This window comes from Pholcus phalangioides, unplaced genomic scaffold (assembly GCF_987345545.1).
Source record: "Pholcus phalangioides strain wild (caught in Gottingen) unplaced genomic scaffold, Ppha-v1.0 ptg000002l_1, whole genome shotgun sequence".
Lineage (NCBI taxonomy): Eukaryota > Metazoa > Arthropoda > Arachnida > Araneae > Pholcidae > Pholcus > Pholcus phalangioides.
This window is the reverse complement of record NW_028301595.1, coordinates 8063504-8185399: the sequence shown is the minus strand read 5'-3', so window position 1 is coordinate 8185399 and position 121896 is coordinate 8063504. Positions and strand designations below refer to the sequence as shown.

The following is a 121896-nucleotide window of genomic DNA, read 5'->3' as shown; positions in this document are numbered from 1 at the left end:
AATTCTTTTGCGAAATCGGTCCAGATCTCCTGCGCAGAATATTCCTGTGAGAGTCGTAGAATATTTCTGTGACTCCAGACTTGACACCCGCCAACTATTTCATGTTCCCCTTAAACTAAAAGCATCACTAAAGGGAACAAGGTATCAGGATATTGACGACATTAAGGCAAACGTGACGTCCGAAATTAAGAGGATTCCGTAAGATGACTTTAAAAATTGTTCCCAATAGTTGTACAGTCGATCACAAAAGTGTATTACGGCAGACGGAAGTTACTTCGAAACATATTAAACGTGTATGTACTTTACATTAATATTTTCGGAGTTATGTGACCAGTCCTGGAAATTAATAGCCACACCTTGTATATGCAAAATGTCTACATTTCTGATCATGAACAATTAATAACGCTAGCGTGTCGTTTATGAAGTTCCTTTCATGAAGAAGTAAAGTTATCAAAAATATTACGAGGGCACAAAAATATCGGAAAGAAGGAGTGCGGGGGGTTAAAAATACTTTGGGAAGAGATGAGTACACTGGGTACTTACTCTCTATAATAAAACACACTTCTGTACTTGAAACATAATTTTCTGTACTAAAACAAGAAAGGATATACTACAACTATGAAAATGTTATGAATATTCAAAACAAATCAACTAAAATTCTTTTCCCTACGAAGTAACCGGAGAATATTTCCGCACTAGGCCCTGTTTTTGATAATGGTGACCCTGAGTTTGGTGTTACCCAGTTATCCACTTTGCACCATTACGATGCGCAACATACGCATTCCGTTCTAACTTGCGGTCGTGTTGATGACCGTCCGCAGAATTCAAAGCTAAAAACATGGCGACAGTTTGGAATTTCGTAATTAAACAGTTCTGTCAGTTATATGTTAAAAAGTATTTTGATTTCATTCATAATGGATTAAGGAAATCAAAGCGCACATTTATTAACAAAACAAAAAACCCGTGAATGTCCGGAAAAACGGGACATATGGTCACCCTATGTAGGAGTCGTCGATGGAAATATTTATCAATAGCGGGTCGCGCTTCAAAAACCACTGCTCTAGAGCAAAGCGGTTCTCAACCATTTTTGATTTTCGCGGAGCCCTTTTTAATCTATAGATTTCTTTGGCAGAGCCTCCGAAGAGCCTCCTTTTCTTATTTATTTATAAAATTTACAGATTTATTTTATTGTAATGAGCGGCCGCCGAGCCGCTGGGAAATGCATGCGGAGCACAAGTTGAGAACCTCTGATGTAGAGAAACATTTCCAGCGAGAGCATATTGAGACACCGTTTATCGGTGTTCGTCTCAGGTTCGGTAGAGAAAGAACTTACCATGTATGTCAGGGGTTTCTCACTTTTCGAAGACCAACGTAATCTCCAGCTGCATCGTCACGGGTCGCCCCAGGGGCAACACCCTGGCGTATAAGCCGCAACAGTAAAATGTCCCAGAAAATTCGCCCATCAAAATTTTATCCTGGGCTTCACTTCTTCTTAAAATGACACATATGCAGGGTGTTGCCTACATCTCTGTTCCCCAGAAGTGGCAAATTAGTCCACACTTTTTACACATTTTTATACAATTATTTTCTACCTCCTTACCTGATTTGGCAACTTGATCGTTTTTTATTTACTCCTCCTTGCCTTTCGGTATTTATGCCAGTGAGTTTTCTTCACAGTGGATGTATGTTTCTACGATGTGGAAATGAATGTCAATCTTATAGGGACAATTTCACTAGCGATAGTAATTTTCATCGCGGTGACCATTTCCTTGCGAAACAGACATACAATGATCGATGATTGCGTAATGCTTGAATTACAAATGACGCTGGGATGTAGTGATTGCATATAATTCTATACGGTAACAGTTCGGATAAAGGAGATAATTCGTTCCGGAATCACAATCACATTGGTTAGCCGGAACACGATTTTCCGTAGGTTTCCATGGAAAATTATTTGATTCCTTCTAGAAAGTACCCTAAAATTTCAAAGTACCTTTCATAAAACACTAAGAAGCACTATATATAGGGTGACCATACGCCCCGTATTTCTCGGGACAGTCCCGGTTTTTTCTGATTTTTGGCCGTCCCGACTTTTTAGCGAAAGTGTCCCGGTTTTTCCCGTTTTTTTACACGAACCTTACTTGAATTTTTATTCTTTATTGAAGTCAAAGAATAAAATTATTTTCCCACTCAGAAATTATATTATGATAATTACAATTATAAATAAGAATATTAATCTCTCACATTTGTCTTGGTGAACGTTTTATTTCGTGGAATTCATTTAAATTCACCGCAACTCGCAGTAATGCTTTATTTCCCGCTTTTTTTGATTTTTACGTAATTTCTCCAATATTTGGCAACTTTTTTTACTTTTGGCATCATTTTCGGCGATAATTGGCGATGTCCCGGATTTCCCCGTATTTGGAATTCCAATTTCCCAAATTTCTTTCGAGGAAATATAGTCAGCCTAACTATATATATATATAGTTAGGCTGACTATATTAACAAAAACCGCAGAATAGGTGGGAAAGTACAAGATTCATTGAGAGACTGGTTATTTGTGGAGATGAAGATTACAAGGAAGAAAATTCATCACTGCCCCCACGGGGACTCGAACCCCGGTCTCACGCTTGTCGGACGAGTGCTCTACCATCTAAGCTATGGAAGCAGATAGAACGTTTCAACCTTGGAGCGTATATATACGTTGAAAGGCACCGTACATGGACGGCGGTCGCAACCAACTAATAGCTCGTGAATGGCATAGGCCAACCAGATGGCCACATGCATATAAGGCCTATGAAGATTACAAGGAAGAAAATCTTCCTTGTAATCTTCATCTCCACAAATAACCAGTCTCTCAATGATTCTTGTATTGACAAGTGGAGAGGACATTTCTATACGTAGGTGGGAAAGAACTGCACAATGAGCTTTTCCGTTTGTTTATTCATTCCCTCATTTTCAGGTCGCCTTCAAAAAGTTTTGAAAAAATTCCCACCGATTCTACTCATTTAAATACGCACAGAAATATTAAAAAAATCCGGCGGAATTATTATGGGTTATTCAGAACAAAAAGGTAAATATGTTAATTTTTTTAATGCCAATAGAGGCCAAGAATGAATTTAAACACTTCACGTACCAGCGTTTGGCAAAAAACAAGTTGGATTAGCTCTGTTTGATGAATCGGTGATAAATCTGGTAACCTCGTCCTAACCTAATCGCACGTTAGAAAAAGGAGGGAGAAAGGAAAAAAATGTGTAAAAATGGAAAAGTATAATAGATAAGGTAGATAATATTAGTAGTTTCTTTTCACCCTGCGTGTTCTCTTCTCTTTCGCTCTTACCTGTATATGTAGTTAAAAGATGTGGATAAAAAAAATCACTATTAGGAGTACAAGAAAAAACGGAGAGTAAAAAAAATTATAGGGTTACAATAAAGCTTCGTGATGGTGAAGAGAGAAAGAGGAAAGGAAACAGAGAAATTTTGTTTGAATTTATTCCACTGGCGTTTGGACGCGATATCACGTCCGTGATCGTAGAGAGGACAAAAATCCCGGGGGAATTTTTTTCTCGTTAAAAAAAGGAAGAAAGAGGGGAAAAAAAGGAAGGGAAGAAAAAGGAGAGCTAGAGAGAGAGTGTAAAAAAAGTAAAAAGTAAGTTTTTATAGATATCGCCAAAAATCGCGACAGGTGATGAGTATCCAACTGCTGTCATTTTTAATAGTTTTTGTGGCTTTATTAATCAGGGCAGCAACAACTGGGGGGGGGGGGGGGTAGGAGCAGGTGGGGACAAGAGGGGGAGGTGCAGATTTCACTTTTTTAACCCCTGCTTCAACATTACAAGGGGCCACCAAAATGCGCTCTTGCCCCGGGTGGAGAAGCATTTAGTTGCGACCCTGGCTTTAATAATTACACACCGCAGTTAATTTTTTTTTATGAGTTTCCGGGTGGAGATGAACATGCTTGAATTTTTTCATAATTTTATGAAGACGACACCTTGGAACCCTTTCCTTGTTAGAAACGTGGATTTTTTTTTTTTTCTTGTTATCCCCTCAGAAGAGACAGGGCAACAACTTTCTAATTGGGTTTTATTTTAGACAGGGTGACCAAATAAAAAAATTATTTTTTATTTCAATAACTATACAACCCCTTGCATTATGAATGGCGTATCTGAAATCTACACGTTATTTGTGTAATTTTTCTACCTGTAAGTTTGCCGCTAGGATCAACGGGCCGCCAGTGATGTTCGGCCAAGAAGGAATCACGCTGTAGGAAACGTAAGCGCGCTCGGACAACTCAGCTGGTATCTGACGAGCCTGGGGTCAAGTATGCATATGGATTAAGATACCCATAACAGCATTTTATAGTTATTTAAAGTTATTTGATTGTTATTTTCAATTTACTATATAAACGATTGAAGTTTTCACGAAAACAACCGCGGCAGTGTCTGACACACATTGCCTATACCGTGGAACTTCGCTTAACGAGCGGTTCGGTTTACGAGCAATGCGCATAACGAGCAACAATTTTGAACAAATTTTGATTCGATTAACGAGTGATGATTCACATTACGAGTAAACAGTTTGCGCTTTGTGTATTTATTTTCACGTTATCACAACTGTGAGCTGATGGTTTTTCGCTGTCATCAACACAAAGTGCTGTGAAATTGTGGGTAATATTCTCTCCTACAGTCTCCGGTCGGCGTGTCCAACTCGAAGAAACGAACTCCCTTATGAATGTCACTTTTTACGATATGAAACTAGTTGTATCATCGTAACCAAGCGTATGTGCACTTAAAGAATTGTTTTTAAATTGTGCTTGGAGAAAACTGCGGGCTGATTGCATTATTGAACGTGATTTTGAAGGGCTAGCGCAAGAATAAGGAGAGAATTTCGGATGAATTTTGAATATGTTCACATTGGATGAACGCAGGTGTCGAGGAGATATGATCGAATTGTTCAAAATTTTCAATAGGATGGATAGGATGGACCATGAACTTTCGGTACACCGCCAATCGACTGCTTTTACAAGGGGACACCAACATCGATTGGTGAGGGACAATGCAAGGTTATGGTGTCGCAGGGAATTTTTCTCTAATAGGATTGTTAATAAATGGAATAGCTTACCCCCGGAGGTAGTAAATTGTAACACAATTGGCACGTTTGAAAAGAAATACGATAAACATGTTGGGGTAAATCGAAAAGCTATCCATTCTTAGAATAAGACAACCATAAGTATTCCTTATGGGCGTTGTATAATATTTTATCACGTGTATATATTGTTTATAATTTATGTTAATTGCATTTTCAATTGGGTTGCTGTTTTTTTTAAATATATGACATCCATATTTTTATGGGCATCTTTTTCTCAGCCACCTCGCTGGGCATTTTGCCTGTTGTGGTGTTGTATTTGTATTAGATTGTGTCCTTGGGGAAGACTATGGGACTGGAGGTTCATGAGTCCCTCGTTCAAGAAATAGTGGAAGAACGGGGTCATATCCACATTCGAACTGATGAATCTCCATTGCGCACCACAGCAAGAGCTAATGCACGGGATCTCTTCTGAGGAAGACGAAGAGAGAAATGAGGAGTCCCTCACTTCAAATGAGATTAAGAGATGTGTTGAACGTGGAATTCTGTGCAAAACTTTGTAGAAGAGAACCACCCCAAATAAAGCTGTAGTAGTGCGAGCAATAAATCTGTCCAACGGTAGTGCGATTTCTCATTTCCGAAATAACCAAAAAATAGGCAAAAGCAAGTGTCGTAGATAGGGTTGTTTTTTAAAGTCACACAAAAAGAATACAGAAGAAGAGAGTCTTAACCCACCCAAAACGATAGTCTTCCTCTCTCTGATCGTTTAGAGTAAGTTAATTTGCAAACGTCATCATTATCGTATGTTTATTTATGGCATTATTTATTTATTTCATTGCATTATTTATTATATTATTTTGCATTATTGAATGAATGACGATTTTAATTAGTAATTTTCATGTGAATGAATGATTGTGGAATGAATTATATCCAAGTTTCCATTATTTCCTGTGAAGAAGTTTGATTCGAATAACGAGCGATTCGGATAACGAACACGTTGGCGGAACGGATTAAGCTCTCGTTTGTACTTATTTATTTTATTTTCAAACAAACTTGTACGCACTTGTATTAGATTATGTGTACACCCTGGCAAGAGAGTTATTTCAGTCTTCTCCCTTGTAGAAAGAAGGCCATTGTCCATGATCATTCAAGGCTATCTTTGGCTACTAACATGCAGGAAAACGGGGAACTTTTCCCGTGAAATTAGACGAGAATCCACCCACCCTAGTCGCGGTTATTGTCATAAGGATATTAGGGCTGTGTGTGTGTATGTGTCGCTAAGCGCTTATTATCGAGTGAACGATATTATCTACCGAGGCCACGTGTCCAGAATAGCCTACGTTATCCGCGCATTGATATTTTGGCCGTGGAGTTGTTTTTATCGTGATTTGGTTCTTCATATAAATTACACCTTCCGCCTCGCACTACCAAATTTAACCACTGGATAGTTGTATACAAATCTCTATCGGTCGTTTGCAGTATTTGCTCAGAGCCTGGGTGTCTCGCGGTTTCTCCAGAATATTTGCTCATGGTGCGGGGTATGGTGAAAGTTCCGTCTGTAGATTTATGGAATGGCCTTTCCATTCCGCAAATCGGCTTAGGGACATGGCAGGTCTGTTGTTTTCCATATAATAATCTGAAATGTATTATTATTATTATTTTTAATCTGGATATGTACAGGGTAGACAGTATCTGAAAAGGTGCTGGGGCCGGGGAGCAGCAGGACGAGGTCAGAAATTTGGAAAAGCGTTCATTAGAGTGTTTGCTCCTGAACACCTCAGACCATGTTCGACTACCCCGGGCAGGGCTGCAACTGGGTGCTTAGTCACCCGTGGCCAAAGCACTTTGCCCGGAGCAAGCACGCATTTTGGCACCTCCCTGGTAATAGGGGTAAAAGGGCGATGTATGCTGTCCCTTTGAGCTGGCAACCGGGGGGAAACCAGACCGGCCTGCTCCTTCTAGTTGCTGCCCTGACCTTCCCTCCGTGGCTGGAACTGGGAGGGGGGGGGGGGGTGGTCTGTAGAAGTAGTCTTGACGTTTTTACTTCGAAGGGGCCACTCGACACTATTGCGTAAGCAGAATTTTGGTCATTGTCAAACCCATCCCCTCCTCTGTCAGCAGAAGTAGGCGAATCACTGACTCCTCCCTCTTTTTTTTTTGTCAGTAAAATTAAGTAATCCTACCAAAGCCTTCTATACGCCAGTGGCATATTTACAGATCACTTAAGTGTCCCGTGACACATTCAAAGAGCACTTAACTGACCCGTTGCACATTTAACGAGCACTTAACTGAGCCGTGGCACATTTACAGAGCACTCAAATGGCTCGTGGTACATTTACAGAGCACTCAAATGGCTCGTGGTACATTTCCAGAGTACTTAAGCTGCCTGTGGCACAGTTCCACATCGCTCAATTGAACCGGTCCACATTAACAGACGACTTAAGTGACCGGAGGCACATTTATAAATCACTCAAGAGACTCGCGACGTATTTACAGATCACTTAAGACACATGTGACGTAGTTCATAGCACTTAAGCGGGCGGCCCCCGGCAGCACCTTTCTTCATTACTCATGTTACCCGTGGCACATTTTTAGATCATTCAAGTAACCCACGGTGCTTTTTCTGATCACTTAATTTGCACGCAGCACATTCCCACATCACTTGAGTGACTCGCTACACATTTACAGGTCACTTAAGGGGCCCGCAACACGTTTTCAAATCAATAAAGTGGCCCTCATTCTCCTAAAGGTTGAACACTCTTGTTGTAGAGGGTTTTATCGTTATGTCGAATATATCGTAATAGCGAGGTTTCACTGTATTATTGCCAGCACACTAATGTTTCTTCCGTGAAAAAAAAGTGTTTAAAAAATAACTTCATTGTAGGCCGAAAATGAGGCGGAATTCGAGAAGAACTTGAGGGCAGCATTGGATGCTGGATATCGGCACATCGACTCGGCGTTCGTCTACGGCGACGAACAGTTCCTGGGCAGTGCCCTCAAAAACATACTCAGCGAGGGTAAATTCAAGCGGAGCGATCTCTTCATCGTCGGTAAGGTAAGTTACGCAACCGTTATAATATGCGTGGTAAAAAAAATTTAGTTACACGGCCAAACTCGGTTGTAACGACACTTCGGCTATAACGTCAATAATTACCGTTACTGCCTGATTTTTAGAAATCCCACTGAACATAATGTATTTCACGAAAAAAGATATTCAAATGACCAAATGACCATGTTCAGGGCCGCAACTAGATGCTTGGTCACCCGGGGCAAGCGGCGCGCATTTTGACGCCCCCTTGTAATGTTGAAGGAGAGGTTTAAGAATGAAATTTGGGCCCCCCTCGGGTCTAGCGCCAGGGGCACGAGATCCGCCTGCTCCCCTACTTGCGGCCCTGACCACGTTTCATTGAGGAAAAATACGTTAAACTTAAATAGAGTAAAATACGGGACATATAACCGATTGCCGTAAAAAACGTTGCTTGAAGTGGGCACAAAATCACTGATTTTTATTAACACTGCGGAAAAAACGTTGAACCTGATAAATATGAGAAATGAATGATCTATATTTATTTATTTGACATAATTACCCTAATATGTATAATTTTCATACTGGTTTTGCTTTTTTTAAATGCCGTGTATTCACGACGTTAGTTTAAATTTACAAATTCAAATAAAAGCAAAGTTGAAAAATCGGAACAACCGAAATTACTTTTCTGTCCCGTAACACGGGACGCAGAAGTAGTCCGTAAAATTATTTCAGCAATTTTACTGGTCCTTGGGTTCGGAAAGGTTGAGAAAAACGCGGTTCTCTCTCTCTCTAGAGAATTACAATATAATTTAACATTTTTTCGATGTGCAAGATCATGATATTGAATGCATTGTAACTATGTATTTCGTGTTTATGTAAATAATACATACTATTTACATAAATTCTCGTAAATAGTTTAAAGATTCATAAAAATTGCAGGAATTTGTAAATTTGAATATTGTATGCATTCTCACGAAGGGGATTTTTTTTTTTTTTTGATGCAGAGGAGAAAATTAGTTAAATTTTTTGTTGATAGAGGACACTGCACGAAAGGAAATCACTGGAAATAAGCAAATCATAGTTCTTCAAACCATTCTATGTCCGAAACGTTTGTAAAGTTTCAGCCGGCGATTCATGGCTGAGGTAAAACAACGTACTGAGGTAAAGTACTATGATACATACAGGGTGATTATAAAAAAACTATCCCGACATATGGGCCACTAACTATCATACCATTCACAGAAACTGAATGAAATTTTGGCATAAGGTATTTTGAGGTATGCGCTCAAGAATGATATGGAAAACAACAGTGTCACTCTAACAGTTACGGTTACAGTGAGAAAATTTCGAAAATATCAAATGGCAACACCAAGTTTTTTGTATTGGAATGCGATCTCCATACTGAAAAACACTAAATAGCGTTGGAATGGTACCTGTAGCACGAAAATCCCCGGAGCTAGGCAAGGAAAAAGTAAAAAGGACTTTGCCGTGCCCCAAAGCATTAATGTTCGTCTCATTCGTCACACCGTTTCTTCGGCTGATTAGTTTCCCAGCCTGATTAGTCCTCCACAAGGTCATGTGGAAAATTTGTGAAACACAATAAAATGCTTTATTTTATGCTGCTTCTCTATCCTTATTGGTTGTCCTCACTTTTAGCCTATCTACCGCCGGTGATTTTCATGCTACAGTTGCCGTTCGAACGCTTTTCACAATGGAGATCGCATTCCAGTACAAAAAACTTGGTGTTGCCATTTGATATTTTCGAAATTTTCTCACTGTAACCGTAACTGTTAGAGTGACACTGTTGTTTTCCATATCATTCTTGAGCGCATACCTCAAAATACCTTATGCCAAAATTTCATTCAGTTTCTGTGAATGGTATGATAGTTAGGGGGCCCATATGTCGGGATAGTTTTTTTATAATCACCCTGTATAATGCTGTAGGCCTACTTTATTTATCTACTAATGTTAACATCACAGTGGAAACCTTTATGTAAGCGCCAGCAACAGAAAAGTTCAGATATGAGCTGTTAATCGGACACCCTGCATTTTATAGGACTCGGATTTGCATATTTCCGGTGAGTTTCTTTCGTGCAACGCCCTCTATCGACAAAAATTTGAATTTTTTTGTTCTGTACAAAAAAAAATTCCCCTTCGTGAGAGAATTACTTTTTCAAAAATATTATTAATTCCTTCAATTTCTATGAATTTTTTTAAACTATTTACGAATTTGTGAGACTCTCTCTCTCTAAAATGTTTCATTCGTATCTCGTAGCTACCATCCACAGGTATGGAGGAGAAGTACGTCGAATATTACCTGCGCAAATCGCTGTCAGCGCTGCAACTAGACTACGTCGACCTTTACCTCGTCCATTGTCCTATCTATGCCGAGGTATGTTAATAATTAACCAATAATTAAAAACCTAACCCCCCCCCCTCCCCTGTTTGCGTTCGTTGGGAATATACTAATCCTCCCTCCTCCCCGATGGAATATCGGCTTTCATTCGCACTTCGAAGTTTGGAAAACCGCAGAAAACCAACTTCAGCCGATCACCACTGTGCCGCCTGCAGAGTTCGAACCTGGATCCTGGCGTTGAGAGTCCAGCACGAGGCCCACACGACCGTACAGTGATAAGATGACGGATAAGACCAGATATTCCTCACCTTGCATCGTGAAGATTTCAAGGTGTACGCGCGTTAACATGTTGCTATTGGCAATTGCTTAAAGCCATTGGCAAAGCTTTAAAGCCCGCTGGAGAGAGGTTAGCTCAGCAACCTGTAGGCAAGAAATATGCTGAACCGTTACAGCGCCAATCCCGAAATATCTCGGGTTCTTAAAAGTCTCTCAAAACGGCAACCACGAGCCCAGATTCCGTTGTAAATTTTCTTTTCCTTATAACATGTCCCCTATCCGTCCTGTCAATCAACTGCCAGTGGGTGAAGTCGGCTTCTGTTCAAAGTCTGATAACAGAGAGGGGAGAGAAACGACGTTTCTCCTTTCCCCTTCGAAAATGTATACGATTATGCTTACAGTATAAATAACAGATAAAACTATAGTATTTCCCCCTTCGTTGTTTTATACAAATACAAATACAACGCCACAACAGACAAAATGCCCAACGAGGTGGCTGATAAAAAGATGCCCATAAATCTCTGACCCATTTGATGATCGTTTTATTATTATTATTATTTTGGGTTAAGGGAAAGCATTTATCAGCTCACGGGATCGGAGAAAAAAAAAATATTCTTCTTGAAAATAGGTGCCAATTTCTAGAAGGTTTATTGATTCCTGTGGCAGTTATAATCTGGTTCAATGCGGAAAATTTTTAGAACCATTTAGGGTTGGGAAAAAAAATATGTTTGCCACCGTTCGGAATCGGCAATAAAACTGTAGGTAACGGTTAAACTAGCCCCTCGCTTGCAAAAAATGACAGTGGTGCGACAGAAATGATCAAAAAACCAACATAAGATCTTGTAATAAAGAGATTTAAAAAAAAAAAAAATCATAAAACGCGCAAATATAAACGAAACAAGGATTTCATTGTTGTGAAAAAAGAAAGTATCGTTGGAGAGAATCGCATATTCACACAAACATATTCATTTTCATAACATTCTACGAAATCCTGCCACATAATATTTAAATTTTCAATTCATTTGATGTATTTTTTGCTTCCAGAGAAGAGCAGCAGAAGATGATTTTACCATTTTCCCGCTCGAAAATGGTGTCTTGGTGAAAGGTCCGGACCTGGATCTGCGTGACACGTGGAAAGTAAGCACAATTTTTTTTTTCGATAGTGAACGTTCTTTGCACTAATTTAAATACGTAAGAGTATGTAGAAATCACCAACGAATAAAGCAAATACGCGGAAAATACAAAACTCCTGTACCGGGTGTCGTCTACAGAGGGAAAGATGACTATATAATCACTAATCGCGCTGTCCGAAGATCCCGCTTGAGTTTTATGCCAAATCTTAACTCTCGGTTACTCAGTAGATAAAAAAGGACGTCTGATCACTGAGAGCATGCGTGTAAGTCTGATGCAACGCGCTCTTGACAGCTTGCAAAGTTCTAATAGACTAATCGGGGTAGCTTCATTTCGCAAGCGGCCAATCACAACGTTGCATTAGACCACTACTGAATCCCACATGCACCTTGTTCATATTCTTCTGCGGAAATTCTAACGAATTGGCACATGTTGGAATGTGCGTGTATGTGTAGTGAACCTGATGTGACGTTTGTTTCTGCGTAATGCTTGTTGTGTGTAGTGCTTCCATCTGCCATCAATTTTTCTAACTGTGGGTGAAGTGTAATGATTGAATAATTGTATTGTTGTAAGCCTGTTGCTGTCTGTGGCGAGACTTTCTAACGGGGAGATCGGCTCGCATTCCCGCCTTGAAGTTGGGAACCGGCATCTTCAACTCGTTGCTCGCGAGCACCACGGTGCTCCCTGAAACACCCAGAGTGCTGGATACTCGTGCTTCGCGCGCAAATGATCAAGGTTCCAATTAAACACCTCGTACGAATTGCATTCAAGCATTGAAATCATCCTGATTTATACATTTGTATGCCAAACTTGCCGTAAGGATGCACTTCTTTTGTATGGAGGGTACAGGCAGTGCTCGCCTCTTAAAAAAAATTGAAGATCAACCTACATTAGGTTTACACGCAGGCCGTCAGCTTCATTATGACCACGACGTTTGAAGTGAGTGGACGTACTTTTTTGCTGCTGTGTAACCCAGAGATAAGATTTGGTAACCAACCCTTAGTTAGTGTGATTAGGGGTTATATATTTTATAATCGAATATTATTAATATTATATTATACTATATATTTTTCTATATATTAGAAATAGGTATATAACCTATTATATTAATCATGGCCCCCACAAGGGGTAGGCTGACAAGGCTCCACCCCTGGGGCCCGGGACAATTTTTACCAATTTTTTTGCTTTTTCACGCTATAAATTCATCATAAAGGGGCCCGTGAAAGTATGGTCGGGGGCCCCGCTAAAGATCCCAGCCTAGGGGTCCTGCTCCAGGATGTGGGGGGCCATGATATTAATACATATAGGCTATATATTTCTGAAATTTCCCGGGTTCTTAAAACCCTCTCATATCGAAAATTCTGGAGACGACACCTTGTGTGTGTCGAAATGCATTAGAAGTTTTGTATTTTCCGTGTATTTGCCTTATTCGTTGGTGATTTTTGAGTAATTTAGTTCCGTTTCATACAACTATGGTTATTAGATTCCAAAACTTCGAAATGAGGGCACATCAGCGCAATCTCTTGACACCTTTATATGACTTCACTAAAGGGGTGGCGCCACTATACCTACAAAAGAGCAACAATTGCTTTCCACAACGAAAATTATTCCATTTTTTTTAATACAGATAAAACATTACACAATTTTTTTCCGGTATGGCTTTTAATTGCCAATTTAAAGTCAAATGCAAGTAAAGTTGCCAATTACAACCGAAAAAATATTGCCAAAGGCAATTAAAGTGGCCAACAATCGCTGAAAGTGCTGAAAGATCGTCAATGGTGAGAATAGAGGGCTACCGCAAGTCGCAATGGATAAAAGATGTAATTTTTAGCAGTTCATGTGGTCACTGTGCATATACAAGTTCCTGGCCCGCGGACTCTTTCTTTCAAACCGAGCACAATTCTGGTCAAATAGCCATGAGAAATTCACCACCGTATCAGTTATGCCGGAAGTGTGAGTATGTTCACTTAACAGTACTATCTAGTGTTATATCTGATTTTTCAGTGCTGCCATCTATATTTCCAATTGTGAGTGAAGTATAATGATTGATCATTTGTACCATTGCGAAGCATGGGCTGAAAAGGTTATGCACTTTTGCATTGAGTTCTTCCAATTATTATCATCAATCCAGGGGATGGAGGCGCTAGTCGACAAAGGCTTGGCGAAGTCGATTGGATTGTCCAACTTCAACAGGAAACAAATCCAGAGAATCTTGGACAGCGCGAGGATAAAGCCAGCCAACCTTCAGGTAAGACATTCCATTCCTGATGCTGTACTTGCAGGATATTTTCGGGGGGCACCACACGTGACTGGTGCCCTATAGGAGCCATATTCAATGCAAATAAAATTACATGGCTCAAATTCCATTCACATCATATAGTATTAGAATAATTTTCGACGTCTTTGATGATCGTTGTTTTCATCGTTCGCAGGTCGAGTGTCACATTTTCTTACCTCAGTACGAACTGCATGATTTTTGCAAGAAGAACGGAATATCCTTGACTGCTTTTTCGCCTCTGGGAACCCCTGGGATGCCTGCTTACTGCAAGAAACATTTCAAAATGTAAAGAACACTTTTGTTTCCCCACGTAATTGAATTATTTGATGTTTGATCACACACACACACACAGCATCGGTAAGTAGCGTTTGCTTAACGTGTGTGTTGATGATTTTAAAAATAATTGCTCTTCACTGCAAGACTATGGCCAGGGCAATTGCTCCCTAGGTCTGGTCCACTAAAAACCGGATAAATTTAAGGAAAAACCAGTTATAGTCAACAGAAAAATTTTTGGCGACATTTCGTTGCTCTATTTTTACAAACGGAACATTAGGTTTTATTATTAACCCCTATAATGTTCATTTTCTGGCTCGATCTTTCAATGAAATGCTTTTTTTTCTTCCCACTCGTAAAGATTCACCAAAAGTGGAATCCACGATTGCAAGAGGGAAGCAGGTGTAAGAAGAAGTTGTTCTAGATCAGTGATTCCCAACGTGGGCATTAACGCCCCCTGGGGGGCGATGGACTATTTCAGGGGGGCGGTAGAAGCTACTGGTATAACATAGGATTCTATGGGTTAGATTGCGTTGGGGGGCGATGGGATAAAAAGATTTACGAAGAAAGCGGCGATGGGATAATAAAGTTTGGGAAACTATGTTCTAGATCGTTGTTTCCCAAAGTCAATATCGTTCTAAAGGCAATATTGGGGGGGGGGCGCGTGATATTGCCCCCGGGGGCAGTGGAAGCTGCGGATATAACATATGCTATAGGTTGAGTTGGGGGCGATGAGAAGAAAAAAATTTTCGAGAAGACAATGATAAAAACAAAAAGTTTGGAAAACTATGTTCTAGTTGGAATATTTTTTGACGTGATAGCGTCTTTAACGCAAGGTATTAGGTAAGAAATCCGGATGCTCTCTATTTGACGAATTGGTGATAAATATGGTAACCTTGTCCTCACCTAACCCCACGTTATAAAAAGGAAAACGAGAAGGAAAAAAATTAGAAGAGAGAAGGAAGAAAAACAAAACAAATATAAGAGTAAAACAGTATAATAGATAAGTCGATAAGAATGTTGGTACAAAGTAGATATCTCTTTTCACCCTCTCACCCTACCTCTTCCCTTTCACTCTTATAAAAAAGATACATCATACGTAGGGGAAAAATCACTATCAGGGTATACAAAATACCAAGGGGGAGAAAAATTATAGGGTTGCAACAAAGCATCACGATGATGAGGAAGAAGGAAAGAAAACAGAGAGAACTGTTGTTTGGACGCAGTATAACGTGCTTGATCGTAAAGTGATTTGAATCAATGTCGGGTGTTGGGAGGTAATCGAGCTTAAATGAACCAGAGTTACTGTCGAGAAGTGATTTCAAACTTTAATAACTCGGCTAAAATGGACACAGTGCTGTCATCTTGCTCTTGATCCACTGAGAAAGGACGAGAGTTTGTGCTAATACTACTGCGACATTCGGGACGGCCGAACCAGACCAGACCAGCATCAAGTAGTTGCCCCCATGCCTAGCCTGTTGGCTAATTGTGGGAATAAAGACGGGCCCAGATAGGCTTATGAAGGAGAAAAGAAAAGACTGTATATTATGTACGTCAGTAAGTGTGTGAGTGAAGTAAAGTGCTTGAGAAAAATAAAAATTGTCTCAATCTGGTCATTTTTATGGTCATGGTCTTCACAGATTTAACACAAGTACATTTTTTTCCCCTTTTTTTTGCCGCCACACCATAATGGATGGAAGGAGAGATTCTCAAGACAAGTCCTTGCCGAAATTGTAAGTATATATAGTTCACAAAAACAAGTCCATCAGAATTGGAAAGTGATCAATATTATTTGTCAACATGCGAATCAGTTCCATATCTAGAATATTGTTGATCAGTATTGTCACATACACAAATACAACTCCACAACAGGCAAATTGCCCAACGAGGTGGCTGACTTAAGAACATCATGGATCCCCGAGCCATTTTTTGGAGGCCCTACCTACAACTGCTACACCACATATGCACCCCGCCCGGTGAAGGCATATCATAGATGTAAGAATAATTGCGGACCTAATACACTGCCTTGAGGCACAGAGACGGTAATTTTTTTGATAAAAAAGTAAACTAATTGATGATAAAGTATCACCAATTTTAACCTGGAAAGTTTTTCCAGTAATATAGTGGTAAAAAAAATGATATAATAGTAAGGAATATGTAATTCAATCATTATGTTTAGGAGAGTGACAAAGTCGCACTTATCAAAGGCTTTGCTAATGTCTAGAAAGATGGCAGCTGCATGTTCTTTGTGGTTGAAAGTGTCTGTGATGTATTCAGTAACTCTGAGTAGTTGAGTTACACAAGAGTGTTTCCTCCTGAAACCATGTTGTTCAGATCTCAGTAAGTTGTTTGTGTCATTAAATGATTCAAGTCTAGCGGCAATAATTTTTTCAAATACTTTACTGACGTTTGATAATAGGCTAATCGGTCGAAAAGATGAGGGTTGAAGTATATCATTTCCTGGTTTGTGGATGGTCTTAATCACTGAATGTTTCCACGGTTTGGGAAAATAATGAATTGAAAGTGCAGAATTGAAGATTTCGGTAAAAGCAATGAGCATGTTAAAAGGTAGATTTTTTAGGGCCATATTGGATATGTTGTCAGAACCAGCTGCTTTTTTTGTATTCAACTTAGAAATTATCTCAATAATTTCATTGATATTTGTTGATTGAATTTGTTCATCATATTTATTAATGTAATGATGGACGTATCTTACCACTCTATTTCTGAGTTCTACTTTTGTAGAGAGTGATTGTATATGATTTGGCGAAAACTGTTTTTCGTAGGTTTCTGCAAAAGTATTTACAATTTCATTGTCCGTATAGACCATAGTATCCCAAACTTTTTGTTTCATCGTCCCCTTCATCAGCAATTTGTTTCCTCTCATCGCCCCCCCCCCCCAACTCAAGTGAACCCATAGGATTTTATGTTAAGTCCGTAGCTTCTATCGCCCCCCGGACCATTCCATCGCCCACCAGGGGGCGATATTGCCCACTTTGGGAAACACTGGTATAGACCATGCCACTCACTCCCTGGATTTTGGTAATTTTGTTGTTATTGCTTGGCTTGCAAATTGTCCAAGTTTTCCATACTTTCCCATTTTCACATGTTGCATTTTCTGTAAAGTTACTAAATCTGTTATTGATAAAATTTTGAACATCTAATTTTTCTTTATTTAATTTATTCAGTGTTATCTTGTCTGAGCGCCTTCTGTATTTTTGCCATTGACTTCTGATACGATTTTTGTGTCTTATCTTTTGATAGGCCGTATTTATTTTCTGTTTGTGGAGTAATTGTTGTGGATTGTTGCAACGCTTGTTGGATTTTTAATGTGATTTGTTCAACAGCACTGTCAATAATAGCAGGTATTGGAGGAATGCTATTATTTGGGCCTTCAGTTGATAAAATCTCTTGGAATTTATTCCAATCAGTACGTTTAAAAACTTATTGTGTATGTGGAATTGGGAAATCTATTTGGAAAAAAATAGGATTATGTGATGAACTTAAAATAGTTTTCGTGTACATGTGGATATCACACAGAAAATTTTTGGAAAGACCAAAATCTATGACATCCGGACGATATCTTGGGCAAGGTGGAATGTGCGTGGGTATTTCAGAGGAATGGATTTCTATGAAATTATCTAAGCAAAATTTCCTGAGAATACGGCCACATCTGTTACTTCCTTTACTAAAAAATATATTGTTTTTGCTATTCCAATATCCGGCAACTAATGTATGAATGTCGGTATTATAAATGTGTTCCAAGAGGGGGGATATCAATAGTGTTTTTGGGAGGTTTGTATATTGAGCAGAAATTAAACTTGGTTCTATTGATAAAAATTGTTATAGAACAAGCTTCCATTTGTGTGGATTGTGGGAGTGTATTTTCCTGGAATGGTGTGTCTGATTTAAAATATGCTGCAGTTCCGCCACCTCTGTTGTGCAGTCTATCTTTCCTGAACTCGACATAACATTTAGTTTTATTTTTTGACTGGGTAATAATCAAGTTTCGGATACTAGAAGTATGTCGACCTGATTGATGTAAAGTTCTTCTTTAAGTTGTCTTATGTTATTTCTTAGACCATTGGCATTCCAGGCCATAATGCACAATGGTCTATTAAATGAATTATTCTTATACTAATTCTTGGTTTGGAGAATGGAAATCAGAACTTGAAGTACTCTTTCAATTTTGTCCTTAGGGATGCCAGCATTGTTCAAAATTTGACAAAAAGTTCCACTAAGTTGCTCAATTTCAGATGGGATGTTTTGAAGTTGTGTGGTTTGACAAGAAAAGTTTTTGTTAGCTCAATTATTAATTGAAGGTTTTTTATCAGAGTTGTTTTGTGGGGTTTCCGTAATATTAATAATTTGGTTATTAGGATTATTATTGTTCTGATTGTCATTCAAAGTTTGATTGTTATTTTCTAATTGTAGAATCATTTACCTCAGAAATTGAGGTAATGTTCATTCTTTCAGTGAGAGTCAAAAATTGATGCATCACCTTACTATAGGTGTGTTTAGCATGTTTTTCGATTAAATCAAGTTTAATTTCTTGAAGAGGTTTCGAGTTTTCTTTTCCTTTGGAGAGTAGATGCAATCCAGCTCTGATAGTGTTATCATTGTCCATTTGTTTTTGTAAATTAGTACGAGTAAGTTGCTCATCAACAATCGGCAAAAATATATTATTAGTCCAGTTGTTGCTTCTGGGTGAAGGTTTAATTGTGAGGGGAACTTGTCCCATCATAAAATTTTCATCAATATTGTCAGTGATAGCATCACTAGGTAGTGAAGGAAAGTCCATCAGATTAGGTCCTTGAAATTCCGTAGGAACTTTTGGAATGAATAATCGTGCTCTATTCTGATTCTGGATTGGTCTGATTTTGCAACCAGAAAATGTCGCTGTGTGTGGGCCGCCGCAATAAAAGTATTTAATCTTGTTTATATTGCCTTTATCCTGGCAAAGACGGGTTTCATGTTGATTGGCACAAAAGGCGCAATTTGGAGTATTTTTGCATCGATATGAACTGTGTCCATAGTTTTGACAGGATCGACATTGAATTGGGCTTTGTAGTCGTTTGTAGCGTTCAATTTCAATAGGGATATCTGATATACTCTTAATATTAGCAAATTCCTTTTCTGCAACAGAAATTTCCACTAAATAGAGTCACAATGTTCTTCCAGTGTGATAGTTCTTCATGTTACTGATTTTAACTGGATTAAATTTCTGTTGAGCCAAGTTTGCCTTGATTTCTTGTGTATTTATGTTTGCCGGTAATCCACGGATCACAAATTTTAATGTCCTTTCACTCTGTGTAAAATATGTGTAGTATTTAAAATTTTTACTGTCAAAAAATTTTGTTATGGCTCGATGGTCTTTTTCCGAGAAAACCTATACAACCACTGTGTTATTAGTGGTTTTTCTAGTGACCACAGTATATTCGTCCTCATTGCTATCACTGTCAGAGCTGTCGGTGACAGCCAAAGAGTTTCTTGGATTAGTTGTTTGTGCTCCCACAGTGTTGGTGGGTGAGGACTTACAAGCTGCAGTAATAATATCTGCTGTATTTGAGGTGCTAACCCCAGAATTAATTTGTGTGGGGATGGGTTGTGTTGGCGATTTGGATGCATCTGCATCATTAGTTTGCAGTAAAAGCATATTTGGGTTTATTGATATTTCATTTGAGTTGTTTATGCTATCAACAGTTGGAGATTTGGGGTTAAACTCAGTGGCAACAGCGCTCTCATCAACAGATGTTGTTGGCACTATTTTTAGTTTGATCTGATTCACTGGTTGAACAACTACTTGAACTAGTAGTAATTGAGCTGCCTTCATTAGTTGTTGTGCTAGTAGATTCTTCACTAATAGCACTTGATACAGCAGGTGGTGGTGTGGGGTCAATATCGTTTGGGACAAGGTGAAAACTCAAAGATCAGAATTTACAATTGACCCATTTTGTTCATTAGGATTTCTAATAGGTGTATGAGAGAGAATATCATAATTATCTGTTTTTGTCAATTGAGAATTTTCTTTTTTTTCCCCTTTTTTTTCCTTTTATCCTTCCCTCTGTCCAAAGTTGGGGATGTTTCAATAGGGGTAGAAGTAATGTTGTCACTATCTTTCAGGAAGCCAACCGACATCTTATGCATGCAAGACTCGAAATGAAGGGCATCAAAATATTCAATACTTACAAAAAAATCAAATTTGTCGGACTTCTCTTGTTCAGATGCCATTTGTCACACTACATAATCAATAATTATTGTATCAAACTTATTGGCAATAGAACAATTCTGCCCCTCATGATTTAAATCATCACTCAGTTTTTGTTATCTCTAACATAGATAATCAGCAATTCAGTAAATTTCTTTCTGATCTCTGGTGATTCACCAGCATCCCCAAATCCCCATCCACAAAGTTTTCTTACCACAGATTTGTCGGGATTCTCAAAAGGGCACACTTTACCCATTGTTGACACATAAATTAACCACTTACCTTGAAGAGGTAATCCAAAAATAGCTGGAAAAAAAATAACACGGGGGCAAATGAGGGCAGACGTATCACTGGGGGGGGGGGGAAGAGAGAAAACATGCTGGAGCAAGTAGACGAATTGAGCACTATATCCAGAAGCACACATCGGAAGAAGGGGAGTAATAATAGAAGCACAATCCGCAGGCACCGCAGACAAGGCAGGACACGAGGAAATCCGTAGAAACGAAGAACTCCGTAGACTTGCCGGGGTTATCTTCACTAACTTCGTGTACGATATGATACTAACACGTAATCTTCATGACGAAGCAGGAGAGCGATGAAAATGCGACTGTACTCGATCTTCATTTTTTTTTTCGGGACAGCCGGACGCGTAAAGTCAGTGGCGTTCGAGCCGGGGGGTGCTCGAGCACCCACGGTAATTTGTGGCACGGGTCTGAGCACCCCCAGAATTCATAGAGAAATCGTAATTTCCAATATATAGTTCAAGACGAGCACCCACAAGTTCGAAACACTTCCTTCCGACGCCCCTGCGTAAAGTGAAAACACAATTTTCGATTTCTTGGTTCGACATGTGTCCATAAACGGGATGATATCTCAGGGACTATATATATATATATAAAATTGATTTTCAGACGTGTATATGCCTTTACAACGGTTTGTCACTTCTTTAATCCTGTTATATGTATAATAGTTTATGCCTTTATAATGGTTTGCCACATTTTCAATATACTCTCAGTAATGAGGCTTTTTGAATAGACGTCATAATCATCATCAGCATCGCTTTGAAAGTCAGGAAAAGGGTGACCCTCATAGAAATCAGTGCTAAAATTGTCGATTTTACTGTAGAAATGCGGAAATTAGTGGGATTTTCCGCCCCATCAATAATTTTAAAAATTGTATTGAATTCTCAATTTTTGAAATATTGAGGTCGCTTAGAGATATACGAAGCCCAGGAGATTAAAAATGAAGTAATTAGCCGGACCTACTTTTGAGTTAGACATTCATGCAATAACATTGATTTCAACTTTTTATTTACATCTTCTCAAGCATGAAAAATAATGTCTCCGTATTGTCTTTTGATATTCAACTGCATTAATTCATAGTTTAGGATGTTTTAAAATGAATTATGGGCCCGTAAAGTACATCGAAGAAATTCCACAGCTTCAATTAAGCATTTTTGAAAGCTGAAACAGGCAGATGGATAAATTAAAGTTCGTGGGGGGGGGGGGGTCGAAATACCTAGCGCCCTTAGAAACGAATATATATTTTTTTCCTTTTTTTAATGTTTCTTTAAATCTAGATTTATTTATTTCATGAAGTCGCTCAGGAAGTCGTCATATTGGTTAACTTAGACACGGTTTGCATGTCCCTCAAAGAAAGCCTCAAAGAAAGAGGGAGATATCACGTGATCCAAACAGCCTCATGGAAGAAAACCCGGGCAGCGCCGGGTATTATAGCTAGTATATATATAAAATAATCCGATCCGAATGAACCAAGTGTTGTTTTGAAGAGAAGTGTTATGTGTTACAACTCGTTATATACATGGTTGTTTGTTTTTTTTTTAGAATTTATCGCAGAAACTCGGAAAGATAAAACGCTGTGAATTGGAAAAAATTGAAAATCTCTCAAATAACCCGATATATGAGGGCAAAGTACAATCAGAATTACAAAATTTGTATACGAATGCGTAGAGCATAAAATTCCAAAGAGAATGACACCAAAACGTCGGGCCCGAATCCAAAACCAATGCGCAGTACTGTCGCGAATATACAGGACGATGACTCAAGTACCTTCTTCGCAAATTACTGGCGAACCATTGACCTTAGAGGCGCACTTCCACTTGGAAAAAGTATCCAAAGAATGTGTGTAGATTATATATACATCATTTGTATTCCAAAGGGTTGTACAGTTATTAAAATTTTAAAAAAATGAACTTTTATTTTGTCACTCATGTCTGAATGAATGAATGAACGCCAGGGTCTCTGCCACCGGACTTATCCCGTTGCCGAGATCTCTTCCAGCCCAGCTTCGTGGCAGAGTCTGGAACAAAGTGAGTGCACCTAACAGTCTGAGTGTGTAGCTAGTGTTGTGTCTGATATTTCAGTGCTGCCATCTATACTTCAGATTGTGAGTGAAGTGTAATGATTGAATATTTGTAACGTTGTAGGCCTGCTGCTCTCTGTGGCGAGACTTTTTAACGGGGAGATGGGCTCGCATTCGCGCCTTGAAGTTGGGAACCACAGATAACCAAATTCAGCCGACCACCACTGTGGCGCCGGTGGGGTTCGAACCCGGATCCCCGCGATGCGAGTCCGTCACTATGACCACTCGACCACCACAGCGGCTTACTCGTGTCTTAAAAACCTAATTAGAAAGTTGTTGCCCTGTCTCTTCTGAGGCCAGAAAAAAATCCATGTTTCAATATATTCCAGTGCAATATTCGAATCCAAAAATCGAAGAAAAGTTGGGAAAGGAAAGCATAAATAAGGGGAAAGGAGCGTTGTGTCCATTGGGTTTCACTGTTGTTTCATAAATGTTCTCTTATTTTTGAATTCAAATACCTTTGCGAATATTCCAGATAGAAACGTGGAATTTTTTCTGCTGTCCTCAGGAGATTCAGGGCAACAATTGTCTAATTGGAAGTTAGAGGACAAGGGGACCGTAAGAAAATTTAGATTTTTTATCTTGTGATACACCGTATTTTTTCAATCTCAAAACTGGTACAGGGTAATTTTTGAACGCCTTTTGAGCATTTATTTTAAACTGAAAATCTCTACGACGGACGATTGATGAGATAAAGGCCTCATTGGCACTCACAGGACACCCTGTATATAAATCGACAGACACCCAGCATAACAATAGCAGTGAAAAGAACGGTGTTTTGTATTTGTTTCCATAGAACTTACGATATAAAATTCCGTTAAAAACCTTGAACGGGTTAACTTTGAATTTGTTGAATTTACTGAATAAATGTGTGTTTTCAGGATTCTTGAAATACCAGATTTGCTTGGAGACCCGCAGATCAAGGCCTTTGCAAAGAAATACAGCAGGACGCCAGCTCAGGTACAGCTTGTTATAAATCCGAAGAATCTCATCGATGCTTTAATGCAGCGCTTCCCAAAAATGGGCGATATCACCCCCCACGGGGGCGTAGAAGTTATGGGTATAACATACAAGGTGTCCCATAAATTCAAAAATATTTTAAAAATTCATAACATTTGAATGAATTGGTATATTTTTATGCGGTTTGCAAAAAGGTTATTCTCACGATGGGGTGGGGGGTTGGTATAGAAAAATCATTTAGTTCAAATTTTTGTCGACGGAGGGCGCTGTGTGAAAGCAAATCACTGTCACTGGAAATATGCAAATCCTATGAAATGCAAGGGTGTACGATTAACAGCTCATTTCTGAATTTTCGTGTCACTGGCGGTTTTATATATTTTTAATAAGTAATATTAATATAAAGGTTTTTTTTTATATTTGACATTGGTGGATAAAGTGCTATTGGGGGAAGTCTCTTGTTTTAACTCGGCCACGAATCGCCGGCTGAAGCTTCACGAACGTTTTGGACACAGAAAAGTTTGAGGATACATTCAGGTACCAAATCCTGCAATTGCCTTTCGTACTGCGCCTTCTATCGACAAAAATGTGAACAAAAAATTTTTTGCACAAAAATAAAAGATCCCTTTTTTGTGGGGTCGGAAAAATCTTCGAAATTTTTTCGCAATATCTCCATTCAATTTCCCAATTCCTTTAATGTTTATGAATTTTTTAAACTATTTATACGAATTTATGGGGCACCTTTGAAAATCCTTTGGGTTGGCTCGAGTTGGGGGCGATGAGAGAAAATAGTTCTAGAAGGGGGGGTGGGGTGATGAAGCATAAAGATTAGGAAACTCTGCTTTAATGGGGTAATCGACATTAGACCAATAATGTTAAACGGTGTTCGCTCTCTCAAAAACACTTTCTTGTCAAAACTGTCCAAAGCGTTACTATTGCAGTCCCCCCCCCCCCGCCTCCAATTTCATTGATTATCTGTATTATTCGCACCTAGCAAAGTTAGAACCACTGATTTCCACTGAGCTATAAGGAAAGGTTTCTATGGATATAGCTCAGTGCTAATCTCTAAGAGTTTTTGACAGTAAATAAATAAATTTTTCTGTTTAATGGAATTGCCACTATTATATTTTGTATCTTCTTTATCTAGATACTTCTTCGATACTTGGTTCAGCGCGACATCGTCGTGATACCCAGGAGTTCGAAACCAGAACGAATAAAACAGAACATCGACGTGAGTAATAAACAACCATTCTCTTTTTGTTTGTATTTGTATTTGTATATTCGATTTTGGGTCTCCGGTTCAAAAGCAAATAATGCTACATGCGAGGCTGTTCCGCAAAAAAACATGGGGGGGGGGGCGCCTTGACACACGTGAGACACGCTTCCTCACCCCCCTGTTGAAAGTAGGGGTCTCCTGAGGGACTTTCCAAGCCACGGAGTATGAAATGTTTGTTGGGTCCATGATGAATTTCGTCGTGAAATTCACCTTCCGGCTGCTGATTTCTGCGAAACTCGGATATTTTCAACAATTATACAGCAAATTTTCCTCTCAAGATCAAAAATACGGGAAAATTCCCGAAATTACCTATTGTTGCCAAATTGTTAATTGTTGAAATTTCTTAAAATTAGCCAAAAGCACGGGAAATAGAGGGTTTTTAGATACAGCTCCGATTCAAAAATTACAGAATAACGTAAAAAATTCATTACGTGATTTACCAATAGATTTTACTTCACTACAATGAAAATGTCCAACAATTTTCAAACTGTCGGCTGATTCTACATACTTTGCAGAAAAATGCAACATATAAATAAAAACTGAAACTTCACAAATTTTCAAAAAATCGACATTTCGGAAAAATCACAAAATTACAATAATTTTTAACTTTATTTAATTAAAAATTACGATCATGTTACAAAACTTATGACAAATCACTCAAAATGAACTCAAGTGTTCAATGTTTTGTGGCATCTCCCTTAGCCTTAATAACGTCTCTCAAACGGTTTTGCATGGTATCCACTAGATTTTTGCAATCATTTTTACATTGATACTTGTATCCGCACGTGGTCTTCAAACTCATTAAAAGTTCGTTTTTGTATTTTGGAGCGAACTTTTGAATGTTTTTCTTCATGACACCTCGTAAATTCTCGATGAGGTTCGAATCTGGTGAATTTGATGGCCAAAAAAGCAATTTAATTTATTTTTTTTCCATCGAGACAAGCAGTGGTCGATTTCGAAGTGTGAGAATATGCAGTCTTGTTGGAAGATGAAATCATCATCCAATGAATCTTCAGCCGATGGTATCATTTAGTATTCTAGAATTTCTCAGTATACATCGGGATTCACTCTTCCGGTCAAAGTACAAAACCTCCCTGGGCCCTCAGAGCTCATACAACCCCATACCATAACGGAAGTAGCAAATTTCAATGACCGCTTCATGCACTGCCTATATTAGTGAATGCTTCATGGTTAAGACGCTAAACACGGATATCTTCATCACCGTGAGACACACAGAATACCGATTCATCACTTTAGCAGTTAACCAGCGGCTGCTGTTTAGTTTTGCGCTAATCAAATCGTCGACAGCATCAATTCGCCTAGCGCTATTTCATTCCATTTTCTGCTCCTCTTCGCTAATACTCGACCCCCCATTACCAGTGTCTCAAAGTTCTTATCGTTATTTATTCCAATTCTCTATCTCCTTTCCTTAGTTACCAAGAAGCCAACTCTAACCGAGTGTCCTTCCCCGTTTATTTAGATTCTCATGGAACTTCAAACAAGAAATTGAAAAGAATATTCTGCACGCGCGGTTCACGTACAAAGAACTAAAGTTCCACGGGAACCACTAATTTCGAGCAACGGTTGAAATCCTGTTCAACTGGAACCCTTTTCCACTGGGCAGTCTTCAAATTTTGGTGATCGGGGTATGTTGAAACTATACCTGTTACACTTTTTAAAACGCTATGGTTTGCGGGCTCGACTAGCCGCGCTAACTTTCGTTCTTGTGTACCAACTCAAATCTGTAGCAACTTTGGATCTGGATTGCCAGCTGAGTTTGCGGAAACAAAATTTCATTCTGGATTGCGGGTTTAGTCAGCCCAGAATAAGTTCGTTCTTGTTTGTCAGCCTAGACAGAAACCGCAATTTTTACTCGGAATAGTCTTTGACAGGCACAAACGTTCTGAGAAAAAGCCTCGTTCCGATTCGCGCCCTTTATCCGCTCTTTGGAAGTTACGGGTCGTAATTTAAGTTCAGTGCATATTCGGTTAGTGCAAGACTAAGTAACAGCAGCCGCTGTTTAACTGGCGCAACGTCGGCAGCATCAGAGCTTCAAGCGCTACTTCAGGATATTTTCTCCACTCATCTCCTCTGACACTCTTCTCCCCATTATCAGTCTCGCAATTCTCTGTCTCTCCTCTACCATCCCCTCCTTAGTTACTGAGATACCACTATTAACCACGTGTCTTACCGATTCATTTTGATTCTCGTAGGGATTATCGAAACGGTTGAAGCGAATATTCTCTATGGTCCATGTATGAAGAACCAAAGCCCCACGGTAACCAACAATTTCAGGTTTTACGAGGGGAATCCAGAGTTTCACTTAAATCGTCTTCGGTCCACGCGGCACCTTTCGATCTGGTTTACGATATTTGAAAGAAGCATGACCTTTCGCTATGGTGTGCAAGCTTGGGCAGCTCTACCAACTTGCTAGTTTGCAGGTTCGGGACAGCAATAGAAACCTGCCTTCTTGTTTGAAAGCTCAGAAATCATGATAAGTTTATGTTTAAGACTAAAACGACGACAGCCGCTTTTATCGTTGACAGCATCTAATCGCCAAGAGCTATTTTTCTATTTTCTGCTCCTCTTCGCTAACACCCTGCCTTCCACGTATAACCAGTCTCAAAGTTTGTACCATCATCCATTTCAATTCCTTGTCTCTCCTTCCCCCATCTCCTCCTTAGTTGCTCAGAAAACACAACTATAACAAACAGTGCCCCCCCCCCCCACTTATTTTGATTCCTGTGGGGCTTCTAGAAAAGACAAGTGGACCATAGAAAATATTCTCAAGAGCCAAAGCTCCACAGAAACCAATAATTCTACATTACGGGGAAATCCAGTTCACCTAGAACCTTCATCGGTTCACAGAGGTGCCTTTGCATCTGGTTTGCGGGCTGGAGCAAAAAAAGTTCTTGTTTGCCAGCCTAGACAGCCGCCGCAACTTTCGCTCAGGTTAGAGACCTCGACAGGTACCGAAACTTTCGTTCTCCGGAAGTCTTCTGCGGTACCTTCGTAAGTAATAGCGGCCGCTGGTTTGCTATCATATCTTCGACAGCATCTAACCACCAAGAGCTATTTCATTTTCTGCTCCTCTTCGCTAACACCCTTGCCTTCCATAACCAGTCTCAAAGTTTGTGTCATCATCCATTCCGAAATTCAATGTCTCTCCTTCACCCATCCTTTCTTTAGTTGCCGAGAAGACAACTACAGCCAACAGCGCCCTCTTCGATTTAATTTGATTCCCGTGGGGATTGGGAGCTTCTAGAAAATAGAATATTCTCAAACTTCGACGACTCACGCGGCACATTTCGAAATCCGCGTGACACTTTCGTTCTGGTTTGAGATTCCAGACAACTGCGATACCTTTTATTCTGGTTTGAGCAGACGTTCAGTGTATATTTGGTTGGCACAAGACTAAAGGCTGAAACACGCTACACTGACATGACAATGACATCACGTCAGTGTAGTGTAGTGTTTCGGACTTGAATAACAACAGCCGCTGGTTATCTGGCGTCGGCAGCATCAGATCTCCAAGCGCTACTTCAGGATTTTTTCCCAGTCATCTCCGCTGATACTGTGCTCCCCATAACCTGCCTCGAAGTTCGTATCGTCATCCATTCCGATTCACTGTCTCACCATCTCCCACCTTATAGTTCCCAGGAAGTCGTTTTGAACCATCAGTGGGGCCTAAAGCGGCTTAAGACAAATGCTCATCCGTTATTATAAGCGGACACAGGGGCGAATCACCAAAAATATGCATGGTGAATGGTGAATGGGGGGGGGGGGGGTCCCCCAGCACAATAATACAATTTTTTCACTGTACGGGCGTATACTTACTGTATACGCCTATGCCCTTTCAAGACGTCTTTTTACAGTTACAAAATTTACAGTTTTCTTTGTAAATTACTCCACCATAGTTGAAAATTTTACAGACAAAAAATTCCTGCAGTTATTTCTTCTTTATCAGCTAGTTTGACATCCCTTCCCTAGCTTAGTTCTTTCACATGGCCCCCACGAGGGTGGGGGCTGACAGGGCTCTAGCCCTGATGCTCGGAATGATTCTCGTCATTTTTTTGTTCTTAGTCACTTTAACTTACCAGTGAAAGTCTGATCTGGGGGCCCGCAAATGATCCCAGCCTAGGGGAGCCATGCCCCTGCACACCTGCATTACTGCGAATATAGCCCAATGGTGACTGCCAATGATAATGGGGGGGGGGGGGTCCATTTCAGAGGCAATGTGCATTTAGTAAACTATTGACCACAGAAAAAACGAGCCCTAATCACCCACAGGGCCGCAACTGAGGGGAGCAGGCGGGTCTCGTGCCCCGGGCGCTAGACCTGAGGGGGCGCAAATTCCATTCTGAAAAATCTCTACTTCAACATTACAAGAGGGCGTCAAAATGCGCGCGGGCCCCGCGAAATTTTTTAACGAATACCGATATAGCGAAAACCCTCGTTTTAACAATAACTTTTCTAATTCCCCCCCCCAGATAAGTTTACGTAGGAAAAATGACAAAAAAAAAAACCTGGAATTCCTTTATAACGAAATTTCATTATAACAAAGTTATTTCTTCGGTCTCTTGGAATTCGTTATAACGGGACTCGACTGCATTTGAATCACCCCCCCCCCCCATCCTTTTAAAAAAATAAAGTCTGTCAATGACCCTCCCTTCAACCACTTTTGAAGGGGGTTCCACCTTTTTTTGTGTGGATCCCCCAGATATACCTAGTACACTTGGTATCATGACTCCCCCCCCCCCCCACACCCGGGAAGACCCCTAGGCTGGGATCTTCGGCGAGGCCCTCAGATCGGAGTTTTCACGGGCTTTTCCATAGTAAATTGTCAAATAACAAAAAAGACGGGAGTCATCTCGGGCTGGAGCCCTGTCAGCTCCGCTCTTATGAAGGCCATGTGTACCTAGGCGCCTTACCCTTATTTGCATATACACGTAGCCCATTTTATGTACCCTTTCTTTTGTGGAATTAATACCAGACAATTCCTGTTTTGTTTCGTTCATAGATTTTGGATTTTGTTCTGTCCGATGAAGATATGAATGTTCTGAAATCAATGGGAGAAGTCAAAAATCGTATTTGCAAGTACGACTTTTTTCCAGGGTAAGTTATTCATCATACGCGTGAGTATATGTTTGCATGTCCGCAGTGCCATTTACTGCCGTTTTGTCCGCGGCCGTCTTAAGAGCATCATAGGCTCCCGGGCCAAGTGATTTCACAGAGGCCCCACCTGTTAAATTATCGAAAAATTCAACTACTTCTCATTTTTCTGAAGCCCTTCTTCCCTTGAGGGACCGAGTGGGCCCTAGCTTAAACTCGAAAAATGGGTATTTCCATTTGTTTGATTTGAATTGTTGGTGCTGCCATCTAGTCTCAAAATTAGAGATGATTACAGCCCGGAAGTTGAGGCACTATAGAAATGGTCGAAATAGACAGGCAAAAAGGATGAAAAAAAGTAACTAAACACAAAAGTATTGAGGATCCAAAAACTAGCTGAAAAATCGGTTGCATTTAATCCCTCTATTGTTTTAATTATAGTGTGTAATAACTGCATTATAATCCAAATTAAATTGATTTCACGTCCAAAATAGAATGTTACTGGACTCTCAGGAATAGGCCAATTCCAGGGCCGCCATTACCAAACGCATGGTCGGCAGAGAAAATGATCTGTGGGGGAGCTCTCCCGATTTGCGAATAATTCTCGTTTATTTGTTGTATACAAGATTCATCGAAAGACTGGTTATTTGTGCAGATGAAGATTACAAGGAGAAGAAAATTCATCACTGCCCCCACGGGGACTCGAACCCCGGTCTCGCGCTTGCCGGACGAGAGCTCTACCATCTAAGCTATGGAAGCAGATGGGATATTTCAACCTTGGAGAGTCGGTACATGGACCGTACATCGAACCAACTCGATAGATCCAAGGTTGAAATATTCTATCTGCTTCCATATCTTAGATGGTAGAGCACTCGTCCGGCAAGCGAGAGATCGGGGTTCTTGTCCCCGTGGGGGCAGTGATGAATTTTCTTCCTTGTAATCTTCATCTCCACAAATAACCAGTCTTTCGATGAATCTTGTATTGACAAGTGGAGAGGACGTTTCTATATGTATTTGTTGTATTATTTGGAATAATCATTATCATTTCTATAGTTGAAACATTGAATGTGTTGTTCGATTTTTGTAAAAAGAAAAAAAACCATTTTTTAATATTACCACGTATGCGGGACTCCTTCGAGCGCAGGGCCTCGTGTGGCCGCATCTGTCGCACACCCCCTGTGGGCGAATATTGTCAATTTAATCCAATACTAAATATGAATATTTAATAAATAGCCATGATTGTTTTCAGAGCATTTATGGTGCAAAAAATAAAATCAAAACAACATGGGCCTCAGAGCCCTGTCTGCTCCTTCCCCGCCTTGTGTGAGTTATGACATCAATTCAAGACCTCTTGGGACAATCATCGGTCCGCTATACACATACAACGCAGTCCAGTGCCTGAGCGAGGCATATTATGTGCAGCCTGTGCGAAACAAATTTCTAATTTTCCTCTACTTTTCTAACACGGACTGCGTTCATATGAAACGAAATCATTCACTTCTAACATCGTCCGGTCAAAGCAAAGTTAATGCATGCCAACACCAATCTCTCAGATCACTTGGTTGCGTCTAAATGGTAGTTGAAGGAGGGGGGGGGGGGGGCTTTCTGAGATGATAATTAATACTGAGTGTTGAAACATTTTAAAAAGAGCAATGAAGTTCTCAATGCTCGAAATATTCAAGTTTTACAGATTATGGCCTCTGAAATAAACTTGAAACTATGTTAAAATAGGCATTTCTGGGCACGAAAATTTCAAAAAAAATAATTTTTACCGAAAAAGTTTGAAGATAGGGGAAAAAAAGGCATTTATGGCATTTTGCGGCAAAATGCCATAAATAAGTTCAGGCAAAATTAAGAGCTCTAGAGATGACTAATAAGATGACTAATACATAGGGTGACCATACGTCCCGTATTTCCCTGGACAGTCCCGGTATTTTCTGTTTTTTTGGCTGTCCCGACTTTTTGGCAAAAGTGTCCCGGCTTTTCCCGTATTTTGCACGAAGCCTACTCGAATTTTTATTCTTTATTGAAGTCAAAGATTGAAATTATTTTTCAACTTATAAATTATATTATGATAATCACAACTATAAACGAGAATATTAATCTCCCACGTTTGTCTTCGTGAACGTTTTTTTTCGTGGAATTCATTTTAATCCACTGCAATTAGCAGTAATGCTACATTTTCCGCCATTGTAATTTTTCCGTTATTTCAACAATATTTGGCTACTTGGTTCGGTTTTGGCAATAATTGCCGATGTCCTATATTTGCAATCCCAATTTCCCTTACTTCTCTCGAGGAAATATGGTCATTCTACTAATTCAGAACCAAGGAAGAAGCAGACTAGAAATAAAGTGTGAATTTCAACTGTTCTAATACACTGCTTTTGCTGCCATCTATTGCCAAAAAGGAAGATGACTCAAATCGTGATAATGAATTTCGAATCAAGAAGCCACAATTTTTATTCAATGTAGTTCCCTACGAGAAAAGCTCACAAACTGAACTGAATGGCAAGCTCAGTACTTTCTTAAGAGCATAAGGAGCCATCAAAAACAAAGTACCTGGAATGAAGCAAACCACAGTGAAACTCGGAGTCGGTAACACCGTGACAAGGTCTCCTATAATGGGGCCCGGACCAAACGAATGCCACCAAAATTATTGAATTAATAAGCGCAAGATTTATTTTATTTTCAACTTATTTTAGTGGAGCCCTCAGGAAATTTTTGGGGCTCCCGCTCCGGTTCACCACTTGGTGTTTGCAAATTACTCTGTTCTCATATATATATATTTGTTTTAATTAATTACCAGAAAAATTTCAAATTTCGTCCTTGTTCAGGATCGTTTAGTTCGGGAACGAAAACATTTTTTTGGGACTCCTTTCCCCTTCCTTGCAGTAAATATCTTTTATACGCATAATTTATGTCTACGATAATTTGCTTGAAGGGCTATTAAGGAGCTCCTGGTAGGCTACCCACTCGCTTCCACACTTTTCTGGTCAATCTTCTGGTCGTTCACTGACCTGGTCACTCCTATGCTTACAAACTCTCAACATCAATATTTTGGTCATTCACTGCTCTGGTCTCCCCCCCCCCCTCTCTAAAAATTTCCTATATTGCATAACGTAGCGTGTAATTTTGTCGTTCAGCACAGATAGCGAAATTCTGTGCGCAGAAAAACAACAGGTCTGCGCAGGTGTAAAAATTAGAATGTGCCCCCCCCCCCCTTCTCATCTGGGGGGAAAAAAGTCAGCAGGCACATTTCATGTAAGAATAAAAATTTTACTTTCTCTGCGAGAGCGTTTCGATGCTCACCAATGGTGCCGGTGCCCCCCTTCCCCACATCCTGGACCAGGTCCTTCTAGACTGAGTACTTTGATGGGTAAATTTATAGCTTAAAAAAACAATAGTAATACTTGTCCCGGGCCCATGCCATCATTATGTGTGTGTGGGGAGGGAGGGGTGTCATGGAGCTCACTTAAACCATTGAGAGTGGATACTTGATTTCGTATTCAGTTAACCCCGTATGAACATTGGAAGAGATATACTAGGAACTCTGGGGAGGAAGGGGCGGCACGATGATGATGTCAATTCATCGCATTCCTATGTGAAAACTCCTGTGCGTATATTCCTATGTACATTACATACATTAAATCAGTCGGCTGCGTATGCAGAATTTTCTCGAGAGAGGGCTTTTCATTTGTTTTTTCTTCTAAAGAGGTGGGGGGGGGGGGGGTTAGAACCAGGGCCGTCTTAAGAGCATCATGGGTCCCCCGTGCCAAGGGATTTTTCCGAGGCCCTACCTGGAAAATTTTCAAAAAATTCAACTACTCATTTTTGAGGCCCCCCGGGTGGACCCATGCGTTAAGACGGCACTGGTTACGTCACAGAAGCAGTGGTACATCTAGAATGTATTAGATTTAGCAATTGCTGCTCCGAGAAAATGTCTCGTGATGAGCGTAATGTATGTGTCAGTAGAGATGCCACCTATTTTCAGAATGGAAAATGAGTCGATTTATAGTTCAAGTTTTTTTGTTCAAAAAGTTCACTTTTTTCTCCATATATATTGCAGGATGGTGGAACATCCAGAATATCCATTCAAAGAACCATATTGAAAGGACAGTTGTCAAGTGAACAGAAATTCGATGCACTGGATTTCATGCGCCATTTTGTATAATCTCGTCTAGCGTACAATATCGTTCAGTGTACAACGTTAGTTATTATCGTTCAGTAAAATGAATGTGTCTTGATTATTTTGATTGCGACGTATTTTTCACGTGTTGGATCCAAATACACACCATGTAATAAAACTTCACGGCATTTTTAACCAAATCATTATTCTAGAATGTTACATAAGGGGCCGTTCAAGTATTACGTAAGCAAATTTTAGGCCATTTTTGACCCCTTCCCTTGTCAGCAAAATTTTGTCATCAGCTCTGCTCCTCTGAATCCTAACTCATATTTTCATAAAGGGTGGTTGATGACGTAAGCATTATCCAAATCCCACCTCCCCCCTTGTCATCAAAAGTCAGCAGCCCCCTCCATCGATGATGACGTAATACTTACACGGCCCCTAAGCGGAAATATGCTTCAATTCCTGGAAGGGACGGGATACGCGATGGTGATGATGTTACCAGTAGATATATTGCATATTTGTACAGTGTTCTTCAACCACTGTTTCACGGACCGGCGCCGGTCCGTGAAACATTTCGCCAGATTCTTTAATTTCTCACTACATGATTGGAGAGCTACTACTACTGAACCACACATGCACCTCGTCTATATTCCTCTGCGTTATCGCCCACTAGACAGTCAATTCCTATTCAATAGGAAATAGCACAAATGTTTCAACTGTCTATAACGATAATGTCTATTTCCTACAGTATCGTTATAGACAGGTTTTATTATACACCTGTTCCTTTTTAATTTTTATGATTTTTTAAACTGTTCGCAATTTTATGGGATACCCTGTACATATATGATAGAACAGTGTTCTTCAGCTACTGACCCTCGACCGGTGCGTGGGAATTTCCTGCCTGTCCGCGAAGCATTTCGCCAAATTCATAAATTTGACACTTTTAGATCAGTGGCTCTCAAACTTTGGTCGTGGCTCCCAGAATAGGTTGGTGGATATTACAAGATTCATCGAAAGACTGGTTATTTGTGGAGATGAAGATTACAAGAAAGGAAATTCATCACTGCCCCCACGGGGACTCGAACCCCGGTCTCTGGCTTGCCGGACGAGTGCTCTACCATCTAAGCTATGGAAGCAGATAGAACATTCCATCCTTGGAGCGTATATATACATGTTGAAAAGCACCGTACATGGACGGCGTCAGCAATCAACTAATAGCTCGTGAATGACAAAGGCCAGTCTTTCGATGAATCTTGTATTGACAAGTGGAGAGGACGTTTCTATAGGCATATGGTAGATATTTTCCAATATAAAAGAACCACTTAAGGCACTATCTCCAGCTCGCAGCGACGCCCCTGGAATGAACGCCAGAACTTTGCCACCGGACTTATCCCGTTGCCGAGATCTTTTCCACGCCCCTAGGAACCGCGACGCACACATCGAGAAACACTGCACTACATGATTATTAGAGCTGCATTATCGTTGGCTGAGAACAATGCTTTTAAAACTTCTATTTACGAGGGGGGAAAAAAATTCTTCAACCGTGTCCGTAATAAAAACCAAAGAGGGGAAGTGAATGCAGCGCTTTATATCACACAAACAACGCTGAAACCACTTATACAGGGTGGTTCAAAACTCAAGGCACAAACTTTTGGGGGAAGGTAGAAAGCAATAAAACAAAACAGAATCACATAGGAATGTATGACCAGAAAACCCAACCTGAGATCAACTGGAGGATAAACCAAGACGCAGAAATGACAAGCCAATAATGGGTGGGAAAAACTCTTTATATTTTAATGATACTTTACACGAGGACAGTACGTGCGGTGGCGTAGAAAAGGGGGCTAGGAGAGGGAGCGATGGCTCCCTCAATCAAAATTTTGTCTACATTGGCACCTATTCTTATTTTTGATCGCTCAAAAAAAAAAATTGGGGAACACTTAATTCATGTCTTCACCATTCATTCCTTCAAACCGAGCACAACTTCGGTCTACCACCCTAGGCAATTTACTACCGATTGAGTTGTGTCGGAAGTGTGTCTTTCCCTCCCAAAATCTCCTGGGTCCCTGGACAGCGAAAACGATTATATACATCACACATAATACACAAAGCTATGCCTTCATCAGCTAAAAGAATGAATACCGAAGTGGAAAAAATAAGAAAACTCCTTTCGTACGTTCCTCTTGCAATGTCTCAGTGATTGGCTTTGCCCTATTCATTTCAGAGAAGCAATACAAAAGTAGAAGAATTTTTCTTATCGTTTTTTAAAATTGTTTTCAAGTTCTTCATCTGAGAGCACGCGCTATTTATGGGCACTTTGGCTAGAGTTTTAACTCCTAGAAATACCACCATATTCATGGGTACCTTGACTAGAGAGTTTGAGATCCTATACCACTTTAAAACTATAGGCGCAGTGGCATCTGCTACGGCATGTTGCCTAAAGTTGTTCTGATGTTTCACGACATAAAAATACTCATACTGCTGCTTTAATGAAATGTTTCCAATCGAAAACCTTACTCAATACAGACTAGATTCCAGACTGTGCCACAAAGGTAGGCTGGAAGAGATTTCAGTAACAGGATTAGTCCGGCTACAAAGTTTTGGCGTTCATTCATTCATTGCGCCTAGGTGCAGAGCCATCAAAACAGCAACATGGGCCCCCGGGCCAAATAATATTCAGGAGGGGGGGGGGCGTACCAAGCTAGAAGTATCTATGTACTAGGTATTTGTCTCTCACTCACTAAAATAATAGTGCCACATCGCATTACCCTGCCGTTACCCCCACCCTATGCATTTGAGGCCCCGAGCCATACCTGAGTTACGGGCCTAAACGTCAAGCCAGCCTCTCAGGCAAACAAGCCGAGAGCCTATGTGATGTGACCCCCCGTCTTCTTCCTTTTGAAAACAGGGTGCTTTCCAACGAAGAAACAATTGTAATGAAACGTTCAAGAATGGTCATCTTACCACGTTGCAGCAGATTGCTATGACAGTCACAGTCGTGTAATGTCTAATTTGCTTATAATAGAAGTGTATATGGAAGAAGAGCGTGACAATTAGATGGAAGTATAAAATTTTTGCTATACATTTCACATCTTAGAGATTGATTATATATTTTTACTTTTTTTTAAAAATTACTTTTAAAAATTTAATCTTATTGTTTTCTCCATTGATCAATTTTCCGGTTGTAGCCCTGGAGTTGTATTTGTATAAATACTGAAATATTATTCAAATTTTGAAAAATTTTCAAAAAATTGAAATATATAACCTAATCAATCCAAAAGTAATTAATTGAATTTCAAAAGATCAACTGAAAATAGAAAAAGTAAATTAAATCTATTTTTTATTGAAATTTGAAGTAGGCTACTTTCTAAATTTGCGCCTAAATCACGAACAGAAAGAAGGCGCCTTATCCAATTTCGCTCCCCTACTGACAAAAACCTGGCTACTCCACTGGTGGTAAGATGCTCGTCTACCACCGTGAATGTTGCTGTAACGGCCCCAGGTTCAAACCCAGGGAGAATATAGATAAGATATTTTCCCTAATGAGCTTGAGGCAACCACTGATAGATGGCTCTTTTATTTCCAACCCAACTAAATTAATTGCAGTAAATTTCAATACAGTGATATGGCCAGAGTTGGTGTTTGGTGAAGTAGTATTACGAAGATTGAAATTGATTTGAAGAAATTATTGATCAATTGTTGCTGTAACTAAAATAAATTTAACATAATAAACATTCAGACACAGAAAACTGGTGTCATTCCGTATTGTCGTCAGCCAAAAATTCATTTGGGAAAACAAATATATAAATTGACAAAATAAGTAGAAAATTCTTGAAACCGGCACGAGGAACCACTCTAGAAAATATTACAGAGACACCACTCAAAGAAAGTGTAGTCATACCCTACGATCCAATACTCTCACTGAAGATCAAACTGATTCTTAAAAAGTTTAATCTAACAACCATAGATGTGCCCCCTAAGGATGCTATACCGCAGAATAAACAATGGGGCATTTATTACATTCCATGTGGTGATTGCTCTCTTGGTTATATAGGACAGACAAGGAGACCCATAAAAGCATGATTAAATGAACACACTCGCTGTGTTAAGAATCAGGAATGTGAAATATTCCTTATTATAATGAATTATCTCTTGAAGGGTTGGGTCAAGCTCAATACATTTTTGGAATTGTTTCAGTTTCCTCTCACTAATAGGCAGTGATCTGGAAATTTCATGTACAACATGCAACATTTCTGGATCGTCTACACACGTGTCTTTAATGTAAGCCCTTGACAATGCATCAGCAATATGCATTTGACAGCCTGGCAAGTATTCAACAGTGAAATCATACTTAAGTAATTTGAGAAGCATTCTTTGTAATCGAGTTGAGATCTTGCCGATGGGCTTATGAACTATTGAAATCAATGGTTTGTGGTCACTTTTGACAAGTACTTTGTGGCCATAAATCAAGTTGTGAAATTTTTCAAATGCAAAGACTATGGCAAGTGATTCTTTCTCAATCTGGGCATAGTTTTTTTCAGTTTCTGACAGGCTCTTGGATGCAAAAGAAACTGGATGATCTTCTTGCAATAAGCAAACACCGAGCCCATCTTTGGAACTGTCACACTGAATAACAATAGGCAAGGAGTCGTTAAATACTTTCAACACAGGGGTTGAACTGATCAATCTTTACAGATTCACGAAGCTTCGATCTTGCTCGTGGTTCCACTGAAACTCAATGTCTTTCTTTAGCAGTTCCCTTAGAGGAGATGTCACAACAGACACGTTTGGAATGAACTTTGCTAAAAAATTAACCATACCAAGCAATCTCTGTATGTCATTCTTGTTGGATGGTTTTTCAAACTCCATAATTGCCTTCACGTGGCTTGGATCAGCTTTTATTCCATCCTTAGAAATTAAGAGGCCCATATACTTACTTGACTTCATTAACTCTAAAATGAAACTTATCAGGGTTGAATTTCACATTGCTTGTTTTTGCCCTTTCTAAGACTTTCAGCAAGATTTGATCATGTTCTTTCTTGTCATTGCCTGCTACTATCACGTCATCGAAATAGATCTCAACCCCATTTATGTCACCAAACAGTTTTTGACTGGCTTTCTGAAAAACCTCTGGAGCAGAGCTAATTCCAAATGGCAACCTGTTAAATTTAATCCGCCCAAAAGGCGAATTGAAAGTGCATAGTTCTGAACTGGCCTCGTCCAAAGGTATCTGACAAAATCCTTCTTTCAAGTCAAGCACAGAATAAAACTGTTTACCTTCTAACTTACTGATAACTTCATCAGCTGATGGGATAATGTGATGTTCCCGCTTTATGGCTTTGTTGAGATTTCTGGGGTCAAGACAAATTCGTAATTTCCCATTTGGTTTTTCTATTATTACTAGGCTATTGACCCAATCAGTTGGTTTGTGAACTGGCGATATAACACCGGATTGTTCCAGCTCGTCTAATGTTTTGCCCAATTTTTTATATAGCGACTGGGGTACTCTTCTGGGGGCATTTATTACAGGCACTACTTCATTCTTTACAAATATGTTATGAGGCTCTCCCAGAAATTTTCCCAAACCAGTAAATACACCTTCATATGTTTCAATGGCCTTTACTTTATAATCAATAGTTACAAGATCTATCAACTGTATAAGATTCAATTGTTTGCATGCTTCTAAACCTAGAATAGGTTTGGCCTGAACATCTACAATTAGAAAAGGGAGTTTCAGCTTAGAACATTTTTCAGTATTACAAGATAATGAAATGACTCCTTCGGGAGTTAATTTGTGATTGCCATACTAAACTAGTTCATCATCATCAGTTGGCAATAAGTTCTGTTTACATTCGACACTTAGAGATTTGAATACTTTGAGTGGAATGATGTTGACTTGTGCCCCAGTATCAAGCTTGAATTCCACTACTTTTCCTTCAACTGATATAGCCTTGAGCCATTCATTTCTGGAACTGGTCATATTAATTTCCAAGACACTGTCAATGTATAAACTTTCGATGTCGTTGTTGCTGTATGGAAGGCAGTTGTCTCTGTGGAGGACCTCATCAATCCGTCTATGATTACCAGCAGATTGTGGCTTAGGAAAACAATTTTCATTGCACATTACCGCAAAGTGATTTTTCTTTTTGCACAGATTGCACAACTTATTGAATGCAGGACAATGCCCTCTCTAGTGTTTTCGACCACAGGAATTACAGTTTTTCTCGGGCATGAATATACTTTTACCTCTGCACCTTATACCTCTAGACCCTTGCTTTGCTTACTGTAAGATTCGGTTCTCGAAGCAGTCTTTCTTGCAGATTAGAATCACGGATGCCCAAGACAATCCTATCCCGAATTAAGCTGTTTTCTTGCTCTCCAAAGTCACATGAGGCTGCCAAAGTTTTCAGTTCGGTAAGGTATACATCTATACCTTGGTTCTCTTTCTGAGAACATGAAAAGAACTTAAAACGTTCGAACACAACGTTACGTCTAGGAAGGCAATATCTATCAAACTTTGCTAAGACATCATCATATTTTGTAGCACTTTCAGCAGCTGCATACTGGAATGTATTAAATACACTCACACCTTCATCACCAATGACGTTCAACAAAATTACGATTTTAACCTCATCAGGCTTCTCAATCTTCTCCGAAGCAAGCATGAAATTCGCGAACTTTTGTTTCCATTTCACCCATTGATCAGACAGGTTTATGGAGCTGAATATCAACTCTCCAGGTGGCTTAAATGTCTCCATTGATTCAACTTTTAACTTCTAGAACACAACAGTTCCCAGCAGCACCACACATCTAAGAAGCAATAAGAGTGGGACCTATCTCAAATCATCTTAGAAAGCTCTTCTTTCCTGACACCATGTTATGTACCTATGTTGTCCATCATCTGACCCCTGACCTCTTTAGCCTTTATGACCTCTTTAGCCTGACTTTTCTCACAAGGGCCTCTTAATTTCTGGTTTGAACAGGACCTCTCATTAGAAATGGGTCCTAGTTAACTAAAATACAGTTCGGTCTATTTTTTTGGCATCAGTGGTTGCGTATTATCCAATGAGCATTCACTAATTTGTTTGTTATGTTAGGGAGGCTAAGATCCCATAAGGGAGGTATGTTGCTGCCAAATTGGCTATTTCTGATTGAGTCAAAGTTCTGGGCTCCTTTGTGACACAATTTTTCAATCAAACCTCTTTTAAAATCATAAATTTAATATGGCCGCATGAATGAATGAATGAATTAATATGGCCGCAAAAAAAGAAAAACATTCAAATTCCACAGCAACCCAAAATGTATGAAAAGGTAACACCAAAAACTTTAGGTGTCTATAAGTTTTTGAAACTATTATAGCAGTACATTTTGGGCAATAAACGAGGCTTTCTTCCACTGCCGTGAAACAGACTTCTGATAAACATTTCCCATAAGATTAGAGCATGCCCTTCCTTCTCCCACATTCCAGGGCCCTCTATGCTAAAATCTTTGGCAGCCCTCCCCCTATAGGATTTATAGCATAAAATATTTCAAGAATCATCCCAAAAATTCACTGGAATGACGATTCCCCACTAGGAAAATTCTCCAACAAATAATTCATCCACATAGTGAATGAGGGAATAATCGAGTGAGCATGTCACTCATTTGATCAGTAAATCACTCACTCAATCACTTACGCAACTTAGTCATTCATACATTCACTGGCTTACTCTTTTGGTTACACACTCTACAGCACCTTCCCCCTAACCTGTCTCTCACTCATTCACTAGTGACAAACTGTTGTCGGTTAATTTTCCTATCAGTAAATGGCGTTGCAGTGAATCGTCGCCATTAATTTTTTTTTCCTAAATCTCCTTGAAGGGGTCATTGTCTCATGGATTAGAGATTGTTCAACCATGAAAGAAAAATTAACAAGCTAAGGCTTGCACATTCAAGTGGCGAGGATGATGATAATGAAAGAGGGATAAGCATGTGTTGGCTTAAAAAACTTTCTGGCCACCAACTAAAAATTTTAAAAGAGCCAAAATGAGCTATTGGCAATGGAAGAAAAACCCGCTTTGCCCAATGCCATGACCAATGATTTATGTTACGCTAAAAAAAATCAAACTAATAAATGTTCAAAGCAACGAAGTGTACCTCTTTCTCATTCGCTTATAATTTACATTAAGATACTAAGAAGGAAAAAAAGAAAAAGAGAAATGTACATGTAAAATACGGCTCATGATTATCAACATTTTCGCAAACATCACACATCACCACCATCCGTCTCTCCGCTCACTGAGGAAACCGGAGTCAAGTTGTCGAGAGGCCCAAGGACTTCCTCACGAGGCGATCAGCGATCCGATTGAACTGTTCGCGGTCCTCCCTCCACATCTTGGCGGCGTCGACGTTGGCCCCGCTCTCGTCGTTGGGCTCGGCGAGCATCGACACCACCGACAGCAGTATCTTCTCGACGCTCTGCACGGGGCTCCACCGCTCCGCCGACGACTCGTAGCCCATGGGGTCGTCCCCGGGTGCGTGAAGGATCGAGATGCAGACCCTTCCGTCCGGGTAAATGTTCGGGTGGAACATCTCGCACGTGAACTGCATCTTCGGCGGACTCAGGGGATAGTCGGATGGAAATATCAGCTTGGCCGGGAAGACGCCTCCTTCGAAGCAGGTCCCCTCCGGTCCCGTAATCAGCGCCTCCCATTCGAAAAAGTTCTCCTCGTTGATGGGACCGGCGATTATGCCCTCGGGTGGATTCAGGGTCAGCTGCTTGTACTCGGCCATGAGGCGCCTCAGTGCGGAACCAGCCATTTTTTATCTCGATACAACGCCGACACTTCAATACCTGACGAGACACATCTAACAAAACGAAATTGAAATTTGGAGCAAAAAGGAAAAGTGCATTACAACGTAAACAACTTTGTCGGATGGCTTGCGCCTGTGTAACGACTAGCCATACTATCATGTCATTTGTGCTGCCATCTATGAAAGACTGCTCTGACTAATTTAAAGTTACTAAAATAAAAAAAAGACTACAAATTAAAATTCGTGAAATTTTGAAAACAATACAGTCGGATCCCGTTATACCGAACTCTAAGGGACCGAAAAAATCCCTTCGTTATAACGAAATTTCGATATAAAGGAATTCCCGATTATTTAAGAATGCCCCTACGTAAACTTATCTAAAAGGGATTAGAAAAGTGTTCGTTAGAATGAGATTTTTGCTATAACAGTATTCGTTAAAACGGGATTCGACTGTATTACAAAAGAAAGTTTTTGTCCGAAAATTGAAGCTAATGAAAAAACATTCGAATTTGTTATTAATCATTTCAACAATGAATGAGGAAGTCAAAAAATGTTCATCAGGGCTTGAGCAAATATGAATTTTTGGGGCCTTGAAGTCAGAGGCGTACGGAAGAAGAAAGGGCGGGCCGTCTTAAGAACCATCATGGGCCAAGTGATTTTTCTGAGGGCTTACATGGAAAATTCTCGCCGCCTGGCAGTCGAGTGGTTAGGGAACTGGCATCTGACTGCAGGTCTGGATTCGGGCATGGATTTCTACTAACAGTAACAAATTCCCTGGACAGATCGTAAAAATCTCTTGGGAATATGTGATAATCACATTTAAAAAAAATTCAACTACTGCTCATTTTCCTGAGGCCCCCCCAAGCCGTGGCCGGGTTTGCCCATGCTTTGAGACGGTACTGAGAAGGCTGTGCCTAAAATACAAAAAGCAGTTTTTGGGCCTGAAAATTTGTGGGAATTATCCACATGCTCAATTTACCCTGTAGATGAAGGTAGACATGAGTCTTGGTGGAGGGGGGGGGGGGGGCGCATGATGTCAATTCATGCATACACATTAGATCAGTCAGCTCCGACTTTGTCGCTGGTGCGGTGGGGAAGGCAATGCCTTCATATCTCTGCCCATGATTTGCCCACAAGAAGTCCCTCAGGGCAGGATGCTTTGTTCCAAGTGGTTTGGAATGCCAATGCCAAGTGATTTCTCTGAGTCCCTACCTTAAAAATTCTTGAAAAATTCAACTACTTCTAGTTTTTCTGAGGCCCCTCTTCTCTTGAGGTGCCCGGGTAGGCCCATGCGTTAAGACGGCACTGGCTTTGTTCTCCGCTAACAAGAAGCTGATGCGTCGTCGTGAGGGCATTGTGCTGTACTCTCATCATCGTGAGGATCTACAGTGAAAACGTTTTTTTTATTGGCAATAGGCAGAGTTTGACGTTTGAGAGATCCTTCCTCCCCCCCTCAAATCATAATGTAAATATGAGCATTCACTCACAAACCAAACATCTGCGAATTTTTTCACACAGGCTGGTCACTTCTTCTTGCTTATAAAACTTTTTTTAAATTGCACAGAGGGTGCAATTAAAAAAATGTTTTACAGCCTGATGTGTGACCGAGACCTTTGTACCTGCTCAAATTCTGCCCAGAGTAATGTTAAAAAAAATATGGACCTTTTTCCCAACTAATAGTATACTGCATATTAACAAAACCAGACTTTGACATGAGGTGCCCTGGACAAAGCAGGAATTCACCAGCCTGTGTGACAAAATTCACAAATACTTGGTTTGTGAGTGAATGTATATTTACATTTCAGTGCCTTCAAAATCACAATGCCCCCTTTTGCCACTGTGAAAATTGGATCCTGTATAATCTGACCCTTTTATGGAATCCAAAGACGTTCATTAAAAAGTAGATGTAATTTATCATCATACAAAAATATTATGTACATGTATATAATACCAGTGAAATAATGTGCAAGAGAAAAAAAAAAAAAATGAACAAACGAAACCAAATTTTATTCACAGAAATACAATGTACATTGTTTCACTCATGCCATAAGCATGCAAAAAAAATTGATTTGAAAAAAGGGTAACAGAAAACCATTCTTGGTCCTAATTAGTATACAATAAACATCCGCGTATTGATACAGAGCCCATTCCAATACACAAAAATGGAAAACACTGAGCAAAGAGGAACGATCATTATCCCTCACATGAATTGAACAAATTTTGGTTCCAAAAAATTATGAACTTCCTTCACTAGAAAATTCCAAGCCCACATTCAAAAAATTACCATGCTAAAAGGACAGTGCCTTTCCTTTTTTACACAATTATGATCATCTAAAAAAACCAGGCATTATTTTTAAATTGAGAAAAAATTTGCTTCTGTAAACATCAGAAAACACATGACCCACATATTTTTCAAAACCCCAAATTAAAATTACTTTTTTATATTCAATATATTACCATTTTATTATAATAGTTGAGTAATCAATAATTGTACATGTTACGTTTCCTTCTATAATTTTGATGTTAATTGCCTGGACAGGAATTTTTTTTGTACATTGTGAGGTGAAACCAAAAATAACTTTGAATTTTCAATATGACCACATGCCGCACACACATACACTTAGTTTCTCATACTTTCATAGTATTTTTTCATACAGTGGAACTTCTGTTTACGAGTACTTTGCAAAGGACAAATTTTGACTTAATAAACAAACTACGATTCACATATACGAGCAAAAATTTTCCTCTTTTTTTCACTCTGTCTCACATTACCACAACTGAACTTATGGTTCTTTGCTTTTGCCACACATACATACAGTGGGATTGTGGGTAATTTACCTCCTGAGAGTTTTGGAAAGAAACATTTCTACGTCGGGCACTGCCTCAGGATCATCAGTGAAGTCTGAGATGGAGCCAACAAGAGTATCCCTAATTCTGCTCTCTCTGAGAAGAAATATCGGCATTAAAGAGTTACATGTCATTTTTATGTAAATAATTGTGAAACGAATCATCTGGGTTTTTATTATTTCTCATGGAAAAATTTGTTTCAATATACGAGTGATTTGGATTAGGAGCACTTTCTTGAAACAAATTATGCTCGTAGACTAAAGTTCCACCATATTATGCACAATGACAAATGTTCAACCACGAGTTACATAAGAAAAACAAAGACAAGCCATCCAATTATCCTTATTAAACTACTTATGCTTTCTATTGATGAAAAAAAGACTTAGACCTCTTATGATAATAGTCATTTATAAATTAAAACAAATAATATGGTCAAAAGCCTTTATCCAATAGGAACTTATCTGTGTAATTGGTCAATGAATACTTTTTAAAAAAATCTGGTGTTTTTGTTTTTTACAGTGGTTGTTGAGGAAGACGACTATACTGCCCAATTCAGTAAAACATTTCTTATAAAAACTAAGATGGGGAAAAATTCCACTGCAGTTGATTAAAAATTTTGAATGTAAAGGTTTGAAGTAAACAATAAAATCGAATCTAAAAAAGAAACTTTTTTTTTGCAATTTGGGAAATTATGTAATTTTTCTATACATATAAAACCATCATATAAGCGAAAAAACAATCACAGTCATGCATAGTAAGACCTCGGCATAATGTCACCCCTGGGGACTGAATAAAAATTACTTCATAAGAGGAGTGGCTTAATAAAGAGTAATCCCAATTCACTAATTATGTTGGTAATGACCAATAAAAAGTGACGTTATAGCCCGGATGACGTTATACAGAGGTCTTACTGTACAATGGAACCACAATAACTCGACTATATCAGCAAATAGATAGGTATTGTACAACGGATTGGCACTATTCAAATCTTAATGAGGAAGAAAGAAACCATTTGGGCTAAAGACGTGACTATGACTTTTTATTTTACCACAAGTAATTTTACCTCTGAATCAGTCTACCGGGCTGTAAGAAGGAATCGATATTCACTCATACAAGGTGTTTATAATTAAACTGACAGTACTCAGAGCCATCTGCAGCTCGATCCAACAACTAGGAATGATACCAAATTTGATAGGATGGAAAGGGGGCTTACAATGACGGGGGGGGGGGGGGGAAGGTGTCGCCAACAAGGAAGAATACAGCTCTGTGTGGTAAAAAGGAGTATTAAATTCCAGAGGAATGTGTACGAGGTGCATTGTACAGTTAAGTAGCAGTACTATAAAAGAACTGTGAAGAAGAGAAAAATAACAGGTAAATGAATAAGAAAGATAAAGATGCAGCGAAACATCATGCTTTGTTCATCACATTCACTTCTATAATGAGGACATTGACCACCTCCAATGTAATCGCCATTCTTGTTGACCACACTTTGTGTGCTGAACAACATTCTCTTCTGCCGAATGAAATGTGTCAAAGGGAGATGTCCATAACAGTCTGCATCATGTAACAAATTAAAGGACCATTTACTGAAAAATTGAATTTTCTGGATGTTATGCCGAAACTGATATTTGGAAAGAAAAGTGATTTGTCTCCTCTGGGAATTGAACCTGGATCTCCTTGCATATCGAGCAAGTGCGCTAACCAATACACCAGAGACACTTGTCAATTCCTCATAACATGCATTAGTAGCGTGAAGCGCTGAGTGGAGTCATAGTAGCCTCCCTTAACTACAGCAATTTCCGCCCCAGTTGGCGTTTTTGTATGAAGAGATACCATCTTTCCATATAAATGACCATTTGTTGCAAGTTCCCGGTTTCATAGCCAACTTCATCCCCCAGATCTATTCCCTTGTTACTTTTGGATATGGCTATATTTCAAGTCAGAGTTCTATTTAGTGTTTCAAACTTGACACAACATTTGATGAACATTTTTTGTGACATATTTTATTTGATCGTAGAGAATGCTGTGCATAGGATGCAAAGTGTGATCCACAGGAACAGTGGTCACATGGAAGGGTGGTCAATGTTCTCGCTGGAAAAGTGAATATGATGAATAAAATGATGTTTCACTGTGATTCCGTGTTTGTTATTCTTCTGTCTGTTCTTTTAAACTCCTCCTTATATCACAGCAGTGCCACATTCTCCCCTATCAATGACATTTGGAACTACTCTTTTTTTTTTGTGGAATTCTACTTCCCACGTCACCCTCAGTCACCCTATCAAGTTTGGTGTTATTCTGATATTTAGACCAAGCTACAGATGGCTGAGTATTGTCAGTTTAATTACAAACAACCTGTGTTTTTGGAATTAAAGTGTACCTCATAATTTTAGGGGAAAAAAATCTATAAGTTATAAGATGAACTAAATGACAAAAACAATTGAAATGGTACACATCGCTTCTTACATATGAAAGAAAAGCGAAATATATGCTAAATAAACAAGTTTTTGTTCGCATCAGAAAGAAAAGTATGCAAATATCTACATTTACTTTTCATGACTTGAATATTGCTTTCGTTATTTGACTTATAAAATTAGAAACAAACAGGGACTAGTGTATTTCCATTTAACAAAATCTGGGTAAAATTTTGCTAAATTGATGTATTCGACATGTTTTTGATCGCTCTAGTGTATTAAGCTATTATGGTTCCACTGAATTAAACAGAAAAAAAATTGCTTACATACTGACATACAGATATAACAAATGATATGTATGTACAAATAAATAAATTTATCATTTTTACAGTTTTACATAAGTCCCATAAATGCAAATGTAAATAAAATAATAATAATTTACATAATGTACAGGAAAGAAGAATAAGGATTTTTAATCGAATAGTTTTGGTTAAGAAAAATCCCTACTAATCGATACGTTACTTAAACAATAATGTGTAAAAAAATTTGGTACTTCATCTTATCAATTACAAATTTTCAAAGTTTGCGTGTTTATCTAATTGTACATTGGCTGTACAATGAAGAATGAGACTTTTTTTTTTTGTCCGAGAAGGTTTCTATATAAAAAATGTTTGCATTGTGCCACATCAAAGCTGTATCATGCACGAGGTACTTTTGGAGGGATTATCGTACATTGGTGGATATTCTAGAGAATATGCTCATCAACATGCTATGACATTAAAACAAAAAGATCATTCCGTAGAGATGTATTATTGATAAACACTCACACATGAAAATTTTCGGAATGTGAATACAACATATACCTGAAAAAAAGCTAGAGCAGTGTTTCCCAAAGTGGGCAATATCGCCCCCTGGTGGGTGATGGAATGATCCAGGGGACGATAGAAGCTACAAATATAACATAGGATCCTATGGGTTTGCTTGAGTCATGGGTGATGAGAGAAAAACATTTCTGAAGGAGGCGATGGAACAAAAAGTTTGAAAAACCATGAGCTAGAGCTTGTTCATGATACCAATACAGAGCAGAGTCTCAATAATCTGAGGTAAATGGGATCGAGACCCACCTTGCAGTATCATGACTAAGTTTTGTGGGGGAAAGGCAAATGTGTGTGATTTTGCCACACCCTCCAATTTAAAATGTGATAATTTTAAAACAGTGTTTTCAGTTTCCCCTAAAATTGACTCCAGTAGCAGTTGTTCCTTTTTTTGCTCCTCGTAGGTCTGGCCCTTACACATCGGAAAAAATAAAACTCAAGATTTTCTGAAAAGTAAAAGAAAACATTTTAAGTGGAACCTACTTTTACTAGTTTTGTCCTTGATTCAACGGCTTAGTTTATTAAACAACTGCGTCAAGACCCATGGCCTTTCTATAAGGGAGGCTGATATGGACTTGATATGAATGTTATTTTTCTTTTTTTTATGCTATAAATTAAAAATAGAAAAGCCTGTGAAAAATTCTGGCCGGGGATCAACTTAGGTACAAAGACCCCCTCCTCCTCACAAGTCCCTATCAAACTGAAATTACTTGTATCTGTAGGAAAAACTGAGACCAAGTAAAAAAAAAACTGGTTCTTGGCGCACATACAGAGGGAGGGAGAGAGAGAGACTTTCCAGATGCCACTTTGAAAAATCACAGCACTTCATATTCTCCAGAACCTCGAATTTTCAAGACTACTGTATTACTACATTAATTTTTTTTAATGGTTGAAAATCGTTTTTGATTGGAAAAATCTTGCCTCGGGATGCCAAGTATAATGTCCAGTACACACACACACAGGTATGTAAGTATTTAAACCTGCCATAACAGATTTTTGAAACAATATTTAAATATGATGCAGAGATGAGCATGTATAACTATGATGTGGGTAAATGCTATAAATCCCAAAACTGCAGTGACTCTCCCCCAATAAAATGCCATTATAGACATTTCATTTTCGATTTGTAACATGGAAGATTGCACTATGAGAGTTATGGCTATGGTTGTCAAATCTCAAAAAAAGGGGAAGGGGGAAGAGAGATTTCTTAAAACAATCATCAAAAAATTCATTCCTTGTAACACCGATTGCAGTGGGCAAACTTGATTTAAAAAAAAATCAAGTGAATTTTTTTTTCCACAAAAAAGAGAGAACAGGCAAAAATAAATACTCCTAAGGAAACACCAATAATACAAGATAAGGAGATTTTGTAAACTTTAGAGGGGGGATCAAGTGATTCAATACTCTGATGTAATATATAGAGATCATATTAACCGTGTATAACACCAGTCACAACACACACACACACACACAAGATAGAATCGAAATAAATTTTTTTAGCATGGCTAAACAAGAAGCACACATAATTGGGAATAGAGAAGGAAGGCTATCAAACTATACATCATGTTATCTGCTTGCTACAAGCAAGTCATACACAAAACTGTCAAAATACAGTTTTCAACATGCATCAAGCTCCATAAAAAGTATGTCAGCAATTCCCATATAAAGTAATTTGGTTTCCTTCATATGCATAAAACACCAGTAAGAAAAAAAAAGAACAACAGTTACAATCAGTCTTTTGGATACACAGCCTTCAGCCATGGTCTTGGAATGTATTGCTGACCGTCGAAACTTTCAAAATGATCATCAACCAGTGGATGAATTATCTGTTGAGTTTGAAAAAAATAAACCGTGATTAAAAATTAGCAGAAACAAAAATATATCATATAAAGCAAGGACGAGATGGGGAAACCTTTGTTTTCTCATTATTATTAGTTTATGCTAGAATTTCATGAAAAAAAAAAAATACCAAGGCACTATCATTGCTACAAATATCAATTTTATATACCGCCTTCTTCAATTTTACACTACCTTCAATTTTTGCCACCTGCTAACTATATTGCTAAGAGCCCATGACATTTATACAAGACTATATATTAATAGATTTTTAGTTATTTATAATTGACTTTGAAAAAACAAAAAAATGATAGTGAAATTAATCTAGGGCTTCACAAATCTGAAGAAAAAAATCTGGGCACCAGACTAATTTTTGTCTTTCCTTTTTTAATCAAAACAGCCCAAAATAATATTTTTCTCCCAAACTTTTTCAGAAAATAGTGGACATTTTCCACACATGTTGCTGAATATGCTGATATAAATTCAAAAAATATTGTTGTGCCAATACAATTTTTTTTTACATAAAAAATAAAAATACAGCACCACAACAGACTGAGAAAGATGCCCATAACAAATATGGATGTGATATAATTCAAAAATACAGCAACCCAATTAAAAATGCAATTACGAACACTATATGTACATAAAACATTATACAATGCCCATAAAGAATATTTATGGTTGTCTTATTCTAAGTATGGATAGCTTCTCGATTTACCCCAACAAGTTTATCGTATTTCTTTTTAAACGTGTTTGTTTTAGAATTTACTACCTCCACGGGTAATCTATTCCATTTATTAACAACCCTATTAGACAAAAATTCCCCATGACACCATAACCTTGCATTGTCCCTTACTAAACGATACTGGTGTCCCCTTGTAAAACCAGTGGACTGACGATGTACTAATAATTCCATGGTCCATTCTAACCTTCGTGTTAAAAATTTTGAACAATTCAAAAATATCTCCTGACACCTGCGTTCATCCAATGTAAACATATTTGAAAAACGAAGTCTCTCTTCATAACTCAAGCCCTGTGTGCCAATACGGACACGCACAGCTCTTCTCTGCACCCCTTCAACCAAGTCGATGTCCATCTGTAGGTGACCCTAGTTGCATCCGGGATAGTGACACCATTCAACTAGTATGAGAAACATGGGTTGTTTGAACCAAAATGAGCGATCATGCCCTTGTCAACACTAAACATCAGGCTCCATTTATTTGCCCATGCTCCAATCCTGTTTAAGCAGGTCTGGAACAACTCACTATTGCTTTGATTCCCAACTACCCCCATTAGCTTCACGTCATTTGCGAGTTTGTTAGCAATTCCATCGATACCCTGATCGAATTTATTGATAAAAAATGAAAAAAGTATGGGGCCGAGGACACTTGCTTGAGTAACTCCACTTGTGATGCCTGTATAACCAAAGAATTCCCCATTCACTATAACTTGTTGTGACCTATCTCAACCATGATTCTATCCAAATCAGCAAGTTGCCACCAATCCAGATCTTGTGTAAAAGTACCCAAGAGTACCATCTTGGACCCGATCGAATGCCTTCTCGAAATCAAGGTAAACAACATCTACATTTTTGCCTTTACCCAAAGCCGTAGTTAAGTGATCATAGAAGCATAGGAGGTTAGTTACACGACTTCCCTTTCCTGAACCAATGCTGATTATCCAACAATACATTATTCTCGTCTATCCACTCCACCAATTGCCTTTTGATAATAATTTCCAAAATTTGAGAGGGAACTCATAAAACTCACTGGACGATATTTGGACACAGCCTCTCTACTACCCTTTTGAAATATTGGAACAACATTATCAAGCTTCCAATCTTTTGGGACGATACCCTCAGCAACACTACTCCTGTAAATCTATATGACTGACCCTAACAATTCATTAGCACTTTCCTGAGGACCCTGGGCGAGATATCATCTGGTCCTGATGCTTTGCTTGCACATACATTTTGTAGAAGATTTAGAACTTCAACTTGGATATTGTTGAGGATTTTATTACCCCATGCAGTACCTGTGCATTGAATATCATTTTCTCTATTAAAAACCAAAACTAAAATGTTATTGAAAGCACTACAAATGTCTACATTGCTCTCTACCCTAGACCCTCCTATCGAGAGAGGGGGGGGGGGTGCAACTCCCCTTACATCTATTATTGTTATATCTAAAAAATGATTTTGGGTCACAGCTAATGGCATCTGCCAACCTAGATTCAACTTCCTTTTTACTATCCTTTATAGCTTTCTTCAACGCCCATCTTTTATCAGTAAACAATGACAGGTCATCTCGTCCATTTTTATACTCTCTGAATGCTCTTGTTTTAGTGTGTCGCATTTCCCAAATTACAACACAGAATGCATATCAGAATGTAACATATGTATGTCAAAAATGATTCAGAAATGACAAATATTTTAATGAGTATACAATTTTCATTGATTAAAACAAATGAAAAAAACAAAACAAACAAGAATGAAATGGGTGTTATGATAACAATTAGACAAACGCTTACTCTGGTGTTTTGTACTGGTGACAGATTTTCTTCTGGTACATATGTTATCTGAGGAGTTAGCCTATCCCTAACGTCAACTAGAATTGCGTAATTAGGCATATAATGCCATCTCTGAAATGTGACAAAGAAAAACAATTATATTAATGCGTGTATTCATTCAACATAAACTGAAGATATGAGCACTATTTTTTAATAATAATTTTGTTATATAACAATACAAGCAGAAATGTCTGTGGCTGCCCAGATTTTCTCTGTACTCAGAAAGTAACAAATCATTTTAAAGTGATGAAAATCTTGGGAAATGCATTGTTTGGGAATGATTCGAACAGAGAGAGAAAGAGTTTCCAGTGAAAAATGAAGGAAAAAGTTGGTAGCCAGACTATGCTTCAGATTTGTAATTAAGAATTTCTATTAACAAATTATATCTGAATCCATTGATTTTCATTGCAGCCATTGCTAGAAGTTAACATTATACACCTCGATGGCTTATTTTCCAGAAATTATGTTTTGCATATTCACACTTGACAAAAAAAAAAGAGAATAAAACAAATATTAAATGAGAGAAAAATGGATAGTATTCTGGCTTCTTCTTCATGAATTGTTCAGCTTCTGATAACCAGTCAATCACAAATTGTGTGCTGTTGAATAGTCTTACAGAAGAGATGCAAAGTATAAACGTTTTTATTGGTAAAAGCGAAATGAATTATACTGGTAAGAGGAAAAATATAAAGAAAACTGTACTATTACAGAATAAATTAAAATTTGAACGACAAAAGCATTTGTAATTAAAATATTTTATAGATGACGGTGAAACAGTGTAATTTCAACAAACCTAACCATCTGCGTAAACCGAAGCAAATCTATGTGGTTTTCAGTTTTGCAATAATGTAAATTAAGCTTTTTTCTTAAATGCATGTATACATATAGCTGGGGTTATAGTAATAACTTATAACATTTAAAACTTCTATGATATTTGATATGTTTAAACATAAAAGGAGATGCTTAAGCACTCACAGTACTGTATAAACAGACTATTCTATGGTTTGCAAACTACTGCATTATGTTAGAACAATTTTTCTCCAACAAGTAAATTTATAACTATGAAAATAACAAAAATTTGAAATTTTCAAATGCAAGGTAATCTGCAGACACATTGATTTTTCCTCATATTTCAACTAGGATTGATCTGACTTACCCGGTTTTCATCACCATGCATAGCATTCAGCCATTCTAATGGAGCCTGCAATGCAGTGAAAATATATAAAAATCAGAGGGAGGAAACGAAAAACTGCTACAAACTCAATATATTAATGAAATCAAACAAAAATAAGTGGTAAATGAAAATTGGGTACCTATACAACAAAAGCTAAACACTCACTTTTGCTTGTTCATCCCATCCAATGATCACTCCACGATAATTCCAAAATTTATGTACTACAACCTGACCAACTCTGAATTTCACATCAGGAGAACGATTGATTCTTGGATTGGGCGACACTAAAAATTAAGGATAAAAAAAATTACTCTATGACTTGATTTGCTAGATTACTTTACAGAACATGACCGGATAACAAATTCAACAAGTAATTTCACTACCAGAGCAAGTTAAAAGTCACTAATCACTAACAATTTATATTATCTCAAGGGCGGTCCAAGAAATTTTGCCACCTTGAGGACAATAATTTTTTGCCCCCCTTTCAATGTGTTTGAAGAGAGTTTTTTCTTCATGTCTATTATCCTAATACAGTGGTTCCCAAAGGGTGGGTCACGACTCCCTCCCTGGGGAGGAGCAGTTCACACTAGTGATTAACGGCAATAGTTCTCATACTTTTGTCTACCATGACTTCCTTGTCACAACATTTATCTGCTACTTCCCAGAATAGTTTAAAGAACATCCACTTCAAAGCACTAAATAGGCCATAATCAATGTTAACAGCTCACTCCAAGACCCTTAAAGGTTGATGATACCCGTGGCACACACTTTGAGAAACACTACTTTACCTCACACCAACTCCAGAGAGTCATATATTACCATACAGCAATTTCCAACTAGTGGAGATGGGTGGGAAATGAAGGCGATACTGATTGAATGTTTTTAATACATTGGATTCCCCCTTTGTTCCACAGAAAATGGACGTTATATTTAGAGCTTGTTGAATTGAACTTTAAAAAAAATAATATTCCAAAGATGATTTATACTTGGACAGAATAAAAAATCATACTATTAATTTTGTTATATAATGTAAGCAGTGTTAGAGTGAAAATGCATCAGATTAGAAAACAATAAAATTGTAATAATTGATTACATGCATGCACCTATGTACTGAATTCTCCAATGTCAAACAAGATTTTGGCAAACAAAAAACAAAGATTATTGTATTCATTTTTTTTTGAAAAAAAAGACAGCATTGCATCTGATTGAATGGTTTTTGTAAAATTTTAGACTTACCATACCGGTCGTTATAATGGAATTATAGTAATAACACATGGTAAGTACAATGAGCATTGTCTAATTTCAGCAAAAAATGGCATTGCAATAACAAATCTGACAAAAAAAAAAAAAATGCAAAGCAACTGAAATAAATTACACTATCTTAGTAACCATGCACAGTTCTGGTGCAGACACAGGCAATTTACTACTTTTAACCTCTGAAAAAGGCTGTCGGAATTGATTGTTATAGAACAGAGGTCTTCACCCTTCTAGTTGCATCACACCACTGCCTGTACTCATCATCAAAAGAAAAGTATCCTTGCAACAAATTTGACGTATGAATGCATAAAATCATGATGAATTTAATCCTTGAATGCGATTTGAACAAGACGCTTGATTGGGGCAGTGAGATTAAGTGTTTGCAAGCATGAAATCGGACAAGGGGCATAGAGGCTTTAAAGCACTATGGGTGCTTCAGAGAGCATTGAGGTGCTTGCGAGCAACAAGGTGAAGATGAATGCTATAGAACCTGACTGTGCATTTATGTAAATTTTCACAAGCAAGTATTCGCTCAGGTACTTCTAAAGATGAAACTGGCAATGAATGAATCACTTATGAATGAAATTTAAATGTTGCAATGTTTGTTACTCGCTGTGGCAACATTTCCCCAAAGGAAGATCAGTTGGCACTAGTGCATTAAAGTTGGGAAACTACAGTAAAGCAACTTTAGCTGACTACCACTAAGTAGCCTGAAAGGACCAAACCCAGGACCTTGTGATGCCCTCACAAACTAATGACTAATTTCTCTTGTCAAAAGAGATTTACCTAGTATACTGTAATATAGACAGGGACCAAACTGTCAATTGAGGACACACACAGGGATCTGTACTCAAATAACAAATAATGCCTTCTTTCGAAATAAATCTTTCGAAAAAACAAATAGCATATAGGCAACAACATAACTTGAAGAAAAAACTTCAAACTTATAGTAATAACAGGCTTATAAGAGCCTACTCCAGACCTTGAAAACTTTGAAGTGCATTATGGATTAAAAGAAATGAATAAAGAGCAGATTACTATTTAATGTTGAAGATATTTTCTTACGATACTTACAAGCAAAAAAACCCTCCTTCTGTTTGTATTTCATTACTTCAACAGCAGGTGATTCACCCATAGGGTCATCAGGATCAACAGGATACAGCGTCGCATACGAGTCAATTTCATCAACCTCCTCAGGAGTCGAAACTAGCTGCAAGCACCAGTTCTTCCATGATTCCCACTCTAAATATTCAGATTGGAACTTCCCAAAGTTTTTTATAAGTCTGAAATAGACATATATAATTTTCACTCACATTTCTATTTAGAATCTTGCAATTATTGCTGTAAACCATTAAACCCATCCACATTAAGATATAAAAAATACATAAACTGATATTATACAAATACAAGTCCACAGCAGGCAAAATACCCAACGAGGTGGCTGAGAAAAAGATGCTCATAACAAATGTGGATGCCATATATTTCTAAAATACAGCAACCCAATAGAAAATACAATTATAAAAACTAAAAACAATATATATATGTATATATACACACATGACAAAATATTATATGATGCCAATTATATTACAACACAATAATAATATTATAACACAATAAACTATATTGAGTGCAATAGGTACTTTATTTAGTGGAAGATGAATGGCAGAGCAATAGTCGCACTCACCTGTTCAGAGCATGAGTCCTTCCAAGTTCAGTATGTCCCCAATACTTCACAAGTAGGTACTGTATAGGTACACACAGCAGCAAAATACCAAATGCAAAAGCATCTGGTCTCACAAAAGGCATCTGCATTACGGCAAGGAAAGAAACACAGAATTAGATACAGTAATAAAATAAACATAGCTCTGCTGAATAAATGAAACATTGCACTCAACTGATCACATAATTGATCATTAAAATCGAAAGTTACTGGTAGAATATATATATATACAGGGTATATATAAAAAGTTAAGTCCTTATATATATATATATATACTCTATCTTTTAAACTCATCGTTTATAGGAAAATACTTTCAATTAGGACAAGTATCCAAATAATGTGCTCATTTTAAATTACTCCATTTATTTTACTAGGACCGTCCATCACCAAGATATTAGATTTCAACTTTTACATGTTCCCCTTTGTCCCCCAACCCAGATGAAAGAGTTATTGCTCTGTATTTAGTGAGCCCAAAATAAAAAACAAAGTATAGTTTCTGAATGCAACATCAAGATATTTTAATTCATAAGTACAGAAAATGAGGGGAAAAAAACGGTGAAAAAAATTGAAATACATATTCTTTGAAGTTCAGTGGCGTCAGAGCCAGGGGTACTGTGGTGCTCCAGTACCGATGATAATTTGTTACACAAATTCACACCCGCAGAATTGATTCAAAAATCAAAATTCCCTCATAATGCTCACGACAAGCACCTACAGTTTTGAAACACTTCAGACAACCCCTTCTTGTTCAAGCTGTAATTTATAAAAACTTTTCTAAATTTTGAGATGTCCTTTAACTACTCCACGTACAAGGTTTTGACAAGAAATTTGGATTATCACTATTTGACAAATCAGCAATAAATCTAGTAACCTTGTGTTAACCTAACAGTACATTAGAAAAAAAAAGGGAAAGGAAAAAAAATACATAAAAGGAAAAGGTATCATAGATAAGGAACATAAGACAGTTGTTTTTTAGAGTTCTCTTTCACCCTTATTTGTACATAGCAGAAAGATACATATGTATGGAAAAAAATCATTAACAGGAGTATAGAAAGAAAGATGGGAAAGAAAGAACAACTTCCTTAGAGATGGGATTAATATAAAGCTTCATGATGGTGAAGAGAGAGGAGAGAAAACAGAACACACTAGTCATTTTTGCCCCCCCCCCCCCCGTCAGCAAAATTTCGTCAGCTCTGCTCCCACATCCTAATGCATATTGGTGGATCAGAGACGTACGTGGGGAGCGAGGGTATCTGGGTGGGGTCCCCCACTCCCAAGACAATTAAGAATTTATTTTTTTAATGAAAAAAAAATTTGTTTAATTAAAATTTCGAAAGAAAATATCTTTATATGTTATTATAATCAATTTCTGTTAATTTCAATGCTATTTGAAGGCTAAGCCCTCAAAATTTCTTTTTAAGAAATTCACTGCGACCCACCCTCTAAGCCATACATGGTAAACCCTTGGCCCGCGGACTAAATATACCCCTCTGGGATTTACGATAATGTGGCTTGTTCCCCCAACCCTAATTTTGCAAAAATGAACCAAGCGGCACATTTACGGAACACTTTAGCGGTCCACGACACATTTAGAGATCCCTTGAGTGACATGTGGCACAGTTTTAGAGTACTGGTGCAGCCAACACTCAAGTTGTGAACTATGAGAATGTGCCACAGGGTGGACATTTCCAGATTACTTGAGTGATCTGCGACATAATCACGAATCACTTGTATGACGCGCGGCACAGATCCAGGGAACTTAAGCGGCCCGCGCTCAAGTTCTCTGGATCCTACACCCGTAGCTTCTACTGCCCCCTAGAACAATCCATCGCCCCCGAGAGGGCGTTAACGCCCACGTTGGGAATCACTGCACTAGACGAACGTCAGGCTTGGGAGGACCCGCAGACGATGGATTCATCAAAGGAGCTTGTGTTGCATCTCTTCTATTTTGTATAGCCAAGCACTGGCGTACGCAATGGGGGCCCAAGCCGAGATTATAGTGTTATTTTGCAGAAAAAAACGTAAACCCCCCCACCCCTGAGAAGAAAAAAAAAATTGAATACCCGCGAGAAAATTCTTCTTAAGCCTGTAGCCAAGGCTGCGGTCGAACCGGGTTGTGCGTGAGAAGGGAGAAAGAAAATATAAGGAAAGCAAAAGCACGGCGAACAGTCAAAGAGAGCCTATGACGCGCCTCAACAAGAGCTTTACAAAAGTTGTGACGGTTAGACCAACACCGCACTAAAAATATTTCTATAGTGTGGTATTGGCACGGCCCGGGGCCCCACACCAATGAGAAATGTTCACGATTTTCAAGATGAAGCATGTTAATTTGTAAGCAGGTATGTCTGGATAGATAGGGCCTCGGAAAAATATCTTCGCCCATGATGCATTTAAGATGGTGCTGATGAGAGAATGAAGTTTAGAACAACACTCTTGACTAAACAAATATCTCAAACCTGTTGTTCACGAGCACAATGGTGCTCCCTGAAGCATTTAATCATGCTCGATGATTAAATACTTTCAAATTTAAAAGTAAAATACTCTTCTATACACTTGTACTTAGTGTGTAACCTTTTGAACTGTAAATACGTTACAGTATTTCATGTAACTTTACACTCATTTGATCGCATCTTATGTATTTTTCTACAAAAAAAATTACCAAAAATTCATTCCATTGCACAAGATTTCATTATCGGTGAATGAGATTTGAAAAATTCGAATCATATGCCGGATTATACGATGAAATATTTCATCACAAATGACAAATTTCTCAAAATCACCAAAATGAAATGTGCGAATTATATGAAAAAAAATTCAATTCCGAGGTGATTCTGTACGACTACATAAAAAAAAAAATAAACTTAAATCGAGATTAAAATATGGCCCTGCACAGCTAAAGTTTGTTATGTTGACCAATTGGCTTCCTGGAGAATGGATTTTGTATAAATTCTTGACTCAACGTATGTATATCATTCATTTCCGAAATTGCGTAACCATTGAGATTAACAGGGTGAAGAGAAGTTCCTTGTTACCATTACTAATGTGTTTTTTTTAAACGGGTAGCAACATATAGTAAAACATTTCGAGTTTTTACGAGAAATCACCTTTTTTTCCTGTGTTTGCAAACAACTCTACGATGGCCGGAAAAATTAAATTCTAAAACCAGCGGGATTTGCATTAATGGTCAACTCCACAGGTGAGCTCCGTTAATGAACTTCAGCTACTCATGGTGTTTGAGCATGCGCGTTTTGGAGACATTTTTTTCATGGGGGTGGCGTATTAATTATTCCCCAGTTTTTCTATCAGAAACAAAAATTCTTTTTCTAAAAAAAGATACATAAAACTTGTATTTCTTTTGATTTCCGAGATGTTGAAATCTAAATAGATTACAATTTTGTCACATCAGTTGCACACTCAAAAAAGCCTAGCAACCAAATGAAAATCAGAATACCAAGCATAAACGCTGGAACCTAGGGGCTGAGACCATTTGAGCCCCCAAGTAAATTTTGTGAGGGGGGCGCTGAGCACCTCCAATAATATCTGAAAAACAGTTCAATGCACCCTCCCTCATCTGCGTACGCACTTAAGTCCCCTATATACGGGACAACCAACTTTCAGCCTTCCAAATGTTTTCTTCTCTCTCTCATGTCGGCGCCTCTGGTACTGACGGAAGTGTAACTGTGTGTGTGTACCTAACAGTTTGAGTATGTAGTGTTGCGTTTGATTTTTCAGTGATGCCATCTATATTTCAGAAGTGAAGTGAGTGATGTGTTGTGATCGAATTATATTTGTACTGTTTGTAGGTCTGTTGTTCTATGTGGCGAGACTTTTTAAATGGGAGATCGGATCGAATTCGCGAGTAGAAGATGGGAACTACAGAAAACCAACTTCAGCTGACCACCACCGTGGCAACGGTGGGGTTCGAATCCGAGACCTCGCGACGCGAGTCCGTCCCTATGACCACTCGACCACCACAGCGGCAAAAAGGTACAGCTCTATAGATTGACGCGAAAGCTGTTGTTTTCCCACAAACTTCATGCTTATACTACTACTACTAAACCACACATGTACCTCGTCCATATTAATCTGCGGAACCTCTAACGAATTGGTACATGCGGGAATGTGTGTGTACGTGTAGTGAAACCTGCCGTGAAGTTTGTTTCTGTGTAATGCTTGCTATGTGTAGTGCTGCTATCTGCCACCAGTTTTTCTAACTATGAGTGAAGTGTTACCTCGTATGATTGAATGATTTATCGTTGTAGGACTGTTGCTCTCTGTTGCGAGACTTTTTAATGGGGAGATCGGCTCGCATTTGCGCCTCGAAGTTGGAAACCAACTTTAGCCGACCACCACTATGGCGACGGTGGGGTTCGAACCCGGATCCTCGCGATGCGAGTCCGTCATTATGACCACTCGACCACCACAGCGGCTGTATGCTTATACTGGCAGACACCATTCAATATTGTGAATAAGTGAAAATTTTACATAAATATAGCCCGGAAATATGTATATTACGTTGAGAAGATGTTACGCTTGATACGGTTATGATTTTTAATCATATCAAGGGTATGTATACGTATATTTTTCGCCATATAACGTAAAAATAATTTTTTTGGAAATACAGCCGGCTCGGTCGGGTAGCCAATTTTGAGGACGTGTTCATCGCATCACAAAAACAAAAAATAATAAATAAATCTGTATGTAATGCATTCATAGGCGAAATTACTTCATTTAATGGAGATTTGTGTATACCGGTGCTTCCCAAAGAGAGAGTGGGCGATATCGCCCCCTGGTGGATGATGGAATGGTCCGGACGGGGCGATAGAAGGTACAAATGTAACATAGGATCCTATGGGTTCGCTTGAGTCGGGGGGCGATGAGAGAAACAATTTCTGAAGGGGGCGATGGAACAAAAGGTTTGGGAAACTGGTGTATACCAGCGGTTCTCAACCGGTGCTCCACGGCCGCTCGAGGGAAAAACCAGTAAAATTTAAAAAAATTATTATAAATGTTTTTAAATAGTAAAAATAAATCAATAACTTTGATGAATAATTAAGAAATGGGCCTACGGGGCTCCGCCATAGAATTTTTTTTAACTAAAAAGGGCTCCGCGAGTCAAAAAAGGTTGAGAATCGCTGGTGTATACGAATCCGTGTTAGTAATTTATAGTAGAAGTCGAGTTTATTTAACGACTGCAGACAGCTGCGTATCCCTTTAAAGATAATGAGGGTCTTCTTTTGGGGGTTTGATATTTGCGTAATCTATATAAGTTATATCAGGGGGTCTCAAAATGTGCGCCGCCAACCTTTGCCAAGGGCGCCGCTTAGCACGAAGAGATCGCATGTTAAACTATTCCGGGGAGCCACGGTTAAACGTTGATCAGGGAAAGGAGCGCGGCGGGTGGAAAAGTTCGAGAACCCCTGAATTATACTATAATATGGGAAACACAGGTCAATCACCTTGAAATTTATCACCTCTATGCTTGAATACTTGTTTATAGTTATAACAGTAACATCATTAATTAAAAACATTTTCAGAGATATATATCTTCACAAAAACCTAGACACAATCGTCGTGGGTTACAGATACACAGGTACATGAACACAAAATGCCTTTCCTTTAAATGAAAATTTAGAGGAAATTCAAAATTGAGTGCTATTTTGTTTAAATGAAAAACAAATCATGCGAAATATGGTTTTAATAGGATAAAATGTCCACAAATTACCATATTTTCTTGTGTACAATCCGCGCGATTATGCATTAAAAAACTCAGTTTTTTAGTGCGGATAAAAAAAAAACTTTCCTTCCGTATTTATATCTGCATTTTTTCTTTCTGAGGTTAGAAAACTTTACTGTGGAAGGCTACCATTTCACTGCAGGGCCTGAGGATACGGAGACACCAGTCTAGAAGATCAAGACCTCTTTCTAACTGAAATCACTCGCATTCGCGAGAAAAAACGGATAAAATAAAACAAAACTCAATTGCTTGGCGAAAAACAGAGGTTTTAAACAAGAATTTTGAAAAATTACAGTGCGCCTAGGATTATTTGGAACCTCGAAGTTATCAACTCGAATTATAAACTCTACTGAATGAATGTACTCCAACACCAGAAAAAAAAAAAATCGATTCGAGCTTCAAAATTTACATTTAAACAATGTTTGTTTGGGCGCGCATAGAATGCATTTAAAAACATTTGAATGAAGGCGCACATGAATGAAATCAGTTTTTAGCTTATGGATCGTCCCTGGCATCATTTAAAAAGAAAAAAGAATGTTCCAAACAAGATAAAAACCAGACACGCTGGCGGCAAAACTTGCACCCCTTCTAAGACACCTGCTCGACCAGTGGTGAGGCAACTTCATCGTTGATGAACATCCCAAAAAACATGGATGCTATTTACAAATTCTTGTTTTGCGTCGCTTGTACATTTCCTTTCAGCTTTGTCCACTGTTTATCCGGAGCATTTTACGCTGACAATGGACGCGAACAAAGCATTTTATATAAGCCTTTAGCATCGAAAGACAAACAAGATCTTTCAAAAGAAATGCTCAATATTTTGGGCCTTGAAACAAGGCCGAAACCTAGGCTTCATTATAGAAACAATTCGGCTCCTTTATATCTCATCGATTTGTACAAAGAACTCGAAAATTTGGAATCCGGTACCGTCGTAAAAAAAAACGCGAAGAAAAAAAATGGATTGCGGACACTTAGTGAATCGGATGTCATAATAAGCTTTGTCAATCGAAGTAAGTTGAATTTTAATTTCATTTATCGAGCACATGTTTGAGCGCAGAACTTGACTGCCTGCGTTCACAGCTTGACTATTACGTGCATGAGTGTCAATGCTATTATGCACTCGGCTGGGCGGGAATCTATGTGAATTCAATTGGCTTACATTAGGGCAACCACGTGAGATCAGCCATGCGTACGGTATGGGCGAGTTGGTTTCTTCAATGCAAATCCACAAATATCAATTTTTATACTATATATATATATTTAATTATTATTATGTTTAATATCCACGGCAATGTTTCAAGTTTTTTTCCCTCTTTACTTATCTGATGCATGTCCCACCATATATATTTCATTTTATTACATTTGAAATGGTTTGAAAATACCTACTTTTTAAATTCACTTAACTCTAGGGACATAGCATGATTGGCTTTTGGAGGGGGGCACAAGGAATCTCTTCCAGAAAAATTATGACTAATAATTATCAACCTGCAAAAGTATTTTAAATCAACGAAAATTAAAATATTTTAAATTTTTAAATCCTTGCAACAATTAATATTACATTTTCCATTAAGTGAAAAATCACAAAATTTTTTTGTTTTAATTTGTATTGGAAACTTAAAATTTCTTTTACTCAATTAGCAATGAATTACCCCCCCCCCCCCCAAAATTCAAAACTTATGTTGATGCTGGTCACATGGTAAAAATGACAAACTATTTGTATGAGTGATCCCTAAAAATGTTTATGAAATTAATGTTTAAATAAAATTGTTTTTGAATAAATAGCTAGTAAGATTTTAATGATTTTTTTATAAATTGCTCATTAGCCATTAATTCCAAGCATAAGCATGTTAGATGAAAGAGAATTTGGAAAATCTGAAACTAGTAAAAAAAAAACATGTGCTTGAAGATAAGACTCCCTTCTGGGAAGTTGAGATGCAATTTAAATTATTTAAAAAAAAACCTGTGCATTTTCACAGCAGCAATAATAAATGATATAATACTATGCACAAGTGGTCCATTTTTCTTCTACTGGTGGACTACAGTCTGGACGACAAAAATTTCCACCAGTTGAAAAAACAGAAAAGGGAAGGTTATTTTAGAAAATTCATTAAAACTTACGATTTTCGCATTTATATAAAGTTTTGGACCGGGCCATCGTAAAAGCATCCAGAGCCTCAGTAAGTGATTTTTCTGAGGCCCCTCTACTTGATAAGAGATGTTTACTTTAGAAAATTTTAACCAGATCTCATATTCACAAGGCCCCATTCTGCATTTCAGGCAGCACTGGTTTTGGCATGGACTCTTGAACATTTCATAAATATTGATGGACCAATAACACCCTGCTTCACATCTCCAAGAGAAGATTTTGAAGTATTTTCTGGGGTGATGGGTGCACCCCACACTTGGGGGTGGGGGGGTGAGTGGGTTTGATGGTTAATATATAAATCAAACATATCACATAAACAGGAAGGGTTTTCATATCAGGGTTTCAGCTACAGTCACATTTTTCGCAAAATGCGAAAGAAAATCGTAGAATGCAAAAAAAGTAGTAGCCACTTTCTCAAAAATGCGTACAGGAGGTACGAAACGAGTAGGCATCTAACCATTACATTACCATTTTGCTAAAACTTTTCCCCCATTTTCGCTTTTTTTGCAAAAGGAATTTTTTATCCAGCTTAAACCCTGTTTCATATGTAATTGGATATCTCATACTTTGTAAAATACATTAATTTTTTTTTTTTTACATTTAGTTCATCATAAAAAAGGTGCTAATCTCAGGCATGAGAAAGACAGGCGCTTTTTCTTTGATATCTCAGAAGTTCCTCCAGATGAAGTTGTTTTTGCTGCGGAGCTGAGAATTTTCAGAGATCCTTCCATGATAAATGATAACTGGAAACATGTATTCATGCTTGACTTGTATGCAGTTCATATGGAAGGGTAAGTATACCCAAAAATTTTTTTTGACCTGAATAGGCCTACACCTCATAAATCAGCATGACATTTAAGTGTCATGAAAACCATCATAAAAGCTACATGAAAATAGGTCAGACTAGATACGACTTGCAGTTTTTTAATGATTTTTTTTGAAGAAATTTGTGTTATTGAAAATATCTTGAGAAATAATCTGGGGTTTTGTATTATAATATGGTTAACAGAAAAAATATTCAAAATAAAGTGATTCAAGGTTGAGCATAGCATGACAATTGACTCTTTTGGTAACATGTTACAGCAGTGTTTCTCAACTGTCGGGCAGCAAGAATATATTCATTGCCTGTTTATTCCACAAATAACTAATTGATTTATTTCACCAATATGGAACAACTTATTCAAAATTTTCAGTCTAAAAATCATACAGGGGGAAAAGATGAAAAACCTTCCTATAGTTCCAGAACAAAGGCTTCCAGCTGCAACCGTAAATTATATAGGAATTTGAAGAATCCCGCTTCCCCTATCACACTTGTTTTGTTGCAAGGCCCCAAGGAAAGGAAACATGTGTCTTTGCCCATAATCTATTTTTTTTTTTTGTAATTTTGAGTATCCGTCGTCATGAAGCCTGAATGATACAGCCGAGGAAAAAATTGTTTTTCCATACTTTTCGTCCCTCTTTCCTGAAAATTTCGTACTGCTTCAGGGCTCTCTGTTGACAACCAGATGACTGTTATTCGCGTGTTCACTGTTTGCTATTATCGGCAACACAGAAAATGTCCTGAAGAAAATAAGCCATGAGAAAACTCTGTATCTTAGAATTCCTCTAGGTGACTGGAAAAACATCTGTGCTGCTCGCCAGTGACCAAGCCACATAATTTCAAAGGGGAATAATTGTGAGTGATTGGGAATTTCTGGGCAATAGAAAACCACCTTTAACCATTGGACCTGCTATTTACGACCACGGTAAAAAAAAAACCTCTAACAGTTCTATTATAACAAGATGGAGAATGCATTCACCTGTTCTCAGAAATGAAGGAAGTACTTTACTTATGCGTGGCAAATGTCAATGACTTTTTAAATCAGTGAAGAACCTGCTGCATACAGAAAATATTGTGTTTTAAATCAGTGATCAAGATACACATAACTACTGGTGAAAACAAATACTGTTTTCTTCGCAAGAATGCAGTGAATTAAGTTGCAAGTTTTCATTTTGATTTTTTTCAGTGCCATATTTTTCATTCATTCAAATAATAGGATCACAAATCCAAATTTTTGTTTAAAATTTAAAAACTTCTCTCTATTTTTTGAGTAGAAAAATCGTGTGCTCAAAGTTTGAAATTTATTAAGTTATACAATTTAACATGAGCATCTATCATTAATATACAGAAAAGAGTGTTTTGCCCAAAATTGAACAATTTTCTGCTCTTCAGCTGACTTTTATGGCGTGACAAATTTTTTATATTATTACATTCTTTCTAGATTAAATACAAAATTCGATTGTAAAATACATTTTACACAAAATTATTAAAAAGTGCTAATTAATAAGTACTGCATCAAATGTCAGCACAAATAAATTACCCACTGTGAATGTGAAAACTGAAAAATAACTCTATAAAATTGAACATTATTAAGACGTTTCGATTGATTTGCGATCTATTACATTTTCTGATGAAGCAGAGGCGCCGAAATGAAGAAAACATTGAGGAGACAAAGTTGACGTTTGTCCCGTACACATGGGCTGAAGATCTTATGCAGGACAGGGAGTGGAGTGTTGCATTTTATATTCATTAATTATTGTGGGGCTCAGCCAGCCCCCTCTTAAAAGTTTATAGGAATGCTCAAGCAGCCTCAGTACCCAGGTTCCAGCACCTATGCACTGAGGATGCTTACTGCAGTTGCTGATGAAACTCTTTATGTTTTGACTTCTGCACATTATTAATACAATACCAAAAAAAAAGTTACATCAGTTCAAAAGATAATAATGAATTTAATTCATTAAAATGATTTTAATTAACATTGTTTTAATTAATCAATTAAAGGATTTTAATTAACTAATTAGCATGCAATTAAAATGTTATTGGTTGTTTATCAATTATTGCCTTATGAATGAGTAGTATAAACGGGCCATAGACTCATAGAAATTTGATTCACAGGGCCGCAGTTCCAAAAAGGTTGAGAACCGCTGTGTTCGAGTAGTTCACAAAAAATTAAATGAAGTAAATGTATGAAGCAAAGTAAATGTGTGCTTCAATGATAGAAACTCATTTAGATTTTGTTTAATGCTATTAAAAATTATTGAACTCTAATTAGGTTATTTTGCATATTCATTAACAGTTCAATCAAATAACCTCTTTTGAACTGTTAGACTCAATAGCTTTTCACAAAATTTAAGTCATTTATCAGTTGTGGATTTCTCTTTGGAATTAGATGTATGAAAAAAACAAGGCAATGCTTCTAGTTTCAAACCACATTTTTAGGAAGTTTATCAACACACCATGTATTAGTACAGCACAATGCATGTACTGTTTGAAAATTAATATCTTTCTTTATAATTTTTTTATTCAGTAAAAACCTTTTGGAGCCTGCTGATGAAATAATCATATCAGGTGTTGATAAAGGGTGGCTGGTTTTTAATGTTACTTCACAGTTCCTCAATTGGATGGCTTTTCCTAATAAAAATAATGGTCTTTATTTAAAGATCAAAGCTGTTGGAAGCTGTAAGTATTTCACTTTCACTCAAAACAAAAATTGTGATAATCGTACCAAATTATTATTAATCCCTTTTCCCTTTTTGAATGCACAACCAGTAAACTAAACTTACAATTGATATGAAATGGCATAATTAACAATTGTTCAATGCAACTGAATGTTTTTTTTTTTAAATTTTGTTCATTTGTAGCACACAGTTTTGATCCACATGAAATAGGACTGATAGGGTCAAGAGGAGCAGAAGAAAAACAACCATTTTTGGTTGCATATTTCAAAACTCCAGAATACCTTATCAGGAAACCAAGGGCTACAAAAAAACGTCATCATGATAATCATTATGACAAAAAAAGTGCATATAATCCATATACAAGTAAATATGCCTTCATAGATCTTTATTCCTTTTTAAATCCATGCAATGAAGTGCCAGGCATTTGAGAGAAAAAGAGAGAACCCCTATCTTTTATATTTTATTTCACATTTCTTCATTTATATTGCTAATTTACATCTATAATTCTTTCATAACAGCAGTGGGTAACTGGATTAAGTTTTTTCTCTCCCATAGACAAACATCAACCCCTTAACAGCGGAATGTTTACTTCCATTTTTTATGCTTTTTATTTTTTCCCATTTAATTTTGTGCATTATAGACAAATTAAACAACAATACTAAAAAGCAAAGGCAAATTCAATTTGGCCTTTAAATTGAAAGGTAAAACCTATTTTTTGCACAAAAAAAAAAAACACGGTCTAATCACAAAGCATGGTACTTTTGAGTTATCCTCCCCCAGTTTGGGTGACACAGGTAATGGGTTAAAAAAAAAACCTTAACATTTGATGTAAAGCATGTTCAAATCATCTGATTAATTTTTATTGTATTGGTACTCTGTAAAAATTGAAACATGTGTCTCAAGAATTGCAACAGAATTTTGATGAAGGGGAATTTTTTTTATGAGTCTTCTACACTGTTTAGCATTACGACTTACACAAGATACACAGAAAACTGGCTATATGTAGAGATGCTGGTTTTGGAAAGAATTCATGTGTCTCCATTGGGACTCTAATCCCAGTTATGTACACAATGTTCTACCACTAAGCTATGAAGACAGAATAATTCTTCCTTTGAGCATATATGTGCAAAACAGTGACAACAATCAGCTAATTGCTGGTAAATGATACCAGAGTCACCAGATGGCAACATATATGTAGAGATATCTCCTCTAGAGGACAACTATATATGTATATATATTACTACTTCACCACACATGCATCTCACACACATTCCTTTACAGAATTCCTAATGAATTGGTAAGTCCACAAGCCAAAATGTGTGGCCCTAATGTATTTGTTGTCAGAGTTATGCATATTTCATATTATACTGGCGCTGCCATCTGTCTTTTAATGTGGAAATGGTAGATGACTGAATTTTTATGTTGTGTGAGTGTTTAGCATTACTAAAAACTGGTATGCTTTGGCTTAATGTTTTTCATAGACACCTATCCATCAAGAAGAAGCTGTCAAAGATGGACATTATATGTTAGTTTTCGAGATCTTGGATGGGAGGTCAGTAATTTTTTTCCCTTCTAATAGGTAAAAATAAAAGTTGACTGATATAAAAACTTTTCAACCTGTTTTACATTATCCTCTTTGCTCCAGAAGTACACACGTGTACCTCATTTTTAATGATTCTTTTTTTTAAAATCAAGACCCGAGGTACACGTATATGTATCTAGCTTATATGAGGGTCGTTTGAACGTAATGTAATACCTGTTCGTGCATACGTGCCATTTTAGCAGTGGCAGGTGTCCGATTCAAGGTCAACCAGTTTCAGTCAGTTGCCCTCTAACTGTGTACAAGTTTGCATCATATTCGGAGTGTCTGTTGTTTTGGTGGGCGATCAAAACATCTAAAAAATTGAGCGTCCCACCATTTGTGAAGTAAGGTCTGTAATTTGCTATCCGAATGCTAAAAAATGTGTGGCCAAGTGAAATTTTTAGAAAATCAAAGATGTGTAACATGATATGATGGGTGAGTCATCTGTGCGTTCACCACACTGAAGAAACTGTCAGTTGATATAGAATCGAAGGTGCAGAATGCTGTCTAGCAACATTGTGCTTCTGCATGACAATGTGTAGCTTAACATTGCTGAGAAAACGAAACAAGTCCTTGAAATATTTCATGAGGAAATTATTGAAGTTCCTAGTGACTTTCATCTCTTCCCCAAACTTAAGGAGTTACTGGGAGAAAAACATTTTCAGAACTGTGAAAAGCTCAAAGAGGTCACAGTTTTCTTCATAGAATGGTGGCAGAAAACTATGATGCTGGTATTCACAAAAGCTTGTTACAAGATACGACAAATGTTTAAATTTAAATGGGAACTATGTAGAAAATTAGCATAAGGTATGAAAATGCATAATGTGTAAAAATTGCATGCAGTTTTGTATTTGAAAATGGGTGTTACTTTCTGTATGATCTACATAAATGGTTCTATACTCTGTTCGCTCTAACTTGTGTCCTGATGTAAATACACCGCTGTACCAATTTTTGATATCACTCCGCATCCTTTATCTCTATTGGTTGTAATTTTACCCGCCCCTTCATTACGTGCGTTTTTTCCTCAAACGTGAGATTGTAAATAATGATTCTAATTTATAAAAAATTTTCCTGGAAATTTTTTTTCACTGTTCTCTAAATTTTTTTGAAATAAAAACTGTTGATAACACTAATTATAATAGAAAGAGGTATATATATATCTCCGAAAAAAAAAATTCCATAACATATTCTGTCATTATCATGGCACACTCCTCAAGAGTTGGGATGACAGGGCTCCAGCCCGGACACAGCCGGGGGGGGGGGGGGGGTTGTGACAGGATGTGGGGCCATGGTCATTACAAAAGTTTGTGCGAGTTGTTTATTATTTTACAGCAGATAGTGAGAAAAAAAAATCATTTTTTCTTCTTATTTTTTTTTCTTCAGAATTTTAAAATTTTATTTCCGAGCTAATTGATATGCTACCAATTATAACATGAAACAAATTATGAGCAACTTACCGTTGTGTTGCCGCTTTTTATTTTTCTTGCAGGTCTGTATAATTAAATATTTCATAATAATCCACGGGATGTAGAAGTTCCAATTTGATTGAGAGAGTCATCCACATTTACTTCAACCTGTTGTTGATATCCTGTTTTTTGTCGACAATTTCGGTTTTTTATCCGTGCGTAGGTTGCGAGCCATGACCCCAACATCCAGCAGCAGGAGCCCCTGAACTGGAATCTTTAATATCTTTAATGGGTCCCCCAGGCCAGGCTTTCTCACGGGATCTATAGTGTCTGTCATAATGAGGCTAACTGAATCAAAAATGAGCATTACTCTTTCGAACCAGAGTTTCAAAACTTTACCTTCACGTCCGCCTTCGACGAAACACCCCCCCCCCCTTCAGTGTACGTCAAAGCTAAAGTCCGTGGGTGAGGAAAAAAATCTTGTTGACAGAAACTTTGTTTATAGGAGTCCACAGCAGCTGCAAAGAAATATATTTTCAAATGGCTCTGCCAAACAAGATAGACACGCATATTTCATTTATGTCATTAAACGATAAAGAAGAAAACTCTTTTTCTTGCAAGACCTCTTGAAGAAGCGTATACAAGTGTATATCAAATCTGTTTGCTAATAGCAATAATAATAATAAAATGATACTTCCATTTCAAAAGGGGACGGTAATGCTTGAGTGAGAAAGGCGTATCCTGTCAACACCCACCCTGAAGACATAGCAGCAAAAACGCTTTGACCGATATTTAAAAAACATTTTTTCCCATCTTCCAGATAACTTTGAAATAATATGGAATAAATATTTGAAAAAAATAAAAATTATGAGTTATTTTATGGTATGAGGGGCAAACGACAAAGGAATATATTTTTGGCGGTGTTGCGCAGTAAGAAAAGGTGAAATGTTCTTCAACCAATCATTTTGGGCATCGCACACGTGCTTTTATTTACATCAGGACCCAAGTTAGAACGAACAGAGTATAGTAAAGATATCGACCAAAATTATTTTTTCTCTTTTCATTTTGACATACAATAAACACAAATCAATCAAAAAACTTTTTTAATCGTCAGTTTTCGCTCAGGAGTGAAGCGGTTGAAGACAGGTCACAGGAACTTTTGTGTTCGCACAGTTAAACACACACAATCCGATTCCCATTATAATTTCTTGAATATACGAAGTCTGGATTTTTAATACAGTTCATAATTGTCTGTTGCACAATTTCTTCCCAAGAATTTAAGAAATATCAACTATCTATTTTTATCTGCATATGAGAGTTCATTTTTTCAGGCATGCTTTCATGCACTGTGTTGATGAAAATGTAGATTTTGAATTGCACCTTAATCTGTAAGTTCGATACAGAAAGCCAATCCTGGTGAACTTAAATAACATTATATTTCCATTTAAATCACCAATATATAAATATTAAATTCAACTTAATTAAGCATTTGATATTTTTTATATATATAGAGCTTCTAAAAGATCAATTTCAATTAAATTCCACACTTTTATTTCAAATTTGAAGCAGAAATTTTTATAGCTAATGAATTTTAAGAAAATCTGATGTTTGGTATTCAGCCACAAAATAAATTTTTTGTAAAAATTCTGTATTGAATTGATTTGGAAAGTAAACCAAATCTCTAGTTATACATTTATATTAAACAAATGAAAATCGTTAAGAATCTTAAATTTTTGTGTTAGATATAATTTCATTGATATACAGTATAATTGGCATTTTGGATTTTTAGGCAGATTTTACACACAATGACCGATATAAGCAAAGACCTTTTCACTTCTTGTGTTAATTTAGAAATGCTTGATAATAAAACTAAAGTTACATTATTTTTAATATTTACAGGAATGGATTATCGCACCAGATGGGTACGGAGCTTTCTACTGCGCAGGAGAATGTGCCTTCCCTTTAAACGCACATCTTAATGCAACAAATCATGCCATTATACAAACTTTAGTTCATTTAATGTCCCCATCAATGGTGCCTAAGCCCTGTTGTGCACCAACGCAACTATCAGCAATCACAGTCCTGTACTTTGATGACAGCTCTAATGTTATTTTACGAAAATATCGAAACATGGTTGTAACAGGATGTGGATGTCACTAAATTTTATAAGGACATAAGTTATATAGCTGTTTTCTTGAATTTTATTATGTTTGAAAAAAACTTTTTTCTAATAGGCAAGAGCTAACAAAAAATTCAACCCCTTCGAAGCGATAAACTCAGAACAAGTAACAGAGCACTTGATAATTACTTTATGAAGATCAAGATGCCAATAGAAATGATTTTGAACTGTTAGGTAAATGACCTTATTAAGTGCCTCTAACTTTTGATATGAATATCACTAGGGATATACAGCATATTGGGATGTTCAGGGAAAAAAATAGCAAATCTAGAAGTTGTTAAGAACAGAATTTTGTCTCTGAATATTGACTGTCTACTGAGTCTATTGATTGGCTAAGATAGATCCAAGAAAACTTAGAGTTTGGGGGGGGGGGGAAATCTTCCTATAGAATAGGGAAGAGTGTTTTTGCTTCCTACATTAATGCAAATGATCAAGTGCCAATAATCAAAATATAATATGGTTGGTTAATTCATCAGAAAGACACATTTTCATGAAATAGCACTTTATATTTGTATATTACAAACAACACTCGTTATAACGACTATTTATTATTGCAACCATTCCATTATAATGACCGTCAGACCAGACACAACCCAGGCTCTATCCCTCCCGGGATATACCATTATAATAACCGGTACCGAAAGTCTCAAATCTTTTCCTATTCATCCAGTATCATGTTCTACAAAGATTTTTCAATCTGATGCAATGTTCAAACTCAACACTATCCCACAAAAAAAGTCTACAAGTGAATTCGATTTTTGAAATTGGCTATTGTAATGGCAAGACACATGATAGAATGCCTGATAAATACCCGTATGTTACTATTCCTTCATGATCTGGTTTCTTTGAATCTGGAATGAGGAGAGAAAGGGTATTGAAAACTTTTGAATATGACATACGAACATGTCATCCGATAATCATTCATGATGAATCACTTTTTTTAAGAGATAAGAATATATACAATCAAGCGGACATATGATTTCATGCTGAAATAGTTCTGACTGGTTAAAACCAGTTTTGAAATTACAACCCTGATGTGTATGCAATCAATCAAATTATTATTTTTTAAGCCACTGCATTTTCATTGCAACTGCTTAGCATTCTTCTTTTCTGTTATAATGTATTTTTTTAAGTCCAAATGCAGAATTCTCTCTTAAGAAGCTAATTTTTTTGAACTTTCTATACAACTACATCCCAATATAATGCCTGTTATTCATGGAATGATAATGGGTCGTTATAACCCGTCTACTTTATATGAAAAGGATAGGATCTCAGGTATGAGGCAATATTAGCATCAAATAAACCCCTACATGAATGCCCGATTTGAGAAAAGGGGGGAGGGGTAAAACTTTTGTATGAATTGTGTAAATATGCATGGAAAGAAACATGAAAAATCATGCGCTTTTCATTGAACATGTAATTAGAAGCCTGGAAATTTCATGTGCAAATTATTGTTAGTAAAAATGATGTAAAAGATATATTTATAATTATAGACTTGATAACAGTGCTGTACTTGGATGTATATTATTTCTGTCAACATGTATATATTGTACTAAGAAATGTATATTATCAAAATATTTTAGTGAGTTTCATAAGATATTTTTTGAAAATAAAATTCTATGTGAATCAATTTCAGAAAAGATTATTTGATTTGAAAAAAAAAAAAAAAATGACCAGGGTTTGACAAATCACAAGATCTAGGAGCTATAACAATTTTTTAGGTGTCAGATATTTTTTTCATGAAAAACTGGTGAAAAGTAATGTTTCTTTTGAGATTTCGAGGACACTGTGACTGCCTTCGGCAGCTAATGATATAAAATATACTGTTTTTATATAGTTACCCCAATATAAATTCCCAAAATTTTGTATTGTCCTCGGACTCAAATCTAGTAACCACACATAGGAAACATTCAGGCACTAATATTAATTTCTTAGTTGCAATGGTTACTTGACGCCTGGGATTTGCCAACATTTAGAAATTGGTATACAAGATCTGAGACACAAGTCATATCAACTGTTTCTTCATCTCAAGAAGCAAAATTGGTGAAAGTATTTAACTTTCGACCATAGTCTTTTTACGATTACACTTCTGCATGCATAGTCAATAATTCAAAAGCAAAGAGGTTTATAGTCATATTTTATGTCATTTAACGATGCTCATTAACATTAAAATTAGTAGGTATTCAGTCCTGCCCCCCCCCCCCCCCCATAAAAAGATTCTCTAGGAGCCCAATCTTGTATTTTGCTGTTAAATGTTTTTACTATTTAAAATTATTTTCCTAGATTTTGGTGTCACTACCATGGTACAGACATTTGTTTCTTTCTAAGCAATCCTAAATCAGAGCTTGACAAATTTGAAAAATATTTAGGCACCAGCAAAATTTCCTTGGAGACAAGCACAATGTTTTCCCATGAAAAACAGTCCACAATATTTTTTTTTCACTTTGCAGAGACAAAGACTTAATGACTCCTTTCATGTTGAAAGACACCCTGCAATAAAATAATAAAACTTTGTGCAACCATCAGATTCCAATCTGGCAATCACAATGTAGAAAATTTTAGGTGCCAATAATGATTTTGCAATCACGATAGCAACCTGGCGCTTGTCAAGCCCTGTTCTAGAGCATGAGTCCTTGAAAATATTTTAATGGGGGGGAGAGTAAAGCTTGTACAGTGAAACTTGTCTTGAATAAAATCAGAAGATAGACCCATGGATGGAATGCTTTGATGCCACCTTCATATAACAAACTTAATGAAATATTATATTTCAGTTTCTTGACGTTTTATTTCATCCAGGTTCCACTGTATGAGAAAATTATCACATTGAATATTATTCTGAAAAAGGGTTTGTGGATTAAAAAATGCTAATAGACCCTCTCCTATAAAAATTCAATTAGTTTACATAACTTCCAAACATTAAAAACATAATAAATTACAAAGCAAGATTGACATAAGTTAAATGGGGGGGGGGGGATCTGTAAAGACAGTAGTTTGTTCACTATTTGTAAACATGAAATAACTACCGATGCAGGATGATTTTTAAATATGTAGCAGTAGTTGGAGATATCAAACAATATTCTGATAAGTTAGAAATCAGCTACTTCCTACATAAGAAATTTTCATGTCTTTTAACCACAATTTAGCGTTACTCTAAAATACAGCTTTGTTAGCTGCTCTGAGTCACTGGTATTTGTCCTTCACAAGAGGAATGAGGTGTGATGGTACACTCCCTGTAACAAAAATTTTCATAACACATAATAACAATTACATCTTATCTTTATTACAAGAGATTTGTCCCACCTCAGGTTGTAAAGAAAAATAATATTCTTTCCTCTACTACTCTTATTCATTCACACTCGTCTGGAGCAGTTCAAAATCTAATCCTTAGTAACTGTAATCTCAGGTGGTCTTGGTCACGTTCAGCTTGCATAATTAAGACATACAAGTATGATGGAACTTTGGATTATGGAGCATAATTCATTCTGCAAACATGCCCATAATCCAGGGTTGGTAAAAAAATGGTTGTTTTTTTTTGGTTTTAATAGCATTTGCACTAAAAATGATAAATTTTCTGAAAAATTTTTCAAACTTTTAATAATTAAAATAAAATGTTTATTAATGTAATTAACACAATTCTCATATTAATTAATCTATAAATATTTTTTAAATTTTTATAAAAACCAATTTTTGCAATTTAGTTATTTTATAGCTTAACTCAAGGAAATATTTTGTGTTTAAGAATTCTTATATTCTTAACCCGATAATGAAGTTGTTTTCTCCAGTTACTCTTTCAATACGTTTAATTAGGATGCTATTTTGCAAAAACTGATAAAAACTAGGTAAATACAATGTGTTTAGTGAAGCATAATTAATGCAGAGATTAATTAGCAATGATTTATGATAGGGTGGTTATAACTAAAGTTCTGATATTAAAACACTAAAATATAAGTAAAAACCACTGGTCAGAATGACTTGAAAATTTACATAAATGTTCCTGAGGCAATGGAATTTTGTATGGCAAAGGGGGGAAAAATATTTAAAAATGTAAAATAGACGACACTGTACTCCTCCTGCACATGGGAAATTTGCTCACAGAATGGATATGATAGCCAGTCAAGGCAAAATGATAATGCAATTAGCATGGCACAATTAAATAATTCATAGAAAAATCACAAAAATGAAGTCATTTAAACAAAAAACGGCAATTTACGCAAGAAATGTTAAATATGCTGTCCACCGTGTTCTGGTTGTGAAGGGGAAGAGCAAAAGTACTTGTTCACAAACATATAGACCTATGTCATGGTAATGATGTGCATGTGCTTTCAGTTCACCAAAGTTTACAATCCGACCACTGCACATAACATTTTGGGGCATCCCCAAGGCCAAAATTTGCAAGGGTTATAGGGGGTCACCTGTCAGGTATTGTGTCATCTTGTTATTGTCAAAATGAATGTGCATCTTGTGCTATCCACCATGGCTGGACAAATAAAAAAAAATTAGGTGCCAGCCAAATCCATTAAGAGTGAAGCATGTTTTTCCCCAAGAAAAACAGTCCTGGGCAATGTTTTTCTTTTTCCTCCAGGATTTTATGACCCATTCTCATGTTGGAAGAGACACATTATTATGAAATCAAAAAAAAAAAAAAAAAGTATAATTACATTTCATTTTAGCAATGATGTATATAAAATTTTAGGTGCCAAAACCAATTTTCTAGTCACCCCGGCATCTAGGATTTGTCCAACCCTGCTATTCACACACTGATGCTGTGAAGTGCCAAAATGATGTGGTTGAGCAGAATATATTATACTGCTAGCCAAGTACAGCATCATCTATTTGTACATTTTATTTATTTTTTTCTTTCACCAAATAAAATTCCATTGCTTCATGCAATGGATCAATGCAAATTTTCAAGCCATTCTGACCAGCAGTTCTTATTCGTGTTTTGGAATCAGAAATTTAATTATAATGACCCTGTATATAGCTGACAGTCCATATTCCAAAGAATTTCTACTTATAATTGAAAATTATTCGGGCAGCAAATTACCGGCCACTTCATGAACTAAATGAATTTTGGGTTTTTACTACTGTACAGTAGAACTGATTAACTGGAGGTAATGTTGAAAATATGTAAAAAAATCAATATTAAGCCTGGTGGTGATATACAGTATGAGATGTGCTGCTTCCAGTAGAAAGAAAATGAAAATGTCTTTTAGGTAATGTAACTACAGCCCCGTTCACATGTGCAAGATTGGGGGTCGCTTTGGTGATATTTACCGCCATGACAACTTCTTTCCTCTTGTAGGGGGAAAAAAGGCGGGAGAGAAGCTCATCACAAAAAAAAGCCCATCTTTCTTGGGTTGGATTGGTGGTCGACACAGACCTTTTTCCCATAATCCTTTGCACCGCGAAAACTACTGTAAGCTCCTTCGTCAGCTATCTTGAATCAACCACTTCCGTTCAACCCACGTAACCAGTGACAACTTCCGGAAAGAAGAGGGAGATTACCAGCATAAACTAAACGTCATGTGAATGGTTTGTGGCAGAAATCCCTGTTACCAGGATGTTTTATTGCACATGTGAACGGGGCTTACTAGTACAGGTCTTTGTCCTTTAAGAGCAGCTGGTGTCTTTTGGATTATAAGACCACCTGCCCTAGCATGATGGTGAAATCACACTACTGTTGCTGCTTATTTGTGAAGGGAAAAAAAACCTGTCAGATAATACTTCACCACCACCACCACATATATGTATGATGGAATCCTCATTCATGAATTTGCTTAAGATAGAGCATCAGAATATAATGCAAAGTTAGAAAATGCAGTAAGAATGAGAAACTTTAGTACTGTATATAATTTATATAATTTTCAACAACTACTTAATATGAAAGAAAATTTATGTACAGGCAACTTTTATGAGATTTTATATATATATATCATACACCATTTAAAGGTATACCAACAGAATATACCCCAAGAATAGAAAATGTCGAAAGAATGAAAAATTTTGACTAATAATGGACCTATGTGATATTTTTCAGGGGAAAACATTATATTTAGACCACTTTGTGACTTTTTGAAGAAAACCAGACAACGTGGTTTAAATCAAACAACCCTGCCATAATCCAAAACGCTCATACAGCAAAGCATTTTTACTCATTTTACACTGAAACCTTATGATATTTTCAGAATGATAGAGCAAAGGCTTCTATTTGAAATAACGTACCACAAGAGGAGGGAGGCATTGTTTTTCATGGACTTGCCCTGTGAATGCCACTTCCATAGTCAGCTGTGTTTATTCCTTATCTAGGAGGCTTTGGTATAGGCCTACATACTATTCGTATTGCAAGATACTGCTATTTTATCAGGTGAAAATGTATTCCAATTTTTTGCTCGTCTTGCAAAGCATGTGTAAACAGAGTTGCTTGAGATTACGATTAATTTGGTAGTGTTGTTTTAATGCAAGACCAACAAAAATTTGCAACAAATCTTGACTTTATGAGCAACAACTTATACATTACAAGCTAAAATTTACACAGAATTTGAGTATCCAGAGTTGAGTGACTAACAGACAGTTCTATTTCTCACACTACAGGCAAGGCAGTCTTAACAAGTTCTGTTTCATATTTACTCACTTTCAAATATTTGATTACTTACATTGGGGCAAGAATATTTGACTTATTTGTTATCGTGTCACTGACAATGGGAGTGCCATTCATAGCATAAGCTCACGAAAGACTGTCCCACCCTCTTGTTTTAGGCTAATGCGATTCATTTCAAAATCAAAGCTCTTCTATGATTCCTAAAAATCTATCTGCCTTCACCCAAACCCGCACTTTGTCTTTGAAAAGAATCAATGTTGAGGAGAGAAATATAGTCGTAGAACGAATCATTAGTTTACGTCATTTCTCGTGGAGAAGTTCACTCAGATATATGAGTGTTTTGGAATATGAGCACATTCACAGAACCAATTATGCTTGTAAATCCTAATTCATTTCATAAACTAAGATAGAAATGAGTTGAATAGATATCATATGCGAACACACCCAGACACTCACTTTAATGCAGTGATTCTAAGAGAGTGCGTCACTGCTCCCAGGAGCATCACCAATCACTGTCAAGGTCATTGCATGTGAGAAACCAATTTTTTTTCATACATTCATACTCAATGGTAGGCATGAACCAGTTTTTGTCCGATTCATACAGTTATTATTTTCATTGGAGGCTCTCAAGGTAGATAGTCACTGGAGCTGCGGATAACGAAAGTTTAATAACTGCGGCCTTAAAGAAAAACTTGACTACCAGAGAGGCCGCAACTTGAAACAAAAGTTGGCTTTTTCACCTGGGGAAAAGTATTCACATTTTGGCATCCCCCTGTTATTTTGTATGGAAAGGTTACTACTACTAAACCAGACATGCACCTCGTCCATATTCCTCTGCAGAACTTCTAACGAATTGGTACATGTTGGAATGTTGGTGTAGGTATAGTGAAGTTTGTTTCTGTGTAATGCTTGTTATGTGCAGTGCTGCCAACTACAATCAATTTTTTAAACTATGAGGTTTTTCTCAACTCATAGTGTAATGAATGAATAATTGTAATGTTGTAGGCCTGTTGCTCTCTGCAGCAAGACTTTTTAATGGGGAAATCGGCTCGCATTTGCACCTCAAAAACTACACCTGGGAACCGCTGAAAACCAACTTCGGCCAACCACCATGCGGCAACGGTGGGGTTTGAACCCGGATTCTCGTGATGCAAATCCGTCAGTCACTATGACCACTCGACCACCACAGCGGCTTATTTAAAGGTTTTTTTTTCAAGCCGAGCACAACTCAGGTCTATCGCCATGGGCAATTTACTACCTAGTGAGTTGTGCCGGAAGTGTAAGCATGTGTACCTAACAGTCTGAGTGCGTATCTAATGTTGTGTATAATTTTTAGTGCTGCCATCTATATTTCAGAAGTGAAGTGAGTGAAGTGTAATGACTGAATATTTGTACTGTTTGTAGGACTGTTGCTCTCTGTGGCGAGACTTTTTAACGGGGAGATTGGCTCGCATTTGCGCCTTGAAGTTGGGAACCACAGAAAACTAACTTCAGCCGACCACCACTGTGGTGACGGTGGGGCTCGAACCCGGGTCCCCATGATGTGAGTTTGTCACTATGACCACTCGACCTCCACAGCGGCTTATTTAAAGGCTATAGTATCATCCCTTTTTTTTTCTTTGGCAAATTTTTTTGTAGCCTGTTGGCACTTTTTCCCCCTCCTCATTGGATACTTAATTCTGTTGGCTATTTTTTTTCATAGTTGGTCATTTTCTTTGGCTTTTGTTGGTTTTCCAGAATACTTTTTTTTTCTTCTTTCAAACAAAGCCCAGCTGTGGTCTATCGCCACGTGTAATTTACTACCGCAATGAGTTGTGCCAGAAGTGTGTATGTGTACCTAACAGTCTGAGTGCATATTTAATGTAGTATGAGACAGCTGTTAGTGTTGCCATCCATTTTTCAAATTATGAGTGAAGTGTAATGATTGAATATTTGCACCGTTGTAGGTCTGCTGCTCTTTGTAGCGAGACTTTCTAACGAGGAGATCGGCTTGCATTTACACCTCAAACAAAATCAACTAAGGAAAAGAGAAATTAACAAAGACTTTTTAATGGGGACTTAAAGAGGAGTTAATTTTTTGTAAATAACTTCCTTTATAGTTTTCTGCATTTCCTGCACATTTTAGATTATCACACATTGATACTACTACTAAACAGTACATGCACCTCGTACACATTCCTCTTCGGAATTTCTAACGAATTGGCACATGCCGGAATGTGTGGTCTGAGTGTATGCTTGGCCCCAACGTAATTTATGTTACCAAGTTGCGCTTGTTTCGTGTTCATGCTGCCATCTGGCTTCCATTTTCTATCACACATTGCTGCATATCAGATTGATTTCATGTAATAAATTGAATTTTTTATACAATCGTACGTGTTCTTTGTCTGCCATCTTGAATTGACAGCAACAAAAACAGCAATTGCTTGGAATAAAAAAAAAGTGGCAATGACCACATTTATGTAAAATTAACCTGGAGAAAATCCAATTTCTCAATATATTTCGGGTCAAAAAACATCTCTTTCTACTATTGCCACCTGGGACAGACAATGCTGTAGGGGAGGCTGTACTGTCAATATTTAGCGCTTCATGCAAATAATGTGTGTCTGGTTCCAGCATAACAACTGGAGGATCTTATTTCTCAATGTTATTCACAATGTTTGTTTTTAACGTAATTTTTTTTTTCTCTGGTAAGGTTCAATTACATTGGATATGATTACTTGCTACTCGCTTGCGGTTTTAGTCGCAGCTACTAAAGTCACTCTGTGTAATAACGATATCTGGTAAACTCACCACTAACTCTGCTAGTGCGAGTTAAGTTGAATGGTGGGCTACTTGCAGCGTTATTTTCTGGGTGTGGCTATTTTTTCTATCCCTCTCACTTTGGCTTGCAACAAAAGAGAAAAACAAAAAAATGAAGAAGAAATAATGATTTGCAAGCTCCTTTACTTGAACGATTTTACTAGTTGTGCACAATTAAAACTTGATGGACTGGAAGAAACTGGTAAACTCGCTCAATGTAATTGAGCCTTTCAAGCGCAGATACAGAAGGGTGATGAGACCAATGCGCACCCCCCCCCCAAAGAGACAAATAATATGGGAAAAATTTGTCCCAATAAAAAAAACACACAATTTGCCCCTTCCATCTTATGGTCCTTGACCCGCGGATGGAGCCTGTAGGTTTTTTTGTGTGTGCCTTTCACTCGTCATGCTGTCTTTTTCCTCGCTGAAGAAAAAAAATCATAGAACACTACAGACAGAACAAAAAAGGATTATACCACATCTCCTGTTTCGGCTCTATCGTGCCTACTAAATAGTCTCGCATAGGCAAGGCTGTAACTTGGGGCAGGAGAAACAGGTGGGTATGGGATGCCAGACAAGAGAAGGGGTGCACATTTCACATTCTTTATAACCCCTCCAACATTAAAAGAGGGCGCTACGAAATGCGTGCTCCCCAAGCATCTAGTTGCGGCCCTGCACATAGAGCCTACCTAGTTTTCAATATGCTGTATTTTCAATGTTATATAATACATAACATTCTGTACGCACCAAATTCTTTGAAACATTTCCTCCCACCGCCATCGCAATTATTAAAGTACACATAAAATTTTCATTTCCACTCAGGTTTCATTGCTATAACGTGCAAGCTGTCACAAATATCGAATTTCTCATTCAATGAATTCAATTCATGTATATAACAATACATTTGCGTAGTTAAAGCAAAATCTCACCATAAATGGAGGAAAGGGGCGGGAATAAAATAATCAATAATGAAAATTCATCAGTCGAATATGAAATGAATTTTAAAAAAATGAATAAAAAAAAAAACTCACAGCGATTCCTCTTAGTTAAGCTTGGCTGTCAAAGATCCATGAATAATGTTTATCAGTAGAGAGAAGCACATTCACAAAAACTGAAGGAGATATAATCAAAAACCTCAATTCATTATTTTTTTCAGAAATAATGTTTCGAATCGAATAAATTAAAGTGACGACAGGGATGCTCACTCGGGAATGTAGGAAAACCGTCTGTTGTTTGTGGCGGTCTCGGATCTTCTCCTGGATGTTTTTTCGTGGCTCATTGCCATTGGCTTTAAACCGAAATCCAAACTGATTGGGAACCCATACATTCATGGAGGAAGATGGGTGGGTGAGGAATAATAATAAAAAAAATTGAAAATAAAATTGTAAATAAACTTGATAAAATAAGAAATACATCAAAAAGGATAAATTCGCCAATACTGTCTTAATATAAATTCGATTTTTTATCGAAAATTAGATAAACTACGCTTTCTGACACTTGTTTATTCAATTAGCGTCTTCAGTCGCTCCAGTAAGTTGTCCAATAAAAATTAATTTCTTATAAGGATTAGTGTAATTGTTTTTTAAACGTGTTTTGGTTGGTCGATTTTGTCATCTGCTGTATATAGAGAGGGAAAAAGAGTTTCGGTTTTTTGGGATCCTCGTGAACGGAACTTGTACTGTGCGTATCTTGTTTGTTTACATTTTCATTAGTTGGATGAAAATGCTATCAGTGACACTTTTAATAGAGTTTTCGTGTGATTATTGAAGAGAGCGATTTTCGTTTCCCATGTTTTGGCTTCCTTGACTTTACTCTCAGTGAGACAGGCTATTTTATTTCCTTGTATTAACTAACCTAAAAGGTAATTCATTTCTAGTTATTTTATTGTTGCAAATTTTAATAAATTTTCTCAATATTATCTAGCCTTTATGAATAAAAAAATTGATAAACATTATATCACCATTATGTACTATATTGGTATATATATTTTTTTTAAATTTAAAATTGTGTATTTGAATAATTAATCAATCAATTTTGTCCACAACCAATAAACGGTGAAAATTAAATTTCATCATAAAAAATATGCCTTTTAGAAAATATTGAAAATAACTATACAGCACAATATTGTATTTACATATAAAAAGCATCAAAGAACTAGAACAACTGTTGCCACCTATCAGATAAAAAGCACAAATGTTCTAGTTTTTTGATCAAAATTGGTGACTGGTTTTTGATCGATGTGTTATATACAAAAAAGGAATGTGATTTGTAGTTAATTAATATTTTTATGAGCAGTAATATTGTTTGAATTATTACATTTGCCTTGAAATTTTAACTGTTTTTATTTGTGTATTGTAAAATTAATAAAATGATTGGCGAAGTTGTGGACCTTGGCTTTTTGTATTAGCGGATTATATTTATCACACTAAGGAGGATTAAACTTCTATATAAAATAACTTCAAATATTTTCATAAATTTTACGGCACATAAATAACAGCTGTTAAAATTTCAAGGCAAACCTAATAATTTAACAAATATTATTGCTTATAAAATATTAGTTAATATATCGCTTTGGGGTTTTCTGGGGGGGGGGGGGGTTGAACCTGGATCCTCAGGACAAGAGTCCAGCACGATGGCCACACGAACGCACAGCGGCTGGGAGGTTTTACTATATCATGGCATCTGATTATGTTCTATTTCATGCTAAAATGAGATGACTGAAATACTTTCTTTTTTAAGACTAGGAAAATAAAGATGGCAACTAACGCTCTGGAAAAACAAGACTTTGTGATAGGAGATGAGTTAAAGAAACTTCAAAACGTTATCCAGCAGCTAGAAGAAGAAGCTGCAAGAAAAGATCAGCAAATAAGTCAGCTGACATCTAGAATGAGGGAATATGAAATGGTGAGAATAGATTCAACCTATTTCATGCAATGTAATACTGCGATTCCTCCCCCCAACTTGAATACTTTAGGGAATGTAAATACGTTAGTAATGTAAGGAAGTGCTCTCTCCACTTGTTAATGCAAGATTCCTCAAAAGACTAGTTATATTTGGAGATATAGCCTGTTGTTCGATATTGGGTTTGAGTCCTCTGTGGAGGCAGAGATGAACTTTTTTCCTAAAACCTTCATCTCCATACATAACAGGTCTTCCGAGAAATCTTATATTAACAAGTGGAAAAAGCATCTTTCTCTCTCTCTATGTATATATATGGTGCTATCTGATGGCCTATGTCATCATTATTTATGCTATTAGTTGATTGCTACCTCCGTAAATTTGTGGAGCCATTCAACACACACATATACATATATGTGCCAAGGAAGAAATATTCTATCTATTTCCATAGCTTAGTGGTAAAGCACTCGTCCAATAAACGAGAGACTCGGTTTGAGTCTGAGTGGAGGCAAAGATGAATTTTCTGCCTAAAATTCATCATCTCTAAATTTTACCATTCTTTTAAGGAATCTCTTATAAATATGTTTGGGACAGCACATATGACTACGTTCGAAAAGTTCCGAGACATATTTTGTTGTGGAAGAATGAATACAGATAGAACCTTTTTATTTTGGTGTTTCTATCAGTAACCACCCTGTGCAATAGTGAATTTTTGTCATTGTCCATACAAAGATGTAAATGTGAATTACAAGCCTTTTTTTGTCATATCCTCCAGTGCCTTCGTTGCTCTTTGCTGCCCTTCTTTGGAACCTGAGAATCGTTGCCTTCTTAAGTAAATTCTTTATCGAAGGAAAAATAAAAAAGTCACATGGATAGGAATAAGCTGATTGTAGAAGTATTGGAATGTGATGTTTTGACAGCTAACACCAGGAGAGACCTGTGAGACAGTGCATTGTGTTGTGATGGAGCACCCTTGACTTGGCAACCTTCCAAAAATTTGGTCACTTGTGTCTCACTGAATCATGCAGATGTTTACGGACTCACAGGTTCCCCTGATGTCAGCTTACCCGTCAAAACATCCCATTCTGATACTTTCACAACCAGCTTATTCCCCTGATCTTGCTCCTATGTGACTTTTTCCTTTCTTTTTGGATAAAGAATTTGCTCGAGGGACAACTATTCTCAGCTTCTGAAGAAGTGCAGCAACTAAGGCACTATTGGATGTGGCAAAAAGAAAGGCTCGCAATCTCTGCATTTACATCTGTGTATGAACGATGATAAAAAATGCATAATTGAGCAGGGTAGTTACTTTGAATGAAACACCACAAATAAACAGGTTCTATCTGTGTTAATTCCTCCATAATAAATAAGCTTCAGAACTTTTCGAAAATAGTAGTATATTATAATACTGTGATTCCCCCAGACTTTTTTTTCCACTTCAAAATATGGAAGACAGATGGCAGCGCCACTATAACACGAAACACACATAACTTTAGAAACTGTGATAACATTGGCATGTGAGAGGATGAGACATATATGTTTGCAACATGTTCTGGCACTTACCAACTCATTAGAAATTCCCTAGAGGAAAACGCATACTAGTATGTACAGGGTAAAGTATGTACTAGATTCACAATAGATATCATTCATAACAGAATGACCAGAAAACAAATAAAAATGAAAATTAGTCATCATCAATAATGCTGCTCTATGAATGCCAGATAAAATTAACGGTAACTCATTAAATAAATACCCCAATCCTTTTGGGATAAATTTGAAATCTACGAACTTCTGCAGAATTTTTCTTTTAGAAATTTTCTGTATGACAGTTATGTTTACGGAAACAGAGCAGCTTTGTTGTATGATGTCTCTGTAATTTTTCGTTGCCATTGAAAATGTAAGCATGAATGTTTTTGCTTATTTTAACATTCTTTTGAATATCAGCTGAGTTTGAAACTCGTAAATAATACTGATAACACAATGTATCTATGTTTAGCGCAAACTTATAACAGTGATTCTACACTGTTTCAGGGTGAATATGGACTTTCTGAAGCCGTTGGTGAGCTCAAGGATTGCCACAGAGTTATTAGAGCCAGAGACTGGTAAAAATTCAATTTCGTAGAAATTCTTTGTATCAGAAACTACAGAAAATGAAACTTTTATTATATCATTGAGTGGTGCGGTAAATACTTTAATGGGTGACCCCGCTTAATTGAATTTTATTAATGAACTAATAATTACAATTTCTATGCAACAAATAAACTTTCATAAGTGTTCCCCCCCCCCCCCAGGATACTAATGATGTTAATCTGGATGAAATGTCAACAACATCAAGTTTATTGGCATGTCATGGTTATGCTTGTCACGATAATCCCTCTGTATACGAATGATGAACGTGCAAATACATATATAAGGTGAATGCAAAGGTTTCAAATAATAATATAAAACTTTCATTCAGACATGAGCAAAAGAGGGACTGACGTGAGCTGATACAAATGAACAACTGACAAAAAAGGTGGGAAAAATAACATAGATAATAATTATGTGATAGCAGTGCCATATAGTGGTGATACAGAGAAATGAAGAATATAATATGAAATACTAAAGTTATATACATACTCAAAAACCCCTCTACAACAATTTTTTCCCCTTAGTTTGTGGAATAGCAAGATTTCACTGTGTTTGATTTCTGATATTCCAAATTTAATTAATATGAATTCAATTATTTGTACAAAAAGTTTCATAGTGAGCAGATATATTTATATTAGGATCATGGATAATGTTTTCATTTGGGTATTGCTATCACTAGAACTCAGATTTTTATGACCTAAAGATGAAACGTCATTGCTTATAGGTTGAAAAGCCTGAAATTTCATTTTTTTAACCTATCAGCAACGATATATCATCTTTAGGTCATAGAAATCAGAGCCCTTAGTTATCACTATTGTAAAGTATGAAGTTTCATAGTATAAAGTAGATGCTTATTAGTATCACAGATGTTTTCATTTGGGTATTGTTATCTTTATTGCAAAGTACAGAACTGACTAATATCATAACATAGGGAAAAAACAAAGTTTTTTGTTTGCACATTTTGAAGTTGTAAGGTTGGACTGGACCTTTACTCTATAAGTTATTGTTATTAACTTGTGAGACGTATGTAGGATGTCAGAGTGTGTACACACTTTCATACACAGTTTACAATGTCTTAATCCAGCCGTAGTAGCTGTTGTGATTTATATATATGTGGAGCTGCTTTCTCATTGGCCTTTATACACTGAAGGCAAATGTAAGGCCTCCAAAAAACCTTCCTTCAGTTTTTTTTTGGTGAGTTTCTTTCAGCTGACAAGATTAGCCGGTCCCCCATTTAAAAAAGTCTACACAGAGAGCAGAAAGACCTACAACATGATACTGACACAACATGAAAATTCAACATTTACCATCTATACTTCAAAATATGTAAGGCAGGTGGCAGTACCAGAGATAACACGAAACAAGCACAATTCTAGCAACATAAATACGTTAGGGCCACACACACTCAGAACACCCATTCTGGAATTTATCAATTTGTTAGAAATTTTGTAGAGGAATGTGTACGAGGTGCATGTACGGCTAAGTAGTGGTAGTTTATCAGATTCGCAGTAACTCAGCGGAAAGAATTTCTCAAAGTATCTATGGATTATTCTGTGTGTTATAAAAAATTATTGTAATTCATAATATACATTAGACAGTCCCATTCTAACACAATTCCAACCCCTCACAATGGCTGCAGGATTCAAGCTTATTGCAAAAATATCTAGTTTTAGAACAACATGAGCAAAAGCAGGGGGAAAAAAAAGATGAGATGAACATTTTGTCATCAGTTATGCAGGAAAGAAAAACCGAGTTGTCCCATTTTCATGCATCCTGGTGGATCAAACAGGATGTATGGTCATTGTATTGTCTTCCAGATTTGTTTCAGATATAGCTATCAATTGGTTATTATTACCAAAAAAATCATGATCCCGATGTGAGTACATTAACCACCGTGCTCAATACTTTATTAGCAAAAGAAAAATCATAAAAATATCTCTTAGCGTGCAAACTGAAAAAAAACCCAATTATGAATATATTTGCATTCTGCATTAATTTCTATGAGGAAATCACAAATTTTAGTTACTACCTTAAAAATAAGATTATATATATATTTTAACATTATAGGGAAATAGAGAAACTGACAGACGAAATGAATGTGATGAAGCTGAAAGTCTCTGATCTTATCGATAAAAGTAGCAAGTGTTCTCAGCTAGATCATGAAATAAGTGGCAGACCATCTGAAAAAACTTTCTTCCCTGAAGAAAATTCTGTGATCAAAAAGGTGAAAAAGGTGATCTTTGATTTAAATCTTCAAGAACTCTGACTTGAATGCATTTTACCTTCTGTCAGACATGGGCAGAGATATGGGGGCATTGCTCCACCAGCGTCAAAGGTAGGGTTGACTGATCTAATGTATATGTGTATGTATAAATTGACATCATCATGCGCTCCCCTAGACTTGCAAGTCTAACTCTGCTTATGCTGTCAGACACAATAAAAAATATTGTAAAAACTCAATGCAACTGTCGGGTGCATATTTAAAAATTTTTCTGTTTGGATATGGAAGTGAATCAAATTAATGCATAAACATGTTTATTATATCTTCAGAAAAATTTTTTATTCAACCACAGGTACAATATACAATACGTTGTCACTTATACGGCACATATCAGACCAGGATTATAGGGGATTTGCTGAAATAGCTTTATTACTGCAGCTGGATAAGGCAGTTGAAAAATAAAATAAAATCATATAATAATAATCATAATTTAAATCATGTAAACCTCTGTAAATAGACACATAGAAATCCTGTTTACAGAAGCCAGATCGTGAAAGAATGGGGGTGAGTGTATCAACCTGCTTAGCAACTTTTTTTTCCTTCGCAGGAAAAAAAGAAGGATGGGTGACAGATATTTACACCATCTCTCTCTTCTTTGGTAAGATTTTGGATTTCATATCCACTTTCCCCATAATCCTTTGTTTTCCCTGTTGCTGAGTGAAGAAGACCGGGATCTTTATTTCCCACATATATATAAACTGGGCTACAGTGTCGGATTTCTGTATAGGCACTTCGCCCTTGGGCCCAGAAATTTAAACAGCATGCACTCATTGACAAATGAAACATCTTTGACTTTAGTCAGAAAGACCTTATAATTTATGCTTTGCCTAGGGCTCTCTTTCATATCAAAGTGAAACCTTTTTCACATAGAAACATGCTTTCTTTTTCTACACATGGAGGGAGCCAGCCTGAAAATACCAGATTACTGGAAAGGCAGGACTAGCACATGGCCAAGCTATAGAGAGTCTTAGTCTGCTGTATGTATAAAAATTCTAAAAATTATGAATGAAAACTGATGATTGCCCTAAAACAATTTCAGTGCTATAAATTTTTTTTAGTTAAGGGAATTTTCACAAATTACTGTTGCATGTTCCAAGTACTGTCATTGTTTTAAAACTTCACTGAAGTATTTAGAAGAGCTTTGCATTATTAATTTGTTATTATTGTGAGAATATGGAAAATATCTTAAATAGATACAATGCACCTTTGTATGGGTGGTGACCTTTGTGAGGGTGTATTTGCTACTAAGGAAAAGAAAACTGTTCATGTTACCATGCTAAGCCACATACAGTAGCCACCACTTATAAGAATCAATTGCTTATAAGAATCAAACTAACAAAACAAAAACCAAGTGCTGTTCTAACATAAGAAAATCATCAGTTACAAGAATCAGATTTCCGCTTATAAGAATCAAACAAGAATTTTTTTACTCAAACACCCACCGGTCATCTCAGTGGCAGGAACTTGTAGACTAATTTTGATCATTCACAAGGTTATTCGAAGGGCTACCTATTGTGATTTTTATTTCCATAATAAAACCATCCCATATTGACTGTTGCCTTCCACCCCCAAATAGTAAGGATTACAGATTTGTAGAAAAGTGAGCTTTCTTCCATGAATAACAAAACTTATCGGCAAGAAGTTTATGGTTAAAAAAACAAAAAAAAAAAAAACTAGTCTTGTGTCAGAAAAGTTACTCATAAGCGAATCTATCTAGAGCAGTGTTTTCCAACTTGGGTAATACCCCGCCCTGGCGGGCACGATAGAAAGGTCCAGGGGTTGGTAGAAGCTATGGGTACAACATAGGATCTCATGGGTTGCCTTAAGTTCAGGGGGAGGGGTGATGATTGAAAAATATTCTGAAGAAGGTGCGATAGAACAAAAAGTTTGGGAACCTCTGATCTAGAGTTATGAGCTCGGATAACAGTCATGCTCCATATCCTAGAGCAGAGCCCCTAGGCTGGAATATTTGGTGGGTCTCCGGGCCAGACTTTTCAAGGCCCCCTCTAGTAAATTTGTAGCATGAAAGAACAGAAAATGATGAGAATCATCCCGGATCAAAAGGCTGGAGCCCTGTCAGCCCCACCCTTGTAGGAGCCATGACAATACTACAGTAGCAGTACAGTTACTGTGTAACATTTTAGTCGCTCTACATTGACAAAGAACGATGTCTAAGGACAGTGTTTTGCTATAGATGTTTAAACTGATTTAAAATTTTAGAAATTAAAAATATTCAATAAGAAATTAATAAGGTTTTTTCAGTTTTTACTTTGAAAACATAATCTCGCCTGAAGCTCCCCCATCCCCACCCCTTGCATACTCTAGTGGTAGTTAGAAGAGTACCAGCAAAAAAACAAATCTGGGTATAAGAATCAACCACTTATAAGAATCAAAATGACTGAACAAAATGTGATTCTTATAAGCGGCGGCTACTGTACATGACAGGCAATGGCTGATCCATTGCACCCAATGGTGTCTTAAATTTAAAAAAATAATGAATCCTTTCTTTTATTTGTAGTTTAGCAAGAGCGTGCAATGTTCTATGCCAGCACAACCATCAGTGTATGTTGAAGAAATGTGTGCTTTCCAGGCTCAGAATCAACTTCTCCGTCTTCAGTTAAAGCAAGTCTGTGAGGAAGCCTTAGAAACATCAATGTATTTGCAGAAAATTAACAAACAAGTAAGATCTTTTTATTTCACTCCATATGATGATCCACCGAGGCTATGATCAGCCATTGATTGGTTAGTTATTTCAGTCCATAAACTTCTTATGTCATAATAAATTGAGATTGAACATTTTATAATCCATTCTTCTCATCAGATGAAATCAGAATTAGTTTAGGGGGAAAACTAATGCTAAAAACGAAGCTAAACAAGAATGTGACGCACCTCCTCAAAGAAAAGCAAAGAAAGTGGTAGAATTCTGAGAAGAAATAAAACTAATATTCGACCATCCCAAACTTTCACATACAATACTCCACAAGAGTTCGATGACCTGAACATTAGTTCTGGAAAACGATGAATATACCCAAGTTTGTCCTCGTACACCACTACAGATATGAATTAAACAACTATTCGATTGGGAAGAATTCGTAGGTGTCCGATTAATTTAAATGACTATGTAGCCCATAAAGCTTAAGAGAGGGATGCCATGTATTTAGTTATGTACATATTTATTAATACTCAGGCATAGTCACTGAAGGCTAGAGGAGCAGCTGTTATTAAGATGTGAGAGCATGTGCGCCTGAAAAGGGATCTAATTTTACCAACTTAATTTGTATATATTACCTGGCTCAATAATATAATAATGATACAAAATGGCTTGTATTGTGTAGTTGTTTCAGTAGTTTAAGACAGTTAGCGAAGAGCCATCTTATCAAGTTCAGGGTCTGGGCCCCAAAGGCATTTGGTTCTTCCTGGACCCTCTGGTTTAATCGTTAGGACATTTTGAGAGTGACATTTGATGCACAAGCCACATGAAACAATCATCTCTCTTTCTCTCATCATGGGTTATTCAGAGTGAAAGAAATAGCTAAAGATATGGAAGTGTGAATTTCAAAGTTAAACCCATGCTCTATGTAAAAATTCAATAACATGAAATAAATCAACCTGCACTGTATCTTCAAAGAGAATTGGGGCTGGTGTGAGGGAGATGGTTGTGAACAAAATCATTTGAGTTTCCATTATTTCTTATGGGCACGTTTACTTCGATATAATGAGTAATTTAAATTATGAGCTCTTGTACAGAATACATTTATGCTCGCAAACCAAAGTTCCTCCGAATTTATTTGTTTTGTGCCATATTACCATAATTTCTGGTAAATAATTAGCTGGATGTTCTCTTTTTGTCTCCATGAAATAGGCCAATCATGGTTGTTAGTGAGTTGGGCAACCCGATAACCCCCATAGATAAGCAGTGGCTTAATAATTCAAATTACATTAATATAACTGCAGTAAAATATTTTCTCAACATCACTAATTTGTAATTATGAAATTTTCATTGATAGGCTGTTCATGATTACATGTTTCAGGAAAATTTGGTGTCTGAAAAGTCACTTAAATGCTTGAAGGAAAATGTGTCAAAACTGCCGAGCAGCACTCCAATGAGTAATGACTTAAATATTCCTCATGGTATGGAAGAAAAGTTTTATGAAGATTTTTGTGAGGTGAAGTTACATATTGATTCCTGTTGTATAACATTATATCCTATTATTTTTTCTCACTGGGAATCTGTCATGTATTTCTACGCTGAATAACTACATAGGAAATTTATTTCAAGCTAAAAACTTATGTATATGCACAGTCGAATAGTGATATTGTACCCCCCCCCCCCCCAATCTAGTGCCAAGCCAACCCCACTTAGCTCCAGATATTTTCAGTGAATAAATCTACCTTGCAAGGGTGCGAATACATAGGTTCACTCGCTCTGACCTCTGTTCTCAGTGGTTTGCTTTGCAAATTCACAGTGTTCTTTCACTCCCTCTTCCCCTCACTCTCACACACAACCCAGTTCTGATTTCAGCCTTGTCTATACAAAATCAGAGATGCACACAAGCTCCTGCTCCGAATCCATTTTGAGTAGAACCTCCGAAGTTTGGTATTCATCTAGTGTGCATTGCATTGCTTGCGATGAAATATTTTGTGACAGCCAAAAACATTTATGGGGAAATCCCAGCAGACTACTCCAGGACAACATATGATGTGTACCCTAAAGTCTATAATTGGTTCAACCATGATTTTAATGACTTTAACCTCATTTTAACGTCAAACTTGCTGTAGCACCAAAATTCTTCTAAAGGAATGGTGGTATTGAAACAGAGTTCAACTATATAGCCAAATTTTTATGTGTGCAGGTATCCCTTATATATTTTCAAGTATTTTAATGAAATAATTCAGCCTATATAGTTTTATAAAATATTTTAATTTTTATAATGCAAAGCTTTTAAGTCATTCTTTTATGGTTTAGTGAAATTGAACTTTTTTTTTTATAGCCACTCATAAAATTTAAAGGTGGTGAAGACATTGATTCAGAAGTGCATCATGATCTCATGAATCAGTTAAGGCTTTCAAGGAGCCAGCATCTATCCCTCATCCGCCGTTTCATTATAGTAGCTGACAGAGAAGAAGCAACGAGAAAAGAAAATTTGAAACTGAGGAAAGCCTTGAACTTCTACCTGCGGAAGAATTACAGTGATCAATCTTACCTTAAGTTACGAGAAGTATGGTTTATCTCTTCAATGCATTACAGGATCGATGAAATGAAACCAGTTTGAGTGTATTTCAATTAGATGAAGATATATCTGATAGTGTGGAATTAAACAAAGCAGCATAATATAGTAAAAGCCTGATTGAACTTGTGTTTGTTAGAAGTCAGTGTAAGCAATCAGACATGTATCTCACTGTTTGAGGAGAATCCAGATATATCTGATAAAAATTACTTTAGTTGGCCCGCTGTAGCAACATTGTCAAAAAGCTTAAAGCCATAAAGAATGAAAAATCAACTCTTCTGACTTTCACATGGTAGGATTGGTCAAATTTCATTGTGCAAAAAATGCTCATCCTCACATTCCTTTAGCCATTTTTTAGTCACCCAGACAAACAAAAATCACTCAGTGACAGATCTAAGCTACTGGAAGAATCTTTTTAGAGAGATGCATGAGACAGGTGCAGAGCCACACTGGTTTCAGAGGGAGAAGCCCATGCTTGCAGAAGTAGGAATGAAAAAAATATTAATTTTATTTGCAATTATTAAACAAGATGGCTGCAATGCTATTTTTTAAATTTTCATGCAAATTGAAATAATAATTGGTGAACATTATATGGTCCATTTATCCCATGAAGGCCCCCCCCCCCCCACCCTGATTGTTGTTTCGCATTCGGTCATGTATCTGGTTATGGTGTCTTTGGCCATGGTAGTGGTTGGTAGAGGACCTTTCGTTCTTTCCATACGGAAATATCTTATCATCTCCATTGTTAAAATGAGCATTGTCTCATGTCGCGAAGTTACATCAAGTAAAAACATGCTGAGTTGCTTATTTTTCATAGCTTTATTCAGCAGCCTGATTTTCTCCAGCAGTCTGATGCTTAACTGATTTCTTTGATAACCTTTTTTAATGAACACAAGTATGCAGATTAGACTTAAAAGTCTAGGGCTGGCTTCCTTTAATATATCGCCTTGTTCAGTGTTTTATAAGGAATCCTCTCAAACATTTTTCATTTGAAAGACTTTGTACATTCTGTTGATATACTAAAACATATCAATTTTCATATTGAATATTATTCAGTCTTCACAAACTAAATTCTTTTCTTTCTAATAATATAGACTGTCATTATTCATGCCAGCTACAAAATCTTAGACATTCATACATTTTCTTTTCAGTTATTTACTTATTTTTAATAACTTAATACTCATGTATTTCCAAGAGATCTATATTATCTGTCTAAGGAATTTTAGAATTAATAGATATCCATGCTCAAACCAGGATTCAAACCTAGACCCACACAGTCAAAAGCTAGTTCCCTAACCATTTGATTGCCAGGCAATACTATTGCATGATATTTTTCAATATCTAGAATAAATGTATGAAATGACTTTTAGAACCTTGCAATTAAGAACAGAGAATTAAGAACTTGCAATTAAGAACTGAGAATTAAGAACTTGCATTAAGAACAGCCCCAATACTCTTTTTTTGGTTCTATCCACAACTCACCCCCAATATCTTTCTCCAAACAGGGTATCCTAAAATTATTGAAAAAACTGAAACCCTATTCTGTTGACCCTGATGATATCTAAAATTCTATTCTTAAATTCTGTGCGGATGAAGTCGCAGACTATCTTTTAATCCTGTTCAATGTTTCACTAAATACTGCTATCCTACCGAATAACTGGAAAATCAATAAAATTATTCCTATCCACAAATCGGGGTCCACTTTCCAATCCCCTTAACTTTAGGCCAATAGCAATCACCACTTCCTGCTGTAAAATCTTCGAACATATTGTAGCAAAAGAAGTTTTCTTAAATTTCTCTAAAGCCTTTGATAAAGTTCCCCCATAATAAACTTCTCCTTAAACTCTCATGCCTTGGCCTCAACGTATGATTACTTAATTGGGCGGAGGCTTTCTTAAAATGTCATAAAAAGTTTGTCCATTTTAATGATGATAACTCCCCATTCGTCCCTGTAAAGTCTGGGACCCCTCAAGGATCGGTCCTCTCCCTGTTACTTTTCTTAATTTATATCAATGACTTCCCAGAATCCCTCAACTGCACCACTAGATTATTTGCTGATGACTGTGTAATTTACCATATCATTCACCATCAATCTGATCAAGAACTTCTTTAACATAACCTGTCTTCTATCGCGGACTGGTGTTCATTATGACAAATGCCAATCAACATCTCAAAAACAGTTCACATGAAAGTTACCCTTAAATTACTTCCTCTTGAATACTCGTACTCCATCAATAATTTAACGTCATCCCAAGTTTCTCAAATCAAATACCTCTATGTCATAATCTCAGCCGACCTAAGTTGAACAATCATGTTGACTACAGTTACCAGAAGCGTCTTAACAAACTTTTCTTCCTCTGCAGCAACCTTAAATACTCTACACGGGATATCAGACTACTCTGTTACCAAACTTATATCTCTCCCCCCCCCCCATTCTTTCCTACGCCGCTGAAATCTGGGACCCCTACACCTCCAGTAATATAGATAAACTCGGATCAATCGAAAATAAATCTGTCCGATTTGCTCACGATGCCTGGTCATCTTTCGTTTCCGTGTCCGAACTTAAAAATGAACTTAATCTCCTCCCTCTGTGTACTCTTCATCTTATTTCTCGATTAACATTGTTTTATAAAATTTTTCATGGTCAATTCAACATAGATACCTCTGGTATCTTTAGCCATACCATCCTACATCTCTAGAAGACTCGACCATTCCCTTAAATTAAAACCTATTTTTGCTTCCACTGACTGCTTTAAATACAGCTTCTTTCCTCATACCATTGGTGAATGGAACAAACTCTCAAGCTATATTGTCAAATCCCCCACTACCACTAGTTTTTTGTCTAATATCAAACAATACCGTTGTCATTTTCAATCGCATCCTCTTGTATAGGTCCCAAGGCCAACAATAATGTGTAAATAAATAGAGAAGTAATTTAAAAGCAACACTGCCTGACAGCTAAGTTGCTACAGCATGTCTATGAGCAGGCATAGCCATTCGAAAACGGCCATCAAAAATTGATAAACTAATTATGTGGGCTAATACTATTATGTGCACATATAACATAAAACAATTTTTTTTATAGTTTAGTAAAGGAGTGTCATCGAAATACCTGAATTGTGAGGAAGCAAGTTTTCTCAAGGAACTCAGTTCACTCTGTAAGTTTGTGATCGGGCAGTATGATGATATTATGTACCAGCAAATTTTACTTCTTGGTTGTTCACTGTGTTGGTTACCCTGCAGATGTATGTAATCCCCCTCTTTTACGGCCAAATGATTATTAAGTTCTATTTTGAAGTCTTTAATAAAAATATGGTCACCCCCTCTTTTACATATAATTTTTTTTGCCCCGCTTGTATCTGGGAAAGAGGAGGTTTTGCCATATTACATAAACATATATAAGGTACACTGTATACCAGCAAGTGGGGCCGCTACTTTTATGGTGCAAATTCAACCTAGCATCTACATTGGAGAATTCAATGAAACTTCTTGAAAATATGGTGCAGGTTTTTTAAATTATGTTTTTTAGGGCTTAACTTTAAAGTTTTTCTTCCAGTTTTATCAAATTTGTAGCAGGGTACCAAAGTTTTTCGTTTTGGTTTGGCCACTTCCAATATTTTACTGCCATTTGCATACACTTAACTTAGGATTCAAAGGCCAGAACAAATAAAAAGGTCAGAAAAAATGGAAAAAATTGTTCTAAAATTACCACAATTCGGAGAGCTATGTCCTAACGTTACTCCATCAAATGTAATATGTTCACATTTTATTTCATAAAAAATTACCTAATCAACACAAAGAAACAGTTCGAACAGCAAATTAATCACCATAAAACTATGAATTAAATAATTACCTACTTTTTTGTTTTCACCTGACATACGATTTTGGCTAATCAAAGTTCTAAGAGGTTTCACAAAGTTAAAGTAATTACTGAATAGAAGAAACAAGGCACCAACAATCAGAAGCATCTCAGAATATATTTAAGCACCTCAGCACATTCTGGCAATTGTTGTGAAAAATTCTAGATGAAGAACTTGATTATAACATGAAAACTCAGCGTGCCACATAATTTCAAATATGAAAATAACGCCTGGTCTAAAGTTACCCGGGTTTACGGTAAGTAAAAAAAGAAAAATTCTTTCTGCCAGGGACTGCTCCCAGGAGCTTATTGAATTTCACAAATCATATAGGGTTCCACTTATCCTGGTGTAGGCCTGCCTTATATGTTATTGTAATGCCTTTTTAATATTTGTACACTAAGTTCTGGGCTGGTACTTATGTTCTTATCCATTATTTTTCTTCTTTTTTTAGCACAAAGCAAATGCTATGAATCAAAATGCAATGAAAATATAAATAAACTCTCGGGTCTGATAAAGAAATTATTGGAAGAATTATCCATCTTGCAACAACTTTTAGAAATAGCACACCATCAAACACAAGCTACTGAAGCTGTTAGCTTCACCCAAGAAGTTGAGTTGGCGTCTCTTAGAAGACAGTTCTCCTTATTTCAAGCTCAAAGTGATGAAAAGTTGCTTTTAGGTTGGCTCAAATAATTTAACTTGATCTCTTTATGAGTGAATAATTCACTGTAAGTGTGTTTCACTTATTTTTTTCCCTTCTAATTGGTGTATAATAACACCTGTGTTTCAGGAAAATTGGCGATGAAAGTACTTCAGCTTCAGTTTAGTCAAGCAGCTAGTACATATGAATTGAAGAAATGCAAATCTGATAAACAAGCTTTACAAGAGTGGTATTCAATGATCAAGAAAGAGTATGTATATGTTTTGGTAACTCTCTAGAACAGTGTTCTTTTCACACTGGTGGACCGGCGAAAGTAGGTGAACAATTTTGAGGACCAGAAAAATATAAATAAATGGGAGAAGTTTTTTAGAATTGGCGAGAAATAAATAAATGGGAGAAATAATTTTTCAGATCGGCAAAAATAAATAAATAATAGAAATAATTTGCAGACCACAAAAAATAAATAAGTGGGAGAAATCATTTGCAGACTTAAAAAAATAAATAGTAGAAATAATTTGAGGATTTTTTAGCAAAAATCACAGAAATAGGAGAAATAATTTACAAACTGGTGAATGAAAGAAATAATTTGGGGCCCGGCAAAAGAAGAAAAAAAAAGTGAGAAATAATTTGCAGACCTGTTGGTAGCTAAGACAGAAATAAAAACCAATACAGGGATGGTATAATATTTATCAAATCTGAATTTAATTAGCGGCTATATAAATTGGTTAAAATGTTTCGCAGACCAGCAGGAAATTCTCACAAACCAGCACCAGTCCATGCATCAGCTGTTGAAAAACACTTCTCTAGCATATCAAAATTGGATTGCTGCTGCACCTATTTAGATCATGCGGTCACTCTAACTACATACAAATTTGTGAACATAAGCATTTTTGTCTATTGTAGTGTTTTCCAATCTTTTTCTTTATCTTGCAGCGCACTTGAACCTACAGTTGCATTTCCATGGCAAAAAATTAAGATAAAAAAATTAGTTTTAATGATTTAATTATTAACTGATATGGACAATTCATTTCTATTTGCAATTAAAAGATAATTATAATTTCTGAAGTACTAAAGATTTACTCTTACAGCGACAATCCTGAGATCTTGTCAAACTTGATCTGTTTTATTTCGGTCACCCTGAAATATCTCACGGTTCTTGCCATGCTTTTATTTCCAATGTGGCAGTTATAATGTGGATTAAGAAAATTTTGAAAACCACTCGAAGAATTGATTAAAATTCCGAGCTTCATGCTTTAAAATTTTTTTTTTATTCTTCATGAAGTCAAATTTTGGACAGGCGCACTCTTAAGCCTTTTTTCTTTTCTTTCAAAAATGCTAGGTGTGAATGCCAAAAAAAAAAATCATAATATTTTTTTTAGCTTAGGAGGGTGTATCCCCCCTCTCTCTCCGGTTGTCCCGTGTGCTACTACTACTGCTAAACTATATATGCACCTCACACACATTCCTCTACAGAATTTTGAATGAATGGGTACGTGCCAGAATGTGTGTTCTCAGTTTCCATGTGGGGGCTCGTAATCATAGGTGCCAGAACTTAGGGGCTGAGGCTATTTGAGCCTCCTCCCACCAATAATTTCTGAAAAACAATGCAATCTCTCCTGTGTACGCACTTATATACAGGACGACCAGCAACTTTCAGCCCCTCCCCTCAATGTTTTCTTCATGTTGGCATCTCTGCTCCTAATGTATATTTTGTCTCCCGCATGCCAGAAGCATGAATGTGCAAAGTTTCCTTATTTTATTAGCTAGTGGGATTCCTTATTTTGCTATCTAAGTTTTGCCTGAAACACGAATGTGTGTATCCCTATTCAAACACATGCTACAAAACATTTTAGGAAAATAATGTCCATAGTGTAAACATGAGTAGAGTAAACATTCGAATGAAATTTCATACTTTTTCTTTCAAGAGCATTGCATGTTTGTGCTTTTAGCATGATGGAGACGATATGATGTTAGAGTTGTGCTTATTTTGTCTTCTACATTTTGAAGTAAGGATGGTAAATGCTTGAATTTTCATGTTACGTAAGTATTGTGTCGAAGGGCTGCCTGCTTTCTGTGGGACTACTTTTTCAAATGGGAGGCAGGCTTGAAGTCGGGAAAACTGTAAAATCTGTTGAATCGTTAACCATTGTAACACCTGTGCACAACTGTGGACCTAGATGTGACAATTCGCTCGATTTCATGGATACACAACTGTAAAAATATTGTTCAATATTTTTTTTTCAATTGAATTGTTTTTTTTTTTTTTGTGTTTTTCCATTGTTAATCTGTAAAATTCAAAAATTACTGCAGGTATGAGGAAAATGGAAAGAAATTTGCAGGGATGTATTTAGATGCCCAGGATAAAGTGAAGCATCTGAGAGATGTTCTCAAAGATTTGTGTCATCGATGCAATACGGCCTTAACATCTTATCTTTCTCCAGATTCTAAATAATCTGGAGGAATTGATTATTATTGTTTTTTTTCATAACTGTTTGATTATTGTATTTTTAATAAGAATAAATGATATATTGACACCCCTTGGTTATGTGTCATTTGCGCTGTGCTGTAAAAAACTAAAAAATGTGTGGGTTACAGATGTAAATAAGTCGTTGCCGAGAGGACATGAACGTGCGTCCTCATTTTAGAATTCCGAATCTGGTATAAACACCTGAATCTCTCGAGAAAAAAAAGAGATAATTTTCTACAAGCTTGATCAATGTCGGGGTGGTGACTCTTTTTGCACCAAGCAATCGCCTCTTTCGCGGTGGTCAACTTATCATGGCAGATTAACACATGGTGCCGGAACTTGGGGGCTGAGCTTAGAGGAGGTATAGGAGTAGAGGGAGCAAGTCCATTCACGCCGCGGCATGGACTCGACTAATGTCTGAAGTAGTGCTGGAGGTAATTGACACCATGAATCCTGCAGGGCTGTCCATAAATGCGTAGGAGTAAGAGGGGGTGGAGATCTCTTCTGAACAGCACGTTGCAAGGCATCCCAGATATGTTCAATAATGTTCATGTCTGGGGATTTTGGTGGCCAGCGGAAGTGTCTAAAGTCAGAAGAGTGTACCTGGAGCCACTTTGTAGCAATTCTGGATGTGTGGGGGTGTCGCATTGTCCAAGTCCGTCGGAATGCACAATGGACATGAATGGGTGCAGGTGATCAGACAGGATGCTTACGTACCTGTCAGTCGTATCTAGATGTATCAGGGGTCCCATATCACGCCAACTGCACATGCCCCATACCATCACAGAGCCTCCACCAGCTTGAGCAGTCCCCTGTTGACATATAGGGTCTATGGATTCATGAGGTTGTCTCCATACTCGTACACGTCCATCAGCTCGAAGCAATTGGAACCGAGACTCGTCAGAGCAGGCAACGTGTTTCCAGTCCTCAACAGTCCAATGCCGGTGTTGACGCATACCCGTAGGACGGCAAGATTGGAACCAACATTGGAACAACTTCCGAGGAAAACTGATGTGTGGCGTACACAGGACAACAGTCCCGTTTGCTTCCATTGTGGACGTCCCGGACACGTCGTACGCTATTGTCGAGAGCGAAGGGCCATCTTTGACACCTACCGCAACAGCCAAGGCCGTCATGCTTCGTCATACCCCAGTAACAGCCGCATAACCGACGAGACCAGCATACCAGCCGCCAGGACCCCTCCATCCAGCCCGTTTCGTGGACGATCGCCGACACGCCGCTACAGATCCCCGTCGCCGTATAGACGTTCTAGTCAGTCGCCGAATCGACGAAATGAGGAAAACTAAGCCGCGCGACCTTTGTTGGAGGTGAGGGCGCTATTTTTCAAAATCCTCCCAATGTCGCTAAGATGCTCGGAAATCATGTTGATGTTATCCTCGACGACCATCCCATACGTGCACTAGTAGACTCTGGAGCCTCTTTCTCTGTGATCTCAGAAGATTTTCGACGTCATTTACGCAAAATTATGTTTGTAAATAGTGAACAATGTTCCTCACAAGATGTTATCTTAAAAGTCGCTAATGGCAGTTATGTAAAACCTCTTGGAACCTGTACTCTTCGTCTCACCGTCAATGGTCACAGTCAACCAGTGGAATTCACAATTATGCCGAAATGTAGCCATGATGTCATCCTCGGTTGGGATTTTCTAGAAGCGTCTCAAGTAATCATAGACTGTGGCAAGTTAGAATTTACGTTTGAAGAGATCTTACATGATCATCGGTCTACGCAGAAAGGGGGGTTGTACGCTGTAGAGGATTATACCATACCAGCACGCTCAGTAACTAAGATACAAGTATCTGCTCCTATGCTGGATAATGACATTGACGTTATCGTAGAAAATAATAGGTTTTTATTGATGAACCAAGAAGTTGCCATCCCATCAACCATCATTAGCCTCGCTAATAACAAAGGGGAACTGTGGGTCGCTAATGGGCTAGCCCAACCTCGACGTATCTTGAAGAACATGTGCGTTGGCCACGCCGAACAACTTGACTGTAACTATGTGAATGCTTTATCGGAAGTGCTGTCGTACGAGAATGTTAGCAAGAGTAATGCGAGTCCAGTCGATTATTCGCAAATGTTGTCAACGGATCTTGATAGTAAACATCAAAAGAAATTGCTTCTATTGCTAGAACAGTTTCCGGAAGCTTTTGGAGATGGAGAAGACAGTCCTTTGTAAAGGCTTGTAGCCCTCATACGTTGCAATGCAACGTATGAGGGCTACAACAGTGCTAGTCCAACATCAGAACGGGAAAGAGAAAGTTATAGCATACGCGTCCAGAACTCTATCAAAAGCCGAGAAAAACTACTCCACCACGGAGAGAGAATGTCTTGTGGTCATATGGGCCATTACAAAGCCTGTTGAGTTCAGTAACGAGTCTTGACTGAAAAACCTGTCCCCGATCGGTTATAAGAGTTCTCGGAGCTCCATGTTTTAGCATAATTTCTTCGACGAAAAACTTGGCTACCTCTGGTGCATCTGCAGAAGACAGTCCTTTGTAAAGGCTTGTAGCCCTCATACGTTGCATTATATATATAAAGCTAAATCTCTCATGGAGATTAAACCTCCATACATGCGCATAGGTCTACTTAACCGGAAAAAATAGAAACCAACTTAATCACTTACCGCGTGTAAACGGGCCTTTAGTGGTTAAGCCACGTTTCCCTAGGAACAGGTATTTTGCGCCGCGTGAACCGAACAGTATAATTTTGGCGTCGGCAGCAACGAGTTACATAATCACGCTACGCGTTTGTGTTTTCCTAGCGCGACGCATCAGATCAGAACGGCTATATTAAGCATATGGCCTTGGCATCAGCTACTCTGTCGCTTGCATGCTCCGGTTTGAAGGGGAGGGAAAGAAACACACAAGAGTGAAGCAAACATCGGCAGAACGCGCGGCGTACGACGCATTTGACTCCTCCAGAAGCAGTCCGCCAATCACGCCCGACGTAAAGCGCCGTCGTGAGCCGTATTACGCTCTGTAGGAAAACAGTCAAGCTGCTTTTCTTATTGGTGAGTGGATGGTGTGTCGCGCTGGGCGAATCACGTTGCTTGCGGCACAGAAAACCTGCTCCTAGGAAAACCCGGCTTTAAGTGAAAAAAAAAACGGTTCTATTTTTTCCGGTTAAGTAGACCTATGCGCCAGTGGGCGTGACCTGCTGCTCTGGAGGGGTCTTTTTGCTCCCTCACGGAGGGGTTTATTTTGATCTCAAGCGTGAACCTGTTTATGCTCCATCTTCTCCTACCGTTTCGCTAGAATTCCACGGAAATACAGGATGGTGAAGTGGCCAGAGGACATAGAATTAAAGTTTTTTGAAGAATATCTTCCCATGGAAGTTTGTTGAACTATAGAAATGAAAACTACCTTAACAAACAAGCTAAAAATTAATCGATGTTGGAAATAGTAGAAACTGTGGAATATTCGGTCGACGTGTTGCCGGGAGTTGAAAAAAATTTGAAGATTCAAAAATATATCTGGTGTTGGTGTGGAAGAGGTTTATTGTATATTAAAAAATTAAAAACTTGACGGGGGGGGGGGGATATTTCTCTCCTCCAGAACGAATTTGCTGTCATCTATTTTAAAAATACATAATCAAATGCAAATACAAATACAACGCCACAACAGGCAAACTGCCCAACGAGGTGGCTGACTTAAGAACATCATGGATCCCCGAGCCATTTTTTGGAGGCCCTACCTACTACTGCTACACCACACATGCACCCCATTTTTTCATTAATTCTGGAATTATTTCCTTTATTAATTAATATTTCTTTCATTATTAATCCTTATTATATTAATTCTGGAATTATCTCTTTCATTAATTTTAGAATGATCTCTTTCATTAATTTTAGAATGATCTCTTTCATTAATTTTAGAATTATCTCTTTCATTAATTTTAGAATTATCTCTTTCATTAATTTTAGAATTATCTCTTTCATTAATTTTAGAATTATCTCTTACATTGATTTTAGAATTATCCTTTTTTAATGCTGAAATTATTTCTTTCATTGATTCTGAAATTATATCTCATTAATGCTGAAATTTTTTCTTTCATTAATGCTGAAATTTTTTCTTTCATTAATGCTGGAATTATTTCTTTCATTGATTCTGAAATTATATCTCATTAATTTTGGAATTATCACTTTCATCAATGCTGAAATTCTTTCATTAATTCTAGAATTTTTTCTTTCATTAATTCTAGAATTTTTTTTTCATTAATTCTAGAATTTTTTTTTTCATTAATTCTAGAATTTTTTCTTTCATTAATTCTAGAATTTTTTCTTTCATTAATTTTGGAATTATGCCTTACTTTAATTCTAGAATTATCACTTTCATCAGTCTGAAATTATCTTCATTAATGCTGGAATCATAGCTTTTAATTATTTTGGAATTATCACTTCATTAATGCTGAAATTACCTCTTTCATTGACTTTGGAATTATCTCTTTAATTAATTCTAGAATTTTTCTTTAATTAATTCTAGAATTTTTCTTTAATTAATTCTAGAATTTTTCTTTAATTAATTCTAGAATTTTTCTTTAATTAATTCTAGAATTTTTCTTTCATTAATTTTGGAATTATCTCTTTTCCTTAATTCTCTAATTACCTTTTTCTTAATTTTCTAATTATCTTTTTCTTAATTCTCTAATTATCTTTTTCTTAATTCTCTAATTATCTTTTTCTTAATTCTCTAATTATCTTTTTCTTAATTCTCTAATTATCTTTCATTAATGCTGAAATTACCGCGTTCATTAATGCTGAAATTACCGCGTTCATTAATGCTGAAATTACCGCGTCATTAATTTTGGAATTATCTCTTTCCTTCATTCTGGAATTATCTTTCATTAATTCTAGAATATTTTCTTTCATTAATTCTAGAATATTTTCTTTCATTAATGCTGAAATTCTTTCTTTCATTAATTTTGGAATTATCACTTCTTTATCAATGCTGAAATTATCTCTTACATTAATTCTAGAATATTTTCTTTCATTAATTCTAGAATATTTTCTTTCATTAATTCTAGAATATTTTCTTTCATTAATTCTAGAATATTTTCTTTCATTAATTCTAGAATATTTTCTTTCATTAATTCTAGAATATTCATTAATTCTAGAATATTCATTAATTCTAGAATATTCATTAATTCTAGAATATTCATTAATTCTAGAATATTCTCTTTCATTAATTCTAGAATATTCTCTTTCATTAATTCTAGAATATTCTCTTTCATTAATTCTAGAATATTCTCTTTCATTAATTCTCGAATTCTCTTTCATTAAAAATAAAATTACTCGCATTTGTTGGAAGAATCAAACAAAAGAAATATGTCAAGTGCTTTAAGAAGGAATTTTTAGAAATTCCAGCAACTCGGATTATCCAGAACAACGTTTCCCAAAGTGGGCGATGGAATGATCCGGGGGAGGGGGGGGGGGGAAGTGATGAGAAAAAATTTCTGATTTACTGGGGGGGGGGGGGGTATGGAACGAAAAGTTTAGGAAACTATGATCCAGAACCTTGAACTTTCAAGACTCGAAAATTATCGAGATTCCACTGTAATTACTTTTGCAGTAGCAACAATTTTCCTAAAGGAATTGATCCATTGACGGTTGGAAGTCTCATATGTATATAGAATCGTACCAAAGTGACGAAAGCATGTCGTTTTCCTTCTGACAAACATTCTTGACAAGATGAAACGCGTTATATTCAGGGACACACATTCGCTGTGTTTTTGCGTCAAATCTTCCAACAGGATAAAAGCTTCTTTGGCTGTTCGGCTGACGTTTTCTTAAGATTTTTTTGACGTTTTGTTCGCTCGAGTGGCGGCATCATCTTCATAATGAAGCCCCGTCACTCGAGCGAGCGAAATGTTGATTGAAAACATCTCTTAAAACACGACGAACGGCCGCATAAGTTCGAAAGGCTATTATCATGCTTGAAAAGTTTTGACCATGCGCTTGAAAAAAAAACAAACCAGTAAGTTGAAAAACTTGTTAAAGTAGAAAAGAGAGAAATTTTCAGTTGTGAACTTGAATAGGGAGGAAAAAATAGATGAAATTAATTAAAAACTGCGTTTAAAATATATTATACTCTGGGTTAAAAATGTTAAAATATTGAATATAATTTAACATAATAAATATTTGAAATATTGGGCAAAAATTTTATTGATCGTTTTCCAGAATAAAGCATGGCCAGGGGCTCCTATTGCCAGAGAAATTTTCAACATGTTAATTTCATTTCTTGGTCTTGAAAAGGTTGAATTATTACTTTTTTTTATGATGCAAAATAATTTCGTTCAAGAGGGATGAGAATTATCTAACACAGTGAGCGATGAAAATTATTCACCTTCTAAATATATAATCCTAATCTAAGTAAAATAACCAACAGCTGAAGTCATTCCATTTGTAAGTTCCTGAAAAATTTAGATTTTCCAGCTAGTGGAAATTTACCAACACAGCGATGAATCGCCAAAACATAATAAGTTTTCATCCCTAATATCTCGATGAATGTCACATTAAAAAATATGGATTTTACTTGCAAGTGATTTCACAGAACAGGATCCACATTACACTAATTGGAAGTTTCAGCACACATTGGTCTACATAAAAAGTTGATTTTTGTATTTTTTTTAAGTATACAACCCTGTCAAACTGCAATTTATTTAAAATATATTTACTTATTCAGGGCCGTAGCGTAACTTCTCGGGGCCCCGGTGCAGACATATTCTTTATATTCCCTTAAAAAGGAAAAAAATATGCAAAATGAGTACAGTAGAACCTCGTTTATCCGAACATCGATTTTCCGAACAACTCGGTCAACCGAACACCTTTTCAATCTCTCATTTTCAGTTTTCTATAGTCAATGCTGCTCAACAGTTGGTATTTTCTTGGAACTTGAGAGAGAGAATCATCGTATCTCACAACTCGATAGCTTCCTTTCTCTCTTCTATAATGTACTCCAATGTAATCCACTTCCAACCAATTGCACATACTGTACCTGTGAGCTATAGATAAAAGTAGGGGAGAATCCGGATATATAGGTTATGTAGTTATGAACGCGACTTACAAGCAAAAAAAAAACGTTTGAATAAAAGCAGATTTAGCTGCCATCTTTTTTTTTTTCACGAATTCATCTTAATCCTACGGGTGTGCCTTAATGAGAGGGAGGAGTGCGTCTTCTTAACAGCAAAAAAGTTCTTATTTGCCGGGTGGTATCATTTGTTGCCGAATTTCAATTTATTTCTTTGCGTTATCGAATTAGTTTTGAAATCGATTTACCGAACTTTCCACTTTTCCTAACACCTTTCGGTCCCGATGTGTTCGGATGATCGAGGTTCTACTGTATACACTTTTGTGAGGCCCCCATTTGGATCGGGGGCCCTGGTTGTCCCATCCTAGTTACGAGGTTACGGCCCAGTACTTATTGAAAGCAGTGTTATCCGAAAATATAGTTTTGAAGAGTAATTTTATTACTACTCCCCACACAATAGTTTAAGGGGTATTTTTGTGAAACGAGAGATATTTTTTTTATCAGACTTATTTGGATTAAAAAAAATTACCTAAAATTTGTAAGAGTATTTTCGCTACTGAATAAAATTTGGAGGAGTAAAATTGAATTTTGATGCATGAATCACTCTTGTAGATGCGTATTGACGAACACTGATCGGAAGTATGTCTTTAAAGTCAACGTTTGCGCAGAGATATCCGCTGAGCAAACAATTTGGAACAGCCTATATAATATGATAAATTAAATAAAATCATAGGCGATTATAAACACCTGTTTATAAGTTTAACTTGTATCCGGCCCATGGGCACGATATCATCCCCCCCCCACTGTGACTGTGTCTACTACCCTATAGAAAAGAGGCGTATTTACAAGTGCGTTAGGCAGGCTGTTAGCCCAGGGCGGAAAATTTGAGGAATGAATGGTGTCAAGAAAATTAGAATGGAAAATAACATGAATCCGCCTCTGTCTAGACTCTAGAGAGAGAGAGAGAGAGAACGAGGAACAGGGCAGTGAGTGACCAAAAGAGTGATCTAGAGCAGTGGTTCTCACCCTGGGGCCATATGGCCCCTCTTGTGGTCCTGGGATATTCTGGGGGGGGGGGCCACGGGAGAAAATCAAAAGAAAGGTGATCCACGACAAGTGGTAAAGGGAGTCATAAGAGAGCTATGAAGAGAAAAGCCTTAAAAGTGAAACATGGTTGAAAAATATTACTACTTTCAGAATTCATCCGATCCGTCCGTGGAACCAAGGGCATCTTAACTCTTGGGTCTTTGTGGTCATGACCCGGGTCTTCATGTCTATAATGGAGGGGGAATGCACGATATGGGATCTGGGACTATGATTTTCATGCGTAAGCTGTTACTGCCAGCTAAGTATGGAGGGCCGCCAGAGCAACGGTTGATGTGTTAGGAAGGGTCGATTTATCGTGCAGGTTCGTTGGAGATCGTCCCGTATTTTACACAGACCGTTTTTTACCATATAATTTGACTCCTGGGAGAGATGATAATCCGCCATTTGAATCCGGGCCTATATAATAGGCCTGGCTATAAACAAAGTTGCTGTAAACAAGATTTTTTTTCTCACCCACACGCTTTGACATACACTGAACGGGGGGGGGGTCACTTATCGTTCGTGGTGAATATACGCATTTCAAAAGAATTCTCACTTCTGCTTTAGCAGCTTGTTGGGAGGAAGTAATATTGGTTTCGTCGAAGGCGGCGAGCCGAAGAAGTCTGAGGATTATCACGTAGACGTGAAGGTAACGTTTTGAAACTCTGGTTCGAAAGAGTAATGCTCATTTTTGATTCAGTTCGCCTCATTATGACAGACACTACAGATCCGGTGAGAAAGCCTGGCCTGGGGGCCCATTAAATATCCCAGTCCAGGGGCTCCTGCTGCTGGATGTTGGGGTCATGGGTCGCAACCTACGCACGGATAAAAAACCGAAATTGTCTTGACAAAAACAGGATATCAACAACAGGTTGGAGTAAAGAAACGAAATAATGTGGATGACTCTCGTCAAATTGGAACTTCTACAGCCCGTGGATTATTATGAAATATTTAATTATACAGACCCGCAAAAAAAATAAAAAGCGGCAACACAACGGTAAGTTGCTCATAATTTGTTTCACGTTATAATTGGTAGCATATCCAGCCCAGGAAAATCATACGGCGTAAATTAGCTCGGAAATAAAATTGTAAAATTCTGAAGAAAAAAAAGTAATAAGAAAAAAATGAGGATTTTTCTTATCTCACTATCTGCCGTAAAATAATAAAATCGCACAAACTTTTGTAACGACCATGGCCCCACATCTTGCCGCAGACCCCCCAGGCTGTGATCTTTGGCGGGCCCTCAGACCAACCTTTCAACAGCCATTCTATATAGTAAACTTTTAGCGCAAAAAAATGAAAAAATGACAAGAATTGTCGCAGGCAATGTCCGGGCTGGAGCCCTGTCATCCCAACTCTTGAGGAGTGGGCCATAATAACGACAGAATACCTTATCGAATTTTTTTTTAGGAGATATACATCTCTCTATTTTAATTAGTGTTATCAACAGTTTTTATTTCAACAAAATTTGGAGAACAGTGAAAAAAAAATTTCCAGAAAAATTCTTCACACAACGAATTTACAATCTCGCATTTGAGGAAAAAACGCACGTGTTCGGAACACGTAATGAAGGGGCGGGTAAAATTACAACCAATTGAGATAAAGGATGCGGAGTGATATCAAAAATTGGTACAGCGGTTTATTTATATCAGGACCCAAGTTAGAGCGAACAGAGTATAGCCAGGATTTCAGAGATTGATCTGATTTATTATACAAATACAAATACAACGCCACAACAGGCAAATTGCCCAACGAGGTGGCTGACTCAAGAACATCATGGATCCCCGAGCCCCTACCTACTACTGCTACACCACACATGCACCCCCCCCCCGCGGAACCCCCCAACGAATCGGTACATGCGGGAATGTGCGTGTACGTGTAGTGCAACCTGACGTAAAGTTTGTTTCTGTGTAATGCTTGTTATGTGTAGTGCTGTCATCTGCCCCCAGTTTTACTAACTATGAGTGAAGTGTTATGGTTGAATGATTTACCGTTGTAGGACTGTTGCTCTCTGGCGATACTTTTTAACGGGGAGATCGGCTCGCATTTGCGCCTTGAAGTTGGGAACCACAGAAAACCAACTTCAGCCGACCACCACTGTGGGGTTCGAACCCGGATCCTCGCATCACGAGTCCGGCACTATAACCACTCGACCACCACAGCGGCTTATTAAAATTTCATTCATAATAAAAAATAAAGTATCTCACTCTCTTGGATGAGAGTAGGGGGGGGGGCCTAGATAGGACAGGGGGCCACGAGAAAAAAATGCGATCCATAGGGGGCCATTAGCTGAAAAAGGTTAAGAAACACTGATCTAGAGTGTTTTGAGCATGGGAGGGGTAAAAAGGGAGGACAAACCATAAATCTGCCTCTGCCTAGAGAGCGAGAAATCACGTTAGTTAGTGAGGAACTGCAAGCGTAACCCCTAAACCTTAGAGATCGTGTAAGCATGGGAGTGAATGAAAGAGTGACCAAATTAGCCAGGGACGAAAAGAGCGACCTAGAGTGTGCGAAAGCATGTGACAGACTAAAAGAGTGACTTTGTTGAGCGAATGACCACTTCCCTCCCATCCCATTTTTGAGCCCAACAATACCTCCATTAACTCTATCCCTATGAATTAATTATACAGGGTGAACGGGAAGTCCTGGACATATTTAAACAATTGACAACAAATCAACCAACTGACATAAAAAGGTACGGTTTGCACTAAAATACTTATTATGGCCTAGAGATTTATTTTTTTTTGATACATAAATAAGAAAGTTCGAATTTCACTCACAGGTGACGCTGTAAAACGAAAAACTCGACAAAACACATAAAATGTAATACAAACAGAGCATAATTAATGTTTATGACAGTGAGAGAGAGGTGGACAGCTTTTTTCTCAGCCCAATTTATCAAGGAAACAGATATTTTCTGGATATTATGTTGAGGTGAACTTGGACATCTGTTCTCCACCGGGACTCTACCGTTTCAATTGGGGGAGGGGGGGGGCATTTCCTGAAGTTAAGAGCGGCTACTAATGCCTCTACTTCAATGCCTCACGCCACAGTGCGTGAAATAAGGAAGGCAGGGCCGTGTCTACAGTGGTGTAGATCCGAAGCTGGGCTGGAAGAGATCTCGGCAACGGGGTAAGTCCAGTAGCAAAGTTCTGGCGTTCATTCATTCAGTGGTGTAGATGGTAGCACGCTTACCCGGTATACAAGAGGGCCTGGGTTCGAGTCCTGGAGAGGATCAGATAACTTTTCTTTCCTAGTTCACCTCGGCATAATATCCAGACAATATCTGTTTCCGCGAATGTTTATGTCAATTTGCTTTACATAAAACTATCACATTTCAACATGAGCGTCTTTTCATCCGTTTCTAAAAAAGGCGCTCATATATTGAAATGTGACAGTTTTATGTAACGCTAGTTGTCATAAACATTAATTACACACTGTGTTGCATTTTATGTGTAATACCGAGTTTTTCGTTTTACAGCGCCACTTGTGAGTGAAATTTAATTTAAAAAAAAAAACCTCCAGTCTATGATAAGTATTTTAGTGCAAACCGCACCTTCTCATGTCAATTAGTTGATTTGTTGTTAATTTCAAAAATATGTCCATTACTTCTCACTCACCCTGACATTCATACAATATTTATATTAAAAAAAAACCAAAATGTTTTCACCCATAACCATAACATCACCCTAATCTCTTATTACTGCGTATCTTCTTTTTTTTTTTTTACGTGATCTATTTTCAAATGCATGATACTCGTTTGATCGGTAAATAGCCTATTATGAGCCAGATGGAAAATAAATAGCCATTTTTAGCCTCCAAATTCCGTGGCCAATCGATTAATTTTACTTTCAGACACTTTCGAAAGCGTCTAGGTAACGCCTTTCAATTTTCAAATGAGGAAGATGTAAAAACCTCAAAAAAATAGACACGTTTTTTTCTTCTTCTTGTTCTTCTTCTCCTTCCTAAAAACGGCATCGAAGCGCATCTAATCATCTTTAGCTCTTAATAATTTACGTCATTTTACAACAATGTCGAAAAGATCTCATACACTCTGTGAGAGAAACCGTTTCGTTTATTTATTTTAAGGAGGGAAAATGAATTGAAAACCTGTTTCATTTTTTTTCGTCTTTTTTTTAAAATTCGTAGAATCGGCTATTGACACCACCACTACCACCACCAAGCAGCTAGTAGCAATAACTCCCATTAGTCGGTCAGTATATAGCCGTTTTCTCTTGTTGTTTTTTGGTAGTAAATCTGTTCCTCTCAGAATACTAAATTAGCTCGAGAATCCCAGACAGAGAGAGAGAGAGAGAGAGAGTTTTTTTTTCTTCCCACCAGCTAAATACTAGCAGGAAGCGGGAAAGTATATCGAGTTTTCTTTTTTTTTCAATACAATTTCATCCTCCATCCGTGCTACTTACACCTTATCTATCAGATACGAATGATCATTAAGTATTTCCAAGCTTGATCTTGTGTGGGAACTCTTTCGGGGCTATAACAGTGTCAAAACCCTTCTTGAGAGCGTATGAAAAAAACCGCTGTTTATGAGTTTAATATTAATGTATTCACACGCTGAAAAAAGAACGTTAAATAATACATAATACATTCATAAGATCACGGAACGATTAATGTGAATATGTAGCTGTGCGCACTTAATATACCAAAATCTTTCAAAATCTATTACTTCAGAACCAATTTATTGAATATCGCGTAATATGTTTTCATTAGTTTTTTTTTTTTTGTCATTATGATTTTTCCTTGATTTAGTTTTATAATAACTTAATGCAAATACCTGATGAGAAATATGCGTTCATTACGTACCGAGTGAACCGAAAGTCACTGAAAATTAAAAGCACAATAGTTTGAAAAGTATAGACCAGTGTTCTTCAATCTTTTAACCGCTGCGGAATGGTAAAGATAGTTTAAATATTCCGCCGGACCGGCGAAAATGGGAGAAATTATTTGTGGTCTGGGGGGGAGGGGGGAATTAATAAATAGGAGACATACGCAATCGAGGAACGACAAAAAATATATGTAAAGAGTAGAAATATTTTGCGAACCGGGAAAAAAGTAAATTCCGTAAATATGAGAAATAATTTGCGGGCTGACAAAAATAAGTGCCGTAAATAGCAGAGGCGTATTTATGTTCTTGCCGCCCTTCTCCCCTTCTATTCTAATTTTTCTTGGCCACTCATTCCCCGAATTCATTCCCGCTGTAAACACTCCTGTGTCTTTAAGCCACTCTTTTGGTCACTCCCGTGCTTACACACTTTTTGGTCATTCATATACTTGCTCATTCTTTTGGTCACACACGTATTTGCGTACTCTTTTGGTTACTCACACACTTGCGTACTCTTTTGGTCACTCACATGCTTGCGTACTCTTTTCTTTTGGTCACTCACATGCTTGCGTACTCTTTTCTTTTGGTCACTCACATGCTTGCGTACTCTTTTCTTTTGGTCTCTTACTTGCTTGCGTACTCTTTTCTTTTAGTCATTCATGTGCTTGCGTACTCTTTTGGTCTCTTACTTGCTTGCGTACTCTTTTGGTCACTCACACACTTGCGTACTCTTTTGGTCACTCACATGCTTGCGTACTCTTTTCTTTTGGTCACTCACATGCTTGCGTACTCTTTTCTTTTGGTCACTCACATGCTTGCGTACTCTTTTCTTTTGGTCTCTTACTTGCTTGCGTACTCTTTTCTTTTAGTCATTCATGTGCTTGCGTACTCTTTTGGTCTCTTACTTGCTTGCGTACTCTTTTGGTCACTCATATACTTGCGTACTCTTTTGGTCACCCACATACTTGCGTACTCTTTTGATCACTTACTGACTTCATCACTTGCTCCCTAGGTCATTCTTATGACCACTTCCATGCTCACGCACAATATTGGTCACTCTCTTGCTTATATATAAATAGGAGATATAGTTTGCGAACCGACGACAAATCCCAGAATCGATGAAAATTCAGAGTATATACTGCTTACATTATAAATATACAGTGCTTTGGGATCTATATGATTTTTGAATGAAAAGTTATGTTATGAAAAGTAAAGGAATATTTACAGAAGGGAAGATAAAAAGTGCGGATAACTATTATAGTAGCAAAATACAGACTGTGTATTAGGCAATAAGAGAAAAAAATCCCGGAATTGTTGACAGAAATAATTCCAGAATTGATGGAAATTCAGGTTTAATGAAAAAATGATTAATTGATGAAAATTCCAGAATTAAATCGGTTGAAGCTTAGACAACTTGTTCCCAACAAAAAAATGCGTTTGGTATTTCTATATTTTTACTTCTAATGCAGCCCGACCCGAAACAAAAAAAAACAAAAACAAAAAACAACGCGGGCCCAGTGCGACCGCACCTGTCGCACACCCTTAAAGACGGCTCTGGCTCTCATTCGCTTCACCTCGTAGTTTAAAAATCCACAGAAAACCAACTTCAGCCGTCCACAACTGAGTAGTTACAATTCTTAAAATTCAGTTCCACATGGAAAACTCGTAAAAAAATAATCCCTTTGAAAATTTAAAATAAAAAATTCAAATTCAAGATGAAATACTCGAGAAAATCACTAGTTTCTGCAAATACCTTACTACGAAGTCCCAAAATAATTCTCTAGTGTTCAAAGAATAACATGTACACAGTTGTAAAAAAAAACAAAACCCCATCAATAATAGAATGAACTCTTCCAGTTTTGTTCAGTGGGTGTGTTTGAACGCATATTTTTCAAAATCTTCGGAAAAAATCACCATTACTTACATCACTTTCTATTTTATTCAAATTAAACTAGTCCGATGTTATGAATCAAGAAAAATAAGAGCTATTTATAACTTTACATAGCTTTTATCAACTTAAATTTGCTGTCTCAGAGAATGATAATAATAATGGGGGAATCCCAAAAAAGTGGACTATTAGAGTTATTACTGGTTCAATATCCTCGTTCGTCTATGTCTATTATAAGCCCTTATTGAATTAATGCAGAATTTTTTTCACTTTTTTTTTCACATTGATTTCTAAAGAAATTGGATTAAATGAAATCAATGAAAAGAAATTAGAACTCAAGAGAAAATATGAAATAAATGAATTTTATAAATAATTTCGTAAACGTATACGGAATTTTGAATCGCTATAATCATCGAATCAGTCTAATTTGTTAATCGAAAGTTAATATAAAATAATGGAACAGTTTCTTTGATTGTAGTTCTTATTTTCCGACATCTGTTTCTTCGAATGCCCGAAGGTTTGTTTTTCTTTTTTACTACTTTTCCTACTTACGATGATGAATTTTTTATTAAGAAGAAGAAAAATAGATTTAACTTTCTTTGGCTCGGCCTTAAAACGCGGGCCTGTTTTCGTTGAGCGACTCGTTTATGGGAGTGCACTGAACCGGCATGTCCGTATAAAGAGTTAATACCACGTGAAAAAACGACGAGAGTGAAAACCGTTCTTCTCAAAGGAATTATCTCTAAAAGAGAACGTCTCATAATGAAGAGACAGGTAAGAAATTTCAATTCATTTAAAAAAAATCAATTTCACTTCAAAGTTCTCGAATGAAGTAATTTGATGATGAATTTTACTCAGTATATGAATATGGAAAGAGCTTTTTTCCAACCACCCTAAGATATTAAACATTTTTCACGTTGAAAATCAACTTAATAATTATAAAACATAAATCTTAAATCATATAATATTTGGTTCCGTCAAAATTATTTTACAATACATTCATCAATATTAATGGTTTCGTAATCTATTACGAAACCATTTTGATGAATGTATTGCAAGTGTATATGATGATGAATGTATTGCAAGTGTATATGATGATGAATGTATTGCAAGTGTATATGATGATGAATGTATTGCAAGTGTATATGATGATGAATGTATTGCAAGTGTATATGATGATGAATGTATTGCAAGTGTATATGATGATGAATGTATTGCAAGTGTATATGATGATGAATGTATTGCAAGTGTATATGATGATGAATGTATTGCAAGTGTATATGATGATGAATGTATTGCAAGTGTATATGATGATGAATGTATTGCAAGTGTATATGATAATGAATATATTGCAAGCGTATATATATATGAGAACAATGTCGCATGTAGTACAGCAATAATAAAAAGAGAAATGATGCGTAATATATTCTATTGAGTTTAGAAAAATACAGTAAAGTATATCTAATAAATAGAATAGCGTTGTTGCTAAAACTATGAAATAAACTAATTCCTTTAGGCCTGCTCGAAGGACTTTTCAGTCCGCTGAGGCCACAAAAGTGTCTGTATTACATGTGTGTGTATTAATTATATCGTCGGTGTTCAAGCAAAAGTCACTAAATTCAATAAAATTTTTTTTGACGGACTTTGGAATTTCCAATCAATAATTTCATGATATGAACAGTTATCAACTACGAACCAGTTGTATCTAAACATTAGTAAATATACCGCAGGAATTAAAGATCTTTAAAATAATTTTTACTATTTTTCATAATGATTCCAAGTTTAAATTGACAGAATCTCAAAACTTGATGTCGACGATATGTTTATATTTGTGTATTATATGTTTGTGAAGATCAAATATCGAGAGGAATTCACAAATAATATACATTTTTTTAACCAATTAATTTTTCCAAATTATGTTCAATCAATATTTAGTTGTTTTTCATTCACTGTAATTTGCTAGTGGTTATAATAATTAACTACAATTAATTTTTTTTTAAATTCACGAAGCCGTTTACTTGATTCTGATAATTATCAATAATAATTGCTTGCCCCCAGGTGACTAAATACATTTTTGTTTCTAGTTGTGATCCATAGTGACTTAGAGCCCCAAATCAAGCTGGGAGAGGGAGGAATTATTCAAAATTTTCTTTCACCAATTATTATATTATTTCTTTCATTAATTGTGAATCTTCACCAATTCGGGAATTATATTTCATTCATTAATTCTGAATTCACGTAGGTGCTGGCATAATTTCTTTGATTGGTTTCAAATTTCAATTAGTTTTTGAATTAGTTCTTTCATTGCTAATTTAATGCTAATTAAAATTTTTCTTCAGTTCTGAATTTTCATGAATTCGAAATTTTTATTAATTTCAGTGTTAATTTACATTTAATTATGAGTTCATGTATTTTCATGAATATTTTTCAGCAGTCCTATATATTCTGCAATTATATACGAATTTTCGTAGGACGATTCCCCTCTTCCATAAAATGTATAATATCGGGTCTAAAGAGGGTCCCTTAAACATCTTTGGGGCTCCCCGACAAGATTTTCTCTTGGCCTTGATATTATTCTCGCACCGAGTCCCGCTTCTGTTAAGGGCGGTCCTGATGCAAGAGTCTGTGGAACTTATTGTAGAGGTGTCTGGAGAAACCCAGGCTCTGTCGCAAGAAGCAACGTAACCACTTCGGCACCCCGGGGGACCCGGAAGAGGTGTCCGAGGAGTCATTCCTGAGTGCACTCAGGATCTTGGTGATGAATTGATGCAAATTCGGATAAAAATAAGTTTTGAAATATCACTTGATCTCATAAAAAAGACACGACGATGAATGAGCATTTATTTTTCGTCAAAAGTGTTAGGGTTTGTGATCTCTATTTTTGGCCATTCGGTGTACAGGGTGTCCCATTAAATTCGTAAATAATTTAAAAATTCATAAGAATGAAAGAAATTGGTATATTTGAATGCGGTTTGCAAAAAAGTTATTCTCATAAAGAGGTGTGTTGTTGTTTTTGAGGAAAAAATTAGCTCAAATTTTTATCAATAGAGGGTGCTGAATGAAAGCAGATCACTGGAAATATGCAGATCAGAGACATATAATATGCCGACTATCCGGCTTAGATGAAAAACAATTCTAATTCGTCGTAATAAAATGATGAATAATTTATTTTGTGAAGGCCTTACAAGTGTAATCACTTTGTCTAATCATTTATCAATGAAATGAGTTAAAGTATTTTTTGTAAGAATTAAGCTAATACGTTTTACGTTCGTATTTTTATCCTATTAAAATTAGTTTTACCCTCCCCGCGTCATAGTAATAAACCTTTTGTAAAATGCCATATCTCTCTTATTAACAAGTAGGCTTCCTTCCGATTTTCAGCAGGTTCAAAGTAAGGGATACAGGGGATTGCGGTCCATTGAGAAATCATCTACACAAAATATCTGGCCGGCCAATGTTAAGATAATAGTCTTTTTTGTAAGGGAGGCGAGATATCTCGTCAATGCCTCCGATAGTGTTGAAAGTGTATATATATTCATACTGTACAGTGGCCATGATTTTATGTTTCCTGTAATTTAGTCGAACCTT

At 37.2% G+C, this 121896-nt stretch overlaps 6 protein-coding genes and 1 non-coding gene across 8 annotated transcripts in view; 4 read left to right on the top strand and 3 right to left on the bottom strand.

The window, feature by feature from the left end:
* Positions 1-2596: 2596 nt before the first annotated feature.
* Positions 2597-2668, bottom strand: TRNAV-GAC (transfer RNA valine (anticodon GAC)). Its single transcript has one exon. It is a non-coding gene; the product is annotated as a tRNA-Val (tRNA).
* Positions 2669-6453: 3785 nt separating this feature from the next.
* On the top strand, positions 6454-34606 carry LOC149089329 (aldo-keto reductase family 1 member B1-like). The gene is made up of 10 exons (XM_089237970.1): positions 6454-6697; positions 7970-8140; positions 10389-10505; positions 11790-11882; positions 14008-14124; positions 14309-14439; positions 23899-23977; positions 25122-25205; positions 30271-30365; positions 34426-34606. Exons 1-10 carry the CDS (start codon positions 6614-6616, stop codon positions 34466-34468), a joined length of 1014 nt encoding a protein of 337 aa, XP_089094096.1. The 5' UTR covers positions 6454-6613; the 3' UTR covers positions 34469-34606.
* A 7998-nt stretch (positions 34607-42604) lies between these two features.
* On the bottom strand, positions 42605-43417 carry Ubc7 (ubiquitin conjugating enzyme 7). The gene has a single exon (XM_089237958.1). It carries the CDS (start codon positions 43285-43287, stop codon positions 42781-42783), a length of 507 nt encoding a protein of 168 aa, XP_089094084.1. The 5' UTR covers positions 43288-43417; the 3' UTR covers positions 42605-42780.
* A 5764-nt stretch (positions 43418-49181) lies between these two features.
* Positions 49182-85209, bottom strand: LOC149089326 (uncharacterized). Its single transcript, XM_089237946.1, has 7 exons — positions 84949-85209; positions 57937-58058; positions 57324-57532; positions 55158-55276; positions 54975-55019; positions 53780-53890; positions 49182-51240 (listed from the first exon to the last, which is right to left on the bottom strand). The coding sequence occupies exons 2-7, from the start codon at positions 58056-58058 to the stop codon at positions 51145-51147; spliced, it is 702 nt and encodes a 233-aa protein (XP_089094072.1). The 5' UTR covers positions 84949-85209; the 3' UTR covers positions 49182-51144.
* gbb (TGF-beta family member glass bottom boat) lies at positions 64283-76150 on the top strand. Its single transcript, XM_089237934.1, has 6 exons — positions 64283-64719; positions 66460-66646; positions 69203-69354; positions 69537-69716; positions 70835-70905; positions 74241-76150. The coding sequence occupies exons 1-6, from the start codon at positions 64341-64343 to the stop codon at positions 74499-74501; spliced, it is 1230 nt and encodes a 409-aa protein (XP_089094060.1). The 5' UTR covers positions 64283-64340; the 3' UTR covers positions 74502-76150.
* Positions 85210-85613: 404 nt separating the features above from the next.
* On the top strand, positions 85614-103516 carry LOC149089325 (uncharacterized). 2 transcript variants are annotated; one of them, XM_089237915.1, is made up of 11 exons: positions 85614-85778; positions 86657-86821; positions 88847-88917; positions 91013-91178; positions 93745-93906; positions 95258-95392; positions 96218-96445; positions 99540-99612; positions 100766-100993; positions 101105-101225; positions 103286-103516. In XM_089237915.1, exons 2-11 carry the CDS (start codon positions 86672-86674, stop codon positions 103425-103427), a joined length of 1476 nt encoding a protein of 491 aa, XP_089094041.1. In that variant the 5' UTR covers positions 85614-85778; positions 86657-86671; the 3' UTR covers positions 103428-103516. The 2 variants fall into 2 exon arrangements, with proteins under 2 accessions (XP_089094041.1, XP_089094049.1); XM_089237923.1 differs by having other exon boundaries at positions 85688-85778; positions 91013-91169.
* A 15438-nt stretch (positions 103517-118954) lies between these two features.
* The window catches only part of LOC149089324 (uncharacterized), a 15614-nt gene continuing 12672 nt past the window's right edge, over positions 118955-121896 (top strand). Inside the window, exon 1 of the mRNA XM_089237902.1 lies at positions 118955-119082. Coding sequence (XP_089094028.1) covers positions 119071-119082 — 12 coding nt within the window. The 5' untranslated portion in view covers positions 118955-119070. The remainder of the gene's footprint in view (positions 119083-121896) is intronic.

Excerpts from the sequence above, each read along its gene's own strand:
- LOC149089329 (XM_089237970.1), top strand. The coding sequence starts at position 6,614 with ATGGTGCGGGGTATGGTGAAAGTTCCGTCTGTAGATTTATGGAATGGC. Across the intron at positions 11,883-14,007 it reads ATCTGCGTGACACGTGGAAA|GGGATGGAGGCGCTAGTCGA; the intron begins GTAAGCACAATT and ends TCATCAATCCAG. Across the intron at positions 30,366-34,425 it reads AAGTACGACTTTTTTCCAGG|GATGGTGGAACATCCAGAAT; the intron begins GTAAGTTATTCA and ends TATATATTGCAG.
- Ubc7 (XM_089237958.1), bottom strand. The coding sequence starts at position 43,287 with ATGGCTGGTTCCGCACTGAGGCGCCTCATGGCCGAGTACAAGCAGCTG.
- LOC149089326 (XM_089237946.1), bottom strand. The coding sequence starts at position 58,058 with ATGCCTTTTGTGAGACCAGATGCTTTTGCATTTGGTATTTTGCTGCTG. Across the intron at positions 55,020-55,157 it reads GATGGGATGAACAAGCAAAA|GCTCCATTAGAATGGCTGAA; the intron begins GTGAGTGTTTAG and ends ACTGCATTGCAG. Across the intron at positions 53,891-54,974 it reads TGCATGGTGATGAAAACCGG|AGATGGCATTATATGCCTAA; the intron begins GTAAGTCAGATC and ends GTCACATTTCAG.
- gbb (XM_089237934.1), top strand. The coding sequence starts at position 64,341 with ATGAACATCCCAAAAAACATGGATGCTATTTACAAATTCTTGTTTTGC. Across the intron at positions 69,355-69,536 it reads GATCAAAGCTGTTGGAAGCT|CACACAGTTTTGATCCACAT; the intron begins GTAAGTATTTCA and ends GTTCATTTGTAG. Across the intron at positions 70,906-74,240 it reads TTCGAGATCTTGGATGGGAG|GAATGGATTATCGCACCAGA; the intron begins GTCAGTAATTTT and ends TAATATTTACAG.
- LOC149089325 (XM_089237915.1), top strand. The coding sequence starts at position 86,672 with ATGGCAACTAACGCTCTGGAAAAACAAGACTTTGTGATAGGAGATGAG. Across the intron at positions 88,918-91,012 it reads GTTATTAGAGCCAGAGACTG|GGAAATAGAGAAACTGACAG; the intron begins GTAAAAATTCAA and ends TTAACATTATAG. Across the intron at positions 95,393-96,217 it reads TTTATGAAGATTTTTGTGAG|CCACTCATAAAATTTAAAGG; the intron begins GTGAAGTTACAT and ends TTTTTTTTATAG.